Source organism: Bos javanicus, chromosome 7 (genome assembly GCF_032452875.1).
Source record: "Bos javanicus breed banteng chromosome 7, ARS-OSU_banteng_1.0, whole genome shotgun sequence".
Taxonomy (NCBI): domain Eukaryota; kingdom Metazoa; phylum Chordata; class Mammalia; order Artiodactyla; family Bovidae; genus Bos; species Bos javanicus.
Window position 1 is genome coordinate 7,613,503 of NC_083874.1, and position 143,492 is coordinate 7,756,994.

General features: G+C 46.0%; 3 protein-coding genes, 1 non-coding gene and 1 pseudogene across 7 annotated transcripts; 2 read left to right on the top strand and 3 right to left on the bottom strand.

The window, feature by feature from the left end:
* Positions 1–5,778: 5,778 nt before the first annotated feature.
* On the top strand, positions 5,779–21,748 carry LOC133250475 (cytochrome P450 4F2-like). 2 transcript variants are annotated; one of them, XM_061421771.1, is made up of 13 exons: positions 5,779–5,855; positions 6,206–6,434; positions 8,332–8,476; positions 11,243–11,296; positions 11,389–11,516; positions 14,390–14,511; positions 15,365–15,635; positions 17,106–17,172; positions 17,338–17,467; positions 20,571–20,704; positions 20,800–20,864; positions 21,009–21,091; positions 21,495–21,748. In XM_061421771.1, exons 2-13 carry the CDS (start codon positions 6,237–6,239, stop codon positions 21,670–21,672), a joined length of 1,575 nt encoding a protein of 524 aa, XP_061277755.1. In that variant the 5' UTR covers positions 5,779–5,855; positions 6,206–6,236; the 3' UTR covers positions 21,673–21,748. The 2 variants fall into 2 exon arrangements, with proteins under 2 accessions (XP_061277755.1, XP_061277754.1); XM_061421770.1 differs by having other exon boundaries at positions 5,832–5,972.
* Positions 21,749–30,164: 8,416 nt separating this feature from the next.
* On the top strand, positions 30,165–37,710 carry LOC133250478 (cytochrome P450 4F3-like; annotated as a pseudogene).
* A 1,974-nt stretch (positions 37,711–39,684) lies between these two features.
* Positions 39,685–72,449, bottom strand: LOC133250477 (cytochrome P450 4F6-like). 2 transcript variants are annotated; one of them, XM_061421772.1, is made up of 13 exons: positions 72,240–72,449; positions 71,594–71,821; positions 63,432–63,576; positions 62,759–62,812; positions 62,548–62,675; positions 58,097–58,218; positions 56,857–57,127; positions 56,201–56,267; positions 55,877–56,006; positions 41,836–41,969; positions 41,689–41,753; positions 41,497–41,576; positions 39,685–41,285 (listed from the first exon to the last, which is right to left on the bottom strand). In XM_061421772.1, exons 2-13 carry the CDS (start codon positions 71,789–71,791, stop codon positions 41,111–41,113), a joined length of 1,569 nt encoding a protein of 522 aa, XP_061277756.1. In that variant the 5' UTR covers positions 71,792–71,821; positions 72,240–72,449; the 3' UTR covers positions 39,685–41,110. The 2 variants fall into 2 exon arrangements, with proteins under 2 accessions (XP_061277756.1, XP_061277757.1); XM_061421773.1 differs by lacking the exon at positions 72,240–72,449 and adding an exon at positions 72,170–72,217.
* Positions 72,450–84,223: 11,774 nt separating this feature from the next.
* LOC133250479 (ultra-long-chain fatty acid omega-hydroxylase) lies at positions 84,224–119,919 on the bottom strand. 2 transcript variants are annotated; one of them, XM_061421775.1, is made up of 13 exons: positions 119,730–119,919; positions 106,515–106,737; positions 103,114–103,258; positions 97,820–97,873; positions 97,590–97,717; positions 96,887–97,008; positions 92,536–92,803; positions 90,120–90,186; positions 89,879–90,008; positions 88,216–88,349; positions 87,248–87,312; positions 85,775–85,857; positions 84,224–85,197 (listed from the first exon to the last, which is right to left on the bottom strand). In XM_061421775.1, exons 2-13 carry the CDS (start codon positions 106,734–106,736, stop codon positions 85,020–85,022), a joined length of 1,596 nt encoding a protein of 531 aa, XP_061277759.1. In that variant the 5' UTR covers position 106,737; positions 119,730–119,919; the 3' UTR covers positions 84,224–85,019. The 2 variants fall into 2 exon arrangements, with proteins under 2 accessions (XP_061277759.1, XP_061277760.1); XM_061421776.1 differs by lacking the exon at positions 119,730–119,919 and adding an exon at positions 110,924–111,135.
* Positions 119,920–123,133: 3,214 nt separating this feature from the next.
* LOC133252256 (U6 spliceosomal RNA) lies at positions 123,134–123,241 on the bottom strand. The gene has a single exon (XR_009737868.1). It is a non-coding gene; the product is annotated as a U6 spliceosomal RNA (small nuclear RNA).
* Positions 123,242–143,492: the final 20,251 nt, after the last annotated feature.

Sequence of the window (143,492 nt, forward strand, 5' to 3'; positions counted from 1 at the left end):
GAGCTATAGACCATGGGGTTGAAAAGAGTCAGACACAACTGAGTGCCCACACACACACACAAAATAATTAATGATGGTGAACATTTTTCCATGTACCTATTTGCCATCCAAATACCTTCTGTGGTAAAGCATCTTTTCAAATCTTTTGCCCATTAATTTTCCTTGAATTATCTACCTTCCGATTATTGGATTTTACATAAGTCTTTTATCGGATATACGATTTGCATGTCTTTTTTTCCAAGTGTGTGCCTGGTCTTTATCTTATATTTCTTTCACAAAGCAAAATTTTTAAATGTTTATAAAGTGCAACTTACCATTTCCTTCTTTTTATAATGTATGCTGATGATGTTATATATAAGAATGTTTTGTTTAACTTATTGGCCCAAAGATTCTCTTCTAGTTTTTTCTTCTAAAAGTTTTATATTTTTACATTATTTAATTCCATGATTCATATTAAATTGAATTTTACATAAGGTATGACATATAAGTTTACTTTTTCATGTGAATGTTCAGTTTTTCCAGTACCACTTATTGCAAAGACTGTCTTTTGAGCTTTGACTTGCCTTGCTTTTTTTTTTTTTTTTTTTAAGTTATGGACTCTCTGTTCCATTCAATTGATTTATGTGTCTAGTCTTTGGCCAGTATCATCACCCAGTCATGATTACTGCTGTTTTATAATATGTCTTGAAAGGGGTTTTGTAAATCCTTCAACTTTATTTTTCTTTTTCAGAATAATTTTGGCTATTCTAGGTCCTTTGCATTTTCATGAAAATTTTATAATCATCTTATTTCTACAAAAATTCCTCCTGAGACTGTGATTTCTCAGAATTTGTAGATCACTTTTAGGAGACTTAAGATATTACCAATATTGAGTCTTCCAGTGCATGAACATTGTATATCTCCACTAATTTGGGTCTTGTATTTCTTTTATCAGCATCTTGAAGTTTTCATCCTGGAATTCATGCACATATTTTGTCAGATTTATACCTGAGTATTCCACTTTTTCCAGTTAATGATACTTGAGAAAAATGGCATTTGAAAACATTTTCCAATTGTTTATTGCTAGTGTACAGCAGAGTTGACAAATATTTTCTGTAGGGACCCATACAGTAAATATTTTAGTGCTTGTAGGCCATATTCAGTTACTCCTCCTCCCCTTCCTCCCCTCCTTTTACAATTCTTTTAAAATATAAAATGATTCTTTGCTTGTATATCTTACAAAAACAGGCCACAGGTCAGATATGGTCCATAGACCATAGTTTGCTAACCGCTGGAATATAAAAATAAAATTAATTTTTTATATTGATCATATATCCTGAAGTCTATTGCATCATTCCCAGTGGAATACAAATAATGCTATTATTACATCAATCTTTCAAAAAACACTTTGCTTCATCCCACTTTCCTACCAGTTAACACAGAGTTTCTTTTCCCCACCATGGAGCGAACCCCTTCAAAAAGTTATCTGTACATAAGTTTCAAATATTTCCTCTCCCACTACAAATGGATTTTGACTTTCCACTAAGGGCTGTGATGGTGAATGAATGAGAGAGAGGAGGAAGGGAGGCATGGGGTCATAAGCCTCCTGTTTAATTCTCAAGACACACTCAGTCCTGGTCCAGTGACTGGCTGCTGTGGGGTACACATTCCTCTGCGTGTGTTGGAGACTCATGCTAGAAGATTCAGAGACAACCAGCTCTAAGACATTCAGTCTCCATGAGTGTGTGTGGAACTCTGTGACGATGTGTGGGACTGTGTGTATGCCTAGGTGTCACTGGGTAGTGGTGTGTGTGACTGTATGTATGTAATTGTGTGCATGGGTACATGCATGAGTGTCATGTGCTTTGCACATGTGTGTGCACATGTGTACAAAAGTGTGTGTGTAAATGCAAGCACATGTGGGTACATGTCACTGTGTTTGTATGTGTCTATGTGCAGACAGTATGTATGCATATGTGATTGTTTATGTAACTGTGTACATGTTATATGTGTGTAAGGATGTGAGTGTATGTATCTTGAAGTCACTGAACCACTCTAACAGTCCACACCGCGTTATGTTCCTCACATCAACAGCTGTGGGAGGCCCCTACCTCTGTCCCCAGATCTCACCCATGCAGTACTGGAAGGACATTATGGAGAAATAACGCCCTTAAAAGCAACCCTGAATAAGGACTGGTGGGTGCATGTTCTCTTCTGTCCCCCATGGACTGAGACCCAGGTGCCCACAATGTGAGCTTTCTCACTGAAGCACCCTTTACCTGCTGCCTTCCCTTCACAGTCTCTCTTCCACAGTGCCCTACTGGCATTTCCTGGGATCACTTCCCAAAGAAGCAACTTGCATTAGAAGCCTTGCCTCAGCATCACCTCAAAACAAAGTATTTATACTTGAATTCTTTCATCAGGATCTACTTCCAGAGAATGCAAACTAACACACACACATAAGCTAACTCCTCCAAACACAACAGCCTATTATTATTCCCATTTTGCTGAGGAGGAATATGAGGCACAGAGAAGGCAAGTCGCTTTCGCAAGGCCACACAGCTAGAAAGGGACAATAGACCCTAGCATTAACCATGAGTCATCTGTTCTCAAGCAAGTGCTTGTACCTTTCATGGGAGTAAAGAACAGTGTACACTCATAGACTTCAAGAGAGCTGATGTCCGTGCCAGTGGAGACCAAGGCTCATGGCTGGTGTCCGTGTCCTCCTTCTGTCATAAAATAAGTGAAGGCAATTATTCAGGCTTAGTGATGACTGTGAGCCTGGAAGTGTTGTTATTAGCAGTTAACTCACTTCAATTTATTTGAGTTTCACATTTGATTTTATTTGTAATTACCCTCAATTTTGGGGTTAGAAATTGAGGCACAGAAAGGTAAAGAGACCTGCCCAGATTCACTTAGTGGGGCCTGATTTGGCACCTGAAGTCCTAGTTGTCAATCTCAATTCTCTCTGGTTTCTACAGATCCCATGTATTGCTTGCTGCCACCTGGTTGGCATAGCACTAAGCAAGCAGTCAGCATGGTATTATGTGCAATGCTATGAATTTTTCCTTTTAAAAATATGATTTGTAATTACATAGATTACTGATCATAATGAAAAATGGTTTGCAGTCTTCATCTAAGAAAATGTAGACATTTAACAGAATCATTGTTCCTCCTATTGCACCATCCCATTCCAGGTGTCGGGTATAATTTTTCAACATTTTCCATGCCTACGCAAACACAGACACTCACATGACTGGGTTACTGAGGTGTCCTATCCCTTTGGTCAACATAATAGTCGGGTTCTGGCAGAGACCTCAAATGAGCTACATAAGAGTTGATTTAAGTAGGGGCTGTTTACAAAGTATGAGCTCTACAAACAAGGACTATTGCATGTCATTGGTTCTACAAGCATTAAGGCATTAATTGAGGAATTAAGGACTGTCTTTCCCATACTCTCCTGCTCAGCAGCTCCTCTAGGAGTCCCATCCTTCAAGTTTTCTGTCCACCTGAGACCACACCTCAGAGCAATTCTGGACAGGATCAAGAGAGGGCCAGGAGGAGATGGTATATCCATTGGAGATCCACTGGGCGGTGCATTCTGAATATGGTTGTATGATCCATCAATGTGGTGATACAAGGACCTCAAGATATCTCCCCACAGGGGTCACCATATTGCCTGAGATTCCACCACTATAAATGTCCCTAGATTAACCGAGCACTGTCCCTTACAAATAGGAGTAGAGCAGCATGGCAGAGGGGAAAGGCTTAGGCTTGGGGATAGGGCAAACATAGATTCCTTCCAGCTCAACAACTTAGGCTAGAGGCTTGCCTTCTTTGAGCCTCAGTTTGCTCTTCCTTTAAATAGGTATCATTCCTCCTGCTATCCTTTGGGTCTCCTGCCTGATTAGCAATGTGTTGGCCAGGAGCACTGAGGGAAGGAGGAAGTATTATCTTGTTGCAGAACATCTGACACACAACAGGTATACTTTATGTAGAAGACCTCTCTCACAGAGAGAGTATAGTACTGTACTCTCTACAGTACAGCAGAGAGTACTGTACTATATTTTATGCACAGTACCTGGCACACAGTAGGCATACTTCATGAATACCCAGGACACAGTACATGTACTTTGTGCAGTATGTTGGCAACTCAGTAGGCGTGCTTTATGGAGAACACCTGGGATACAGGAGAAATGATTTGTTTAGAGTATCCAGCATACAGTAGGCACGCTTTATGTAGAGTATCTGACATACAGTAGGCATATTTACATAAAGCACCAAGCACACAGTTGGTGCTCTTAACACAGAGTACTTTGCACATAGCAAGGATGCTTTATATAGAGCACCTGGCACTGAGTAGGAAGCCTTCTGGAGAGCATCCAATACACAGTAGGCATGCTCCATTTGCAACAGCTGGCACAGAGTGAACCAGATTTGTGAAGAGTACTTGGCATGCAGTAGATAGGGAGGGGATCAAATCAGTCCTAAAGGAAATCAACCCTGAATATTCATTGGGAGGACTGATGCTGAAGCTAAAGCTCCAATACTTTGGCCACCTGATGTGAAAAGCCGATTCACTGGAAAAGACCCTGATATTGGGAAAGATTGACAGCAAGAGGAGAAGCAGGCAACAGAGGATAAGATGGTTGGATGGCATCACTGACTCCGTGGACATCAGTTTGAGCAAACTCAGGGAGGTAGTGAAGGACAGGGAAGCCTGGTGTGTTGCAGTTGATGGGGTTGCAGAGAGTCGGACACAACTTGACCACTGAACAACAGCAAGATGCGTTTTATGTCAGCACCTGATACATAGTAGGCGTGCTTTATGTAGAGTTCCTGGCGCACTACAGGCATGCTTTCTGAGGTACCTGGCACACAGTTTTTACATACAGCTCTCTACACAGAAGAGGAATATCTGTGTGGAATATTGGCACAGAGAAGCGTGAGTACTAGGTGACAGGCCTTTTCCTTCATTCCATCTTTTTGGGGGGATCCTGATCTTCCCATCTTATTGTGAGACTCTCCTTGGTTCCTCTCTCAGGCTCTCATCCAACATCCCACTTTGCCACATGGGAAGACTGAGCTCAGGGAAGGTCAGCACAGCCCACAGTCAGAGTGAGGCTGCCCACTCAGAATCTCCCAACTCTGTCCTTCCCTGAGCGGGTCTTGTTCTCTATAAGCCCCTTGCAGCCTTATCCTCAAGCCTCCAAGTGCCCTCTTCTGGCTGCGGGCTTTTTATCCCATGAGTCCAGTGCAGGTAATGCTCTTCCAGGCTGGTTTCTCTGCTCCTGTTCCCAGAAATCATCTCTCAAACAAGGCTTCGGGCTGTTTGGAGGAAGGGCTTGAATACCTTTCCAGGCTGTGACCCAGATGGTAGAAACTTCATGTCTCTGAGCTTATTGATTCTGTGCTGAGACATGGTGCATGAAGCCCTCCTGGCCCATGTATGGAGCAGAGCCCCAGACATGTTTTGGGATAAGGCTAGGGCCAGGTCCTACTTACCTGGCACCTGAATATACATTCTTCTACCTGCTGTACCTTGACCCTGGAAGGGCAGGGCTCATTGTAAACTGGGAAGCCAAGAGTCACCTTTGCCCCAGTGTGCCCACATAGGACATATTGAGTCCTGAGGACTCAGTGTCAACAATGCGTGATTCTGAGCTGGTTCACAGGCTGCTTTCAATAGCGCTGTGCTCCCCCTCCCCCCACCTTCTATGTGGGCAGCTGCCAGGTAAGGAGGAAGTAAGTAGGCTCCAGGGATTGGCTGGCTTAGCCTGGCCCCTGGCAGCTTCCCATAGGTTCAGGGGCCAAATAAAGCCATCCCAGGAGGAGAGGAGAGGAATTTGTGTGAGACAAGCCGCTCTTGACAGAAGGTGCCAGGCTGGGGGTCAAAAGGCTGGGGGTCCTGGCCCAGGGTGGGGAAGGCTGCTACCCAAGGCAGGGTGGCTCCAGGGAAAGAACTGGCCAGGGAGATGAGGGAATACCAGTGGGTAACTAACACACATTCTTTGTGCGTGTTTGTATGTGTCTTTCTGTCTGTATTTCCCTATTCCTCTGAATTTCTGTGTTTCTCCCTCCCCTCTCTCAGTCCCTGTCTGCCTGTCTCTGAGCCCTTCTTGCCCATCCCAGCACTCCCCATCCCTGTCCTTCACTCCCTTGCTCCTCTCCCTCTATTTGTCTTTGCCTCACAACTCACCATCACTGCCTCTTCCTTCATCCTCAGGATTCAGCCTCCACTCTGACTGCCCCACAGGATGCTGGAGCTGAGCCTGTCCTGGCTGGGACTCGGGCCAGTGGCAGCCTCCCCGTGGCTGCTGCTGCTGTTCACTGGGGCCTCCTGGCTCCTGGCCCGCATTCTGGCCTGGACCTACACCTTCTACAACAACTCTCGTCGCCTCCAGTGTTTCCCACAGCCCCCAAAATGCAACTGGTTCTTGGGTCACCTAGGCCTGGTGAGTGTGGGCAGGAGCATGGGTCTGGGGGATCAGGGTGGATGGACTTCCTGAGGGTCAGGAATGGGGTTCAAGTTTGGACTGGGATCTAGGACAGCAGAGAAGCCAGGGAGGCCGGGGAGCCCCTCTTCCCTCACTCATTCATTTCCCTGCTCTGCCATCAGGACCTTCCCCACGTCCTGTCCTTCCAACCCTAGCCTGTTTTAGGGTCCATCTGCTGCATGCCTTGCACACATTATGAATCTCTGAGGCCGGGCTGCACAGAACCTGGTTCCCTGGCCTCTCCAGTTTCCATGGTGGCCTGGAGGTCCTCAAGGGTGCTGTCCAGGGTCTGCTCTGCATGTGGCCCCTTTCCTGTGTCTTTTCACTCTGGGTCACAGCTTCCTCACAGGAAATAGATATCACTTCCCTATTCCCACCTACAGGAGAAAAGCTCCCACCCTCTCCCATTCCCAGGACCCCTTCCTCTAATCTTACACCCCACCCTTCCCCAAGATGTCCCACTAGGCCCCTCTCCCCATCTGGATAAACTTAGCTACTCACTTCCGCTTTCAGAGCCTTCTTAGACTTACCCCTCCTCCACACCCACCTATCTTGTGACTAGACTTGGACCTTTGACTTGGTCCTAGTCACAATTAATTAAACAGTTAATCACCCAAGTACTTATTAACACATCCCAGTTTGATGATCGTTCTGGGGAGGAGACACTACAGTGCCCTGTCCAGGGCTGGCACAACGTAAGCACTCTAAATATTTGATGACCCTGGTGATGAATGTGACATCACCTCCCTCAGTCAAGATCAAATGGATGGGCATCCAGCTCCCCGCATTTCCCAGGCAGCTTCCCTCTCCTGCCTGGGACAAGAACTAAACTTGGGGAAGGACTTATAACAACTACTGTTCATTAAGGCAAAATTCACAATAATGGTATCCAAGGCTCATTGTGAAGATTTGCTGAGATTTTGGGTCTTAAAATGGTCTCAGCAGGTCCTGCAGGCAGCAGGAATGTTACAAAGTGACCTCAGTTCTGCCTTCCCCACAGGGCTTGGCTGTGGGGGCCATTCTTGTTTATACTTCCTTCCTCCAGCCCCTCTTGATATGCGACCTCGGCTGAGTCACACTCCCTCTCTGGACCAATCTCATCTAGTGCTTTGAATCCTCACCTTAGGTGCTTGGGGAGATGGGAGCAATGCACAAAAGTGAAAATGATGTCACCTGCCTAGAGCACCTGGGGTATTCGTCAGGTTTGAATGGAGCATTGTGAGGGAAGGGTGCTTCACCAAGAGAAAATCCACACTTCTTCCCCTTTGAGGGGATGTGGCCTCCATTTCTTCATTTGTAAGTGGCACAGTTGAAAGCGTTGTCCATACAAATAGACAGGATGTGCTCTGCACAGAGACTGACCATTGCGGGAGTTCCTAGGTCACAGTTCCTCGCTGATTAAAAGGCAGAGTTCATGTCTGTCCCTGGGGTCAGCCAGGGCTAGAAGGTCCCAGGTCTGCAGATCCTTTGCTATGCAAGGAAGCAGAGGCCATGTGGACTGGCCCAGAGATAAAAGGATGTGGGACCAAAACCCAGGGAGAAGTCTGAGGCCACCCTGACATCCACAAACCTCCCCCAAAAGGATTTCTTCCTGTGGCCACCCCTGGTGGACAACTCCCAGGAGGACCAGAAAATTTTGCATTCTCAAGCCAAGGTCCACCTCCCTGTGGGCACAGAGCCTGTCTTCTCCCTGTGCCCTGGGATAGACCTTTGGGACTTGGAGAGCCTCCAGGTCCCTCCCTCCCCCAGAGGGAAGGAGGAAGCAGAGATTCCCTCCATCTGTGCAGGATCCCACACTCCGTCCACTGCAGTGGACTCTCCTTCTGCAGAGTGATGACCCTTACCTTGCTTACAGGTCCCCCCCACGGAGCAGGGCATGAGCAAATTAACTGAGCTGGTGGCCAAATACTCCCAAGGATTTAGGATCTGGATGGGTCCCATCACCCCCATCATCGTTTTCTGCCACCCTGACTTGATCCGGATCGTCGCCAATGCTTCAGGTACTCAGGCAGAGCTTGTGGTGATGGGTGCCATGGCACACTTCAGGGCTTCCAGCCCCTCCCTGCCAAGCTTCCATGTGGTCCCTACAGGACCCCAACCCCCCTCCCCTCCTCTCTCTGCCATCTTCTTCTTTCCTTCATGTATTCATCATCCCAATCTCATAGCCTCCTCCCTCCTCCCTTCTCCTATTGCCATTTACACCCCACCCTGGTGTCCTGGGTGAAAGACACCCCCAAACATAAAGCCTCAGATTAGGGCAGAGAGATCCATGACCTGGTGTGGTCAGAAATTGGCCAGAGGGAGATGAGCTGCGCAAACGCAGAGAAGAAGCAAGGTTCTCTGCTGGGGGAGGCTGGAAGGCTTCCTGAGGAGGAGTTGCTGAAACTGGATCTGGAAATTTTTTTAAATTTTAAAGCAGAGGATAGAATTATGCAGTGGGCATCCATAACATTCCAGGCCCCCTGCCAGGCATGTCCTCAGTCCCACCCATCCCCAGATCGAGAGCAATGTGGCCGGTGGCTGGTAGAAGATCTGGGTTGCTATTTCCATGGCTATTTACCTCTCTGGTGGGTCAGTTTCTTTGAGCCTGTTCTTTGTTCTTGAACACTTCTAGTTCAGTGTCCTCCTTCTCCAGTCCCCAGGAATCTCCCTGGGGAAACTTCACCCAACCCTTGCTTCCTTCCCTTGCCTTCTGCCCCTCCCATACACAGATCAGGCAAGCAGGGCAACAAGCAGCATGTGTCAGAGACCTGGGTTCAGACACCAGAATGCTGGGTGAACCTGGGAAGGGCCCATCCTCTCTCTGCCTGCTAAATTCTCCTTTAGCTGGTAATGATGGAAATGCAACTCTACATAATCTACCAAGAGAAAGAGAATCAACTGGTTGTAAAATCCCAGGTGGGTGTCTTCAAGCCCAGGTGGACGCAGGGCTTAAACAGTCCATCAGAGATAGACAATCTGAAGACAAAGAAATCTGTCTCCATCGTTTAGTTCTGTGTTTATCTGTGACAGTATCACTCTCATCCTGGTACAGATGAACCCATGAAGCTCAACCTTCATGGAACAGTTAGCTCATTCACAACACTTCCAGGAAAAGATACAGGGTTCCCTTTAATTTCTTTTGCCTGGGTCATAGGACCAATTCCTGCATCCCTGAAACTCTGAATTCCATGTCTTGGGGGCACAGGGTCCTCTGAGCTATTGTTTTGGAGCTAAGAATGCAGGCCCTGGACTAGTGTCTCAGATTTCTTATCTGTAAGAATGTGAGTAAGTGACTCCATCACTCAGAGCCTCAGTTCTTATCTGGAATAAGGGAATGGAAGAGAAATCAGGGGCACATGGTGTTTGGGGTCCGAACAGGGAAAGGCCATTTCTTTCCCCACACCCAAGGGACCCCAACTGTCATATATGGAGGATAAGGGGAAGGAGCCTTGCAGGAGGCTGAGGACTAAGGAGTTGCTGTTAAAGGCGGTGCATAGGCTCAAGTCAGGATCACTTTCCTACAAGTTCTTCCCTCTGGCAGCCTAGAAGAGTGTGAATTGGGTCCTATTTGTTCCTCTCCAGATTCAGAGCTCAGAGGACGTTCTCCGGTACACACAGGGCCTGGCCAGCACCTATGGGGATATGTCCTGCTGGTGGGTGGGGCCCTGGCACGCAGTCATCCACACCTTCCACCCCACCTGCATCAAGCCTGTGCGCTTTGCTCCAGGTAGACATGCCGTTGACCACAGCTTGCCCCCTGTCATAGGCTCTGTGTGCAAGTGACCAGGATGCAGGCAAGGGGGCATGGCAAAGATGCCACTGTCTCCCATTGCAGAATCCCACTTGCCTGACCTCCAGGCATGTCTGTGCAATGTCTGCTGAATGGCCACATCTGGTCATGTTTATATTTCTACTTTGATTCTGGTTACAGCTGATATGTGTTATACCTGGTGACACTTGCTGTATTTTATAACTGAGCTCAGAGATTGTCTCAGTCACCTCTGGGGCTCAGCTATGGCCAAAGACATTTGAGGCATCTTGGAGTCTCTCTGGTTCTCGTCTGTGATGCCATTAGAGACTCTCTGGTTCTCCTGCTGGTCACTCCTGGGGTACATTTCGGATTTATCTGCAGTCTGGGACTCAAAGCCACTCTGAGGAATGCCTGAGACCTTATGTGAGTCTTGTCTGATGCAGGTCTTAGGGCGGGTCTGGGTCTCACCTGGTTCAGGTCTGTATCATCAGTGTATTCAGGTTCTGTCTGGAGCCTGCCCGGGCCACACTCAGGTCAGGTCAGATGGTCTTCAGGTCCATGGCAGAGCTGTTGTGTCCTGTCAGGTTGCGTCACACATGTTGGGGCCACGTCAGGGCATGTTAACACATGGGGCCATGTCAGACGTCTCGGCGGGGGGCGGTCACTGCTGGGGCAAATGTGGTGTCCTTGGTCCCCATAATGATGTTTTGTAGAGTGCTGGGTTATGCTTGGGTGTTCAGAAGATGCCATGTCAAGGAATGCTGGGCACGTTGTGTCATGTTGGGATGTATCTAAGCACATACAGTCATGTCTGTGGGCTCTGCCTTTGCTCTGTTCTGTGCTGTAGCCTGGTCTGGTTCCGCCCTCCCCTCACACCACTTCCACATTTCCTGTGCTCTTGGCCCCATTCTGCTATGGATGGCTTGGAGGGCGAATGCAGATTTCTGGTTAGGATTCTCCACTCCCCACCAAAAGCCCCTTCCCTCCCCTCTCTCCTTGGGGAGAGGACCCTAATGGTCCTCATTCATGTCAGCTGCCATCGCACCAAAGGACGTGATCTTCTATGAAGTTCTAAAGCCCTGGCTAGGTGAGTAACTGTTCACAAAGGGGGCTGGGGACATCCCTGGGGACCCAGGGGAAGGTCTTCCTTTGCTTACTCCCTGTGGCTGTCTCTGCTAGGGGATGGGCTCCTGCTGAGTGCTGGTGACAAGTGGAGCAGGCACCGTCGCATGCTGACACCTGCCTTCCACTTCAACATCCTGAAGCCCTATATGAAGATTTTCACCAACAGCACAGACATCATGCACGTGAGTCTCTTAAACCCAGGGTTCCAGCTGGAGTCTGGGGGACATGGAGACTCATAGACATCTTATTTATAATTCTGGCTCTTCTAAGTGGCTTTGAGTCTATTGTTCTTCCTTTCTGAGCCTCAGTTGCTTTGGCTATAAAATTAGCGTAATGTGATCCCTGCTCTGTCAGTAGAGCTAACATATTGGAACCAGATCCCTGGCACACAGTAGGTGCTCAGAAGGCATTAGTTTCTATTCTACCTTGACAGAAGCCTTGGAATCTTGAGACATGTTTCATAATAATAATGAATATTGGACTAGTTCTTTCTAAATAATAAATCACTTGAAAACAAGAAGGATTTTAGTATTGACAGCAAAGGTCAGCCCAGGTGGCTCCGCAGTAAAGAATCCTCCTGCCAGTGCAGCAGCCACAGGAGACACAGGTTTGATCCCTAGGAAGATCCCCTGGAGGAGGAAAGGGCAACCCACTCCCATATTCTTTTGGGGATAATCCCTTAGATGGAGGAGCCTGGGGTCACAGAGAGTTGGACATGACTGTGCACACAGGCACACTGACAGCAAATCTATGAGTCAGTTGCTTGGTTCTTCTAGATGGAGATGGGGTCACTCATGTATCTGTGATCAGCTATGGGTCTGATAGTGTTGTGCTGCATCCTGCAGGCCTGCAAGCCACAGAACTGAAGAAGGAGCTGGAGTAAGAAACAGAGACATCCGTGTTTTAATGGATACAGGGATCTTGCATGTCTGAAGCAAGGTCCTGGAGTGATACCCCACCATGTGCAGCAGACAGCAGGAAGGGCAAGGCAGAAGTCTTCCCTACCAGGGTGGGGAGTGGGATGTAACCAGTTGTGGGGGAATTGATGTCAGGTTGTTTAATAAGTTACCAAGAAAACTAGTAGAGGAGCCCACCCCCTCACTACCACTTTAATAAACTATTATGATGGAGATGCTTTGATATAAAGATGAGAACAATCACCATCTGAGGCTGAAGACAAGTATGTAGAATTTACTCATTAGGCTCCATGATTAAGAGGAAGGTCTGTCATGTGAATAGGGTGTAGGTGAAGCAGGGACTGGTCAAGCATGGGATGTACAGAGAACAAGAGGACAGCTGTGTTGGGTGGCCTGACCATACAGGTAGGAAGCATTGCTGGTCTGGGTCAGTCCTGTCACAGGTTTGAAGCTTGGTTGGCTACAAGCTGATCCAGGATGATCTCAGCTGTGGTAACTAGACTTCCTTTCATGTGATTCTCTCCCTTCAAAGGGCATCTCAGACTGGTTCAAATGGCAGAGGCAGGATTTGAGAAGACTGAGAGGAAGCTGCAATGTGCCTTGGGGTCTAGGTTTGGGTTGGTCATCTCATCATTTTCACCACAGTCTATTGGCCAAAGCAAGTCCAAGGCAAGCTCAGGATCAAAAGATGCTGAAACAGGCTCCACCTCCAAGTAGAGTTACTGAAAAATTACATTGCAAAAAGTTTGGATACATACATAAGGAAGTGAAGAATTAGAGGTCAGGCTTTTGTGAAGTGCCTGTAATTTTTCCATACTTGCAAGCTGACAAGTGAGCTTATTACTGTTTTATGGATTCTGCCGGAATATGTGAGACTCCTGGGTCATAGACAAAGGCTAGCCCAGCAAACAACATGTGCTGCTTGTTGGTTTGCATTCTTCATCCAAGTCACCGAATCTCATGCAAGTGACACAGGTGGGCTTCTATAGATGCCTGCTCATGTAGTATGTTTTATCACAGGGGAGGGAGTACTAGGTTTAGGGACTCTACAACTTTTATAGCAATTAGAAGCAATCCTAATATTTGTCCAGGAGGAGTCACTACCTCACTTCTCAAGGCTGTCTGCTACAAACACAACTCTGAGAAATGGGCCAGGTAAAGAACATCAGGGCCTTCCAATTTTTTGGCCTACCCAGAAAAAATGTGTGTGGGTACTCTGGGCCCACAAAGGATTAACTCTTCTAACATAAAAGGAACATTTTCCTAATCGATTTATAACAATGAAGATGATAAAACCTAACATTTGTTGTTGTTGGTTGGTCAGTCATTAAGTCCTGTCTGACTCTTTGCAATCCCGTGGATTACAACACACCAGGCTTCCCTGTCCTTTGCTAGCTCCCAGAGTTTTCTCAAACTCATGTCCATTGAGTCAGTGATGTCATCTATCCATCTCATTCTCTGTCACCCCCTTCTGCTCATGCCCTCAATCTCTCCAAGCATCAGGGACTTTTCCAATGAATCCGCTCTTCACATCAGGTGGCCAAAGTATTGGAGCTTAAGCTTCAGCATCAGTCCTTCCAGTGAATATTCAGACTTGATTTCCTTTAGGATTGGTTGGTTTGATCTCCTTGCTGTCCAAGTGATTCTCAAGAGTCTTCTCCAGCACCAAAATTTGAAGCATCAATTCTTCAGTGCTCAGCCTTCTTTATGGTCCACCTCTCACAGCCATACATGATTACTGGAAAAGCTATAGCTTTGACTATAAGCACTTTTGTAGGCAAGATGATGTCTCTGCTTTTTAATACACTGTCTAGGTTTGCCATAGCTTTTCTTTCAAGAAGCGTCTTTTAATTTCATGGCTGCTGTCACTGAATAACAATTGTTAGCACTTAACTTTATTTAAAGTTGACCAATGATACATAAGTATAGAGCACAGAGCCAGGATTCACAAACCCAGATCTCCTGGCTCCCAGCCATGGAGTTTATATACTAATAGTAACACAAGCCCAGTCCTCCCTGGGGCTGGGTGCCTGGGACCAGGAGACAAAGTCTGGGGGAGTGCATCTTGGTGTTTGGGATTAGAGAGGGGCACCAGGGAGGCAATTCTCAGCTTCAGCTGTGTCCTCTTCTCTGTTCAGGCCAAGTGGCAGCGCCTGATCAAAGAGGGCCACACCCATCTGGACATGTTTGAACACATCAGCCTCATGACCCTGGACAGTCTGCAGAAATGCATCTTCAGTTACGACAGCAATTGCCAGGAGTGAGTCTCAGCCCAGGGCCTGGGAATGTAGACCCACTAGAGTAGATGAGGGAGGGAGGGTAATCAGAAGAGTCTTCCCGGAGGAGGTGAGTCAGAGCTGGACATTGAAGGACAGAGAAGGGAAAGAGAAGGAGCTATTCCTGCAAGTAGGTAGAACTGTTTGATAAAGGGCAGGAGGTTATAATGAACAAAGTGTGTGCAATAGTGATGAGACACTTCGGAAATAAGGTTGGAGGAGTGAGCAGGTTATATCTTAAGGGCATTTGAAGCCAGACAAAGAGGATATGAACTTTATCCTGAGGTTTCCAGGAAGCTATGAAAAGTGCTTCAGAAGATGAGAGTCATGGTCAAATCTGAACTCTAACATCTGACTCAAGAGAAGACTGACCATAATGTAGACCCTGGATGGTGTTTACAATGGATCTAAGAATAGGGAAGTGAACGAAAGTGAAAGTGAAGTCGCTCAGTCGTGTCTGGTTCTCTGTGACCCCATGAACTCCTCTGTCCATGGGATTTTCCAGGCAAGAGTACTGGAGTAGGGTGCCATTTCCTTCTCCAATTGACCTTCTAGCAGAAGATCTGAGCTGAGTGGACAGTTTTGGAGCAAAAGGGCAGATACTGGGTAAGAGAGAGAGGAGAAGCTGTGCTCTGGCTGCCTGGGGTATGGAGGCAGCTCACAGAGATGGGAAGTGGATTGAGAGAGTCTGGAGCATGACTCTCATGGCTCATCACCATACTGGATCTATGGGCCCACCTGTTCTTGGAGCCTCAGTTTCCTGAAGGGAGGTAGCCTTCGGTTTCTGAGTTTCAGGTGTTTTAAGTTCTTGCATCCCTTCATGCTCTCATTCTACAGGAAGCCCAGTGAATATATTGCTGCCATCTTGGAGCTCAGTGCCCTTGTTGCAAAACGACACCAGGAGATTTTCTTGCACATGGACTTCCTGTACTACCTCACCCCAGATGGGCGGCGCTTCCGCAGGGCCTGCCGCCTGGTGCACGACTTCACAGATGCCGTCATCCAGGAGCGGCACCGCACCCTCCCCAGTGAGAGTATTGATGACTTCCTCAAGGCCAAAGCGAAGACCAAGACTTTAGACTTCATTGATGTGCTCCTGTTGACCAAGGTGGGCTCCTCTGGTTTCTTGTTCAAGAAGTAGAATGGACCTTGGGAACTTGATTTGATCAAAGAACTTGGACTGGATGCAGAGGACACTGGGGAGCCATGTGAGATGCTCATGGAAGGGAGGGGTGGGTTAGGATAAGTTTTAAAGATGACCAATATGGAATACTGCCTGCAGGAGGGCTGCTAAATCTGAAATTTTGTAAGGGGCCTGAGATTTCACTCTACTTCCAAGTTAATAAGACAGGATATGTGCATATACATGTGTGAGCTCAGTCATGTCTGACTCTGTGACCTTGTGGATTGTAGCCCACCCTCGTGCTCTGTCCATGGGATTTTACAGGCAAGAATGCTAGATTGGCTTGCCATTTCTTCCTCTAGGGGACCTTCCCAAGCCAGGGATCAAACCCATGTTTCCTTGTATCTCCTGCATTGGCAAGCAGATTCTTTACCACTGAGCTACCTGGGAAGTCTCACATGTCTGTATACTTGCATACATATATGCACATGTATGTATATATACAGAACCCTAGATAAGAGCAACCTATGTATTATTTATAGCAGTAACAGTAGTCAGAGTAGAATTGTAGCCTTGGTTCCCCATCCCCAAATTCCTTTGAGGGCACCATGATGCTTCTATCTTTACATGCAGCCATGCTCTCATGGAGGGGAAGTACTGCCAAGTGTTGAATTCTAGAACTCTTTTTTTTTTTTTTTTTTGACCACCCCATTTGGCATGCTGGATCTTAGTTCCCCAACCAGAAATGGAACCTGTGTCCCCTGCAGTGGAAGTGTGGAGTCTTAACCATCAGACTGCCACTGACATTCTGAGTTTTAGAACTTATGCAAGATATATGCTCCCTTCTTCCATACAAGGGTGGTCAGGGAGAGGGAAAGAGAGAAAGAAAATAAGAAGGGAGCAGTGAGAAGGGGAGGAGGGGAGACAAGAGGAGAAGATATGAAACAATATGAGACAAGAGTAGAAAAGACAGACAATGTTCTGGAGTTTAAACAAATCCTCACTGGAAAGAAATTGAAGTCTATAGATCTACAGGTTTATAACCCATTCCTTATCTTTAGGGGAGAAAAGGAATCTCTGAATTTATTGGGTTGCCAAAAACCCAAACAAGCTTTCTGTCCAACCCAATACTATCATACAAAGTGAGCAAATGGCATTGGGGCAATGTTCAATCTCTAGTTTCTAAGTTTCCATTCAGTCATTCTTTAACCCAGGTTGCATCATGTAGAAACATGAAAATATTTATGGATCTTTGATTCCATTCACCAGGGACAATTTAAGAGGCAAAGTGGTCAAGAGGAAATCTGTGTGGTGGGTCCTCTAGTGATAGTGTCCAGGAGTTCAAGGTGGCCTTGGGTTTCTAGATGGATGATGGAGGTGTTCAAAGACTGTCTCAGGTTAGACTCAGGTGCCTTCAAAGCTGGTGTGATTCTGGGGATCTTGCTTTCTCTCCAGGATGAAGATGGGAAGGGATTGTCAGATGAAGATATCCGAGCTGAAGCTGACACCTTCATGTTTGAAGGTGAGGGTCCCAGTGTAGGACTACAGGAGGAGAAAGAACTTGCTGAATGGACCCTGGGCCACCCTATCCCTCCCTATCCTCTCCATGGGCCTTAATTTGAGGGAGCTGTCCGTGCTCTGGTGCTGAAGTAGCCCAGAGACCCAAGCCTTTCTGAATGCTTCTCAGGCCATGATACCACAGCCAGTGGTCTCTCCTGGATTCTGTACAATCTTGCCAAGCACCAAGAATACCAGGAGCGCTGCCGGCAGGAGGTGCAAGAGCTCCTGAAGGATCGTGAGCCTAAAAACATTGAATGGTAAGTCCAAGTCTCCTGGTCTATTTCTGAGCCCCTCTCATTGGTTCTGTTGAGAAGAGATGGTTGGTTGGTTCTGGCATTATTGCTTAGTAGGAATATGATCAGAGACTTGGCAGGATGTAGTACTAGAATACTTAAAAAATAACTATTAGGCAAACTGTGAGGAAGGGAAATGAGTGCTATTGGGCCACAGCTGTTGTGTTTTGTGGTTATCCAATTTTGAATAAGTTAACTGTATCACCTGCTAAGAATTTTAATTCAGTTCAGTTTAGTCACTCAGTCATGTCCTACTATTTGTGACCCCATGGATTGCAGCACACCAGGTTTTCCTGTCCAGAACCAACTGACAGAACTTGCTCAAACTCACATCCATTGAGTCAGTGATGCCATCCAACCATATCATCCTCTGTCATCCCCTTCTCCTCCTGCCTTCAATCTTGCCCAGCATCAGGGTCTTTTCCAATGAGTCAGTTCTTCACATCAGATGGCCAAAGTATTGGAGTTTCAGCTTTAGCATCAGTCCCTCCAATGAATATTAGGACTGATTTCCTTTAGGATTGACTGGTTGGATCTCCTTTCAGTCCAAGGGACTCTCAAGAGTCTTCTCCAACATTGCAGTTCAAAAGCATCGATTTTTTGGCCCTCTGCTTTCTTTATAGTCCAACTCTCACATCTATACTTGACTACTGGAAAAACCATAGCATTGACTAAATGGACCATTGTTGATGAAGCAATGTCTCTGCTTTTTAATGTGCTGTCTAGATTGGTCATAGCTTTTTTTTTTCCAAGGAGCAAGCATCTTTTAATTTCATGGCTGTAGTCACCATCTGCAGTGATTTTGGAGCCCCAAAAATAGTCTCTCACTGTTTCCATTGTTTTCCTATCTATTTGCCATGAAGTGATGGGACCAGAGGCCATGATCTTAGTTTTCTGAATGTTGAGTTTTAAGCCAACTTTTTCACTCTCCTCTTTCACTTTCAACAAGGGGCTTTTTCGTTCTTCTTCACTTTCTGTCATAAGGGTGATGTCATCTGCATATCTGAGGTTATTGATATTTCTCCTGGCAATCTTGATTCCAGCTTGTGCTTCATCCTGCCCATCATTTCACATGATGTACTCTGCATATAAGCTAAATAAGAAGGGTGACAATATACAGCCTTGACGTACTCCTTTCCCAATTTGGAACCAGTCTGTTGTTCCGTGTCTGATTCTAACTGTTGCTTCTTGACCCATATATAGATTTCTCAGGAGGCAGGTCAGGTGGTCTGGTATTCCCATCTCTTTAAGAATTTTCCACAGTTTGTTGTGATCCACACAGTCAAAGGCTTTGGCATAGTCAATAAAGCAGAAATAGATGTTTTTCTGGAACTCTCTGGCTTTCTTGATGATTCAACCAATGTTGGCAATTTGCTCTCTGGTTTGTCTGCCTTTTCTAAATCCAGCTTGAACATCTGGAAGTTCTCAGTTCACGTACTGTTGAAGCCTGGCTTGGAGAATTTTGAGCATTACTTTACTAGCATGTGAAATGAGTGTAATTGTGCGGTAGTTTGAACATTCTTTGGCATTGCCTTTCTTTGGAATTAGAATGAAAACTGACCTTTTGCAGTCCTTTGGCCACTGCTGAGTTTTCCAAATTTGCTGGCCTATTGAGTGCAGCACTTTCACAGCATCATCTTTTAGGATTTGAAATAGCTCAACTGGAATTCCATCACCTCCACTAGCTTTGTTTGTTGTGATGCTTCCTAAGGCCCACCTGGCTTCGCATTCCAGGATGTCTGGCTCTAGTCCAGTGATCACACCATCGTGGTACCTGGGTCATGGACATCTTTTTGGTATAGTTTTTCTGTGTATTCTTGCCACCTCTTCTTAATATCTTCTGCTTCTGTTAGGTCCATACCATTTCTGTCCTTTATTGTGTCCATCTTTTCATGAAATGTTGCCTTAGTATCTCTAATTTTCTTGAAGAGATCTCTAGTCTTTCCCATTCTATTGTTTTCATCTATTTCTTTGCATTGATCACTGAAGAAGGCTTTCTTATCTCTCTGCTATTCTTTGGAACTCTGCATTCAGATGCTTATATCTTTCCTTTTCTCCTTTGCCTTTAGCTTCTCTTCTTTTCTCAGCTATTTGTAAGGCTTCCTCAAACAACCATTTTGCCTTTTTGGATTTCTTTTTCTTGGGGATGGTCTTGATCACTGCCTCCTGTACAATGTCATGAACCTCTGTCCATAGTTCTTCAGGCACTCTGTCTATCAGATCTAATCCCTTGAGTCTATGTTAAGAATTTAATATACACTATTGATACTATGTATAAAATAGATAACTAATAAGAACCTACTGTATAGCATAGGGAAACTATTCAGTGCTCTGTGGTGACAGAATGGGAAGAAAATAAAAAATGAGGCGATACATGTAGCTGCTTCACTTTCCTGTACAGTAGAAATAAATAAAATGTTGTAAACCAACTATACTCCAATAAAAGTTTTTTACAAAGGAATTTAAATCACCACCCAAAATGAAGGGGATTAAAGAAAAATAATTCAGTCCCCTTACTGGATCTTCAATGTCTATAAAAGTTTTCCAGTGAATTCTCTTGTTTACTAAGTATAAAATCACTGTCTGCCAAAAATTACATATTCACCCCACATTTTGAATGGCATTATGCTCCTTTTTCACATCTAATTGCATTAGCTAGTGTCTCTAGTGCTATAATAAATAAGAGTAAACATTGAATCTGATCTTTTACTCATTTGCCTTTTGACTTTGCTGTCTTGCCATAAATAATATTTTATTTTTATACAAATTTGTAAACTTATGGTTGGCTTTTCCATGTTTTGCTTTAAAAGGTGCTAAAAATACCTCACTAAACTTCTTCTGGTACTTCTATGACATTGCTTTTTTTTTTTTTTCTTTATTTTTAAGAACCATTATTTTGATGTATGATGGACAAAGAAAAAGCTGTACATAAGAAATGTATACAACCTAATGTGTTTGGAGATATTTAAACCAACAATTCAATTTTGTTCTAGGCAGAGAGGGTCTTATGGGGCACAAGGAGAGCTCTATTTTTGCTCACTGGATAATTGTCATGGGGTTTCCTCAGGGACGACCTGGCCCAGTTGCCCTTCCTAACCATGTGCATCAAGGAGAGTCTGCGATTGCACCCCCCAGTCTCGGTCATCTCCCGCCGCTGTACCCAGGACACTGTACTTCCAGATGGCCGGGTCATCCCCAAAGGTGCCCACAATGACTAGGAGAGGAGGTTCCTGGTGAGAAAGAGGGGCCAATCGGGCAGGTGGGACCTAGACCTGACTGCCCCTCCTCTTCCACAGGTGTTATCTGCCTCATCAGCATTTTCGGGACCCACCACAACCCATCTGTGTGGCCAGATCCTGAGGTGATACCTCCCCCATCCCCCACCTCCCTTATCCTTATCCACTTCCCTCAGGGGACCCAGGGTTCTGACTTCTGGCAAATCAGCCATCACCTCCCCCTACAATACAAACACCTGCCAAGTAGCCCTGTCTTGTCTTGCCCCCAGGTCTTTGATCCCTTCCGCTTCGACCCAGAAAACATCAAAGGGAGGTCACCTGTGGCTTTTGTTCCCTTCTCCGCGGGGCCCAGGTGAAGACAGCGGCCATCTGAGATGGGGGTGGAGAGGTGGGGGTAGGGGGCTGGGGGTGAAATTCCAGGTTAAGTGTGGGGCCAGGAAGGGGGAAAACTTTAAGATGGTCACTTTCTCTCCACTCCCCTCAGACATTATGGTAAGAGTCTGGGGAATGGTGGTGGGCTCAAGGAGGGGTTCATGGTGTGCTGAGGGGACCCGCTCCCCTGTCTACTGGTCTGAGTTCAGCAGTGGAGAGTGGACTAGGGTCTGGAGATATGCAAGCCCACATACGGTTCCAGGCATGGTTAGCCTCTTTCTCTATACTGTGGGTGGGAATGGGGGTTGTGGGCCAGATACCAGGTGTTTTGGGGTCCGGGTGAGGGTTCCGGGTGCAGTCAAAGCCCCCACTCCCACCCACAGGAACTGTATCGGGCAGACATTCGCCATGACTGAGATGAAGGTGGTCCTGGCGCTGACGCTACTGCGGTTCCGCGTCCTGCCGGACAAGGAGGAGCCTCGCAGGAAGCCAGAGCTGATCCTGCGCGCAGAGGGCGGACTTTGGCTGCGGGTGGAGCCGCTGAGCACAGGGCAGCAATGACCCATCACCTTCTTGCCTGGGATCAATCGTGACCCTAGACACCTCCAGATTCCCAGGAATAAAACTATGCTTCTCATTTCCGTTCCAGTCACATCGAGAGCCAGCCGGGGCGCTTGGGGCCTGGGAGGATCTAGGCGGGTGGGCGTGGCTATGAACCTGGGAGGTAGAGGGAAGGAGGGAGGGGAGGGGAATGGGGGCAGGTATAGTTACAATAGCTGGAGCTACATCTTGGATCATGAGGACAAGACTACTCTTTAGGGAAGGTGGAACAGAGAGCTAGATGCAGTCAGGATCAGATGTCCCTGGATCCACCATTCCATCCCTACAAAAGTCAGCATTCCAGTCTGCCATTTACTAGCTGTTTGATTTGGGGAAAATCATATCACTCTCTAAGCCTCAGTGTCTTTATTACATAACAGTAGCCACTTCATTGCCATGTTGTGAAGATTTATAAGCAAGCGTGTGTAAATGACTGATAATATCTGGTAAGCATCTTCAATAAGTGTTCATTTCCTCCCTTCGTTTTGCATCATTTTCTCAAACTTAAAATGTTTTAAAGTTACACATTTAAGTTTTAGGACTTATGAGAACCTCTGTTGAAGAAAACTGTCATTAGAAGATTCAGTAAATTCAAAATGCCCATAATTACATCTGTTACATAGTTACAAGCTGCTTTGATGTGACGCTAGTCTGAATCTAGGAGCCGAAAAAAAATTTCCCCTCAGGGAAGCATGACCCAGGATTTCGTGTTCGTCTAGATGTTCTAGGAAGTGGGGGTCAAGAGGGTCCACAACAGCACAACAGTGAGAGGTGGTGAAGGGGGCAGGAGTGGGCCATTTCCTTCAGCACCTGGGACAGCGGCTGCTCCAGGACTAGCCCCACTCAGGCGGTAAGGTGTCCTGGGATAGTCAGTCTCAGACCCTTTCAGGGGCTAGAAGATTCTTTGGTTGCAAAATAAGAAAGAAATCTTGTAAAATGATATAAGTAAATATTTAATATATTCTAAGCTGAAAATTGCATATATTTTTCTTTTCCTTTGGTTCTTTAAAATGTTTTTCTTTTCCCACAAATGATACCCTGTCATAGAAGAAACTATAGATAAGAAAAAGTAACAAATAAAAATCATATCCATAATCTAAACATATCAAAGTAATCTCCATTCATATTATCTCACATAATCTGCTAAATTTAAAATTCTAGGTAATCCTTGTTTTTGCTGTTCAGTTGTCCAGTTGTGTCCAACTCTTTGTGACCCCATGGACTGCAGCACATGTAATCCTTATATCAGTAAAAATTTTACCTTGTATCTAAATGTATTACATTTACATATAATCTCCTTCTTTTTTAAACTTCTTCTTAATAATGCTATTTTACTGACTAAGAGGGCTTCTTCAGTGGCTCAGCAGTAAAGAATCCACCTGCCAATGCAGGAGACACAGGTGTGATCCCTGGAGGAGGGCGTGGGAACCCACTCTAGTATTCTTGCATGAAAAATCCCATGGACGGAGGAGCCTGGCAGATTAAGTCCCTGAGGGTCTCAAAAAGTCAGATATGACTGAAGCAACTGAGCATGGCACAGCACTAAGAAGCACATGAAAATATACCCAACATCATTAATTGTTAGGGAAATGCAAATCAATGCAACAATGTGATATCAGGTCACACTCACTAGGATGACAAGAAAATAAAACAATGGAAAATAACAAGTGTTGGTGAGAATGTGGTCGTTGGAATCCTCATACATTGCTGTTGAGAATGTAAAATGATGCAGTAACTGTGAAAATTTGTCTGGTGTTTTTCCTCAGTAAATTAAACCTCTTGTCCAACTCTTTGTGACCCCATGGACTGTATCTCACCAAGGTCTTCTGTCCATGGAATTCTCCAGGCAAGAATACTGGAATGGGTTGCAATTTCCTTCTCCAGGGGATGTTTCTGACCCAGGAATTGAACTCAGGTCTCCTGCATTGCAGGCATACTCTTTACTGACTAAGCTACATGGAAGACCTCAAATTAAACCTAGAATTACCAATTGACCCTGCCATCCTACACCTAGGAATGTACCCTCAAAGAGTTGAAAACAGGTGTTTAAACAAAATGTTGTACACAACTCTTCACAGTGGCACCATCCACAGTTGCTGAAAGTTCAACTTTGGGAAGCAATTCAAATTTCCATTAAAAGAAAAATGAATAAATAAAATGAGGTATATCCATAACAAGAAATATTATTGAGTCATAAAAAGAAATGAAGCAGAGACTTCCTTGGCAGCCCAGTGGTTAAGACTCCGTGCTTCCAGTGCAGGGTGTGTGAGATTGATCCCTGGTTGGGAAACTAAGCCACGTGCCATGGCCCAAAAAAATGTTTTTAAAAAAGGAATGAAACACTACAACGTGAATAAACTTTGAAAACAGGCGAAGTGAAAGGAGTCGGACACAAAAGATCACATATTATGTGATTCCATTTATATGAAATGTACAGAATAGGTAAATCCATAGAGATAGATCTAGGAGTTGGAGGAGGAAACAGAGCATGACTGCTAATGGGTACAGGTCTCATTTTCAGATGACAAAAATACCTTGGAACTAGATAGAGGAGAGGTGGTGGTTGCACAACACTGTGAATGTACTAGAGGCATGGATTTGAACACTTTTAACGTTATGAATACACAGAAGAATTGTACAAAAAAGATCTTCATGACCCAGATAATCACGATGGTGTGATCACTCACCTAGAGCCAGACATCCTGGAATGTGAAGTCAAGTGGGCCTTAGAAAGCACCACTACGAACAAAGCTACGGAGGTGATGGAATTCCAGTGGAGCTACTTCAAATCCTGAAAAATGATGCTGTGAAAGTGCTGCACTCAATATGCCAGCAAATTTGGAAAACTCAGCAGTGGCCACAGGACTGGAAAAGGTCAGTTTTAATTCCAATCCCAAAGAAAGGCAATGCCATAGAATGCTCAAACTACCACACAGTTGCACTCAACACTAGTAAAGAAATGCTCAAAATTCTCCAAGCCAGGCTTCAGCAATACGTGAACCGTGAACTTCCTGATGTTCAAGCTGGTTTTAGAAAAGGCAGAGGAACCAGAGATACAATTGCCAACATCTGCTAGATCAAGGAAAAAGCAAGAGAGTTCCATAAAAACATCTATTTCTGCTTTATTGACTATGCCAAAGCCTTTGACTGTGTGGATCACAATAAACTCTGGACAATTCTGAAAGAGATGGGAATACCAGACCACCTGACCTGCCTCTTGGGAAACCTATATGCAGGTCAGGAAGCAACAGTTAGAACCGGACACGGAACAACAGACTGGTTCCAAATAGGAAAAGGAGTATGTCAAGGCTGTATATTGTCACCCTGCTTATTTAACTTATATGCAGAGGACATCATGAGAAATGCTGGGCTGGAAGAAGCACAAGCTGGAATCAAGATTGACGGGAGAAATATCAATAACCTCAGATATGCAGATGACACCACCCTTATAGCAGAAAGTGAAGAGGAACTAAAAAGCCTCTTGATGAAAGTCAAAGAGGAGAGTGAAAAAGTTGGTTTAAATCTCAACATTCAGAAAACTAAGATCATGGCCTCTGGTCCCATCACTTCATGACAAATAGATGGGGAAACAGTGTCAGACTTCATTTTGGGGGGCTCCAAAATCACTGAAGATGGTGACTGTAGCCATGAAATTAAAAGATGCTTAATCCTTGGAAGGAAAGTTATGGCCAACCTAGATAGCATATTGAAAAGCAGAGATATTACTTTGCCAACAAAGGTCCATCTAATCATGGCTATGGTTTTTCAAGTGGTCATGTATGGATGTGAGAGTTGGACTGTGAAGAAAGCTGAGCACTGAAGAATTGATCCCTTTGAACTGTGGTGTTGGAGAAGACTCTTGAGGGTCCCTTGGACTGCAAGGAGATCCAACCAGTCCATCCTAAAGGAGATCAGCCCTGGGTGTTCATTGAAAGGACTGATGCTGAAGCTGAAGCTCCAATACTTTGGCCACCTCATGTGAAGAGGTGACTCATCAGAAAAGACCCTGATGCTGGGAGGGATTTGGGGCCGGAGGAGAATGGATGACACAGGATGAGATGGCTGGATGGCATCACTGACTTGATGGACATGAGTCTGAGTGAACTCCGGGAGTTGGTGATGGACAGGGAGGCCTGGTGTGCTGCGATTCATGGAGTCGCAAAGAGTCGAACACGACTGAGTGACTGAACTGAACTAAACTGAACTGAATATTATGAATTTTGTGAATGTATGAATTTTATGTATGTTTACCTCAACCAAAAATGTTATTTTATCTTCCATTTTTCTTGTAATCTGGATTTTTCATATACTAATATATCATGAACATCTTTCCACAATATATAGTCAGGCAAAACCAATACAATATTGTAAAGTTAAAAAATAAAATAAAAATTTAAAAAAATCTTTAAATGTTAAATATTCAAGCCACTCTTTATTTTTGATCTTTTTATGAATTCTCTTTATGCACTTTGATGGCTTGACATATCATTACCAATTGTAAATTGAGTTACTCTTAATCACATAGCTTTTGGTGTAGAAATTTTATTTCTATAGCATTTTGCACATATATTCATGTAAGATGTGGATGTGTTTAAGCACTTTTCATACAGCATGACAGGCTTGGTGACTCCACAGACATTGATGTTTTGGGTCCTATTAAAGAAGTAGACCACTGGAAGGCAGGAGGCAATGACACTTCAACTCCCCCAGATAAACACCAATTTCACCTCACATCAATCTTATGGATTGGAGAGATTAAATCATTAGCTCAAGGTCATTCAGTTGATGGGTGGCCTTGTAAGTGAAGGGTAAGTTCAGTCAGCTTGGCTTCAAATGTCATGCCTCACCTCCCAAGGAAGTGATTTTCAAGGTGTGTCTCAGCTCCACATGCATCAGGTCACCTGGAGAACACCTGTAGGCTTATCAGATGAGACTCTTTGCTGGGTGGTGCCTAACATTTTTAATGCAATATTATTGACAAGGAATTCATTCACTTGTGTAGAAAATAAGATGCTCAGTGAAATATATTGGTCTTCCATATGATGTTCTTTTCCCAGTTTTTTCATCTATACTTTTTACATATCATTTCATAGTGTGTGCATGCATGCTCAGTCGCTTTAGTCATGTCCGATTCTTTCCAACCCCAAGGACTGTAGCCACCAGGCTCCTCTGTCCCTGGGATTTTCCGGGCAAGAATGGGTTGCCATTTCCTCCTCCTGGGCATCTTCCCAACCCAGGGGTTGAACTCAAGTCTCCTGCATTGGTGAGCAGATTCTTTACCCACTGAGCCACCTGGAAGCCCATCATTTCACAGTATATTTATGTAAATAATATATATGCTTCTCTTAAAATTGTATGTAATTTACAAAATTTACAAAAAGTAAAGTTTGCTCTATTTGGTGTACAGTTCTGAGTTTTGAAATGTCTAGAGTCCTATAACCACCATATATATGGTTAAAAATCTTTTCACCCAAACTCCTGCCAAATATGTAGGACAATCTAGGAGCCATGTCCAGTCATGTTGGGGCATATTGTGTCATGTTGGGGTGTGTCTAAGCTCATAGGTGGTATCTGTGGGCTCTGCCTTCGCTTTATTCTGTCTTGCAACCTGGTCTGGTCCTCCCTCCTCCCTTTACCCTTCCTTCTAGCTTCCTGTGCTCTTAACCCCATTCCTGCCATGCTGGGCTTGGAGGGGGAATGCAGATTCCTGGCTGGGAGCCTCCAACCTGCACCAAAATTCCCTCCCCTCCCCTTCTCTCTGGCCCTTGATTGTCTTCATTCATGTCAGCTGCCATCACACCAAAGGACATGCTTTTCTACAACACTCTGAAGCCCTGGCTGGATGAGTAATTGTGAGTGAAGGGGTTTGGAGATGACCCTATGGACCCAGGAGAAGGTCCTCCTTTGCCCACTCCCTTGGATGTCTCTGCTAGGGGATGGGCTCCTGCCGAGTGCTGGTGACAAGTGGAGCAGGTACTGTCACATGCTGACACCCGCCTTCCACTTCAACATCCTGAAGCCCTATATGAAGATTTTCACCAAGAGCACAGACATCATGCACGTGAGTCTCTTGAACCCAGGGTTCCAGCTGGAGTCTTGGGGATAACAGGGACTCAACAATGTCTTGTCTGGAATCTGACTCTTGTGGGTGGCTTTAGGGCCATGGCTCTTTCTTTCTGAGCCTTGGTTTCCACAGTTGAAAAATGAGGATTATGTGATCCCTCATTTTTGGGTGGCCAAGATGATATAATGGAGTAATGTTCCTGGCACACAGTAGGTGCTCAGAAGGTGTTAGTTTCTATGTTTCCCTCACAGAAGGCTTGAAATCTTGAGACATGGCTGATGATAATGATGAATATCATGTAGTCATTATTCCAGAGTAACAAATCACTTGGAAACAATAAGTGCTTAGTATTGACAAGTTTGTGAGTCAGTGGGCTGGTTCTTCTGGAGAAGGCAATGGCAACCCACTCCAGTACTCTTGCCTGGAGGATCCCAGGGATGGGGGAACCTGGTGGGCTGCCATCTTATGGGGTCGCAAAGAGTCAGACACAACTGAAGTAACTTAGCAGCAGCAGCAGCAGCAGGCTGGTTCTTCTGGACACGGATGGGGCCACTCATGTATCTGTGATCAGCTGGGGTGATCAGGTGGTCCACTGGAGGTCAGATAGGAAGACTTACTGATCTGAGGTCAGTCCTCTCTCATCTTTGTGGCTTGGCTGACTTCAGGTGGATCTTGGATGACCTCAGATGAAACAACTGGATGTCCTTTCATGTGATTCTCTCCCTTTACAAGGCATCTCAGGCTTGTTCACATGGCAGAAGCAAGGTTCCAATAGACTGAAAGGAAGCTGCAATTCTCCTTGGGGTCTAGATTTGGGATGACCACTTCATCATTTTCACCAGTCTATTGGCCAAAACAGGTCCAGAACCAGCTCAGAATCAAAGGATAGTGAAAGAGGCCCCCACCTCCTAAGAGAAGTTACTGAAAAATTACACTGCAAAGGGTTTAGATATATATGTGGGAATGAAGAACTGGAGGTCAGGCTTTTGGGAAGTGTCTGGGATTTTTTCCATACCTGCAAGCTGACAAGAGAGCTTATTACTGTTTCATGGATTCTTCCAGGAGATGTGAAACTCCTGGGTGAGAGACAAAGAGCAATTTATTACCCTCGGAAGGCAACAACATGAGCTTCTTGTTGGTTTGCATTCTTCTTCCAAGTCACTAAATCTCATGAAGGTGACACGGGTGGGCTTTGATATATGCCTGCTCATGTAGTATGCTGACGTATATGCCTGCTATTGTATTATGGTTGGGGAGGGGGTAGGTTAAGATATTCTGTGACTTTTATAGCAATTAGAAGCAACTGCCCCAATACCTGTCGAGGAGGAGACATTACCTCACTCCTCAAGGCTGTTTGCTAAAAACACAACTCTGAAAAATGGCCCAGGTAATGAAATTAAAAGACGCTTACTCCTTGGAATAAAAGTAATGACCAACCTAGATAGCATATTGAAAAGCAGAGACATTACTTTGCCAACAAAGGTCTGTCTAGTCAAGGCTATGGTTTTTCCTGTGGTCATGTATGGATGTGAGAGTTGGACTGTGAAGAAAGCTGAGCGCTGAAGAATTGATGCTTTTGAACTGTGGTGTTGGAGAAGACTCTTGAGAGTCCCTTGGACTGCAAGGAGATCCAACCAGTCCATTCTGAAGATCAGCCCTGGGATTTCTTTGAAAGGACTGATGCTAAAGCTGAAACTCCAGTACTTTGGCCACCTCATGTGAAGAGTTGACTCATTGGAAAAGACTCTGATGCTGGGAGGGATTGGGGGCAGGAGGAAAAGGGGATGACAGAGGATGAGATGGCTGGCTGGCATCACTGACTCGATGGACATGAGTCTGAGTGAACTCCGGGAGTTGGTGATGGACAGGGAGGCCTGATGTGCTGCGATTCATGGGGTCACAAAGAGTTGGACATGACTGAGGGACTGAACTGAACTGAACTGAAAGAATATCAGAGTTTTTTGGGGGTTTTTTTGGCATATGAAGCAAGAAAGTACAAAGGTACACAGGAACCATGGAGGACTACCTCTCTCAACATAGGGCACCTTTCCCTCAACAATTTCTAACAATGAAGATGATGAGATCTGACATTTGCTGTGCAGTTACTTTATGCAGTAAGCTGACCAACAGTGCACAAAATGTAGTGGGAGGAACCAAAGTTATATTAATAGCAGGTCTCCTGACTCCCAGGCTGGGGACTTCATGGCTTAATGTAACAATTTCCACTCCCACTCAAGCCTGGTCATCTGTGAAGATTGGTGCCTAGGACCAGGAGGCAGGGTCTGGGGAGTGCGTCTTGGTGTTTGGGGTTAGAGAGGAGGCAGTTTCCAACCTCAGCCATATCCCCTTCTCTGTCCAGCCCAAGTGACAGCACCTGATTAAAAACGGCCACACCCGTCTGGACATGTTTGAACACATCAGCCTCATGACCCTGGACAGTCTGCAGAAAGGGGTCTTCACTTTCGACAGTAATTACCAAGAGTGAATGCTCGGCCCAGGGCCTGGGAAGATGAGCCCTAGACCCAAAGGAGTAAATGAGCGAGACTGAGGTGGACAATCAGAAAGGCCTTCCTGGAGGAGATGGGTCAAACTGGACATTGAAAGACAGGAAAAAGGGAAAGAGAAACAGCAACCCTTACAGGTAGGCAGAACTGTTTAATAAATGCTAGGAGGTTAGAATGAGCAAAGTATGTGCAACAGTAAGGGGACAATTTGGGTATGGGGTGGAAGGAATGTCTTAAGGACATTCTGAAGCCAGACAGAAGATATGAACTAATCTGAGGTTTCCTAGGAGCTGTGGAAGATGTATGAGTAGATGAGGGTTGAGGTCAAAGCTGAGCTTGGACATCTAACTGGAGAGAAGACTGACCACAATGTAGACACTGGATGATGTTGACAACTGGATGTAAGGAGACTAGGGAAGGCATTATCCTCATTGACCAGCTGGGAGAGGATGAGGTCTGAGCCGAGTGGACAGTATGGGGAAGGAGAAGCAGACAGATACTAGGAAAGAAAGAAAGGAGAGAAGCCTGATGTCTAAGCTGTGCCCTAGGTGCCTGGGGCATGGAGTCAGCTCATGGACATGGGATGTGCGTCGAGAAGAATCTGAAGAGTTACATCTCCTGGCTCATCCCCACACTGTATCTGTGAACCATCTGTTTCTGGAGCCTCAGCTTCCTGAAGGGAGGTAGCTAGCCCCCAGCTTCTGGGCTTCCGGTGTCTTAAGTGGTGGCTTCCCTTCATGCTCTCATCCTTCAGGAAGCCCAGTGAATATATTGCTGCCTTCTTGGAGCTCAGTGCACTTGTGGCTAAACTGCACTGTCAGATCTTCCTGCACATGGACTTCCTGGGCTTCCTCACCCCAGATGGGCGGTGCTTCTGCAGGACTTGCCCTTGTGCATGGCTGCACAGATGTGGTCATCCAGGAGCAGTGCTGGCCCCTCCTCAGTGAGAGTATTGATGACTTCCTCAAGGTCAAGGTGAAGACCAAGACTTTGGACTTCACTGATGTGCTCCTGATGACCAAGGTAGGCTGCTGTGGGATCTGAGTTCAAGAAGTAGAATGAACTTTGAGCTGATCAGAGATCTTGGATGGGATGCATAGGGTACTGGGGAGCCAAAGGAGGTGTTTGAGGAAGGGAGAAATGGGTCATGGATAATTTTTAGACATGACCATGTGAAACTGGTCTGCAGGGGAGTGCTAAGTCTGAAGCTGTGAAGGTCTGAGATTTTACTCTACTCCCAAGCTAGTAAGTTATCTACCACAGAGGCAGACTGTATATATACATGTACACATACATGCATACATGGTCTTCCCACATGGCTCAGTGGTAAAGAATCCACCTGCAATGCAGGAGCTGCAGGAGGTGTGGGTTCAATCCCTGGGTCAGGAAGATCCCCTGGAGGAGGAAATGGCAACCCACTCCAGTATTCTTGCCAGGATAATCCCATGGACAGAGGAGCCTGGTGGGCTACAGTGCATGGGGTCACAAAGAGTTGAACATGACTGTGTGACTGAGCATGCATGCATACATATATATACACATATATGGGTGTGTGTACACACACACACACACACACACACACAGAAGGAAGCCTGGATCAGAGCAGCATATTTATTTCTCATAGTAGAAACAGTAGTCAGAGTAGAGTTGTAGCTCTGGTTCCCCATCCCCAAATTCCTTTGAGGGCACCATGATGCTTTTACCTGTACATACAACCATGGTTGCATCACAGAACAGGTACCTCTGGATTTTGAAATTTGGAACTTATATAGGACAGCTGATATATCTTCTCCTTCTTCCCTTCTTCTCCTTTCCCTTCACCCTAGCCAGTGAGGGGCTTCCCTTGTGTAAAGAATCTGCCTCCAATGTGGGAGACCTGGGTTCGATCCCTGGGTTTGGAAGTTCCCCTGGAGAAGGGAAAGGCTACCCACTCCAGTATTCTGGCCTAGAGAATTCCATGGACTGTATAGTCCATGGGGTCACAAAGAGTTGGACACGACTGAGAGACTTTCACATTCACTTTCACTATAGGGAGTGAGGGGAAAGGAAATAGAGAAAGGGGAGAGAGAGATGGAGAGAGAGGAATAAGGAGGAGGAAGGGAGGGAGAGAGGTTGTTCTGGAACTTAAACAAATCCTTATCAGTGAGAAGGCAAAGTTTATAGGTTCTATAGGTTTCTAATCCATCCCTTATCTTCAGGAGACTAAAGAATCTCTGGATTTACTATCCTAGCCTGTGAGCAAATGGCTTTGGGACAATGTTTAAATTCTAGCTTCCGTGACAAGTTGTCATTTAATCATCCTGTAACCTAGGTTGCATCATGTATAAACATGAAAATTTCTATGAATCTTTGATTCTCTTTACCGTGGATGACATAAGAGGCAAGAAGGTCAAGGAGATCTCTGGATGGGGCCTCTGGTGATAGAGTGCATGGGAGGTCTAGATGGATAATGCAGTTTCAGAGATTGTCTCAGTTTAGGCTTAGGGGCCCTCAGAGCTAGTGTGAATCTGGGAATCTTGCTTTCTGTCCAGGATGAAGATTGGAAAGGTCTGTCAGATGAAGATATCTGAGCTGAAGCTGACACATTCATGTTTGAGAGTGAGGGTCCTAGTGTGGGACTACTGAGGGGAGCATGGGTCCCTCCATTGCAGGGACTAGGTGTGTAGACCCTGAACCATCCCCCATGCCTCTCCACCCTCCCCATGGTCCTTTCTGTTAGGGTGCTGTCCATTTTCTGGTGCTGAAGTAGCCCAGTGACCCAAGCATGTCTGGCTACCCCTCAGGCCATGAAACCATAGCCAGCGGCCTCTCCTGAATCCTGTACAACCTTGCAAAGTGCCCAGAACATCAGGAGCATTGCTGGCAAGAGGTGCAAGAGCTCCTGAAGGACCGTGAGCCTAAAGAGATTGAATGGTGAATTCAAGTCCTCATGGCATTTTTCTGAGTCCCTCTCACTGGCTCTGCTCTCTTGCTGGGGAAGAGAAAAAATCTTTTTGTGGACTTTGTCATTATTTCTTAGTGGGAAGACCCAGAGAAAAGGTCTGGTACACAGCATGTATAGTAGGAGGAAGTTTGCAGGCTTTTGAGACAGAAAGACCTGGATTTCTGAAATAATCAGTGACAATGTGTGAAGGTAAATGATAGCACTTAGCACATACTCAGTAAGTGAAATTTCCCTCTACTCTCTTACTTTTCTCTCTAAAATTACATGTTTTCAAACATCTCCACTCCCTGAGTGTTTCTTCATATCCTTCTCCTTAATTCCTCATATTATTTAGTCCAGGTTTCACATGGAACTCTCAGGAACTAAAGAGTTCCTGTCCAGGAATACCTGCATCTTCCTCCATCCAGTCCCCATTCAACAAACACTAGCACACTTCTTCCCTCTTCTCAGTTCTATGACATCTCCAATTCTTCTCAGCCATTCTGTGTCCTGGAGACTCAGGAAGAACCTAGACCTGGTCTTTGCCTTCCAGGATCTCCTAGTATCATGGAGGAATAGTCAAGAAGTTCCCTGTATAAATGGGCAGAGCTACAGTCAAGAAACTCCCTGTATACATGGACAGAGCTTCAGTTTAGAGTAAGACAGACAAAGTAGAGGGTAAAAAAAGTGCCTTAGTAGAGGAAAATAGTGCCTCATCTCAGACCCTGAAAGTTGATCAGTAGAGAGGTGGATGCATTTGAGGTAAAGTCAACAAGGTAGCTGGTCAAAATGAAGAGATGGAGGCAGAGAGGGAGAGAGACAGAGAGATAAAGGGGGAAAGAAGGGGGTTGATATATGATTGACCTGTGGAGCATAGATTACTTCATAATGTTAATACACTGTCCCAGAGTGTGAAGCAGATATCCAATTCTGGATAGTAAAATAATACTTGGTCTTTTAATAGAGTCTACAATTCTAGCATAGAGATCTTGGGCAGCTTTTGCTAAATAAACCCTTAGGTACTCTTATTGCTATGGTGAATAATATAGTCTATCTGGATTGAGAGACATTTACGAGTTCACTTTGAATACAGACATTCACATTTCTTGTTAAATTTAATCCATGTATGTTATATCATCATCTTTTCTATTTTTTTCTAATAGAAAAATTAATAATTTATGGATATCAATTTCTTGCTCAGTGATCTTAGTAACTGCTAAATATGGAGTCCCATAGCAATAGGAGAAATAAAGATAATCATAATAATATAAACTTTTGCAATAACAGGGAAATTACATGGAAAAAAGTTAATTCAACCTGCTTCTCATGTCTGGCAAGAAAATAACATCTACACAAATCAAAGATTTAAAATATATAATAAGGGAGTCTTAAAGGCTCTATTTTGGTGGGCTCCAAAATCACTGCAGATGGTGATTGTAGCCATGAAATTAAAAGACGTTTACTTCTTGGAAGGAAAGTTATGACCAACCTAAATAGCATATTAAAAAGCAGAGATATTAGTTTGCCAACAAAGGTCTGTCTAGTCAAGGCTATGGTTTTTCCAGTGGTCATATATGGATGTGAGCGTTGGACTGCGAAGAAAGCAGAGCACCGAAGAATTGATGCTTTTGAACTGTGGTGTTGGAGAAGACTCTTGAGAGTCCCTTGGACTGCAAGGAGATCAGACCAGTCCATCCTAAAGGAGATCAGTCCTGGATGTTCATTGGAAGGACTGATGTTGAAGCTGAAACTCCAATACTATGGCCACGTCATGCAAAGAGTTGACTCTTTGGAAAAGACTCTGATGCTGGGAGGGATTGGGGGCAGGAGAAGGGGATGACAGAGGATGAGATGGCTGGATGGCATCACCGACTCAATGGACATGAGTTTGGGTGAACTCTGAGAGTTGGTGATGGACAGGAAGGCCTGGCGTGCTGCAGTTCATGGGGTCATGGAGAGTCGGACACGACTAAGCGACTGAACTGAACTGAACTGAACTGAAAGGCTCTAGAGGAAACTATGGGAAGTTATATTACAGCTCCACAGTAAGAAGGCTGTATCATGACATAAATCCCAGTGGGTGTACAATAAGACATTGATATGCTATTACATGAAATAAATACAGAGTGGTAGGTATAGTATAGACTATGCTACTATATAATTTTTAATGAAACAAAACCTTTGATATATACAATGGAGTATTACTCAGCCATTAAAAAGAATAAAAAAATGCCATTTCCAGCAACATGGATGGACCTAGAAATTGTCATACTGAGTGAAGTAAGTCAAACAGAAGGAGAAATATATGACATCCTTTATATGTGGAATCTAAAAAGAAATTATACAAGTGAATTTAATTACAAAACAAAAACAGACTCACAGACTTAAAGGATGAACTTACGGTTGCCAGGGGGAAGGATGGGGGAGAAGGATAGTTAGGGAGTTTAAGATGAACATGTACACACTACCATATTTAAAATGGACAATACACAAGGATCTACTGTATAGCACATGGAACTCTCCTCAGTGTTATGTGGCAGCCTGGATGGGAGGGGAATGTGGGGGAGAATTGATGCATGAATATGTATGGCTGAGCCCCTTTGCTGTACACCTGAAACTATCACAGCATTGTTCACAGCTATACCCCAATACAAAATAAAAAGTTTTTTAAAAATGCCTCTAGGAAGATACATAAAAATAACACTAGGCAAACTGTGAGGAGAAATGAGTGTTGTTGGCCCATAAGGGTAATGTTTTGCATTGTTCCAACTTTGAACTATTAACTGAATCATCTATTTAAATCACCACACAAAAAGAAAGAAATTTTTTAAAAAAAGAATTCAGCCCCATTACTGGATCTTACCCTCAATGTTTATGAAAGTTTTCCAGTGATTTCTCTTCTTTTCTAAGTATAACATCACTATATGCAAAAAATGACACATTTTCCCCCATATTTCAAATGGCATTACTCTTTTTCCCCTGTCTAATTGCATTAGCTAGTATCTCCAGTGCCATAACAAAAAAGAGTAAATATTGAATCTGCTTCTTTTGTTTCTTATGCATTTGCCTTCTGATTTTGCAGTCTTGCCACAAAGAGTGTTTTGATTTTATACAATTTTGTAAATATTTTGTTAGATTTTTGTAGTTTTCCTCAGAAAGGCTTCTAAAAACATGTGAGTAACTTTTGTCTGGTACTTCTGTGGCACTACTTTTCCTTCTTTTTAGGGACAATTTTTTTAAAGTGTGATACACAAAGAAAAGGCTGCACATATTTAATGTATACAACATAATGAGTTTGGAGCTATTTGATCCATCTGTGATTTTGTTATAGGCAGAGGGGATCTTATAGGGCAGGTGGAGGGTCTGAGGGTCTCTGTTTTTGCTCCCTGGATGTCATATGGTTTCCTTAGGGATGACCTTACCCAATTGCCCTTCCTGACCATGTGCATCAAGGAGTCTGCAGCTGCATCCCCCAGTCATGGTCATCTCCTGCTGCTGTACCCAGGACACTGTGCTTCCAGATGGCCGGGTCATCCCCAAAGGTGCCCATAATGACTAGGGGAAGAGGTTCTTGGTGAGAAAGAGGGGCTCATCAGCAGGTTGGACTTAGTCCTAACTGGCCCCTCTTCTTCCACAGGTGTTATCTGTTTCATCAATATTTTCAGGACCCACCATAAACCATCTATATGGCCAGACCCTGAGGTGCTGCCCCCTCTCCCCTTGGGGGATGCAAGGAAGGGCAAAGAGTTCTGACTTGCATAGCAGACATCACTTCCCTCCATTATACACATGTCTGCCTCTCTAAGAATGGACAGCCTGGGAGATCCCACACAGTAGCCCTGTTTGTCTTGTCTTGTCCCCAGGTCTATGACCCCTTCTGCTTCATGCCAGAAAACACCAAGGGGAGGTCACCTCTGGCCTTTGGTCCCTTCTTTTCAGGGCCCAGGTCAGGGTAGTGGGCATCTGAAGTAGGGATTGGGGGCGTGGGGAGGATCTGGGACTTAGATTCCTGGCATAACTGTGGGGCAGAGGAGTGGGGAAAACAAAGATAGAGTTCTGGCTCTCCCCCTTCCACTCCCCTGGACGTAATGAGTAAGAGTCTGGGAATGGTGGTGGGCCCAAAGAGGGTGTGTTGTGTGCTGAGAGCCCCATTTCCCTGTTTGCTGGTCTGAGTTCAGGACCGGAGCGGGGGCCAGGTTCATATTCAAGCCCACGGAGGGATCGCAGGCACAATTAGCCTCTACCTCTGCCATCATGGATGGGGGTTGCAGGCCAGATTGCAGGTGCAATGAGGCCGGAATGATAGTGCAGTCAGAGCCCCCACTCTCACCCACAGGAACTGCATCAGGCAGACATTTGCCATGACCGAGATGAGGGTGGTCCTGGCGCTCACCCTGCTGTGCTTCTGCATCCTGCTGGACAAGGAGTCACTCAGGAAACCAGAGCTGATCCTGCCTGCTGAGGGTGGACTTTGGCTGTGGGTGGAGCCACTGAGCGCAAGCCAGTAGTGACCCACCCTCTTCTGGCCTGGTATCCAACAAAGGATATAGGGAGACCAATACTTTTCATTGAGCATCTTATTTCCTACATGAGTGAATGAATTTCCTGTCAAAAATATTAAATTTAAAATTTTAGACACCACTCATCAAAGAGTCTCATCTTGTAAGCCTGCACAGGTTCTCCAGGTAATATGACACAACTGGGGCTGAGACACCCAGTAAAAATCACTTCACTTCCTTAGAAGGTTAGGCATGACCACTGAAGCCAAGCTCATAAAATTTACCCTCACTCCACCACTCATCAATCGAGTGACCTTGAGCAAGTGAGTTAATTTCTCCAATCCATAAGACTGGTGTGAGGATGAAATCAGTGTTTACCTGGGGGAGCTGAAGTGTCATCACCTTCTTCCTTCCAGTGGTCTACCTCTGTTAATAGGACCAAAAACATCAGTGTCTGTAGCATTATGAAGCCCTATGTGTTGCATAAAAAGTGTTTAACCACACCAACATAAATGTATGTGTATCTATTGCTAAAAAATAAAATTTCTACACTCAAAATTTTGTGATTAAAAGTAACTCAATATGTAATTGGTAGTGATATTTCAAGTCATCAAGGTGCATAAAGAGAATTCTTATAAAGTGAGACAAACTAAATTATTTTCTAACATAATGCCATTTACAAAAATAAACAGTGGCTTGAACACTTAACACTTAAAGATTCTAAAGACCTCCAAGATGATGACTGTATGTTGTGGAAGGATGTTCACAATATATTATTATATGAAAAGTCCAGATTAACAAAAGAAATGTATGGTAAAATAGCATTTTTTTCTTGTGGCAAAATTCACATAGCATAAAATTTACCATTGTGACCATTATAAAGTGTTCGAGTCCGTGCATCGAGTACATTCACAACGTTATGCAGTCAACACTTCTACTAGTTCCAAGATATTTTCATCATCTAAAAAAGAAATTTTATACCTAGTAGCAGTCACTCTCCATTTTCTCCTCCACCCTCCAGCTCCTGGATCTATCTCTACGGATTTACCCATTCTTCACATTTCGTATACATGGAATTATACAATATATGACATTTTGTATCCAGTTCCTTTCATTTAGCATAATGTTTTCAAAGTTCATTCATGTTGTAGCATGTATCAGTGCTTCATTCCTTTTTATGACCCAATAATATTCCTTGTTATGGATATACCTCATTTTATTTAGTCATTCATCTGTTAATGGATACTTGAGTTGTTCCCCAAATATCCAACTTTTGGCAATTGTGGATAGTGCCACTACAGAGAGTCATGTAGAAGTTTTTTGTTTGAACACATATTTTCAAGTCTTTGTGCATACCTAGGCATGAGATGGCTGAATCATGTGATAATTGTAGGTTTAATTTACTGAGGAAATACCACGCTGTTTTCCACAGTGGTTGCGCCATTTTACATTCTCAGCAACAATGAATGAGGATTTCAATTACCCCACATCTTCACCAACACTTGTCCTCCATTTTTTTATATTCTTACCATCCTATTAGGACTTGTCTGGTAGCTCAGATGGTAAAGGATCTGCCTGCAAGGCATGAGACCCTGGTTCGATCCCTGGACCAGGAAGATCCTCTGGGAAAAGTTATGGCAACCCACTCCAGTATTCTTGCCTGGGAAATTCCATGAACAGAGGTTACAGTCCATGGGGTCACAAAGAGTCAGACATGACTGAGTGACTAACGCTTTTACTTTCACCATTCTATTGGGTGTGAGGTGGTATCCTATTGTAGCACTGACTTGTGTTTCCCTAATGACTAATGATGTTTAACATATTTCCATGTGCTTGTTAGTCAGTAAAATAGCATTTTAAAAGGCTATTACATGTAAATGTAATACACTTAGATGTAAAATCAAATTTTACTTGTATAATTATTACATATAAAACTAAATTTGGCAGTATATGTGAGAGAATATAAATGGTGATTACTTGGAATTGTTTGAATTATAGATAAAATTTTTAATTCTTATTTTTTATTTTCTTCAATGACAAGGTATCATTCGGGGGGGGAAGAAAAACATTTTAAATAAGAACTCTGAAGGCAAAGAAAAACGTATGCAATTTTCAGCTTAGAATATATTAAATATTTACTCATTCCGTGTTACAGGATTTCTTTCTTATTTCGCCACCAGTAAGTCGTATGGTCCCTGAACGACTCTGAGAGTAGGACTCTATCCCAGAAACCCCTGCAGCCTCAGTGGGGCAAGTCTGTGGCAGCCACTGTCCCAGGTGCTGAATCAAATGGCCCCACTCCTGCCCCCTCCACCTCCTCTTATTATTGAGGACCCTCTTGATCTCCATTTCCTAGAACATTTAGGTGAAAATGAAGTCCTGGATCATACCTCTTAGAGGGGAAAAAAATTTTTTTTGGTTCCTAGATTCAGACCTGGAGAAGGCAATGGCACCCCACTCCAGTACTCTTGCCTGGAAAAATCCCATGGATGGAGGAGCCTGGAAGGCTGCAGTCCATGGGTTCGCTGAGGGTCAGACACGACTGAGCGACTTCACTTTCACTTTTCGCTTTCATGCATTGGAGAAGGAAATGGAAACCCACTCCAGTGTTCTTGCCTGGAGAATCCCAGGGACGGGGGAGCCTGGTGGGCTGCGGTCTATGGGGTCATCCCCACAGAGCTGGACTCGACTGAAGTGACTTAGCAGTACCAGCTTCAGACCAGCTTAACATCAGAGCCTCTTGTAATTACGTAATAGATGTAACTATGGAGACTTTGAATTTACTGAATATTTTAATGACAGTTTTTCTTCAGCAGTATTTCCACGTGTCTCAAATCTTAAATATACCTTTTATGATTTTAAAACATTTTAAATTTGAGAAAGTGATGCAAAAAGAAGAGAGGAAATGAACCCTTATTGAGTACTGATGCTTACCAAATATCGTCAGTCATTTCACACATGCTCGCTTACAAATCTCCACAACATCGCAATTAAGAGGCTACTATTATGTAATAAAAGAAAATAAATGATTTTCCCCAAACAAATCAACGAGTAAATAGCAGACTAGGTTGGCGACCTTTGCTGTGGGAGAGTGGTGGATCAGTGGGTCATCTGACCCTGATTGCGTCTATCTCTCGGCTCCACCCTTCGCTAAAGAGTAGTCTTGTCATCACGATCCAAGATGGAGCTCCAGGTATCATACCAATATCCGCCTCCAAGACCCCTCCCTCAACTTCCATCCTGCCTCCCACGTTCACAGCCCACCCGCCTGGGTCCTCCCAGGGCCCAAGCGCCCCCTGCTGGCTCTCGACGAGACTGGGACAGACTTGACAGCACAATTTTATTCCTGGGAATCTGCAGTGAAGTGTCTGTGGTCAGGGTGGGTCCCAGGATAGAAGGTGGTGGGTCATTACTGGCCTGTGTTCAGTGGCTCCACCTGCAGCCAAAGTCCGCCCTCCGCGCGCAGGATCAGCTCTGGCTTCCTGCGTGGCTCCTCCTCATCCGGCAGGATGCGGAACCGCAGTAGGGTGAGTGCCAGCGCCACCTTCATCTCGTTCATGGCAAACGTCTGCCCGATGCAGTTCCTGTGGGCATTAAGTGAAGGCTCCGACTGTGCTGGGAAACCCTATCATGTTCCATCATGCCCAGAAACTAACTGGGACACCCCTGCCCTCTTCAGGGATGGACAGGGAGGCTAACGGTGTCTGAGACACCCCCTCCACATGGGCTTGCGTGTTCCCTGAGCCCCAGCACCATCCTCAAACCATCCCCACCTTACATACCAGCTGGCCTTACCTGGGCCCTGCCGAAAAAGGAATGAAAGCCAGAGGTGATCTCTTGGGGGCTTCTGGATCAAAGCGGAAGGGATTGAATACCTAGAGTGCAGAGAGAGGCAGGGCTACTGGGTGGGGCATCTCAGGATACCTGGACACCCCCAGATGTGAACAGAGTGGAGGAGTGTTTGATTTTCCCAGTGGAAGGCAGCACCTCAGGGTCTGGCCAGACTGATGGGTTGTGATGAATCCCGAAGATGCTGATGACACAGATGTTCCCTATGGCAGAGGAGAGAGTGGTCAGGTCAAAGTCTCAGCTGATGGGACCACCAGCCTCCCTCACACCCATTGTTTTGAGCACCTTTGGGGATGACTCGGCCATCTGGGAGCACAACATCATGGGTACAGAGGCGAGAGATGACCGCTACTGGGGGATGCAAACGCAGACTCTCCTTGATGCACATGGTCAGGAAGGGCAACTGGGCCAGGTCCTCCCTAAGTAACCCCCAGACAATTATCCGGGGAGTAAAAACAGAGACACACCCCCAGCCCTCTTACTGCCCTAAAGACCCTCTTTCCACCTTCCTCTGACTCTCACTGCTATAACAAAATTAATTCCAGATGAACCAAAGATTTAAGAATTAGGATATCAATATCTCAAGTTACTATTAATAGAAGGAAACAGCCTGGTATTTTTAGAAGAATTTCTGAGCAAAGCACAACACTCCCAGCATACCCTTTACTTTAAAGTGTTAATGTATTTGCATTTTAAAGCTTTTTGAATTGTATAATTAGTTTACAATGTAAAAAAAGTCTCTATAATGGACTTACAAGTTTATTTGAGTAAGTTCTACTCCACACTGTATAGTGAGACAACCTAATATTATTAATGTGTCAAATCTTTCTAAATTAATCAGCATATTCAATGTAATTAAATAAAAATCTAGTTGGTTGGGGGGGCACTCGGTAATCTTCAATTTGAAAGAATTGGAGTTCATCAAGATCTAGGTCAGTTTGAAAACAGAAGATCGATATGGGATCTAGGGGGCTTCCCAGGTGGTACTAGTGATAAAGAATCCTCCTGCCAATGCAGGAAACATAAGAGTCTCAGGTTCAATCCCTGGGTCTGGAAGATCCTCTGGAGGAGGGCATGGCAACCCACTCCAGTATTCTTGCCTGGAGAATCCCATGGAAAGAGGAGCCTAGTGGGCTACAGTCCAAAGGGTCTCAAAGAGCCAGACACGACCGAAGTAACTTAGCATGCATGCATGCATGGGGTCTAGAAAAATGGTACTGATGAGCCTATTTGCAGGGCTGGAATAAAGATGCAGATATAGGGGATGGACTTGTAGACACAGTGGGGCAAGGAGAGGATGGGAAGAATTGAGAGAGTAGCACTGACACATATACAGTACCATGGATAAAATAGATAGCCAGTGGGAAGCTGCTGTATAACACAAGGAGCCCAGCCTGGCACTCTGTGATGACCTAGGAGGGGTGGGATGGGGGATGGGAGGGAGGAGATACATATATATACACACATATATGTATACATATACATATGTATACATATACATGTATACATATATACATGGCTGATTCACATTGTTGTATGGCAGAAACGAACACAACATTGTAAAGCAACTATCCTCCAATTTTAAAAAAATTTTTAAAGAAGAAAAAAAAAGATAATAGAAGAACCTAAGGTTTCCCAGGTGCTAGTGGTAAAGAACCTGTCTACCAACAAAGGAAACCTAAGAGACGTGGGTTCATTCCCTAGGTTGGGAAGATCCCCTAGAGGCAGATGTGGCAAACCACTTCAGTATTCCTCCCTGGAGAATCTCATGGACAGAGGAGGCTGGCGGGCTAGAGTTGCAAAGAGTCAGACATGACTGAAGCAACTGAACACACACAGAAGAACAACCCAGCCTACCAGATATTAAGAACTATTACAAAAATGTAGTAATTTTTAAAAGCATGGTATTGTTGAAAGAACAGTAAAACAGACTCATGGAACAGAATAGAGAACTTGGAGATCAAACATGAGTTGGTGAAAACCGCATCTGGAAAGGAGGCCCTGTAAACCCCTGAGCAGTGGACGGATCATTGGTAGAAGGTAGTCAGACAAGTGGTGATGTAGGAACAGAGCTAAATCCTCGGGAACTTCCTGGCAGTGTAGTGGTTAGGACTCTGCACTTGCACTGCAGGGGGCCTGAGTTCAAACCCTGGTCCAGTAACTGAGACAAGCCCTTGTGGGACAAGCCCTGTGGCTCTACCAAAAAAAAAAAATTTTTTAAAGAACTAAATCCTCATCTACTCAATATACAGAGTGGGGACTTCCCTAGTGGTCCAGTGGTTAAGAATCCACTTTGCAATGCAGGGAATGTGGGTTCAATCCCTAATTGGAGAACTAAGAGTCTGTGTGCTGAAACTAAGACTCAACATAGCCAAATAAATAAATAAAATTTTCAATATATACATATACACAGAGTATAATCTCCTCTTATATGTGAAAGGTAAAGCCATAATATTAGAAGACAATATAGGAGATATCTTTGTGATCTAGGCATAGGAAAAAATTCTTAAAATCCCAAAAGTACAAACTGGAAGACAAAAAGAAACGTATAAATACGCACAGAATTAAGAGCTCTTCTAGTTAATAAATGATACCAGGAGACCAAATTAACATTTATTACGGATGAGATATCTGCAATAAATATATAGGTCTAGAAAAATATCTTGAATATACACGGAATTCCCACAAATCGACAAGAGAGGTGGCAGGGCTCTGGGAGAAAAGTAAGCAGAGGATATGATCTAGGAATTCATGGAATTTCAAACACTGAGATTTCAAATATGAAGAGATGCTCAGAATAACTGGTATCAGAAAAAGGGCAATTACATAGCAAATAGATGTTCAGTTCAGTTCAGTCACTCAGTTGTGTGTGACTCTTTGTGACCCCATGGACTGCAACACACCAGGCTTCCCTGTCCAGCACCAACTCCTGGAGTTTACTCAAACTCATGTCCATCGAGTCAGTGATGCCATCCAACCATCTCATCCTCTGTCATCCACTTCTCCTGCCTTCAATCTTTCCCAGCATCAGGGTCTTTTCAAATGAGTCAGTTCTCTGCATCAGGTGGCCAAAGTTTTGGAGTTTCAGCTTCAGCATCAGTCCTTCCAATGAATATTCAGGACTGATTTCCTTTAGGATGGACTGGTTAGATCTCCTTGCTGTCCAAGGGGCTCTCAAGAGTCTTATCCAATCCCACAGTTCAAAAGCATCAATTCTTTGGCACTCAGCTTTCTTTATAGTCCAACTCTCACATCCATACATGACTACTGGAAAAACCATAGCTTTGACTAGACCTTTTTTGGCAAAGTAATGTCTCTGCTTTTTAATATGCTGTCTAGGTTGGTCATAACTTTTCTTCCAAGGAGCAAGCATCTTTTGATGTCAACTTTCACATCTATTTGAGGCAAGAATTCACAGGGTGGGTGGTAAGGAGTGGCTGAGGTTGTGCAGGTAGAGTGCTGGGCACTGAAATGTGGAGGTGTGGACAGGGACCACCAAGCAGAGGGCATCAGTATTGTCATGGAAAGGCAATGTGTCTTTTACAGCCCAGCAAGCTGGCTCCTGGGTAGATTCAGAGAGCTTCTAAGACAGATAAATAAAGACACATACACAAAGATGTTCATTGAGTGATGTGATGGGAGCATCCTGGATATGCAGAACTAAGGGATTGGAGAGGGAAATACAAAGGGCTATTCTGGCCAACTGTGTTAACAAGATCTTCATTACTTTGAAATTCCACAAAGTGAGGAACATTTGTATTCTCGCATGTGCATTTTAGAGATTCTTCTAGTTATATAAAAAAATTAATGTATTCTTTGATGTATTTGGTTGATGAATATTAATCTGAAGCTTTTCATGTTCTTTGCTATTTTGAGTTCCATTATAGATTCATAAATAAAGTCATTAGCAGAGGAAAAAGAAAAACAAATAAATGTAGGGGCAAACTGAACAATGTCCAGAAGGACACAGGAAACCATTGAAGGATGGAATAGAATTGGGACACTGACATATGACAGAGGTTTATATGAAGTGGTGGATGTGTTAACTACCCTTATTGTAATCATTTCACAATATATACATACATCAGGTCATGTTGTGCTCCTAAAATGTACATAATGTTATACATTGATTACGTCTCAACAAAGCTAGGGTTGGGGCTGATGGGAGGCTTAAGTTCATTGTAGATCCTTTCATGCCTGCTGTTTGGGTTTTAACCAAGTGAATAATTTTTTGAAGTTGGGGGAAGCACAAAAACATTTTTCCACCTTACAGAACTGCTATGCTGAGCAAAACCTTGAAGTTGAGGGCATGACCTCCTTTTTCTATTCCTATACTTCCTCTCCATCCTTCAGTCCTTGGCCCAGAATCTTCCCCTGGACCCCCAGACTACAGCTCACCCTCTCCAGTTTGCTCCTGTAGCTGCAAAGAGATATTTCTTTCTTAAAAAAAAAAAATTTATTTTTGGCTGCATTGGCCTCATGGCACATGGGATCTTAGTTCCTGACCAGGGATCAAACCCACATCCCTTGCATTGGAAGGTGGATTCTTAACCACAGGACCACCAGGAAAGTCCCTGCTAAGAGATCTTTCTAATACTCATATCTGACCTGCCCCTCCCCTGCTCAAATATCTCCCAAGGCTCCCCATTGCCCTCCTGCATTCGTCATGGATCTCCCTTCAAGAAAGAACCTGCTGGAGAGCTATAAGGAGAGCTGTCAGCTGACAGCCTCCAGCTATAGGGTCTCTGGGCTCTGCTGTAGCATTCAAGCCAAGTCCGCACTTTCCTAGGCAGCTCACACGCAATGACTGGGCACATTACTGCCTGACTGACAATTTCTGCCCAACTTGACTTTTCCTTAATTGTGGCATATCTGCCCATTTCTATCTTTTATCCAATATTGGCTCCCTAAAGGACTTGAACTGATACCTTTAAAAACTTCTATGCAGAGTACATCATGAGAAACGCTGGGCTGGAAGAAGCACAAGCTGGAATCAAGATTGCTGGGAGAAATATAAATAACCTCAGATATGCAGATGACACCACCCTTATGGCAGAAAGTAAAGAGGAACTAAAAAGCCTCTTGATGAAAGTCAAAGAGGAGAGTGAAAAAGTTGGCTTAAAGCTCAACATTCAGAAAACAAAGATCATGGCATCTGGTCCCATTGGTTCATGGGAAATAGATGGGCAAACAGTGGAAACAGTGTCAGACTTTATTTTGGGGGGCACCAAAATCACTGCAGATGGTGACCTCAGCCATGAAATTAAAAGACACTTAATCCTTGGAAGGAAAGTTATGACCAACCTAGATAGCATATTGAAAAGCAGAGACATTACTTTGCCAACAAAGGTCTGTCTAGTCAAGGCTATGGCTTTTCCAGTGGTCATGTATGGATGTGAGAGTTGGAATGTGAAGAAAGCTGAATGCTGAAGAATTGATGCTTTTGAACTGTGGTGTTGGAGAAGACTCTTGAGAGTCCCTTGGACTGCAAGGAGATCCAACCAGTCCATCCTAAAGGAGGTTGGTCCTGGGTGTTCTTTGGAAGGAATGATGCTAAAGCTGAAACTCCAGTACTTTGGCCACCTCATGCAAAGAGTTGACTCATTGGAAAAGACTCTGATGCTGGGAGGGATTGGGGACAGGAGGAGAAGGGGACAACAGAGGACGAGATGGCTGGATGGCATCGATGGACACGAGTTTGAGTGAACTCCGGGAGATGGTGATGGACAGGGAGGCCTGGCATACTGCAATTCATGGGGTCGCAAAGAGTCGGACATGACTGAGGGACTGAACTGAACTACAGAGCAACCTGGAGCCTGAGCAGTGTAGACTGGGAGGGCACACACGCCATGAGCAGGGGCAAACCCAGTGTGGCTCAGATACTGTGAACATGCCCCATACATGCCAGTGATATTTGTTTGCAGTGTTCCTCCCGCCCCACAGCACGACTGAACTAGTGAGCCTAAATAAGTGACCACTTTCGCCTCCTTGTGTCAGGGCAGAAATTAGACACTAAAGAGACTTGCAAACAGAAGAAGCCAAAATAAACAGAGGGAACCACTTTGGAAGTGACAGATGTAACAGATTAAAACCCTGTAGTTAGCACCAACTACATTGGAAGGGGCCTACATATGTTGAGAAGTATAAGCGGGAACCAGGAACTGTCTGAAACTGAACTGACCCTACACTGCCCAACTCCAGAGAAATTCCTAGATATATTTTTACTATTATCATTTTTTAATTTTTTTTATTTTTAAGTCCTCTATTACTCGTTTAATTTTCATTTTTATAACCTACTGCTACAGCTAAGTCACTTCAGTCGTGTCTGCTCTGTGCGACCCCATAGACAGCAGCCCACCAGGCTCCCCCATCCCTAGGATTCTCCAGGCAAGAACACTGGAGTGGGTTGCCATTTCCTTCTCCAATGCGTGAAAGTGAAAAGTGAAAGTGAAGTTGCTTAGTCGTGTCTGACCCTCAGCGACCCCATGGACTGCAGCCTTCCAGGCTCCTCCACCCATGGGATTTTCCAGGCAAGAGTACTAGAGTAACCTACTACTACCTTGCAAAAAAAAAAAAAAAGACCCTATTTTTAAAGCAAACTTCATATATATTTTTTATAATCTTTGTTATTTTGTTTTGTTTGTTTTTTTAATATTGTATTTTTGACAACCTAACCTCTCTAGATTTTTAAACTTTGATTTTTGGCATTTGTTATCAATTTTGTACCTTTAAGAATCCAATCTTCAGTACCCATTTTTACTTAGGAGTGTGATTACTGGCTTGATTGCCCTCTCCCCATTTTGACTCTCCTTTGATTCCCCTAGGTCACCTCTATCTCCTCCCTCCCCCTTCTCTTCTCCACTCAACTCTGTGAATCTCTTTGGGTATTCCGTGCTGTGGAGAACACTTAGGGAACTGATTACTGGTGAGATCTATCTCTCTCCTTTTGACCCACCTCTTCTCCTGATCATCTCTATATCCTTCCTCCCTCTTCTCTTCTCTATGTATCTCCATGAACCTCTCTGGCTATTCCAGGCTGTGGAGAGCATATAGAGTTTTGATTGCTGGCTAGATTGCTCTCTCCCACTTTTGATTCCCCCTCTTCTCCTCCTGATCACCTCTATCTCCCTCCTCCCTCTTCTCTTCTCCATGTAACCCAGTGAACCTTTCTCGGTGTCCCTCATTGTGCAGAATCTTTTCTCCATTAAACTAAATGTTTTATCATTAGTGCTGTATGGATGGAGAATTCTTGAGGCTACTATAAGAATAAGACTGAAAACCAGACAGGAGGCTTAAATCCAAAACCAGAGAACTCCTGACTCCAGGGAACATTAATCAATAAGAGCTCATCCAAAAGCCTCAATACCTACATTGAAACCAAGCTCCACCCAAGAGCAAACAAGTTCCAGAGCAAGACATACCACTCCAATTCTCCAGCAAAGCAGGAATATAATCCTGAGCTTTAATATACAGGCTGCCCAAAGTCACACCAAACCCATAGACACCCCAAAACTCACTACTGGGCACTTCATGGCACTCCATAGAGAAGAAATCCAGTTCCACCAGCCAGAACACCGACGCAAGCTTCCCTAACCAGGACATCCAACCCCACCCACAGGGAGGAACATCCACAATAAAGAGGAACCACAAACTGCCAGAATACAGAAAGGCCACCCCAAACACAGCAGTCTAAACAAGATGGAAAGGCAGAGAAATATTCAGCAGGTAAAGGAACATGATAAATGCCCACCAAACCAAACAAAAGAGGAGTAGATATGCAGTCTACCTGAAAAAGAATTCAGAATAATGATAGCAAAAATGATCCAAAATCTTGAAAACAAAATGGAGTTACAGACAAATATCCTAGAGACAAGGATTGAGAAGATGCAAGAAATGTTTAACAAGGACCTAGAAGAAATAAAAAAGAGTCAATATATAATGAATAATGCAATAAATGAGATCAAAAACACTCTGGAGGGAACCAACAGTAGAATAACTGAGGCATAAAATAGGATAAGTGAGGTAGAAGATAGAATGGTGGAAATAAATGAAGCAGAGAGGAAAAAAGAAAAAAGAATGAAAATAAAGGAGAACAATCTCAGAGACCTCTGGGACAATGTCAAACACCCCAACATTCAAATCATAGAAGACAAAAAGAAAGGCCATGAGAAAATACTTGAGAAGATAATAGTTGAAAACTTCCCTAAAATGGGGAAGGAAATAGTCACACAAGTCCAAGAACCCAGAGAGTCCCAAACAGGATAAACCCAAGGCAAAACACCCCAAGACACATATTAATCAAATTAACAAAGATCAAACACAAAGAACAAATATTAAAAGCAGCAAGGGAAAAACAACAAATAACACATAAGGGGATTCCCATAAGGATAACAGCTGATCTTTCAATAGAAACTCTTCAGGCCAGAAGGGAATGGCAGGACATAAAGTGATGAAAGAGGGGAAAACCCACAACCCAGATTACTGTACCCAGCAAGGATCTCATTCAAATATGAAGGAGAAATCAAAAGCCTTACAAACAAGCAAAAGCTGAGGGAATTCAGCACCACCAAACCAGTTCTTCAACAAATGCTAAAGGATCTTCTCTAGACAGGAAACACAGAAAAGGTGTATAAACTCAAACCCAAAACGACAAAGTAAATGGCAATGGGATCATACTTACCAATGATTACCTTAAATGTAAATGGGTTGAATGCCCCAACCAAAAGACAAAGACTGGCTGAATGGATACAAAAACAAGACCCCTATATATGTTGTCTAAAAGAGACCTACCTCGAACAAGGGACACATACAGACTGAAAGTGAAGGGCTGGAAAAAGATATTCCATGCAAACAGAGACCAAAAGAAAGCAGGAATAGCAATACTCATATCAGATAAAATAGACTTTGAAATAAAGGCTGTGGAAAGAGACAAAGAAGAACACTACATAATGATCAAAGGATCAATCCAAGAAAAAGATATAACAATTATAAATATATATGCACCCAACATAGGAGCACTGCAATATGTAAGGCAAATGCTAACAAGTATGAAAGGGGAAATTAACAGTTACACAATAATAGTGGGAGACTTTAATACCCCACTCACACCTATGGATAGATCAACTAAACAGAAAATTAGCAAGGAAACACAAACTGTAAATGATACAATGGACCAGTTAGACCTAATTGATATCTATAGGACATTTCACCCCAAAACAATGAATTTCACCTTTTTCTCAAGTGCACATGGAACCTTCTCCAGGATAAATCACATCCTGGGCCATATATCTAGCCTTGATAAATTCAAAAAACTTAAAATCATTCCAAGCATCTTTTCTAATCACAATGCAGTAAGATTAGATGTCAATTACAGGGGAAAAAAACTATTAAAAATTCCAACATATGGAGGCTAAACAACACGCTCCTGAATAACCAACAAATCACAGGAGAAATCAAAAAAGAAATCAAAATATGCATAGAAACGAATAAAAATGAAAGCACAACAACCCAAAACCTATGCGACACTGTCAAAGCATGCCAAGGGGAAGGTTCATAGCAATACCTCAAGAAACAAGAAAAAAGTCAAATAAATAAGCTAACTCTACACCTAAAGCAACTAGAAAAGGAAGAAATGAAGAACCTCAGGGCCAGTAGAAGGAAATAAATCTTTAAAATTAGGGCAGAAATAAATGCAAAAGAAACAAAAGATACCATAGCAAAAATCAACAAAGCTAAAAACTGGTTCTTTGAGAAGATAAATAAAATCGACAAACCATTAGCCAGACTCATCAAGAAACAAGGGAGAAGAATCAAATCAACAAAATTAGAAATGAAAATGGAGAGATCACAACAGGCAGCACAGAAATACAAAGGATCATAAGAGACTACTATCAGCAACTATATGCCAGTAAAATGGACAACTTGGAAGAAGTGGACAAATTCTTGGAAAAGCATAAGTTTCCAAAACTGAACCAAGACGAAATAGAAAATCTTAGCAGACCCATTACAAGCATGGAAATCAAAACTCTAATCAGAAATCTTCCAGCAAACAAAAGCCCAGGACCAAATGGCTTCACAGCTAAATTCTACCAAAAATTTAGAGAAGAGCTAACACCTATCCTACCCAAACTCTTCCAGAAAATTGCAGAGAAAGCTGCCAAACTCATTCGATCATCATCATCACCTTAATACCAAAACCAGACAAATACGCCACAAAAAAAGAAAACTACAGGCCAATATCACCAATGAACATAGATGCAAATATCCTTAAAAAAATCCTAGCAAACAAAATCCAACAACACATTAAAAAGATATTCCATGCAAACAGAGACCAAAAGAAAGCAGGAATACATCATGACCAAGTTCTTTATCCCAGGGATGCAAGGACTCTTTAATATCCACAAATCAATCAATGTAATACACCACATTAACAAATTGAAAGATAAAAACCATATGATTATTTCAATAGATGCAGAGAAAGCCTTTGACAAAATTCAACATCCATTTATGATAAAAACCCTCCAGAAAGCAGGAATATAAGGAACATACCTCAACATAATAAAAGCTATATATGACAAACCCTCAGCAAACATTATCCTCAATGGTGAAAAATTGAAACCATTTCTCCTAAAGTCAGGAACAAGACAGGGGTGCCCACTCTCACCACAACTATTCAACATAGTTTTGGAAGTTTTAGCCCCAGCAATCAGAGAAGAAAAAGAAATAAAAGGAATCCAGATTGGAAAAGAAGAAGTAAAACTCTCACTGTTTGCAGATGACATGATCCTCTATATAGAAAACCCTAAAGACTCCACCAGAAAATTACTAGAACTAATCAATGAATATAGTAAAGTTTCAGGATATAAAATTAACACAGAGAAGTCTCTTGCATTCCTATACACTAACAATGAGAAAACAGAAAGAGAAATTAAGGAAACAATTCCATTCACCATTGCAATGAAAAGAATAACATACTTAGGAATAAATCTACCTAAGGAAACAAAAGACCTATATATAGAAAACTATAAAACACTGATGAAAGAAATCAAAGAGGACACAAATAGATGGAGAAATATACCATGTTCATGGATAGGAAGAATTAGTATAGTGAAAATTGAGTACACTACTCAAAGCAATCTATAGATTCAATGCAATCCCTATCAAGCTACCAACAGTATTTTTCACAGAGCTAGAACAAATAATTTCACAATTTGTATGGAAATACAAAAAATCTCAAATAGCCGAAGCAATCTTGAGAAAGAAGAATGGAACTGGAGGAATCAACCTGCCTGACTTCAGGCTATGCTACAAAGCTGCAGTCATCAAGACAGTATGGTACTGGCACAAAGACAGAAATACAGATCAATGGACCAAAATAGAAAGCCCAGAGATAAACACATATACCTACGGACACCTTATCTTTGACAAAGGAGGCAAGAATATACAATGGAGAAAAGACAATCCCTTTAACAAGTGGTGCTGGGAAAACTGGTCAACCACTTGTAAAAAAATGAAATTAGAACACTTTCTAACATGATACACAAAAATAAATTCAAAATGGATTAAGATCTAGACATAAGACAAGAAACTATAAAACTCTTAAAGGAAAACATAGGCAAAACACTCTCTGACATAAATCACAGCAGGATCTTCTATGACCCACCTCCCAGAATATTGGAAATTAAAGCAAAAATAAACAAATGGGACCTCAGTTCAGTTCAGTCACTCAGTCGCGTCGGACTCTTTGTGACCCCATGAACTGCACTATGCCAGGCCTCCCTGTCCATCACCATCTCCCGGAGTTCACTCAAACTCACATCCATCGAGTCAGCAATGCCATCCAGCCATCTCATCCTCTGTCATCCCCTTCTCCTCCTGCACCCAATCCCTCCCAGCATCAGAGTCTTTTCCAATGAGTCAACTCTTCACATGAGGTGGCCAAAGCACTGGAGTTTCAGCTTTAGCATCATTCCTTCCAAAGAACACCCAGGGCTGATCTCCTTTAGAATGGACCGGTTGGATCTCCTTGCAGTCCAAGGGACTCTCAAGAGTCTTCTCCAACACCACAGTTCAAAAGCATCAATTCTTTGGTGCTCACCTTTCTTCACAGTCCACCTCTCACATCCATACATGGCCACAGGAAAAACCATAGCCTTGACTAGATGGACCTTTGTTGGCAAAGTAATGTCTCTGCTTTTCATTATGCTATCTAGGTTGGTCATAACTTTCCTTCCAAGGAGTAAGCGTCTTTTAATTTTATGGCTGCAATCACCATCTGCAGTGATTTTGGAGCCCAGAAAAATAAAGTCTGACACAGTTTCCCCATCTATTTCCCATGAAGTGATGGGACCAGATGTCATGATCTTTGTTTTCTGAATGTTGAACTTTAAGCCAACTTTTTCACTCTCCTCTTTGACTTTCATCAAGAGGCTTTTTAGTTCCTCTTCACTTTCTGCTATAAGGGTGGTGTCATCTGCATATCTGAGGTTATTGATATTTCTCCCGTCAATCTTGATTCCAGCTTGTGCCTCTTCCAGCCCAGCGTTTCTCATGATGTATTCAGCATATTAGTTAAATAAGCAGGGTGACAATATACAGCCTTGACGTACTCCTTTTCCTATTTGGAACCAGTCTGTTGTTCCATGTCCAGTTCTAACTATTGCTTCCTGACCTAATTAAACTTAAAAGCTTTTGCACAATGAAGGAAACTATAAGCATGGTGAAAAGACAGCCTTCAGCCTATTATGAGAGAAAATAATAGCAAATGAAGCAACTAACAAAACAATTAATCTCAAAAATATACAAGCAACTCCTACAGCTCAATTCCAGAAAAATAAATGACCCAATCAAAATAGGGCCAAAGAACTGAACAGACATTTCTCCGAAGAAGACATACAGATGGCTAACAAACACATGAAAAGATGCTCAGCATCACTCATTATCAGAGAAATGCAAATCAAAACCACAATAAGGTACCATCTCACACCGGTCAGAGTGGCAGCTATCAAAAAGTCTACGAACAATAAATACTGGAGAGGGTGTGGAGAAAAGGGAACCCTCTTACCCTATTGGTGGGAATGCAAACTAGTGCAGCCACTATGGAGAGCAATGTGGAGATTCCTTAAAAAACAGGAAATAGAACTGCCATATGACCCAGCAATCCCACTGCTGGGCATACACACCAAGGAGAACAGAATTGAAAGAGACACGTGTACCCCAATGTTCATCACAGCACTGTTTATAATAGCCAAGACGTGGAAGCAACCTAGATGTCCATTAGCAGACAAATGGATAAGAAAGCTGTGGTACATATACACAATGGCGTATTACTCAGCCATTAAAAAGAATACATTTGAATCAGTTCTAATGAGGTGGATGAAACTGGAGCCCATTATACAGAGTGAAGTAAGTCAGAATGAAAAACACCAATACAGTATACTAATGCATATATATATGGAATTTAGAAAGATGGTAACAATGACCCTGTATGCAAGACAGCAAAGAGACACAGATGTATAGAACAGACTTTTGGACTCTGTGGGAGAAGGTGAGAGTGGGATGATTTGAGAGAATAGCATTGAAACATGTATATTATAATATGTGAAACAGATCACCAGTCCAGGTTCGATGCATGAGACAAGGTGCTCAGGGCTGGTGCACTGGGATGACCCTGAGGGATTGGATGAGGAGGGAGGGGTGGGGGGGTTCAGGATGGGGAAGACATGTATACCCATGGCTAATTCATGTCAATGTATAGCAAAACCCACTACAATATTATAAAGTGATTAGCCTCCAATTAAAATTTTTAAAAAATTTTTAAAAGAAAAATCCCTGGAATAGACTCTTACATGGGAATAAGAGAAAAGAACAAAAGAGAGAAATTAGAGTCTTTTCAGGAAAAATGCACCTTCAGGCAGAAAAGTAAGAGAGGGGGAAAAGAGTTTATATACTGAGTATATATTGGGTGGCATCTGTTCTACACATATTATCAAAGTACTCCAAATAGCACTGTGGGGAAGAGATTCCCCATCCCATCCCCAACTTATAGAGGAGAAAAATGATATTCATAAAAGGAAACTGATTCTATTAAAGTGACATAGCAAGTTAGTAGGGACATTAATGTGGATGCTCAGATCTTTCTGCCCCAAAGGCCTACAAACTTTCACCTGCTGTTCAGACTAGGTATCAGACCCTGCCTCTGGGCTCTGCTCCTATTCCCACTGAACAATAATTATAGAATCAACAAAAAAGGTCTTTCCCGGTTCCTACCTGGAGAGCAGAGACAGTGGGAAGGGTTCAGGAGCACACCATGAGGACTTGCACTCACCATTCAATCTCTTTAGGCTCGCGGTCCCTCAGGAGCTCTTGTACCTCCTGCCGGCAGCGCTCCTGGTATTCTGGGTGCTTTGCCAGGTTGTACAGGATCCAGGAGAGGCCACTGGCTGTGGTGTCATGGCCTGAGGGGCAGCCAGACAGGCTTGGGTCTCTGGGATACTTCAGCACCAAAGGGTGGACCATGCCAAGCCACCCTTCCCCACCTCCCCACAAAGAAGATGGGAAGGATAGGCAAGATGGGGTGATCCAGCACCCGCCAAGTCCTCGAGATGAAGAGACCCCTGCCCATTCTCTAGCCACACACTGGGACCCTTACCCTCAAACATGAAGGTGTCAGCTTCAGCTCGGATATCTTCATCTGGCAATCCCTTCCCATCTTCATCCTGAACAGAAAGCAAGATCCCCAGAGTCACACCAGCTCTGAAGACATCTGAGCCTAACCTGAGATTGTCCCTGAAGCTCCATTATCCAAGCAGGATCCTTCCCTCTTCATCTCCATAGCCCACTCCAGTCCAGGGGACTCCTCCCTGGTCTCCTGCCTCCTGTTTACTCCTTCCAGGAAGCCTTCTACACAGTCACACCTGAAACTTCTCTCTGATCTGCCCCTCCCTTCCTCAAGCATCCTCTATGACTCCCTAGCACTCTCTGGATCAAGTCCAAGTTCTTTAATCAGACCTTTGAAACCAAGATCCAGTCTACCTCTTGAATTGAAATCCCAGAGGAGCCCACCTTGAGGCTTTCTGGGTGGCTTAGCAGTAAAGAATCTGCCCGCAGTGCAGGAGCTGCAGGAGACATGGATTGATTTCTGAGTTGGGAAGATCCCCTGGAGGAGGGCATGGCAACCCACTCCAGCATTCTTGCCTGGAGAATCCCATGGACACAAGAACCTGGTGGGCTACAGTCGATAGGGTCACAAAGAGTTGTACATGACTGAAGTGATTTAGCATGCACACACGCACACAGGAAGCCTACCTTGGCCAGCAGGAGCACATCGATGAAGTCCAAAGTCTTAGCCTTAGTCTTGGTTTTGAGGAATTCTTGGGAACCCTGACTGATTAGAGTACGACGCCTCTTCTGGATGACGGCATCTGTGAAGTCGTGCACCAGGCGGCAGGCCCTGTAGAAGCGCTGCCCATCGGGGGTGAGGTAGTACAGGACGTCCACATGCAGGAAGATGTGCTTAATTCGTTTCATCACCAGGGCACTGAGCTCCAAGATGGCGGCAATATATTCGCTGGGTTTCCTACAGGGTCAGACCAGAGAAAGCCTTAAGAAGCAGTCCTGTGGGACTTCCCTGGTGGTCCAGTGGCTAGGGCTTTAATGCTTCCACTGCAGGGGGCACAGGTTGGATCCCCAGTTGGGGAACTAAGATCCCACAAGCTACATGGCATGGCCAAAAAAAAGAAGTACTGTATATCTGTGGGCCATCTCTTCTTAGAAACTCCGATTCCTAATAGGGGGTCTTGGGAACCCTGATAGGAGATATCAATAGCTGTGTGCTTCTGGATTTCAGATGTTTTAAGCTATTGCCTCCTTTCATGATCTCATACTGCAGGAGCACTTCTGGTCAGTTACCCAGGACCACATCCCATTCAATCACATTTCTCTCTCTGACCCCCATCTCTGTGAGATCCTCATGTCCTGGACATCAGGGCAGAGCATGGGAATCACCCTCATCTCTCCTCCCTCCCACACAATATCTTGGCCTGCCAATGTCTTTCTCAGTTTCCCCCAAATCTGCCCCATTTTCTCCACCAAGCTCAAACTTCCTCCCCTCTGTGGTCTCCTCACATCTCGTGTCTACACAACAATCAGTCTTCTCTCCAGTCATATGTCCAAGTCAACTTTGACCAAGATCCTCATGTACCCAAACATCTTCCATGGCTCCCAGGAAACCTCAGGATGAAGTTCATATCCTCTTTGTCTGGCTTCAGAATGTCCTGAAGATAGAACTCTGCCCATTCCTCCAACCTCAAGATGTCTCCCCCAAGCTACACAGGCTCTGTTTATCCTGGCCTCATGGCCTTTATCAAACATTTCTGTCTACCTGCAAGAATCGCTCCTTCTCTTTCCCTTCCCTGTCCTTCAGTGTCCAGCTCTGACCTACTTCCTCCAAGAAGATCCCTTCTGTTTACCTTGGTCAGTCCTCCCTGACCCATCTACTCCCATGGATCTATACTTCATGCTCCCCAGGACCCGGGCTGAGACTCACTCCTGGCAATTGCTGTCATAACTGAAGACGCATTTCTGCAGACTGTCCAGGGTCATGAGGCTGATGTGTTCAAACATGTCCAGACGAGTGCTGCCCTCTAAGGCCAGGCGTTGCCACTTGGCCTGGACACAAAAGAGAGCAAGGTTAGGGATGGGACTTCCCACTCGAGTCCCTGCCCAATCCCAACCACCTGGCTGAATTCCCTGAGACCCAGCCTTTTGGTCCTGTGCTTCAAACACCCATCCCCAGGGAAGACCAGGCTTGAGTGAGAGTGGAATCCCCTACTATCAAGACATGAAGACCCTATGCCTGGGATTCAGGAGACCTGGGCTCAAGGTCCAGCTCTGCCTCTTCTGTTCTGTGTGCCCTCGGTTAATGCATTGCTTTCCATTTGGCTTTTCCACTACCCGATTTTTAGTAGCAGTTAGGATGACCTGTTCAAACTACCTTGCAATTACACTCATTTCACATGCTAGCAAGGTTATGCTCAAAATTCAAGCTAGGTTCCAACAGTATATGAACCAAGAACTTCCAGAAGTACAAGCTGGATTTAGAAAAGGCAAAGGAACCAGAGGTCAAATTGCCAACATTCGTTGGATCATAGAAAAAGCAAAAGGATTCCAGAAAAACATCTAATTCTGCTCCATTGACTACACGAAAGCCTTTGACCAGGTGGATCATGACAAACTGGAAAACTCTTAAAGAGATGGGAATGCCAGACTACCTTACCTGACGCTTGAAAAACCTGTATGCAGGTTAAGAAGCAATAGAACTGGACATGGAACAATGGACTGGTTCAAAATTGGGAAAGGAGTACAACAGGCTGCATACTGTCACACTATATATTTAATTTATATACAGAGTACATTATGCAAAATACCAGGCTGGATGAATCACAAGCTAGAATCAAGATTGACAGGAGAAATATCAACAATCTCAGATATGCAGATGATACTACTCTAATGGCGGAAAGCAAAGAGGAGGTAAAGAGCCTCTTGATGAAGGTGAAAGAGGAGAGTGAAAAGCTGTCTTGAAACTCAACATTCAAAAAACTAAGATCATGACATTCAGTCCCATGACTTCATGGCAGATAGATGGGAAAAAGGTCAAAATAGTGACAAATTTTATTTTCCTGGACACCAAAATCATTGCGGATGGTGACTGCAGCGGTGAAATTAAAAGACACTTGCTCCTTGGAAGAAAAGCTCTGACAAACCTAGACAGCGTGTCAAGAAGCAGAGACATCACTTTGCTGACAAAAGTCCGTATAGTCAGAGCTATGTTTTTTCCTGTCAATTCAGTTCAGTCGCTCAGTCGTGTCTGATTCTTTGTGACCCCATGAACTGCAGCACGCCAGGCCTTCCTGTCCATCACCAACTCCCGGAGTTTACCCAAACTCATGTCCATTGAGTCGGTGATGCCACCCAACCATCTTATCCTCTGTCGTCCCCTTCTCCTCCTGCCTTCAATCTTTCCCAACATCAGGGTCTTTTCAAATGAGTCAGCTCTTTGCATCAGGTGGCCAAAATATTGGAGTTTCAGCTTCAATATCAGTCCTTCCAATGAACACCCAGGACTGATTTCCTTTAGGATGGACTGATTGGATCTCCTTGCAGTCCAAGGGACTCTCAAGAGTCTTCTCCAACACCACAGTTCAAAAGCATCAATTCTTCTGTGCTCAGCTTTCTTTATAGTCCAACTCTCACATCTATACATGACCACAGGAAAAACCATAGCCTTGACTAGACGGACCTTTGTTGGCAAAGTAATGTCTCTGCTTTTTAATATGCTATCTAGGTTGGTCATAACTTTCCTTCCAAGGAGTAAGCGTCTTTTAATTTCTGCAAATTTAATTTAATTTGCAGATGGAAGCTGCAATCCCCATCTGCAGTGATTTTGGAGCCCCCCAAAAAATAAAATCATCCACTGTTTCCAATGTTTCCCCATCTATTTGCCATGAAGTGATGGGACCGGATGCCATGATCTTAGTTTTCTGAATGTTGAGCTTTAAGCCAACTTTTTCACTCTCCTCTTTCACTTTCATTAAGAGGCTCTTTAGTTCTTCTTCACTTTCTGCCATAAGGGTGGTATCACCTGCGTATCTGAGATTATTGATATTGCTCCTGGCAGTCTTGATTCCAGCCTGTGCTTCATCCAGCCCAGTGTTTCTCATGATGTACTCTGCATATAAGTTAAATAAGCAGGGTGACAATATACAGCCTTGACGTACTCTTTTTCCTACTTGGAACCACTCTGTTGTTCCATGTCCAGTTCTAACTGTTGCTTCCTGACCTGCATATAGGTTTCTCAAGTAGTCATGTACAAATTTGAGAATTGGACCATAAAGAAGTCTGAGGGCCAAAGAACTGATGCTTTCAAATTGTGGTGCTGGAGAAGACTCTTGAGAGTCCCTTAGACTGCAAGGAGATCAAACTCATCAATCTTAAAGGAAATCAACCTGAATATTTATTGGAAGGACTGATGCTGATGCTGAAGCTCCAAAACTTTGCCCACCTGATGTGAATAGCTGACTCATTGGAAAAGACCCTGATGCTGGGAAAGATTGTGGGCAAGAGGAGAAGGGATTGACAGAGGATAAGATGGTACGATGGCCTCACTGACTCAATGGACATGAGTTTGAGCAAACTCCAGGAGATAGGAAAGGACAGGACAGCCTGTTATGCTGCAACCCATGAGGCTGTAAAGAGTCAGACCCAACTTAGCGACTGAACAACAACAAAGATGACCTGTATTGGTGTTGTACAAACCAAGTTAGAATGCCTGACTCACTACACATAGCTCACTTACTAATGAGCTATCTTGGGCAATCTCCCTAACCTCTCTAACCTTCCATTTCATTATCCTTAAAGTGGCAATTATAATCATCTCTACCTCATAGGATTGTGAAAATAAATTAGACAACACATGCCATGGACCTGGCTCACTGTTCCATTTCCTTCTCCAGGGGATCTTCCTGACCCAGGAATTGAACACATGCCTCCCGTATTGCAGGCAGACTGTTTACCCTCTGAGCCACTAAGGAAGGCCCTTCTGATACACAATAAGTGTTAAATAACTTTTAACTATCATCATCATCTTCATCACTATCATAGTGAAAGACAACTGCAAATGGGTCCCCATTTCTTCATCCTTCCCTTCACCTTCACTCTTTGCAATGAGATTTCACAGCTCCTTCATTAGGAAGAGCAACCTCTTTCTCCACCTGTTGAATCTGGACTGAGCTGGGACTTGCTTCAGTTAACAGGAGGTGGTGTGCTAGTTTCCAAACTAGGTTTCAAGAGATACTGCATGTTTGCTCATTCTCTTGGAGCCCAGCCTCCACCATGCAGTCAAGCTCAGGTGATGAGAGCTACCAGAAGATGAGAGACAAATACAGGAGTCCATTGTCCCACCAAGGCTATCCTAAACCAGTTGACAGCTAGCCAAGCTCTGAGTACATGCCAAAGCTAAATCCAGAACAGCAGAGCTGTCTACATAACCCACCCATGACCACAAATGCATGCATGATTCCAACCAGGATGAGAATGACTCAACTGATGTATCATCTCATGAACAATAATAAACACTAATTCTTTCAAGTCCACGGGTTTTAAGGGGGTATGCAGAAAGTTTTAAGGTGGTGCAGAAAGAACTACTATGCAATGTTCATCATTTGTGTCCTGAATTTACAGAGCTTCCATGAAGCAGACTAGCATCTAAAACTTTCTGAGTACCTAATGTGTGCCAGGAACCTGATTGCATTACGTCATCTTGACCACCCTTTTGTTGTTGTTGTTCAGTTGCTAAGTCGTGTCTGACTCTTTGCAACCCCGTGGACTGCAGCACACCAGGATTCCCTGTCCTTCACTACCTCCTGGAGTTTGCTCAAATTCATGTCCATTGACTCGGTGATGCTATCTAACCATCTCATCCTCTGCCACCTTCATCTCCTTTTGCCTTCAATCTTTCCCAGCATCACAATCTTTTAAAAGGGGTAGCTCAAATGGTAAAAATCTGCCTGCAATGCAAGAGACCCTGGTTTGATTCCTGGGTTGGGAAGATCCCCTGGAGAAAGGATAGGCTACCCACTCCAGTATTCTTGGGCTTCTCTAGTGGCTCAGCTGGCAAAGAATCTGCCTTCAATGTGGGAGACCTGGGTTCGATCCCTGGGTTGGGAAGATCCTTTGGAGAAGGGAAAGGCTACCCACTCCAGAATTCTGTCCTGGAGAATTCCATGGACTGTATAGTCCATGGGGTCGCAAAGAGTAGGACACGACTGAGCGACTTTCACTTTCATCCCAGTTTTACAGATGAGGAAATTGAGGCTTAGAGAGGAAAATCAGTGACCCCCCAAAGCCATCCAGCTGAATCAGGATTCCAGACCATATGTGTTGAGGCCCATTCCCCCTTTCCCAATGCTCCAGCTGGGACCCTGGGTTCAAGAGACTCACGTGCATGATGTCTGCGCTCTTGTTGAAAATCTTCATATAAGGCTTCAAAATCTCGAAGTGGAAGGCAGGTGTCAGCAGGCGACGGTGGCTGCTCCACTTGTCACCAGCACTCAGCAGGAGCCCATCCCCTAGCAGAGACAGCCATGGGGAGTAAGCAAAAGAACCTTTTCCTGGGCCCCCAAGATCATCCCCTTCACTCACAGTTACTCACCCAGCCAGGGCTTCAGGAAGCTGTAGAAAAACATATCCTTGGGTATGATGGTGGCTGATACAAGAAATAGAACATCAGGGGCCATGGTGGATGGTGGGGCGGAGTAATAATTTTTGGTGGGGGCTGGAGGCTCCCAGGAAGCGGTCTGAATTTTCCAAGCTCAGCATAGCAGGAATGGGGCCAAGAGTAGAGGAAGCTTGGAGGAGGTAGGAGGTGGGGGTGGGGGGGACGGGGGACCAGACCAGGCTGCAGCATAGAGTGGATCCCATCAACACAACCCTATGCGCTTAGACACACTCCAACATGACACAGCACGTCCCAGCACACCTGGACATGGCTCCTACGTGGTTCAGCATATCCTAAATCCCCAAGCACAGCACAGCACTCTACAAAATGCACTTTTAAGCACCAAGGACATCATGCTTGCCCCAGCACCCTCTGACCTCTCCTGGAACATCTGACATAGTGGACCAATAGTGTTGATTTTCCACCACCCAAAACTGAAAAAAGACTTCGGCAACCAGAGAGAACTGGAGACTTTACCAGAATCACCCAGCAGGTCTCTGTCAATGCTGTCCGTTCTCCTGCTCAACCTGGTCTGTCCAGGAGTGGGAAGGGCTTGGGAGCAGGGGCCAGGGAAGAGGCTGGGAGGGGGTGCTCCTGGGAGAGATACCTGATGCCTGGAGCAGAGGGGCAACGAAGTTAGGGTGAACAAGCCGCAGGATGGGGAAGAAGGGCCCCATCCACCAGAGGTGGACGTCGCGGAAGTAGTGGCCCAGCTCCTCCACCAGCCGCATGCTCTCCTCATTGCTCTGTGCCTGGGAACAGGTGGGGTTGAGACCGGGCTTGGCAGAAGGCGCCAGAAGCTACACCCTCCCGCTTCATCCCCCTACCCACCACACCCAATCACCCCCTTATCCTCTTCTACCTGCATTGTTGACTTATACTCTCTCCATCTGAGTCAGCTTTCTCTCTTGCTCTCTGTATTTTTTCATGCCCCTCTATGTGCCTCTGTCTGTCCCCTTATTCTCTTCATCTCTGTATTTTGACTGAGAGAGAGGGGAGAATGGTGGGGGAGAGAGAGAAAGAGGGCAGGGGTGAGAGGTGGGAGGAGATAATGGGTGGATGGATGGATAGATAGATAATCTACTAATCCACTAATCATTAGATGATGGGTGGATAGATGGATGGATAGAAAGATGGGTGGATGGATGACTAGGTGATGGTTGGATAAATGATGGATAGGTATAGATAGATGGTAGGTGACAGATAGATTACGGATGTATGGATAAATGGAAAATATATAGATAAATAAGCAGACATGACGGACGTGATAGAAAGTGGGTAGATGGACTGATAAATAGGTAGAAGATAGATATGTTTGTATCTGTGTATATGTATTTTCTTTTGCTCCATTTATGTCTCTGTGTGTCCTTCTCTCAGTCTCTCTCCCTCATTCTTTCTCTGTATCTCTCTTTTGCTGCCCCTATTTCTTTGTCCATCTCTCCTACTCCCCATCCCTGTTTCTCCTCATCTCCACACCTTCCCTGGCTCCCCACTGCTCTCAGAATCAATCCCCTGCTCCTACCTGGTCTCAAAGCCCTTGTCTCCCTATTCTCTCCACCTTTTCTCTGCCTCTCACCTGCATCACCCTAGCTGCCCTGAACCCCTCCCTATGGCTCAAAACCCAGGTGCTCACTCTTTCACTTACAGGCCTTTGAGTGCACTAGTCCTCTCCACAGAATATACTTTCACTTGTTTTCTTAAAAAAAAAAAAAAAGCCTATTAATTGTTCCCAACCCACTTCCAACAACTATTACTCCAAGAAGTCCTTCGGCCTGCCCCAATAGCAAAAGCCCTGCTTCCTCTCTGGGCTCCACCAGCCCATGTCTCTCCCTCAGACCCACCCAGACCACACAGGATCAGGGATATCTCTAATCTTGTGTGACCAAGATTGGAGGGTCCACCACAGCAGAGCTCAGAGCTCAGTCTCCGCAAGGATCCCCAAGCAATGTTCAGAACACCAGAACGGGGTTGGCAAATAAATGAAAGGGGGGAGAAAAGTCAACCAAAAGTGTCTAAGAGCAGGAGGGGCCCTGGGACCTGCGGGAAGTGAACAGTAGTTTGCCAGTGAGGGGCTCACCGCCCTCAGAAACTGCCATGGCACCCACTACCACCTGTCCCAGGTGGACACCCGTGGTGTTGGTGACAGATTAGGCAATGTCATGGTGGCAGAAAATGATGAGGAAGATGATGGAGCCCAACCAGATCGTAAGTCCCTGGGGGCAGGTGAGTGAAGTGGAGCGAAGTCCCTCAAGCCCTGCACTGTTAGGAGGACATGCAAGCAAGGAAATAGCCATCACTCCCCCAGAAGAAGCTGCTGCAGTGAACAGTGTGAGGGAACCTGCACAGACGGAGGGAATCTCTGCTTCCCATGCTTCTTCATGCCAGAGATGGGAGGGACTCAGAGGCTCTCCAAGTCCCAAGGGGGCATCCCAGGGCAAGGGAGAAGACAGTCTCTGCCTACAGGGAGGATGACCTTAGCTCAAAGAAATCATTTTTCTCATCCTGGGAGTGGTGCCAGCCCCAGGGGTGGACACATGAGAAGATCCCTATGGAGGAGGTTTGTCAGTAGCAGGGTGGACTCAGGACTTGTCTCTGGGTTTTGAGTCCACATCCTTTCATGTTCTGGCCCATCCACATAGCCTCAAATTCCTTCAATGGTTAAGGGTCTACAGTCCTGGGACTTTCCAGCCCTGATTGACTCTAAGGGACACAGGTTAACTCTGCCCATCAATCAAGACAGCCCGTCTCACCTCTGAACCCCTTCTGCTAATAAGGCTTTATGCACAGTGCATCCTCTCTGTCTGCTAGCTAGCTAGCTACTGGGTTGGCCAAGAAGTGCATTCAGGTTTTCCATAGCATTGTATGGAAGGTTTGAATGAAGTCTTTGACCAACCAAATATCTATCTAGGTATAGATATCTATCTAGTACATCCTGTCTATCTATTTCTCACAGTACATCCTAGCTATCTATCTCTTTCCTGAACCTATGGACACTCCCATGCTGCTACTATCGCTCTTTAGTCTCTCAGTAGTGTCCAACTCTTTATAATCCCATTTGGTGGACTATAGCCCACCAGACTCCTCACTCCATAGAATTTTCCAGGCAAGAATACTAGAGTGGGTTGTCATTTCCTTCTCCAGGCAATCTTCCCAACCAAAGATCTTCCCAAGAAGCAGAGATAGAACCTGCTTTTGGACACTCCCATAAATCATGCCAATTACAAATGAAGAAACCGAAGCCATATCCCCCAAAAGAAGAAGAAGGGAGAGTTGCTTTCTGGTGAGGCACCCTCTCCAGTCCCTCAGGACACCCCATTCAAGCCCCCAGGTGCTCCAGGTAGGTGAACATATGTCATTTTTACCTTTGGAACTGCTCCTTGCTCACTGGGGACTTCCCAGGTGGCACTAGCGGTAAAGAATCTACTTGCAAATGCAGGAGACACAGGTCCAATCCCTAGGTCTGGAAAATCCCACTCGAGTATGCTTTCCTGGAGAATCCCACAGACAAAGAAGCTTGGTGGACTATAGTCCATGGGGTTGCAAAGAGTTGGGCATGACTGAATGACCGAGAACACACACACTCTACTCCCTAAGGACCCTGAGGCATTTGATAAGTTCAGCTCAGAGAGGGAGAGAAACTTAAGCAAAGTCACACAGCAGGAGATATTGGAGGAGAAAAGCATGATTAAGACCAGCCTCCACAGCCAAGCCCTTGGATGGGGAGTCAGAAGGGTAACTTTAGGGCTCTCTGAGAACATTCCAAGTGAGAGGGTAACAGGCAGGAAGGCCAGGGGTCTCCAAATGGAGGAAATAGGCTGCAAGTGTCAGACATTTTTATCTCTCTTAAGCAGCAGGAGGAAACAAACTAGTGATATTTTTTTTCCTTCTCTATAGAAATTTAAAAGGTTTCTCTTAAAATACTGTGTTGCCATAATGACACCTGGTTTCACCTGAAGGTAACTGTTCTCAAACCTTGAGTTAACCAATGCACTTTTCTTATGGAAATGTTTGTCTTAAACTATGTTAATGTACTATGCATTTATCCCAGATTCTGTCTTAAAGTCGGTTCCACCTAATGGCTCAGAACCTACTTGACAAACCGTATGTTATACTCAGACATTGTTCCCCTGATCTATGTAAACAAAACTATTTGTATGGTAATCTGCCCTTCTACAAGAAATTCAAGTCAATCTACTCATCTGGTGCCAAGATTATCCCAAAATACATCTTATGGATGATGGGCCTGGTGCCATTCTGAGTTTTAAGACAATCCTTTCTTTCATTAACAGTAAAACATGAGTGAGCGACTTCACTTTCACTCTTCACTTTCATGCATTGGAGAAGGAAATGGCAACCCACTCCAGTGTTCTTGCCTGGAGAATCCCAGGGACAGGGGAGCCTGGTGGGCTGCCGTCTATGGGGTCACACAGAGTCGGACACAACTGAAGCGACTTAGCAGCAGCAGCAGCAGTAACTATATATAACATCCAGCTAAAAACTAGCATGGGGGTATTCTTTCTGCCCTCTTCTGATGTCTATGTCAGAAGCTCTCTCTATCTCCTTTATACTTTAATAAAACTTTATTACACAAAAGCTTTGAGCGATCAAGCCTCGTCTCTGGCCCCGGATTGAATTCTTCTTCTCTGGAGGCCAAGAATCCTGGTGTCTTTTCATGGTTTAGCAACAACCTTTCACAAGCCCTGTAATCTCGGGCAAGCTTTACAATGTGCTTGGGACACGCTGTTCTGTGAGATGCTGGTCTGGGGGAGGGGGAGAGAGGAGCTGGACACTTGTACCTTTGGCCTTGGATGAGAACGTGAAGTGATGGCAAGTTACCCAGGCCTCCACCACAGTATTACCAAACATTTATCAAACAGGCTGGGCCATGTATATATCATGTTTGTCCCCAGAGCAAACATCTAGGGTTATCCAGAGATGGATAATAAATAAGTAACTGGACAATTAACTATGTAATCATGAGCAGGGCCAAGTCCATAAAACTGTGTTCATTTCACATTCTAGCAAGATAATACTCAAAATCCTTTAAGTTAGGCTTCAATAATACATGAACCAAGAACTTCCAAATGTACAAGCTGGATTTAGAAAAGGCAGATAAACCAGAGATGAAATTGCCAACATCAGCTGGATCATAGAAAAAGCAACAGGATTCCAGAAAAACATCTACTGCTGCTTCTACACTAAAGCCTTTGGCTGTGTGGCTCTCAGCTAACTGTATAAACTTCGTAAAGAGATGGAAATACCAGACCACTTTACCTGTTTCCTGAGAAACCTGTGTGCAGGTCAAGAAGCAACAGTTAGAACCGGACATGAACAGAAGACTGGTTCAAAATTGGGAAAGGAGTACAAGAAGGCTATATATTATCACCCTGCTTTTTAACTTACATGCAGAGTACATCATGAGAAATGCCAGGCTGAATGAATCACAAGCTGGAATCAAGACTGCCCTGAGAAATATCAATAACCCCAGATATGCAGAGGATACTATCCTAATGGCAGAAAGCAAAGAGGAACTAAAGAGCCTCTTGATGAGGGTGAAAGAGAAGAGTGAAAAAAACTGACTTAAAACTCAACATTCAAAAAATAAAGATCATGAATTCTGGTCCCATCTCTTCATCACAAAGAGATGTGGGAAAAATGGAAACAGTGACAGACTCTGTTTTCTTGGGCTCCAAAATCACTGCAGATGATGACGGCAGCCATAAAATTGAAAGATACTTGCTACTTGGAAGAAAAGCTATGACAAACCTAGAAAGCATATTAAAAAGCAGAGACATTACTTTGCCAACAAAGACCATATAGTCAAAGATATGGTTTTTCCAGTAGTCACGTACAGATGTGAGAATTGGACCATAAAGAAGGTTGAGTGCCAAAGAACTGACACTTTTGAACTGACACATGTTGAAGACTTTCGAGGGTCCTTTGGACTACAAGGAGATCAAACCGGTCAATCCTGAAGGAAATCAACCCTGAATGTTTGTTGGAAGGACTGATGCTGAAATTTTAAAGCTCCAATACTTTGGCCACCTGATATGAAGAGCTGGCTCATTGGAAAAGACCCTGATGCTGGGAAAGATTGAAGGCAGGAGGAGAAGGGGACGTCAGAGGATGAGATGGCATCATCGACTAAATGGACATGAGTTTGAGCAAACCCCAGGAGATAATGAAGGACAGGGCAGCCTGCTGTGCTGCAGTCCATGGGGTTGCAAAGAATCGGACGTGACTTAGAGACTGAACAACCACAAATGAGCAAAGTCAGAGATCAGAGTCTGGGGGAGTCAAGGGACGCTTAGAGAAGATAGTTATACTTGAGCCAAAAATGGAAGGATAAGGAGGAATCCAGGGGGTAAACACAGGAAGGGGAGTGCTTCCTGCAGCACAAGCAAAAACCCTGCAGTGGGTAGAGCTTGGTTCACTGAAGAGATAAAGCAGAAGCTCAGAGTGACCATGACATGCACAAGGCTAAGGAGAACTGCAGGTGCCGGCCTGGAAACATTTAGTCTTTATCTTCAGAGCGATAGGCAGTCATTGAACAGTTTTCAGCCAAGAAACGGCGTGACCTAAATGGAATTTCAGAAAAGTCTATCCAGGGCTAAAAAGAGAAAGAGGATGGAGGGGATGCCAGTGGCAATAAGGAGACCAGAGAGAAGGCTTGGCAGGGATTCCTGGAGAAAAATGACGGTGGATGGGGCCATGAGTGATAGAAGATGCAGAGAGGGGACAGACAGGGGACAGATTGTGGAGGCAGCACGTTAGGACTGGGGACATGGGTGAGGGAAATGGGCAGGCTCAGGGGCCCCAGAGAATGGGACGTGGACAGCTATAAGGATGCACTAGATTGAGGGCAGGGGCAGGATTGGGGAGGGAGCCATGAGTTCAGATTCTGACCAAAGAATGGGGTGTTTATGAGACCCTCCACCTTCACGTGAGAAGAGGAGGAAGGAGCTGGATGACCTTGGGATCAGGAGACATGTGAACTTGAAATTCACTTACAGAGGAAACTGATGGTCGCCTTACGAGTTGGAGTCCTAGGTGAGGAAATATCCTCAGAAGAAACAGAAGAAGGAGAAAGGGTTAGAATGCTGGGGGCGGGGGTTCCTCACATGGAAAGATGGAGCAAAGGAGGAGCCAAAAGGAGACAGAGGAGCTATGGGGATTAGGGGAGAGACCAGAGGAGGGTGTGTGCTGGAACCAAGAGGGAAAGCAGGTTTCAGGAGGACAGGGTGGTCCACAAGCTCAGAGAGCTGCTGGGAGTTGGATGAGATGGGGCTGGATGGAGTCCATGGGAGGTAGAGACCTAGAGATCACAGCCATCTGGCAGAAGCAGATGCCAGATGGAGGTAGGGACCAGACTGGAGCAGGAGAAAGCAAACAGAGAAACAGAGGCAGTGAGTGAAAACAGCTCTGAGACAGCAGATCAGAGGTTTTATTCAGAAGAAAGCCCACTGGGAATGGGCAGGTGGGGATGTTCAGGTCACCTCTTTGTGCTGTTTTGTGACCTCTAGCATCATCGTGGAGAAAAGATCAGAGTGCTTGGAGGGTTTAGCTCTTATTCAAAGAGTTATGAAGGAAAGCCCAATTGGCCAGACACCACAGCCCAAGTACAAAGGATGGGAATCTAAGCTAAAGGTGTCCAAGGCAGTAGGATGGAAAGGAAGCCATTGGACTGGGGTGTAGAAGGGACTGGATATCCTGGCAGGATCTAGGATGGGAGATGAAGAAAACAGAAGCTCAAAGGAAGACGGGTTGTGATCAGAGAATGCAATCCTCAGATCAGTGGTTTTGGAGGTGGCGCCCTTACGGGTGATGACAAAACCCTAAGTGTGATTGTGGCAAAAAGGGGCCGACTGAACACAGAGGAAAGGCCTCTGAGGATAAGGCTAGGAAGGTGGGCCAGAAGCCTCCTTCCAGGAAGTTTGACCGTTAGAGCAGAGTGATTCTGAAAAAGAGAGTGGCCCACTTTTACCCAAGTTGGGCAGCAGGGCTCACTGATACGTCTTGGGGGTGGAAGGCAAGATAGGTAAATGAAGGTGCCTGAGGAAAGGGAGGAGAGACTGTCCACACATTCCTCTGACCCCATGGGGGGAAGATGGGGTGGGGCTCATAGTTAATTCCTATTGGGAACCAGAAGCCCACAGAGGAGCAGATGCTGGCCCAAGGCCCAACTGGAACAGATCCTGGACAGTGGCTCTGAGGAGGCCTCAAGACCAGCTGTACAGTCTGTGGGGACACCACGGGACCCAGCTCTCTGTGGCCCACCCTGAGAGCCCCTCAAATGTGCACAAATGTGGGGAAGACAAGCAGGAACATGACCCAAAACAGGCTTGGGGTGAGGACAGCATTGGGGAACAAGAAAAGCACAGGGGGGACTTCCCTGGTGGCCCAGGAGCTAAGACTCCATGCTCCCCATGCAGAAGGCCCAGGGTCGATCCTTGGTCAGGGAACTAGATCCTGCATTCTGCAATTAAAGCTCCCGCATACAGCAAAGGTTGAAGATCCTGCGTGCCGCAACTAAGATCTGGTGAGTGAAATAAGTAAATTTAAAAAAGAAGAAGAAGGAAGGCATTGGAGCATAGGATGGACAGAGAAGAGAGGACTGGACCCAGTGGGTGGGAGGTGAGGCAAGAGGTTTCCCTTGCTACCACAGACCCCAGCCTAATCCCAGACTCCCAGCTCTCTGAGCCCCATTCCTGACCCTCAGGAAGTCTATCCGCCCTGATCCCCCAGACCTATCCTGCTGCCCCCACTCACCAGGCCGAGGTGACCCCAAAACCAGCTCCGTTTGGGGGGCTGTGGGAAACATCGGAGGCGACAGCAGTTGTCATAGAAGGCGTAGATCCAGGCCAGGATGCGGGCCAGGATCCAGGAGGCCCCGACCAGCAGCAGCAGCAGCCACGGGGAGGCTGCCACCGGCCCGAGTCCCAGCCAGGACAGGCTCAGCTCCAGCATCCTGTGGTCAGATGGGGTGGAGGGTGAGTCCTGAGGATAAAGGAAGAGACAGTAATGGTGACTGTGAAGCAGAGATGGATAGAGGGAGAGGAGCAAGGGAGTGAGGGGCAGGGATGGGCAATAAGGGCTCAGAGACAGACAGGGACTGGGAAAGGAGAGGGAGAAACAGAAATTCAGAGGAAGAGGGAGAGAGAAAGAGAGACAGAAAAATAAAGAAAGAGAAAGGGAAGGGAAATGAAAGGAAGAGAGAGAAGAGAGAAAGAAAAAGACAGATGAAGAAACGAGTTAGTGGAAGGTTGCCAGGAGCTCCAGTTGCAAGGAAACCACCATCCCCGGGGAGGGGAAGGCGGGGGTGTGCGTCTCTCTCTCTGGAGCTACCCTGTCTAGAGCAGCACCCACTTCCTGCCCCAGACCAGAACCCTCGGCCCCAGCAACACCAGCCCAGCACCTTCGGTCAGGAGCAGCTTGTCCCACACAACTTCCTCTGTCCTCCTTCTGGGAGGTCTCTTTCCCTCTGGCCCAACCTCTGAATGGCAGGGAGACTGGGCTTGCCTGACAACCAGTCCCTGCGTGCCTCCTCCCCAACCTGGCATCCAGCCCAAGACTTCAAACCGGAGGTATCTGGCCAGAGAGACCAGCTCAGGGTCACATGGCACAAACCCTGAACTCTCAGGACTCAGCACCTCCCACATGGGTTTGTTGGGGTGTGAACAAAGGTGACTCTGCACCCCAAGTTTACAACCCCCAGTTTACAACCCCCTTGCCCTTCCAAGGCTAGGGTGTGGCACTCAAAGCATGAACGTTCAGGTGCCAGGTGAGCAGGGCCTGGCCCAGCCTTGTCCCAAAACATCTCTGCAGCTCCTCTCCATGCGTGTGCCCGGAAGGCATCGTGGATCATTTTTCAGCACACAATCAGGAAGCTCAGAGATCTGAAGCCTCTGCCCTTTAGGGCACACAGCCTGGCAGGAGTTCAAGTCCTTCCTCCCAACAGCCCAGGGTGTGTGTTGAGCCATGACTGTAGCAAGCAGGAACAAAGAATCCAGCCTGACTTGGAATTACCCACGTTAGATTCAGAGGAAAAATGACTCAGTCGAAGAGAGCATCTGGAAGCATGAGGTGCAAGGCTTGCGAGGCACTCGTAGAGAGCAGGGTTCACACAGGGGAGGGCAGAGCAGGGATATCCCGAGTGGGGAGCCTCACTCTCACTGTGGTTTGTGCCCACTTTCTCTGGGCTTCTCTGGTGGCTCAGACGGTAAAGAATCTGCCTGCAATGCAGGAGACCCAGGTTCGATGCCTAGGTCAGGAAGATCCCCTGGAGGTGGACATGGCAACCCACTCCAGTATTCTTGCCTGGAGAATCCCATGGACAGAGGAGCTTGGCCAGCTACAGTCCTGGGGTTACAGAGTCAGACACAACTGAGTGACTAACACTTTCACTTTCTCTGGGCTCAGCCTTCCCTTCTGGAACATGGGATGTAAGTGTTAAAGGGGACACAAATTTTCCAGATCCCATTCCCAAATTTCCCTGTAAAGTGGTCTCAGCCCCCCATGAGCTCTCCTCATGGTCAGGCTAAAAGATGAGGGTGGGTTTGAAGGATGCAGCTGCTGAATGAAAGAAGCTCAGACATTCTTCCTGCATCTCATAAAGCTGGAGAGATGCCCAGATTTCTTTCCCCACCTCTGCTACCCGCTACTTCTTCCGGGTCTACCTGATCCGGCTTCGGGTGGCTTCAGGAGGCTTCATCAGGCTTCAGGTGCCTGGTCCTTGTTGTTGTTTAGTCACTAAGTCAACTCTTGGCGACCCCATGGACTATGTAGCCAGCCAGGCCCTTCTGTCCATGGGATTCTCCAGGCAAGGATACTGGAGTGGGTTGCCATGCCGTCCTCCAGGGGATCTTCCCAATGCAGGGATCGAACATGCATCTCCTACATTAGCAGGCAGATTCTTTACCACTGAGCCACCTGGGAAGCCTGGAGCCCCCAGCAAGTTTGGGTGCACCGTCCTAGACTCTTCTTCTCTGCTGGGGTGGATCCAGCCACTGACAGTTCCATCCAGAAAAGAGCCAGGAGCAGGGAGGGAGCAGGTGAGAAGCAGCAGGGCTAGGCAGAGAGGGGTGGGGAGAAGCAGGAAGAAAGAAGAGGAAACAGGGGTCCAGAGAGGTGCAATAACTCTCTCCAGCCACACAGGGAAGTAATTCAACAAGACAGGACTAGTGAAAGCGAATCTTGGCATATATTCAGAACTCATTAACTGTTGAGGGAAGAAAGGGACCCTTATAACGACAAGCTGTAAAACCTGGCCACCCAAAATGGGGTCCTCAGACCAGCAGCACCGGCAATAGCAGCAACATCGAGGAAATGCAGAACTCTGGACTCTAACACACCAAGGTAATGGTGATGGCTGCAAAATTTCTGCCATTGTCCCCAGTGAGAGGAGGAATTATTTTGTCTTCTCCTTGAATCGGGCCTGACACTGTTTAACTAACATTGTGTGGTCAGGTAGCACCATGCCAGTGATGGGCCTTAGACTGGTTTGGCAGTTTAATTTACAAGTTTTTTTATGTATATAATTTTATTTATTTATTATTTTGGGCTGCGCTTGGTCTTCACTGCTGCATGGGCTTTTCTCTTGTGGCTCCCAGGCTCTAGAGCAAAGGCTCAGTAGTTGTGATGCGGGGGCTTATGCTCTGCAGCATGTGGGATCTTCCCAGACCAGGGATCAAACCTGTGTCTACTACATTGGCAGGCAGATTCTTTACCACTGAGCCACCAGGGAAGCCCTACGTGCTGTTCTAGAAACACAATCCCTTGGAACTCAGTCACCATACGATGGAGAAGCCCAAGCCCGGTGGAGAAGCTCTGATCAGCAGCCTTGGATTATCTCCCAGCCGACAGTCAGTGTCACCTGCGGGCCACAAGAGGGCGCCATCTGTATGGTCCAGCCCGCTGAGCCTCCAGATGATCACAGCCTTGGGTGACATCACAGGGTTCCCAGTTGCCTTGCAGAAGCATAAGAGAAAATAAAGTAGCCATTGTTTTAAGCCACAAAGGTTTGGGGGCTGATTTAAAAGAACGACATAATGCCATTTTCAGCAACATGGATGGACCTAGAGACTGTCATATCGAGTGAAGTAAATCAGACAGAGGACAAATGTATGACATCCCTTACACGTGGAATCTAAAAAGAGATGATACAAATGAACCTACTTACAAAGCTGAAAGAGACTCACAGACTTAGAGAATAAATTTATGGTTGCTGGCCGGGAGGGATCAGTGAGGATGAGGGGGAGGGATAGTAAGGGAGTTTGGGGTGGACACGTACACACTGCTATATTTAAAAGTGAAGTGAAAGTGAAAGCCACTCAGTGGTGTCCGACTCTTTGTGACCCCATGAACTATACAGTCCATGGAATTCTCCAAGCCAGAATGCTGGAGTGGGTAGCCTTTCCCTTCTCCAGGGGATCTTCCCAACCCAGGGATCGAACCCAGGTCTCGCATTGCAAGTGGATTCTTTACCAGCTGAGTCACAAGATAGCTGGATTCTTTACCAGCTGAGCCACAGATAACCAAATCGACCTACAGGCAACTGCTCAGTGTTATGTGGAAGCCTGGATGGGAGGGGAGTTTGGGGGAGAATGGATACATGTAGATGCCTGACTGAATCCCTTAGCTGTCTGTCTGAAACTATCACAACATTGTTAATCAGCTACACCCCAAAACAACATTTAAAAGTTATTAATTTAAAATAATTAGAAAAAAGATTTTGGGGGTGTTCATTACACAGTGACAGATCATTACTGTCGGATTGTACTTACCTAATCAGAATTTATGTTTTAAACAGATTCCAGGGATTCTTGTGCTTGTTAAAGTTTGAGAGTCACTGTTTTAAGAGACCTGAGTCAGGCTCTGCAATATATGTCAGGGAACTGTACCCGGTTTGTCTCTCAATTTTTTTAATCTGTAAAATCAGGAGAAAAATCTGTCCTTGCCAGGCCTGGGTGGCTGTGTATTTACTGAGTGTCTACTATGTTCTAGAAACAATTCTAGAGGGTAGGACATAGCTATAAGCACAGGAGACATTGTCTCTTCTATCAAAGGACTCCTCTAATGGGGAGAAGGGCGATGATCAAATAAATGATCAAGAATTACCAGACAGTGATAGGGACATGAGGGCTTCCAGGAGAAGATGACCTTTGAGCGGGACCCAAATGAAGAGGGGGAATGGACTGCATAGTTAAAAGGGCCCCACGATCACAGAGTAGGCACAAGCAAGCCTGTCCTTGTCCTTTCAGCACCCACACTGTGATGGCAGTTGCCAAGTCCTTGGGGGAACCAGCTAAGGTGAAAATTTTGGTCCAGCATTCTCTCCAGAAGCCAGGATTAAAGACTGCTTCACTGTGTGGCCAAGAACTCAAAGTCCAGCTGGCCTAGGGGCTACAGGAGGGGCAGGATCCACCACCCGGCTTCCTGGATCAGATGGTAGGAGAATAAAGGGACCCAGCACAGGAGGACAGGAAGCCTCAGATGGGGACCTTCTGTTCTGTGCCTGAGGAGACTGGAGCGTCTCCAGTGGTTTCTCATCAAAGAACATCTCAGCTGCCAAATCACACAAGCCTGGCTTACGAAATGTCCCCAGCCAGTGTTGACGAAAGGAGCCACTCTCCCTCTGGCCCTTTGCCAGGGGTCCTTCCACTCCTACCCAGAGCCAGGCAGTGGGAAGCCTGTGCCAGACCAGCTATGGTGGTTGCTTGGAATCACCAGTCACTGGCACAGTCCATCACCCCTCTGAACCTCACTTTTCACATCTGTTAAATATGTTGATAGAACCTCACAGAGAGTTGCAAGCATCCCATTAGACACAGGCAGAAAGAGCAGGAAAAAGTATGTTTCAAAACAGTTTGCAGGTGGCACAGTGATTAAGAATCCACCTGCCAATGCAGGAAACGCAGGAGACATGTGTTCAGTCCCTTGGTCGGGAAGATCTCCTGGAGAAGAAAATAGCTACCCACTCTGGGATTCTCACCTGGAGAATTTGGTGGACAGAGGAGCCTGGCAGACTATGGTCCATGGGGCTGCTAAGAGTCAGACACAACTGAGCGACTGAGCACAGCACAAAGGTGAGATTATAAACAAAGCCTGTGAATGCACGTGGATGTGTGCACGTGTTTGTATAGGCGTTGAAAAAATCCAGAAGAATCCACACAACACCGTGGAACTGAGGGAAGTAAACTGGAGTCCCGCATGCATTTTTCGCCCACATTGAGCTGCTAGAACGTTTATCAACAAAACACAATTTTAAAAAGAAATAAGGATTTAGCACAATGAACGGCACATAGCTGGTCACACAAAACAGATGAGGAGTTTTTATTTGTTGTCATAATAAAGACACACCTCTCAAGAACCAGCCTGGAGTCTCTCTAGAACAAGCCTGCCGGCTGCCTGCTGGCTGACATTTCACCTCTTCTCCGTCAGCTATTAGGAAGGCACAAGTTCTGGACTCAGAAGCACTGACGGAGTTCAAGTCTCAGCTCTGCTACTCGCTGGCTACGTGACCTTGGGCAAGTCAACTGCCCTCTCTAACCTTCATGTCCTCCTCTGCAGATGAAGACAGGATTTATATCCCCCAGGTGGCTCATTCCTCAACAACAAGCTATACTTGCCCATCACTCTATAGCAGGCACAGGGCTGGGACCCAGCACACGGGATGAACAAGTTCTCTGGATCATTGAGCTCACATCTAGTGGAGGAAGTCCACAGGAAATAAGACCAAGTCGGATGGTGGCAGGAATTAGGGAAATTAACAGAGTGAGATGCACTAGAATGTGACCAAGAGCACTGCTCTGGACGGGGCAGTCAGGGAGGGTCTCCCTGAGGTGGCTTTCGAGCAGAAAGCTGAATGACATGGAAAGTGGGCCATGAATAAGAACCACCCCCTGAAGCCATACCAGGACTATAAAGATCTGGCACAGGGTGGGACACACATGTTCATTCTTGCTTCTGTCTTCAAATGGGCTAAGATAATCAAGGCTGGTGGGAGCATCCAGAACCAGCCATGCTGGAGACCCACAGTGGAGCTGATGCAATCTGACTCAACACTCCCAGCCCTGAAGCAGGTTTGAGATCGAAAACCAACAGGTCCCTGAGGCCACACTGTAGGGAGAACCAGATGGCAGAGCTGCCAGCTTTCTGGCCCAGGTGGCAGAAGATCAAATAAACTGGCTTGGGAGCCAGAAAGGCTGGAGGAAAACTTTGGAAAAATACAGAGAACACACACAGTGAGGAAAAACCCCTAGGGAGTATTATTTTTGTCAATATAGTCATGAATAGTCTCCTTCCTCCCCACATCCCTCCTCCTCCCCTTCCTCCTCCTCCTTCTTCATCACCATCATCTGCCCTGTCTGCTTACTGGGTAATGATTGCTCACAAAAACTAGCCTGACCACCAAGGACCACCCCAAGCCACAGAAGGGAAGCTTGGAGAAATGCCCCTTGGGAAGTGTAATACTAAAAAAGAGATCATTTGTCCCCTTCTAACTCCCCTAGTAGTAAATTAAAGTTAGCCGTAAACTCTTTGCCATCCTTCCTCTTAAGAGATTATGATGATTTTATTTTGTGCGTCAGCTAGACTAGGCCAGTTGTCGTTATTCAGTCACTAAGTTGTTTCTGACTCGTTGTGACCCTGCGGACTACAGCACGGTAATTCCCTGTCCCTCAGCATCTCCCAGGGCTTGCTCAGATTCAAGTCCATTCAGTCGGTGATGCCATCCAACCATCTCATCCTCTGCCACCCTCATCTCCTCCTGCCATCAGTCTTTCCCAGCAGTAGGGTCTTTTCCAACAAGTCAGCTCTTTGCATCAGGTGGCCAAAGTGTGCTGCTGCTGCTGCTGCTAAGTCGCTTCAGTCGTGTCCGACTCTGTGCGACCCCATAGACGGCAGCCCACCAGGCTCCCCCGTCCCTGGGATTCTCCAGGCAAGAACACTGGAGTGGGTTGCCATTGCCTTCTCCAATGCATAAAAGTGAAAAGTGAAAGTGAAGTCGCTCAGTCGTGTCGGACTCTTAGCAACCACGTGGACAGCAGCCTACCAGGCTCCTCCGTCCATGGGATTTTCCAGGCAAGAGTACTGGAGTGGGGTACCATTGCCTTCTCCGGCCAAAGTATAGGACCCAGTTATTAAACACTTATTATCAAGGTGTTGCTGCTGCTGCTGCCAAGTCGCTTCAGTCGTGTCCGACTCTGTGCGACCCCATGGACTGCAGCCTACCAGGCTTCTCAGTCCATGGGATTCTCCAGGCAAGAACACTGGAATGGGTAGCCATTCCCTTCTCCAATGCATGAAAGTGGAAAGTGAAAGTGAAGTCATTCAGTAGTGTCTGACTCTTCTTGACCCCATGGACTGCAGCCTACCAGGCTCCTCCATCCATGGGATTTTCTGGGCAACAGTACTGGAGTGGGGTGCCATTGCCTTCTCCCAAGGTGTTGCTGAGAAGATGTTTTTTTAAGTTTGCCAGGGAGCTAAAGTTTATCATTTTAAATTACTAAACTTCCTGGAGGTTTATTATACAATAAAAATTAACAAACAGATATATTTCCCAACATGTTTAGAGTCCTCAAAAAATAGTTATGTGTGCACAAATGTGTACATTGAAAATGTTCTTATATGCAGTTTTGTAAAATGAAAAAAAAATCACACCACACTGCAGGGCTAGTGGTTGGAGAGCAGGAACAGAGTGAAAATGTTTCCCATGTAATACATGGAGAGAAAGGAAGGGGAAGAGAGAGAGAAGGAGAGAGGAAATAAATAATAAAGTGCTTACAACAATGTTCCTTGACACACAGTCCTCACCAAGCATGGTGTTTGCCATTATTCCTCTTATTTTATGACAGAATGAGGACATGAGCACAAGGCAAGAGCTTTGGGTCCATCCGGTACACACATCAGTGAGCCACCGGCTGTTTACACCCCTCACCCCATTTATTCCCTGAGACCTTAGCAAGGAGGAGACTCCCAGAGGGGAGAAAGCCCTGGGCCTGGGGTCAGACAGCCCATGGTCAATGCCCACCTTTGCCTGATCTCCAGCTGTGTGACCTTGAACAAGTGACTTGCTTTCTCTGAGCCTCACTTCCTTCTTGGTAAGAAGAGGCATAAGATTAGGTCTACAGATGGTAAAGACTCCACCTGCAGTGAGGGAGATCCGGGTTCCATTCCTGGATCAGGAAGATCCCCTGTTGAAGGGAATGGCAACCCACTCCAGTATCCTTGCCTGGAGAATCCCAAGGACAGAGGAGCCCGGTGGGCTACAGTCCATGGGGTCTCAAAGAGTCAGACACAACTGAGCAACTAACACTTACATGGGAATTAGAGAAGTAAACCCATATATGTGTCTTAGTTTGGGTTCTCCAGAATTTAACACTGATGTAAAGATTCAAGTGAAAATATCTTATTTGGAAGTGACCTTGAGACAAAAATTCAACTGTAAGTTGTTTCTTTGGGAGGTGATTGTAGAAAATGCCAGTAAGACAATGGGGAAGTGAGACAGAAAAGAGAAGGCAGCAGGTAAAGGATGCTTTATCAAGGAAATTTACACTACGAGTACCTGGGGCTCAGTCCCTCTGGGAGACAGCAGAGAACATGTACCCGTCCCCCTCTCCAGTCCTTACTTAGAGCTGCTTCCAAAGGCATTATATCTCCAGAATGTCCTGCCTGAGGGAAGTTTGAACAGCAGCTCCTGCGATAAGCCTAGCCTGATGTGAACAGTTGCAGCCATTCAGTGAGTGCAATTCTCCTCTTCACTCTTCCCAACACACTCACCCACACACATGCACACACGGATGCATGAACCCACCATCTCACACAGCACACAGTCACACTCTGTGCACACATTTTGACTCTTAAACACACTTACACACACTCACATACTTGCACACAGTCACATGGATGCTCGCATATTCACTCAAATGCACCCTAACATACCAAGTCACACGACCTCGCGCGCGCTCACGCTCACACATTAAACTAGTGGAGACCAGACGCTTTAGAGCCTGTTGTTCCCGAACCGTCCAGCAGATGGAGCCTCCGACACACTCAGGAGAGGGAAGATTTAAAAGCAATAAATGACAGCACCAGGCCTTAAGAATCACACACACGGGTGCACCTGCGTCTCGGGGACCTTGTCTCTTTCCCCTCCTCCTTGTCTCCTTCATTCACCACCCACAGCCCTTAGCGGAAAGTCAATCTGCATTAATTACAAGGATGGTGATCCTGTAAAATCCACACGATAAGGGAGAACGGAGCAGCAGAGAGGGGCAGTCATGCGCCCAAGCCCACCGCTAGGAGCGGGCAGAGCCGGGGTTTGAACCCACGTCTCTTGCCTCCCAGGGACAAGTTATTTTTGCCGGTGGAGGACAAGGTTGCAAGGGAAAGAGTGGGGCGAAAGATGCCGTTGCGATATTTAGGGAATGGTGTGCGCCTAGAGACCCTCAGCCTGAACAAGGATGTGGAAGACGGAGCATCATCAAAGCCGAGTGGTGCCTGTAGGGCCCGGAATCGCAAGTTCCCCACTTAGACCGCCAGTAGCCTCTGACACGGGATTCCGAGCGATGATCCCACTTTACGCCACCTGAGGGCGCCCCAGGATCGGCTTCCCAGGTTTGCCTCCGCCCCTCCATGCCTCCAACCCCACCCCATTCCCTAGCCCACTCCTTTCCGGGCAAAGAGGGGCTAGAGACACCGCCAGGACAAGGAGCCCGAAGCATCGGGTAGAAAACGACTCCGGGCCCCCTCTAAGGTCCCAGGGACATCGTTGTATGATTCGGGGTGAGTCGTTTCATTCTGGGAAACTCAAGTTTCCACCTCCGTGAAACGAGACAGTGCGTGTGTGCTCAGCTGCTAAGTCGCCTGCGACTCTTTTGTGACCCCATGGATTATAGTCCGCCAGGCTCTGTCCATGGAATTTCCCAGGCAAGAATACTGGAGTGGGTTGCCGTTTCCTCCTCTAGGGGAATCTTTCCCGACCCAGGGATCCAACCTGCGTCTCCTGCTTGGCAGGCAGATTCTTTACCACTGAGCCATCTAGAAAGCCCAAAAAGAGATAATAACAGCACCCTTGAAAATTAAATGAAAATATCTGGGAAGGGCACACAAGAAGTAGTCAATCGATTTATACCTCATTATTCATTTGGAGACACCAGGGGCTTGGTCCTTGAGCCCCTCCTTCCTGTACTCAGAAGCTCCCCAGTGTGTAGACGTGCACACACAGGCACACACACACACACCAAGGGATCCCTCCTAGCCCTGAGGCTTTTTAAACCTCTAAACACTGAGCCTCCCCAGATGTACCTCACCAGCCCTGGACTCGGCCAAATTTAGAACCCATCTACCCAGCTGCCAGGTTGACTTCTCCAACTACCCTGGGCCAAACAAACATGCTGATCTCAAACCACCTCCCCCTTCCCCCCTCCCAAAAAAAAATAAAAACACTCCATTTGGGATTCTCCATCTCAACTGATAGCATGTCCATCTTTCCAGGTGCTCAGACCCAGACCTGGTCTTCCCTCATAGCTCAGTTGGTAAAGAATCCACCTGCAATGCAGGAATACACCTTCAATGCAGGAGACCTGGGTTTGATTCCTGGGTCTGGAAGATCCCCTGGAGAAGGAAATGGCAACCCACTCCAGTATTCTTGCCTGAAAAAATTCCATGGATAGAGGAGCCTGGCGGGCTACAGTGCATGGGGTCGCAAAGAGTTGGACACAACTTAGCGACTAAACCACCACAGAACCAAACCTGGTGTTGGCCCATTCTCCCAAACCCCACATTCCATTTATCTGCAGACCTGCCAGTATAACAATCATGAAACAATCATTTCTTATCATAATCCAACCGCCGCTAGTTGCTTCTACAGCCCCCAGCTTGGGCAGAGCCACCATCATCTCACCACCCCACCCCACCCCCAACCAATCTGATTTCCCTCATCCCATCCTTGCCACAGTCTCTATTCAACATAGCAACCCACAGCTGTCAGATAACATTTTTTTAATATTTGTTTATTTATTTGGTTGCTCCAGGTCTTAGTTGCAGCACGTGGAATCCAAAATTCTGTTTTGTGGCATGCGGAATCACCAGTTGCAACCTGTGAACTCTTAGTTGTGGCACATGCTATCTAGTTCCCTGACCAGAGATCAAACCCATGTCCCTGCATTAGGAGCATGGAGTAGTCTTAGCCACTAGACCACCATGGAAGTCCCTGTAAGACAAATCTTGTCCCTCTTTGGCTCAGAACCCTCCATGGCTCTCAATTTCTGTCACAATGAAATTCAAAATCCATCCAGTGACCTCCAAGGCTGTGTGAATTTACTTATTTATTTGCTTGTTTATTATCTGTCATCTGTTTCCCCCACTACTGCCAGCACCAGAATGTCAGCGATGCAAGGACTCAAACACTCCCTGGCTCACAGCAGATGCTCAAAAAAATATGTGATGAATTAACATGATCATTGTAGTCACTGTCATCGTCCCACCTCTACAGGAGGTGGTGCAGTAGTAAAGAATCTGCCTGCCAGTGCAGGAGGCACAAGAGCCTTGGGTTCAATCCCTGGGTCAGAAAGATCCCCTGGAATAGAAAATGGCAACCTGCTCCAGTATTCTTGCCTGGAGAATCCCATGGACAGAGGAGTCTGGTCAGCTCCAGTCCATGGGGTTCCAAAGAGTCAGACACAACTGAAGCGACTTAGCACACACACACACACACACACACCCTCTGCATAAAACCTGTACTGTGACATGACCCACCCTTCCTCCCACCCTTCCTCCATTCCAGCCCCACTCCCCAGATCCAGCCACCCTAGTCCCTTTGTGAGTTCCATGAGCACACCACACTCTCTCACCCCAGGACACTTGCAGATGCTGTTCCTGCTTCCTGGAATGCACTTCACTCCCTTCTCAACCCTCAACTTCTACTCCAGGTTCAGCATCAGAGTAGCTCTCCTTGAGCCACCCTTCATCCCCTGCTATGCTTGCCCAGCACCAAAGCTTCTCTTTTGCAGCACTTGTCACAGGTTGTAAATACATTTACCCATGGAATTATTTGTCCAAGACATGTCCCCCATCCTCCTGAGGGCAGGGATTTACCTGCTGTTGTGCTCACAGCCCAGTGCCATTGGACACTTACTAAGCAGTATTTTGAATTAAGGGGCTTCCCAGGTGGCACTAACGGTAAAGAACCCATCTGCCAATGCAGGGGACAAAAGGGATTTGAACCCTGGGTTGGGAAGATCCCCTAGAGGAGGGCATGGCAATCCACTCCAGTTATTCTTGTGCAGAGAACCCCATGGACAGAGGAGCCTGGCGGGCTACAGTCCATAGGGTCGCAAAGAGTCGGACACCACTGAAGAGACTTAGCATGCACATGTTGAAATAAACGAATGCACAAACTGTCACAAAAAGCCCAAGTTTATGTCCAAAGACAAACGGCTTCCCAGCCTCCTAGCCCACAACTTCCCAGCTGTCCAGGACCCCTCATTTCCTTGCTGGAATCCAGGTGTGAGGATCTGATCTGGCTAGGGAGTGGGTGATAGGAGCTGTCTGCATGCTTTGCTTATATTCTACAAAATTCAGGACACTCGCCAAAGGGGTTATGAGCAAGGGAAGAAGGAAGGGGCTTGAGAGGGAGAGTCTGGGCTTACAAGTCAACAACAAACATCCTGGGCCCTGGGATGCAGCCCCGGGAGTTCATCCATGTGAGCTGGGGGCTTCAGGAAGGTGATGTTCAGGGTTCTGATCTCAGGCTCCAGTTTTCAAGTCTTCAATTTAAAAGCCAGCCGCGATCTGAGGTAGACTGGGCTTGTAGCCTAGAGGCCTAAGGTATCTATCCTTGGTCCTCCGAGAGATGCTGGGGAGGGGCCTGAGCCCAAGGGAACGTGGCCAATCCTGGTCCCTCAAATAAGAGGGCGGAAACTGGCACTTAGGGGGACGGGTTCTCGACCTCGAGGGGCGGGATCAGACCCTCCAGATGCGGAGCCTTGCCTTGAGTGGTTGTGACCTGCACCATCAGGCTGCTTAACGCGGGAGTCCGGTCCTCCAGGAGCTGAGCCTTCCAGGGGGCGTGGTCTATGCCCTCAGGCTCTTGGGGGCGGGGCCTGGGCCCTCGGGGGCGGAACCTAGGCCTCTCAGGGCGGGGCTTGGGCCCCCGGGATCCGCAGGAGCGCCGACCTTCAGGGGCGCGCCACCTTCAGGCCCGCGGAGGCAGCGGCTCCACCTTGAGCCAGATGCCGTTCTCCGTGCGCAGAATGAGCTCGGGCTTCCGCCGCACCTTGCGTGTTCGGTCCACGCTCAGGCGGAAACGCAGTAGCGTCAGCGCCACAGCCACGCGCATCTCAGCCATGGCGAAGCTCTGTCCGATGCAGTTCCTGGTGGACGGAGGACAGGGGGGCTCAGGCTAAGCCGCTGTGTGAGCGGGGTCCCTGGGATGGAGTGAAATGACCTCCCCCTCGGAGCCTCAGGGTTTCCCGGGTAGCTCAGACGGTAAAGAATCTGCCTGCAATGAGGGAGACCTGGGTTCGATCCCTGGGTTAGGAAGTTCCCCTGGAGAAGGGCATAGCAACCCACTCAGTACTCTTGCCTGGAGAATCCCATGAACAGAGGAGCCTGGCGCGCTACAGTGCATGGGGTCGCAGAGAGTTGGACATAACTGAACGGCTAACACACACTGGGAGCCTCAACTCCCGGACAAAGGCATCATAGAGCCATTAAGAGCACATGAGCCCAGAACTCAGGGCTTGGCATAGAGTAGATATCTGATACCCTGGATGATATCGTAGGGTCTGATTTGGGGGCTTCCTGATGTAGTGAGGGCACGAACAGGGTACCAGGTTGGTGGACAGGACACCCCCAGTGGTTTCTGCTCCTAACAGGCACATCCCTGACCTTCCACTGGCCTTGATGTTCCTCCTACACTTCACTTGGATTGGGGGAAATAAAAGTTACCTGGGTCCTGCAGAAAAGGGCACGTAAGCCAATGGGGAGCGCTGCTGTGGGTTGTCTGGATCAAAGCGATAGGGGTTGTACACCTAGGCAGAAGTAGATTGTGGGTGAGTTTAAGGGGGCCTGATTCTGGCCGTCCCAGCGTGGTTCCCTCCCTCAGCCTCTGGGGGCCAGACCAGCTGGGCCAAGAGGTCCAGCCACACCTGCCTCTTTTCCATTCTACCACAGGACCTTTGCACTGGCAGTTGCCTCCACATGGGACACAGTTTTCCCTGCTCCTCACACTTTTAAAGTGTGAACATTTTCAGTTTTAGCTCACCCCTCTCTTCTCTAGTAAGGACCTTCCTCACTGTGTGAGCTAAACTGCTCTCCCCCAACCCAGGCCAGCTTTTGTTTCCTTTTTGTTTCCTTTGTGTACCTATCACAGTTCAAAATGATCTTATTTATTTGCTTATTTTCTTCCTCCTCACTTCACAGTCTGCTCTGTGAGAGCAAAGACAGAGTGCCCCAGAGGGCCCTCAGTGTCCCATACACAGTAGTTGCTCAAGAAAGATGTGTTGGGGTTTCCCTGGCAGTCTTGGACTCCAAAATTACTGCAGATGGTGACTGCAGCCTTGAGATTAAAAGGTGCTTGCTGCTTGGAAGAAAAGCTATGACCAACCTAGACTATTAAAAAGCAGAGATATTACTTCATCAACAAAGGCCCATCTAGTCAAAGCTATGGTTTTTCCAGTAGTCATGTATGGATGAGTGAGACTTGGACCATAAAGAAAGCTAAGCACTGAAGAATTGATGCTTTTGAACTGTGGTGTTGGAGAAAACTCTTGAGAGTCCCTTGGACTGCAAGGAGATCCAACCAATCAATCCTAAAGGAAATCAATCCTGAATATTCATTGGAAGGACTGATGCTGAAGCTCCAATACTTTGGCCACCTGATGCAAAGAGCTGTGGAGGAGCAAGAAAAGACTCCGATGCTGAGATAGATTGAAGGCAGGAGGAGAAGGGGACCACAGAGGATGAGACGGTTGGATGGCATCACCGACTGGATAGACATGAGTTTGAGTAAGCTCCAGGAGTTGGTGATGGACAGGGAAGCCTGGTGTGCTGCAGCCCATGGGGTCACAAAGAGTCAGACACAACTGAGTGACTGAACTGAACTGAACCCTGGCAGTCCAGTGGTTAGGACCCCGCAATTCCACTGCAGGGAGCATGGGTTCAATCCCTGATCAGGAAACTAAGAGCCCACATGCCACACAGTGCAGTCAAAAAGTTAAAAAAAAAAAAAAAAAGATTTGTAGATATAGTGAATTAACAGTGAATGGGTGAATGAATGGGGGTGACGGTGAGAAGAAGTCCTCAAGCCCTGCATTCAGCCCTACCATCTGGCTCCCTGGGGAGGAGGAGAGGGGTGGCCTTGCTGACCAGGGTCTTAGGAGGAAGAAGCCGAGAGAAGGGAGGGTTGGGGCAGGAGCTCACCTTGGAGTCAGGCCACACTGCAGGGTTATAGTGGGTCCCATAGATGCTAACCAGGCAGATGATTCCTGTGGGGAGGGGGAGGGTCAGTGGGGTCAGTAGAAATGAGGGAAACCAGGACCTCCTCTGGAGACCTACCCCTCCCCCAGCTCTCTCCAGAGCCACACAATTCCCACAAGCCATCTGCCACCGTTTCCTGCCCATCCTTCCTTAAAATCTTCTGCTTCACCATCTACTGCCTTGCTTCTCCAGTAGAGGTCCCCATAGCCTTCTTCCAAGCTGTCATCCTGGCCACACAGGGATCTTACACATCTGACATTGCTCCTCCACATCTCAAATACCTCCCATGGCTCCCTACCACCCCGAGGATTAAGTTCAAGTGCCTCAACCGTACATTCCACTTCTTTCACTATCTGTACCCTGAGGCTCTGCTCCATAAGCATGTTCTCTCTTTCATTTCCCAAGGCTCCCCTCTCATGTTCCCTCTTCCAGGCAGCCCTCCCTGCATTCCATGCCAGATACAGTCATCACTCCTTATCTGGGGCTGCTCCAGTCCCTGTCCCTCCCTGTAGCCCATCCCTCACCCCATGTGACTGGGAACATCCATGTCCTGCTGAATCTTCCCGAGACTGGCTGGTACTCAAGGCTTGGAGCTGGGGATGAGGCTTCACTAGATGCCCAGCCTCACCCAGGATAGGACCTGGCCTCCAGGGGATATCTGGCAACAGAATGAAGCCAATCCTTCTCTACCTGCACTCTCACAGAGCCCACCCCATCATACCTACTCCTTTCTTTCTGCTTGGATCCACCCACCTCTATCTCCCCGATACAAACACACAACAGGATCTCCTCACCACCCCCAGAAGCAACAGGCTATAAATTGCCTACAAGGATAACGCACCTGGGGCAGGCATGGCCAGACCCCCATAGGCAACAGAGCAAGCGGGCAACAGGGAGCACAAAGGGGGCACCTTTGGGGATGATGCGTCCGTCTGGGAGCTTGATGTCCTCCGTGCAGCGGCGGGAGACCAGAGTCACAGGTGGGAACTGGCGGAGGCTCTCCTTGATGCACATGGTGGTGAAGGGCAGTTGGGTCAGGTCGTCCCTGGGGAATGTGGAACAGTGGGTGACTAGAGGCCAGGCCGTGACGCCACCCCTCCCCTAGAGACACACACATGTGCATAGGCTATTAGGAGCAACCGCAGGAAACCAGTCCAGGATTTCAGACTTCCCCCAACTTCAGGCATTTGCAGTTATGCCCTGCACACACCTCTAATCCTCAACAGAAAAAATATCTGCCCCCTGACCAATCAGAGCAGCGCTAGCTGGATGTCTTTGAGCCCAGCATTAATTCTCTAACTGATGAATTGTGTGGAGGTCAGGGGGCACCCCTGGGGATGTGCCAGGACAAACAGAGCAACCTGGAGTAGCACCGATTTACCAGCCTGAATGGTTCAACTTCAGTATTTATAAACCCACACATTATCTCCTTATACTGTATTAATTTTTTTTCCTTTGGACTTCAGTGCCCAACATTAGATTAATTATAATTGTTCATGATCTAGATTGTTTTCTTTACACTAACAGGCTGTCTTTCAAAGAAATTTTATGCTGCTACCACAAAGGGCAAATGGCATGCCTGGTATAAAGAGATCCATAAATATAAACACCACTGGGAAAAGAGAAGACAGGTGTTGAGTTCTGGCTAGACACCACCTCCTGCCAATTCTCAGAGTCTGAGGCGTCTTCTCCCTTCCTTAACAAGGCAGATTAGCAAGGTGTAAAATGGCATCAATGTAAGATGGCATCAGTGTAAGATGGCATCAGCTGAAAGTGTCTCCCTGAGTTCATAATCCAAATGACTGATAATGAACCAAAAGGGACTTTCTAGTTGTTTGATGCTGCATAATGCTGTTTTCTTTGCATCATCCAGAATCAGCTCTACACAGCACACATCTGAAGTAAACTAGATTATTATTCCTGATTCTTACACTTCCCCACTACACTGGAATTAGGCACCATGCCCTTTGCCGTGTGATTCTGAGTACCTTCAGCTCAGATGGATGGGGTCTATGTCCCACCCGACTCATGTCGGGATCAGCCCGGTGAAATGCTTTAGCTAATAGAATGTTACAGTGCAAGCAGAGGTTTTTAATTGTGTGATTCTTTGTGCTTCTGGAGTCTGCCTTGAGAGGACCATGCCCAGTATGGCTGCTGGTCCAAGGAGAATGAGGAGACATGTAGGACAGATCTGAATTCAAACCTCAGCTTGGAAACAAACCTATTCAACTCAGTGAAGCTCAGCAGCAATAAGAGAAATATGCAGATGAGACCAAAAAGTATGTGCAGACAAGAGCAATAAATAAATGCTTGCTGCAAACCACTGAGCTTAGGAACTGTTTGTTACACAGCATTATTGCAACTTTTTCTGACTAAGACATTCCCAACTAAGAATTCCTGCACTATGAAGAATGCCTATGCATTACTGTCATCCCATTTTACAGTTGAAGAAACTTAAATTCAAGGAGTTTAAGTGACTTGTCTAAGGTTAGTTAGACAGTAAGTGGTAGAGAGATTAATACTCAAGGCTCTAAACTCAACCTGCCCCCAATATCCCCAGGACCCAAGACTGACCACTCCAGTTCCTCCAGCTCCCGGCCTTTCATGACTTCCTGGATCTCTTCTCGGCACTTCTCCTGGTACTCTGGATACTTGGCCAAGTTGAACAGTACCCATGACAGCCCACTGGAAGTTGTGTCATGACCTGCAGGCAGATAAGGAGCCCAGATAGAGGCTGCCTGAAGGTAGCAGAGACGCTGTCCTCAGACAATGGGGCCCTTTCCCATCCTTCCTTAGCCTCACCCCACATCCTCACCCTCAAACATGAATGTGTCTGCCTCAGCTCGGATGTCCTCGTCTGAGAGTTCCTTTCCATCTTCATCCTAGAATGGGCAATAGACTGCTCAGCTCATTTTGTCTCACCCGCCACAACTTAGGAGTTCTTCCTAGGACACCCCCTTTGGAGACGTCCCTGTGGCCCAGTGATTAACAATTTGCCTTCCAATGCAGGTGTCAAGGGGTTCAATCCCTGGTCCCGGAAGATCTCACATGCTGGGGAGCAACTCAGCCCATGTACCACAACTACTGAGCCCACACACCTAGAGCCCATGCTCTGCAATAAGAGATGCCACCGCAATGAGAAGCCTACACACCAAACGAAGAGTGACCCCCAGTTGCTGCAACTCGAGAAAGCCTGAGCAGCAACAAAGACCTAGCACAGCCAAAAACAAATAAATAAAAATTTTAAAAAGATCTCACATGCTGCACCTAAGACCCAGAGCAGCCAAATAAATGAATATATATTTATTAAAGACACCCACCTCTTTCTCTTAAGCCAAGCTGCAGGGGAAAGGATTCCAGGCAGGTGTGTGTGTGTGTGTTAGTCACTCAGTCATGTCTTGACTCTTTGCCACCCCATGGACTGCAGTCTGCCAGGGTCCTCTGTCCATGGAATTCTCCAAGCAAAAATACTGGAGTGGGTTGCCATTCCCTTCTCCAGGGTATCTTCCTGACCCAGGGATCAAACCCACGTCTTCTGCATTGCAGGCAGATTCTTTACCATCTGACTACCATGGAAGCCCAAGCAGACAGAGGTATGCAACTTGTCCAAGAAAGAGGGAAAGAGAGCCAAAGGTGAGAGGAAGAAGGGAGTTCGCATTTCTTCGGCAGTTCGTATCACCAAGCATCTTGCCGGAGGCCTGACAGAATCTCATGATCAGATCTTATGATCGTCATGTTATAAATGAGGAAACTGAGGGTCAGAGGGAAGACTAAGGTCAAATATACATGAAGTGGTAGAGCTAGAACTAGCATCCAGGACCGTCTGAATCCAAAACCCAGGTGCTGCTCAGAAACTCCACAGAAGCATTACAAACAGGTGACCACCTATCTCTGCAAGTGTCATATTTCTTCAAGATCTTGTGTTTCATCTTTGTTAGTGCCGTGGGCTGAAATGTGCCCCTCCCCTCCCCCACTCCAGAACCCATGAGTTAAAATCCTAACCCCAAAATGTGACCTTATCTGGAGATAAGGCTTTTGCAGAGGTAATTAAATTACAGTGAGGTCATTAGTGTGGGCCTTAATCCAGTGTGACCAGTGTCCTTACGAGAAGAGGAGAAGAGGACAGACATGGACAGAGGAGAGGCCATGTGAAGACACAGGTGAGGACAGCCAGCTGCAAGCCAAGGAGAGAGGCCTCGGGAGAAACCAGTGCTGCCATCACTGTGATCTCAGAGTTCTAACCTCCAGACTGAGAAGACTGATTTCTGCCCTTGAACCTCCCAGTGCTGGGACTTCCCTGGGGGTTCATTGGATACGAATCTACCTGCCAGTTCAGGGGGCAATTCAATCCCTGTTCCTGGAAGACCGCACATGCTGTGGATCAACTAAGCCCGTGCGCCAAAACTACTGAGCCCACGTGCTACAACTACTGAAGCCCTCCCCTTAGAGCCTGTGCTCTGCAGCAAGAGAAGCCACTGCAAGGAGAAGCCTGTGCATGGCAATGAAGAGTAGCCCCTACTCTCCACAACTAGAGAAAGCCCACACACATCAACAAAGATCGGCCAAAAAAATTAATAAAATAAAATTTTTAATACTATAAGTAAATAAACAAACCACCCAGTGTCATGCAGCTTTTTTTATGGCAAATCTGTGCTCAGTTGCTCAGTCATGTCCAACTCTTTGCAGCCCTATGGACTGTAGCCCACCGGCCTCCTCTGTCCATGGAATTTTCCAGGCAGGAATACTGGAGAGAGGAGCTATTCCCTTCTCCAGGGGATCGTCCCAATCCAGGGATCAAACCTGCATCTCTCGCATCTCCTGCACTGGCAGGTGGATTCTTTACATCCACACCACCTGGGAAACCCCACTGCAGATCTAGCAAATGAATAGTCTCACATGTTCCACATCTGTTTGCCTTCTAGATCCACATTCTATATGTGTGCACTCAGTCACGCCTGACTCTTTGCGACCCCATGGACTATAGCCTGCCAGGCTCCTCCATCCATGGGATGTCCCAGGCAAGAATACTGGAGTGAGCTGCCATTTCCTTCTCCAGGGGATCTTCCTGACTCAGGAATCGATCCCGTGTCGCTTGCATTTCGTGCACTGCAGGCAGGTGGTTTACCACTAATGCCACCTGAGATCCACCTGAGTTTGGATTTTCCACAGTTGTGCCAGCTCATGAGGAAGCTGTCCCAGGCAGGACTCCACCCTCCAGGGTCCCGTCTCACCTTGGCCAGGAGCAGCACATCAATGAAGTCCAAGGTCTTGCCCTGCTTGGCCTTAAACCAGGCTTCAGCCCCCTGTTGGCGTAGCGCCCGCCGCCGCTCCTGAATGACCTCTGTGGTGAAACCATGCACGGTGTCACAGGCCTGCCGGAAGCGCCGTCCATCAGCTGTGCGGTAGTAGATGAAATCGAGGTAGTGATGCAGGCGATACTGGCGCCGGACCACCAGGGCACTCAGTTCAATGATGGCTGAGATGTAATCGCTCATCTTCCTGCCAGGGAGAAAAAAGGACATGAGCATAGACCCTAAGACAAGCTTCCTCTCTCAATGGGCAGGTGACAGAGTTGTTGTTGTTTAATTGCTAAGTTGTGTCCAACTTTTTGTGACCCCGTGGGCTCATCTGTCCATGGGATTCTCCAGGCAAGAATACTGGAGTGGGTTGCCATTTCCTTCTCTGGGGGATCTTCCCAACTCAGGGATCGAACCCATGTCTCCTGCATGGGCAGGCGGGTTCTTTACCACAAAGAGCAGCCCTGAATTAACTCTACTTTCTTATTTCCTTGTTTGTTTGTTTGTTTTGGCTGCACTAGGTCTTAAGTGCTGCATGCAGACTTTCTCTAATTGTGACAAGCAGGGAGCTACTCTTCATTGAAGTGCATGGGCTTCTCACTGTAGTGGCTTCTCTTGTTGCAGAGAACAGGCTCTAGGCCCACCGGCTCAGTAGTTGTAGCACAGAGGCCTTGTTGCTCCAAGGCCTGTGGGGTCTTAATTTCCAGACCAGAGATTGAAGCCCTGCATTGGCAGGTGGACTCTTAACCTCTGGACCACCAGAAGTCCATTTCCTTGTATTCTAGATGTTTGTCCATCAGGAGCCTCACTGACTGGACAGACACCACCCCTCCCAGGACTAGCTGTTTCTTAGAGGCAGCAAATGACTCACCCAGGAGCATGCCTTTCTTTTGCAAACTAACCAATCCGAGTCCATACTCCAAACATTATTGGGCTGAATCACTATACCCCTACCTTAATTATCCCAGGGCCAAGCACTGGATAACTTGGGGCACCTCTCTGCCCCAGAGCCAGCTGAAACCATACAAAGTAGCCAACCCTAGGAGTTCCCTGGTTGTTCAGTGGTTAAGAATTTGCCTGCCAATGCAGGGGACACAGGTTGGATCCCCGGTCCAGGAACTAAGGTCCTACATGCCTCAGGACAACTATGGGCATGTGCCACAACTACTGAAGCCTGCTGTCTAGAGCCTGTGAGCTGCAACAAGAAAACACACTGTCACAAGAAAACCCACCTCAATGAGAAGCCCACACACCACAGCAGCTAGAGAGTGGCTTCTGCTCACGGCAGCTAGAGAAAGCCCACACGCAGTAACCAAGAGCCCACATCAAAGACTCATCTCACCTATAAACAAACTTTTTAAAAAACTTAAAAAAAAAAACTACCCTGTCCTAAGGCTGCATACCCTGCCTTTCCCATTCCTTCCCATAGAAGACCCCCTGAAAATGTTCCTGCCATGCCCCGTCCTGGTGCTTCTCCAGGCAGCCTTGTGTCTTGTGGCATACCGCGCCCCACCCCCCCACCCTCGCCTCATCTTGGAAATGGTAAGTAACAAACTATCGCAACTGCTTCCTCATCTGTAGTCCTCACCATAACCTGAATAAAACTAAATTCTAGGTACATTTTAAAACAGGCCCAAAGAGAGATGAGGACTTCCATATAAATGAAGCATCACTAAAATTAAATGACTACAATCCACAGTGTGGGAGAAAATATTTGCAAATCGTGTATCTGATGAGGAGCTTGTATCTAAAATATGCAAAGCACTCTTAAAATAAGTCAATAATAAGGACTTCCCTGGGGTCCCATGGCTAAGACTCTGCCCTCCCACTGCAGGAGGCTCAGGTTTGATTTCTGGTTGGGGACCTAGACCCCACATGCCATGACTAAGAGCTCACACGTGACGACTAAAAGGTTCTGCTTGCCACAACGAAGACCAAAGGTCCTGTGTGCTGCAACTAAGACCTGCCACAGCCAAACAGATAGATAAAAACTCAGTAATAAGAAAGACAAATAACCCAACTTTAAAATGGGCAAGGAATATGCAAAGACATTTCTCCAAAGAAGACATACACCTGGCCCATAAGCACCTGAAAAGATGCTTCACAGTATTAGCCATTATTGTTGCTTTCAGTTGATAAGTTGTGTCTGACTCTTTGTGACCCTATGGACTGCAGCACGCCAGGCTTCCCTGTCTCCTGGAGTTTGCTCAAATTCATGTCCATTGAGTTGGTGACGCTATCTAACCATTAGGGAAATTAACCATTATCTATTAGGGAAATGCAAACAAAAACTACAATGAAATACCACTTAACCTCAACTAAGATGGCAATAATCAAAAAGATAGATAATAACAAGTGTTGCTGAGGGTGTAGAGAAATTGGAGTCTCACATACTGCTGGTAGGAATGTACAATGCTGCAACCAATTTTTGGAAAAAGTTAGGCAGTTCCAAAAAAGATTAAACAAAGAATTATCATAAAGACCAGTAATTCTATGATTAGGTATGTACCCAACAGAATTTAATATGTTCACACAGAAACTTGTACAAAAATATTTATAGCAGCATTGTTCATAATAGCCCAAAAGTTGAAATATTTTATGTCTTTGAAAGACATTTTATGTTGAAAGACCTTAATGTCTTTCAACAGATGCTTGGATAAGCAAAACATGATATTATATGGTACTGCCATTTAACTTCTCAGTCGTGTCTGACTCTTTGCGACCCCATGGACTACACTCCGCCAGGCTTCTCTGTCCATGGGATTTCCCAGGCAAGAATGTTAGAGTGGGTTGACATTTCCTTCTCCAGAGGATCTTCCTGACCCAGAAATTGAACCCACATCTCCTGTATTTCCTGCACTGAAGATGGATTCTTTACTGCTGAACCACATTATATGGTAAGTGGAATGTTATTCAACAAGTTTTAAAATTAATTACTGGTAATTCATCTACAACATGGGTGAATCTGGAAACAATGTATTGACTGAAAGAAACCAGACATGAAATTCTGTGTCTATGTGAATTTTATGGAAATCTACATGAAATTTCCGTAAAAGACAAATCTACAGAGACATAAGGAAGATCAGTAATTGCCTAGATCTGGAGGGCAAGTGGGAAGTGGGGGATGAAAGAATAATACAATGATACAGGGTTTCTTCTCAGTGAAAATATTCTAAAATCAATTTATGGTGATGGGTGCACAATTTTGTGAACAGACTAAAAGCCATTGGTTGTATAATTTAAACGGGTGAATTGTATGGTATATCAACTACATCTCGGTAGAGCTGTTATTTTGAAAAAAAGAAAAACGAAATCGCAAGGGGCAGAGCTGCCAAGAGCTATCCTTAAGTGTGCTCGTTGTCTTCATGCCTTTCTCACCAGCTGCCGTTTTCTTGCTTATTTGCTCGTGGTTACTGCCCCTCTTCCCACTAAAATGTAAGTTCCTTGTCTGTGTTGTTGACCACCGTTTTCTACTCTAGAGCTGGGACATAGCAGGCACTCAAAATATATTTTTTGGATCAACTAATGAATTAATTATGAAGGCCATCTCCACCTTACCTAACTGAAACAATACCACCACAACGCCCAGAGTAACAGAGTCAGCAGCTCGTTGCTGAGGACCTACTATGTGCTATAAACTTGACAGTCATTATGTCCCTTATTCCTTATATCCCCACTTAGACTAGAAGCTCCAAGGAATTGGGACTGAGTGCTCACCACCATATCCCCCATAGCTAGCATAGTGCCAGGCACGCAGTAGTTGCACAACAGAGATTTGATGAATGAATCAATGAACCAGGACAATAGATATTTTATTTATTCACTCAACAAACACCCACTCATCACCTACTGTGTGCCAGGGCAGTGCTACATCATTTTAACCTTCAAGCATCTCTCAGGCCAGGCACTGACACTCTTATTTTACAAACAAAAAACTGAGGCTCAGAAAGTGTGGGGAGGGACTCTTTCCAAAGACCACATACTTTTCATGGAAGAATGAATTAAACTTAGCACTCACTGAGCATCTACTGTGTGCCAATCCATTGACTCATATTATCTCATTTAATTCCCCTACGATGACTATGAGGACCAGATGGAGATGTGCGTTTTGGGGATAAGGAAGCAGGCTCAGAGACGTGATGTCAGTTTCCCAGAACCACACAGCCTGTCAGTGGCAGAGCACCAACAGCCCAGGAGTGCCTAACAGCTAAGAGATTTCTTTCTCCTCTCGTCACCCTGCCCCTGCAGCAGCTGGCTCTGTGTTCCCTAGGGAGGCCATACTCACTCCTGACAGTTGCTGTTGTAGCTGAAGACACATTTCTGAAGACAGTCCAGGGTCATGAGGCTGACATGCTCAAACATATCAAGGGAGACCTCTGAGCCCTCTGCCAGGCCCCGCCATTTAGCCTGGAAGACAAAGACACATGACAAATGGGCATGGAGACCACAGACTTTCAGCCAGGCTGATAATAACCCCGTTGCAAGCTCACTACAAGCCCACTTCATAAGTAAAGGAAGTGAGGGCTTCCCTGGTGGTTCAGTGGTAAAGAATCCGCCTGCCGACGCAAGAGATACGGGTTCAATCTCTGGCCCAGGAAGATCCCACATGCCTCAGAGAAAGTAAGTCTGTGCACCACAACTATTGAGCCTGTGCTCTAAAGGTCGGACATGCAACTTCTGAACCCACGAGCCACGATTACCAAAGCCCACAGAGCCTGCCCTCGGAAACAAGAGAAGCCCCCGCGATGAGGAGCCCACGCACTGCAACTAGAGAACAGCCCCTGCTCTCCACAAACAGAGAAAAGCCCACGCAGCAATGAAGACCCAGTACAGCCAAAAATTAGTAAATAGTTTGTTTTAAAAAAAAAAAAAAAAGGAAGTAAGGCTTCCTGACATAGGCTTCCTGATGTCGCATGACTTGCCCACAAGCTGGAGTCTGGACCAGCCCCACTTCCAGATATCCTCTCCCCAGAAACCTTGGGACTCACATGCATGGTATCAGCGCACTGGTTGAAGATCTTCATGTAGGGCTTCAGGATGTCGAAATGGAAGGCAGGCGTCAGCAGGCGGCGGTGCCGGCTCCACTTGTCACCTCTGCTGAGCAGCAGCCCATCTCCTATACCCAGGAGATCGAGGTTAAGGACCTTTCCAGGAAACCTCATGCCCCACCCCCTCTTCCCTGAAGCCCCAGCTCCAGCGTACCCAGTCCCGAGCTCACCCAGCCAAGGTTTCAGGAAGCCATAGAAAAGGTCATCCTTGGGGGCAACGGCAGCTGTGGGGAGAGAAGAGGTGACGATGCCTCAAAACAAGGTTCTGACACTTGACCTCTGCTTATGACCTCCTTGGGCCTCCACTCTGGGCTCTCACCTCCCACCTCACCCCTCCAGTGCAATCCTCCACACCTGCCCCGGGGAGATTCTTATAACACCTGATCTGAACATGAGCCTCCCCTGCTCAAACACCTCCCATGGCTCCCTATTGCCCTTGTAAAACATTTCAAGCTCAGGCTAGCACTGAAAGCCCAGCCCCATCTGGCTGCCATATTCCTCTCCCTTTCATCCTTCAGCTAATGCCAAATAACCCCACATGCTGACCCTCACTTCCAAACTTTTGCCCAGACTATGCACTCTCTCCAGAATGGTTTTCTTCACCTGATTCTTCCCCTAATTCACCCCTTCTTTTCTGCCAACTCAGGCCATCTGAATTATACCTCCTGTGCTCACAGTCTCCAGCCTCTCCCTTTCCAGTCTGCTCTGCACCCTAGATCCAGGGAGATCTTATCTGACTCTAGATCTGACCATGTCCCTTCCTGCCCACACACTCATCAGTCTCAAACACAGCTGCTCAGCCCATTTTCAACACTCTGAGTGACCTATCCCAGTCCACACCACTCTCAAAATACCTCTGCCCTCCACCTCAACCATCCCTTGCCCCACATACATTCAACTTGCTAACATCACAGAACTTTTCTCAGCTTCTTGAAAAGCTATGTTCTCTCTCGGTTCTGAGTCTTTCCACCAGGCACCCTCTCTGTCTCGAAAACTCTTTCCTCATTCTTCCAGTCTCCACTTGCATGCCATTCCCTCTCCCATCAGTCACTATCAGTTACAAATTCCTTGAGGGGAGGGACCTAGTTGATCACTAATATATTGGTGCTAAATAAATTTTTATTGTGTGAATGAATTAGCCAATCAAAGGATGAATGAATGAAAACTATCAATGGTTGGATGGATGAATGGATGGATCATTGGATGGATGGGTGGATGGATGGGTGGGTGGATGGATGGGTGGGTGGATAGATGGATGGATCATTAGATGGATGGGTGGATGGATGGGTGGATGGAGTGAGTGAATTCCCTTTCTATGTGCTAAATAGAATTGGGACAGAATGGGCAGGGTGCAGGAAGGAAGTACCTGAAACTCAAGTGATGTCAATTTTACCTGAGATATTACTCAGCCACCTACACACACACTCCCTAGGAATTGGCCAATTGTATGCACAACCACCTGTCCACTCATTCTCCCATTCAACAAACCTCTTCCACCACCCTTTTGTGCCCAACCCATGATGAGCGATGCTGAGGACCCAGAGATGGCTCAGCTCCACGCCCTGCCTGGTGGAGCTCTGGGTGTGGTAGAAAAGGGAAGCAGAGGCACACCATGCAAGCAGGTAGAATGTATGCCAGGAGTAGAGGGAGTCACAAAGAAAGGGCTGCTATAAGTCAAGGCAGACTTCTGGGAAGAGGCAGCTTTGGATGGGGAGGTGGAAGTCTCGTCTCTCCTCTCTGGGCTCTGGACTCCAGGCTAGGCCCTTTAGGGCTCTTTCTGACACATGAACCTGTATAATGGCTGTCCTGCTCAAACACCTCCCATGGCTTCCTAACACCCCCAGGATAAAACACAAGCTCCTTCACTTTGTACACTGGTGCTCCTGTCTCATTTCCTAAAGTCTATGGGGTCTTAAAGAGTCGGACACGACTGAAGCAACTTAGCATGCATGGCTGTTTTTGCTGTGTGTGTGTGTGCTCAGTTGCTCAGTTATGTCCGACTCTTTGCAACTCCATGGACATAGCCCGCCAGGCTCCTCTGTCCCTGAGATTTCCCAGGCAAGAATACTGGAGTGGGTTGCCATTTCCTTCTCCATGAAAAGTAGCCGACAGTTGGTTAATTCATTTATATGCAGAAATATTTAATGAGCACCTACTGAGTGCCAGGAGAAAGAATTCATTGAGTTTTTGTAGGGTTGCCATGAGGCAGGCGGGACTGCTCTATTTTCTCTATTTGGATTGCCATTTCCTTCCTCAGGGTATCTTCCTGATCCAGGGTTTGAACCTGTGTCTCCTGTGTCTCCTACATTGGCAGGTGGATTCTTTACCACTGAGCCACCTGGGATACTACTGTGATTATAATTATTGCTCAGTGGTATCAAGAATTTGTGAGACGAAAAATCTCAGTCCCCAGCTCACAGGAGGAGCCTAATAGGGAAACATGAACGCATAGGAACCATGGAAAACAGTTTGGCGGCTCCCTGAAAAGTTAAACATAAAATTCCCATCAGCGTACATGTGTGCTTCCTTGTGTCTGACTCTTTGCGACCTCGTGGTCTGTAACCCCCCAGGCTCCTCTGTCCCTGGGATTTCCAGCCAAGAATACTGGAGTGGGTTGCCACTTCCTTCTCCAGGGGACATTCCTGACCCAGGGGTTGAACTCGTGTGTCCTGTGTCTCCTGCATTGGCAGGTGGATTCTCCACTGAGCCACCTGGAAAGCCCCATATGACCCCACAATTCTACAACGAGGTATCTGCCCAAGAGAAATGAAAACATATGTCCAAAACTTGTACACACATGTTCCTAGCACTCTTATTCATAACAGTCGAAAGGCAGAAACAACCCAGATGTTTATCAGCAGATGAATGGATAAACAAATGTGGTATATCCATATATCCATAAATGAAATATTACTCAGCCTTAAAAAAGGAATGAAGTCCTGGTCAGTGTTACAGTGTGGCTGAACCTCAAAAACATTATTCAGCATAAAAGAAGTCAGTTGCAAAAGACCCTATGTTGTATAACTCCTTTCTTATGATATGTCCAGAAAAGAAAGTCCATGGGGACAGAAAGTATGTACCAGTGTCAAAAAGAGAAAGGAATGAGAGATGGCAACTTCATAGCTATGGGGTGTTTTATGGGGTGATTAAAAAGGTTTTGAAACTAGGGAGGGTGAATGATTGCACAACTATGATGCACTAAATACCTTCCACTTTAACATAAATAATTATACTGTATGTGATTACAGCTCAATTTTAGAAATGAGTATATAAAAACAAAGCTACAGTTATATGGCTATATATCCTGCTTTGTCATTCTAGAAAGCATTTTTACCTACCTTCTATCTCTATCACAAACATCTCTTGGAAGATAAAGAAACAGAGGTTCAAGGAGGAGCCATGGCTTTCATCAGCTGTGTGGGTTTAAGCCCAGAAGAGCAAGCCCCTCTCCACCCCCACCCCCAGATGTGGTCCCTAGACATTGGAATCTGAAACTTGGGGCCAGGCCTGTCTAATATGAGATAAGCAGGCACAGAGGGGCCTGGACTTCCTGGGGCCAGGAGACCCGACTCCAGGCTGCTTCTCCTGACTCACAGCCCCACCCTCCCTGAACTGCAGTCTCCCATCTGGTTCCTCCTGTGGGTGAGGCAAAGGATTTCCTGCCAGTCCTGAGAGGGCAGAAGGGAGAGGAAGGGAAGAGACCTGAGCATCGGACTAAAGTGCTAAGCTTAATTTTTCCTTTGTTTATTTTTGGCTGCTCTCCACTGCATGCGGAACCTTAGTTCCCAGACTAGGGATTGAAACCACGCCCCCTGCATCGGGGAGTGGAGTCTTAACCGCTGGACCTCTGGGAAAGTCCCATCAAGTGCTAAGCTTATGGTGGGGGCTCTACTGCCTGGTCTACTTGCAGAGGGGGTCTCACAATCATGCAGGATGACATTCAGAAAACAGATGCTCTGAGGTGATAGGGAGGGGGAGTGGGAAAGAAAGGAAAAAAAAAGATTTAAAAGGCAGAGTCTTGTTGATTTATGGCAGAAACCAACACAATATTGTACAGCAATTATCCTCCAATTAAAATAAAAATTTTTAAAGGCAGAAGAGAAGAAAGCCTTATTTAGCACCTACCCAACACTATCTTACTGAGTCTTCACAGCTGCCCCATTTAATAGATCAGAAGCTGAAGCCTGAAGCTAAATAAATCACTGGGTCACATAGCATACATGCTCCAGCCTGGATTCAAACCCAACCCACCCAAGTCCTGGTCCAGGCCTCTTTTCCACAACTTGGTGTCCATCCCTTGGAAGTGTCACTGCTCCCCTCCCCCCAGAGTCTGATTTTCCCTCTTTGTTCTATGGGGATGGTTATTCCCCTGCAAGAGGCTTCTCAGGTGGCACAGTGGTGAATAATCCACCTGCCAATGCAGGAGATGTGGGTTCAATCCCCTGGAAGAGGAAATGGCAACCCACTCCAGTATCCTTGCCTGGGAAACCCCATAGACAGAGGACCCTGGCGGGCTACAGTCCATGGAGTTGCAAAGAGTCAGACACAACTGAGCGACTGAGCACATTCCCTTACACATGCAACAGTGGGGGATACAGAAGCAGGAGAAGGGCAGAGCTGAGAAGAATGACAGCCCCTTTCGCCTTCATGGCTCCAGGGGCCACCCTGAAGGTGGTCTCCAGAAGTGTGTTTGCAGAGGCCAAAGCTGAAGCCAGAGGTCCTAAAATTCCTGGAGCTCTTTATTTCCCATCCCTCTTCTCTCAAACATCCCCTGATGCCTCTGGAGATGCCCAGGTACATCTGAGGCCACCCTGGGTGCCTAGAGACTCACTTATGAGGAAGATAGAATGCTGGACACAGATAACTCAGCCCTAAATGGTTAGGAGTGAGAATGGAAGAGTTCAGAGGAAAGAGCTATGGTCTGTGTGGGGAATCAAGGGAGGTTTCCAGGAGGAGGGGGTTATTCGAGCTGCATAATGAAGGCTGAGCAAGAGCTCCCCAGGAGCACTTGGGAATCCTAACCCTGGGATAGATGTGGAATGCAGAAGGGAGAGGCAATCTTTCTACTTTTCCCTCTCCACCAGTCAGCCTAGGTTAACAGAACAGGCTGCAGATTTGGATAGCCACAGTGGGAGTGTCAGAACCCAAGTGATGGGAGTGCCGTGGCTTAAAATTAAGCAACAACCATTTAACAAAAGCTTAGGCAAAACAACTGCCTATCTGAACATGTTTGCTCTGACTTTGAGGAGTGAACATCCTATCAAAGTTCCCGGGACTTTTAGATATTGTCACCTCTTTTCCCTTGCTGTTCTCATTATCTGTGAGTCAGCTCTGGTAAACTCCTATTCATACTTCAAAGCCCTACTCAAACGGCCTTTCCTCTGGATAGCCTACCTACTTAGAAACCCTGGTAGGCTGTGGGAGTTGAGGGTTTACTCATCAATCAGAGGCCCAGCCCACCTACCTGAGGCGCCCACCAGTGGCTTGATGTAGTCAGGGTGCACCAGAACCACCAGTGGCAGGACAGGCCCTAGCCACACGAGGATCACATGGTGCATGTCATCCAGCACCTTCTTCTCATCTTGGAGGCCTCTCTCATTTGGGAGATACTGTAGGTGGTGGTAGAGAAAGGTAGTGAGATGGTACCCAGCCCTGGTTTCCCTTGGCCCTTCCCTCCTACCACTTCCTCTGCCCTCAAAAGAAACCAGGAAGGGCTGTGTGATTGTAGACAGTCTGCTGCACCTCGATGAGCCTACATTCCCTCAGCTTAAAACTGGGGTGGTGGGCGGGGGGGAGGGAATCAACTCCCCTTCTGAGGACAATTGAGACAATTTATGAAACAGCAACATGAATGAGTCCTAGCACAGGGCTTGACACACAGCTGGTGCTCAAGAAATAAAACCAGTAACAGCAAACACAATAATGATAATGATTAGCATTTATTGAGTATTTTTGTTTGTAATAAAATATCACTGGTATTGTTCTAACACATACACATGTTTGCAGTGTTGGGCACTGCCATGGGCATTTTTCATATACTCGTATGTTCAACCCACACAAAAACCCTATCACGTAGATACTACTATTTCCCCCATTTTACTTTACTCAGTAGGGTCAAATGACTTGTGTTAAGTTACAGGTGAGTAAGGGACTGTCTTCATTTGGGCTCCCCTAGAAGCAGAAAGACAAGGGTTCTAGGGCAAGCAGTTTACTTGGGAGGGTAATCCCCCAAAACATGGGTAAGGAGAGGGGGAGTGAGATAGACAGAAAAGGCAGCCAGTAAAGAATCAGCAAGGGAATTATCCCCATGGGCAACTGGGGCTCATTCCCACTGGGGACCTCTTGGGGGACATCCATCTCAGGGTCAACCCACCAACCATTTGAGGGTGAGGGGGCAGGGATGTTTTATACCAGCTCCTTTAGTCCCATAGTCACTGACTGAGGGCTATCCTGGGGCATTAATTCACAAGCTAACAGTCCACCCAGGCAGAGTGGGTTACAGCTAGAGAAAGCCCTAGAACACAGGCAAGTCAGCTCCTTGCAGCCAGAAATGGGCAGAGAGGATGTGAACAGACAGTGGCATCACCTGCCACAGTGGTGAAGGCAGGATTTGAACCTAGGCCCCCCAAGCTCCAAAACACCTGCTCTTAACCAACATGCTCTATGAGGCAGAGCTCTTCAGGCTCAGTATCAGGTGGATCTGAGCTCAAACCCATCCTCAGCAGCTGTGTGACCTTGGGCAAGTCACTCGACCTCTTTGAGCCCCAAAGATCAAATCCAAAATGTAGGGCAGGTCCATCCCTATCTCATAACCTATGAGAACTGGGAGAGCTCAAATACAAAAGACCTAACCCAGTGCCTGGTGAATGGCAGGGCCCAGAAATTTTAGAATGAATGAATGACTCTTCTCTGATTTCTGCCTCTCCTTCTGGGTCAAGTTCAGCCCTGAGCCTGTCCACACCCAAGGGAGACTACGGCATTATCCAGATCTCTCAGCCCCAGGATGGGCCCATGGGATCGAGGTTGAACTTCAGAGCTGGCCCTGGCCTACCACCCGTGGCAGCAGGGCCTGGCCATCACTTTCAGGACCACCATCATGCCAGAGGGCTTCCTGGAGTAAGGCTGGATATGGGGCATGGAAAATGAGCAGAAGTTCATCTGACAGGGAAAGATATTCTTGGCAGAGGGCAGTTTTGGCAAAGGTCATGGAGATGGAAAGGCAGAGCTTGTTCATGGAACAGGAAGTCATTCTATTAGACTAGAGGGAAACCATGGAACAGGTGAGGAGGGTGAGGGTGAGAGTCTAAAGGGACTTGAACTCCAGCTGAGGAGTTAGGAGTTTCTCAGGACAGCAGTGGGGAGCCTGGAGGGTGTGTGAGCAGGGGAGGAACACGGTGGGATTCAGGAATCTTTCTGGAGCCTGGATGAGGGATGAACCAGAGGGGTGAGAAGGAAAGCAGAAGCTCAGGAAGGAGTCTGGACCATGGAACAGCAAAAGAGGAGAAAGGAGGCCTGAGCAGGGCTCGGAGAACAGAAGAGAGGGAGATGATTCAGGTACAAAGAGGCAAAACTTGGTAAGTGCTGGCTCCAGGAAGGTAATTCCCAAAACCAAGTAAAATGAATGTATTTTGCACTATTGAATGGACATGTGTTTCCTCCTTCCTTCTCCTGAGACACTTACTCCAAGCAGTATCTAAAAGACATCTAGAATCACTTGCTCCTTTCAGTCTCTGCAGGACCCCGGAGTGAAGAGCAGACACCCACCTCTGTGTAGCAGGCCCAGAACCAAGCATGCCACAGAAATGACTTCAAGAATCGTTGGAACACTCTCACGGGGTTATCAGACATGATCCTATTTCCACAATGCAGATGAAGTACAGGGAGGTGAAGAAGCTTCTCAAGGTCACACAGGCAGCTCATGGTCGAGAGAGGCAAGTCCATGCTGATGACCACCGCCCCAAACTGCCTCCCCAAAGTCCTCCAAGTTCAGCATAAGGCTTTAATTCGGAAGGTCTCCACAATGAAGCTGTCCCTCAGCTTCATTTAGGGCTGGAAGGGGAACCAGGTGAGTCCAGCAGGGAAATAGGGGCTGGACTCTGAGGCCCCCCAGTCTTGGCACCCTCGGGAGTCTGAATTTCTCTCTTACAACCTCTGAAGTGCATTTAGAAAAGTCCAGCCTTTCTCATCCAGAAGCCAGATGGGCAAGAGTAGAGAGCTAAGATCAGGCATACTGGGACTAGACAGCACAGGTTTGAACCCAGACTCTGCCACTTACAAGCTGTGTGGCCGAGGGCCAGCTACTTAACTTAACCTCTCTGTGCCACAGTATTCTCCAGAAGAAAAAAAAAATAAGGAGATAGTTGCTGGACCTACCTTCTAGGACTGTCAAGAGGACTAAATGAGTTAATACGTATAAAGTGCCTGAACTAATACTTGGAATATATATGTGAAATAAGAAAAGAAATGAAAGAAAAGGGCTGAAATCCTCACCTGGGACCACAGCATTAAAGAGAATGAGCAAGTTCATGAAACCACACTGGGTTCAGGTGAAGCAATGAAGTCTACAAGGATACCTCCCACTCTCCTTTCCTGGGATTTCATAAGCACTGATGCCTGTTGCTATAGCAATAGCCTGGAATTATAGAGAGAACTTTAGAGTCAGCTCTGCCTCGTCCAAGCTGTGTGACCTTGGGTAAACTGCTTGCCCTCTCTGAACCTCAGTCTCACTCAGATCCTGTAAAATGGGTCTGTTTATGGCTCCAACCAGATTCTTGAGGGGATAAGGGAAGCCAGCAGGGCCATCATCCTTACTGAATACCTGTACCTGCCCTGGCCCACCCGGCAAACCTGCCCAGCCACACCCACCATGCCCAGGTGGCCCAGCAGCCAGTTGCGCCGGGGTGGCTGGGGGAAGCAGCGTAGTCGGCGGCAGGTGATATAGAAACCCCAGCAGAGCCTCAGGAACTGCAGCAGCAGACGGAAGAGGAAGAAGAGCAGGGTGAGAAGGAGCCCAGACACAGCATACAAACGGAACGCCGTCTTCTCCAATCCCAGGAGGTGCAGCAGTTGCTCTGTGATGGGCAGCATCCTGGGGGGGGACAAATGGGATGGGGGTCAGTGAAGGTGGGAACCACCCTCCGGCCATGGGTGTGCCATATACACACAATGACCTGTGGACCGAAGCATGATATGCCTGGCATACTAATACATGTAAGTCCCAGGCGCCAAGGACGCTTCCTCCCCCAAGGAGGAGGAGCTCCACCCAGCTGGCCCCTCTATATGCCCTCAGCCTTGACTTTGCAGAGCATCCTTCCTGCCAATGCACAGCTGGCCAGAGTGTTAGAAAATTAAAACAAACTTCCTCCCCTCCTCCCTTCTGAAAGGAGCTCTCAACCAATGACTGATGAGCATTGCTGATGAGTCTCAATCAATGACTGATGAGCTTTGCTGATGAGTTTTAACCAATGACTGATGAGCTCCGGCTCTTTCTTTTAGTGCAATGACCGATATGTGGTTCTACATGTGTTACTAAGGTTCTCCAGCAGGACTCCAGCTGCCCACGAGAAAGACTTTCTTTATAAGTTACCTCCTTTACCCTGTCTTACTTCCCTCTTCAACCTTTAATTGAGGTGAAATCCACATGATATAAAATGAACCTTTTTTTTTTTTTTTTTTTTAGTGAGCAAGTCACTGGCATTCACAGCGCTGTGCAACCACCACTTCTAACCTAGTTCCGAAACACTTCAGTTCAGTTCAGTTCAGTTCAGTCGCTCAGTCGTGTCCAACTCTTTGCAACCCCATGAATCGCAGCACGCCAGGCCTCCCTGTCCATCACCAACTCCCGGAGTTCACTCAGACTCAAATCACCCCAAAAGGAGACCCCGTCCCCATCAGCAGTCCACTCTCCCCTCCGCCCACCCCTGGCAATCACTAATCTTTTTGTCTGTTCTGGACATTTCATACAAATGGAATCAAACGCTGCAACCTTTTACATCTTTTGTAGCTTTCTTCACTCAGCACGTTTTCAAAGTTCATTACCTTGTAACATGTATCGGTGGTTCATTTCTTGTACTGCTAGTAATAGTTCTTTGTAAGAATGTAGCACATTTTGTTTATCCATTCAACTGTTGGAGATTTAGGATGGTTTTTGTTTTATTTTGTTTCATTTTGGCCACACATGTAGCATCTTAGTTCCCCCACCAGGGATCGAACACTTGCCCCCTACATTGGAAGCAGAGTCTTAACCACTGGACCTTCAGGGAAGTCCCTGTTTCCACCTTTGTGGCTACTGTGATATGTGCTGCTATGACCATGGATGTATATGTATTTGTTTGAGTCCCCGTTTGCAATTCTTTGGGGTTCACTTCCTCCCCCACTTACTGGTCTTTTCTGTGATCACTTCTCAAATAAACTATTTGCACTCAAATCCTTGCCCTGAAGAAACCAAAGCAGCGTGGGTGGGTAGCAGTAATATTAGTAACACAGTGAGCCGGTATGGAGCACGTACTACATGCCATCTGGGTGGCACCTCATTTCTTGGAACCTTAACGCAATCCTTGGAGGCAAGCCCTGCCATTCTTTCCATTGTCAAGACAATTCAAGCTCAGTGCCTCTAATTCAAGGGGGACAGGGAGCAGGCAGAGGCCCCCTGAATCCCCCACCAAGGCCAGCTTCACTCACGTTTGAGGGCCCATGGATGTCAGACAACATCAAGGCAATTGCTCAAAATGCTCAAGTCCTGCTCTCATCGATCTCTTCCACTCTGTCCTATGAGCCAAGGGTTCCCTCTGTGCCCCTACCTCCTTGGACAGCACAGCTAAAGGAACCTTGCAGTGCAAGTTCTCACCTGTGTCCTCCACCTCCCCCACCTCTGCCAGGGGTGCCCCCCACTAGGGGCTCTGACTGACTGGCTCTTCCACCAGCCAGAGTGTTTGCAAGGATGTGAAGAAACTGGAAACCTATGCATTGCTGGAGAGAATGGAAAATGGAGAACATTATGGTTGTTCCTCAAAAAAAAATTAAACATAGAATTACCATATGTTCTAGCAATCCCACTTCTGGGTAGATCCTCAAAAGAAGTGAAAGCAGAGACTCAGATAGATATATGTACACTCATGTTCATGAAAGAACTACTCACAATAGGCAAAAAGTGGAAGCAACCCAACCATCTGTCAATTAAAGAATGGATAAATAAAATGTGATCCATTCACATGTACACTCTGCTGTATTTAAAACGGACAACCAACAGGGACCTACTGGGTAGTACATGGAACTCTGCTCATAATGTTATGTGGCACCCTGGATGGGAGGGGAGTTGGGAGAGAAGGGCTACACTGTATGTATGACTGAATCCCTTCCCTGTTCACCTAAAACTGTCACAACATTGTTAATTGGCTACACCCAAACACAAAATAAACTGTTTTTTAATGTGATCCATTCATACAGTGGAATATTGCATGTGTGTGTGCTGTCTCTTTAGTCATGTCCCACTCTTTGTGACTCCATGGACCGTAGCCCACCAGGCTCCTCTGTCCATGGAATTCTCCAGGCAAGAATACTGGAGTGGGTTGCCATGCCCTTCTCCAGAGGATCTTCCCAACCCAGGGATCAAACCTTAATCATTTATGTCTCCTGCATTAGCAGGCAGGTTCTTTACCTCTAGCACCACCTGGAAACCTCACAGTAGAATATTATGCAGCCTTTAAAAGGAAGGAAATTATCACACATGCTATAACATCAATGAACCTTGATGACATTATGCTAAAGGAAATAAGCAAGACACAGGAGGGCAAATAATGTATGATATCCTCAAATGAGGTCCCTGGAGGGGTCAAATTCATAGACACAGAAAGTAGGATGATAGTTACCAGAGCCTGGGGGAGGGAACAGGAATTTAGTGTTTAACAGATCCAGGGTTTTAACTAGGGAAGATGTAAAATTCAGGAGATGGTTGGTGATGACGATTTCACCATGATGTGAATGTACTTAATACCACTGAACTATACACTTAAAATGATTAAGATGGTAAATGTTTTGTGTATTTTACCACAATTAAAATTCCTTTCAAAAATACAGACAAGGACTTCCCTGGCAGTCCAGTGGTTAAGACTTTGTCTTCCAACACAGGGGGTGCGGGTTCAATCCCTGGTCAGGGGCCTAAGATCTCACATGCCTCATAGTCAAAAAGCCAAAACTTGAAACAGAAGCAATGTTGTAACAGGGGCTTCCCCAATGGCTCGGCAGGTAAAGAATCTGCCTGTAATGCAGAAGACACAGGAGATGCGGGTTTGATCCCTGTGTTGGGAAGATCCCCTGGAGGAGGGCATGGCAACCCGCTCAAATATTTTTGCCTGGAAAATCCCATGGACAGAGGAGCCTGGTGGGCTACAGTCCAAAGGGTCGCAAAGAGTCAGACACAATTGAGCATGCACACATGCATGCAATTTTGTAACAAATTCAATAAAGACTTTAAAAATGGTCAGCATCAAAATTTTTTTCTTTTAAAAATACAGACAGACTGATGTAGGCAATATGTCCTCTGGAAGGCTGAGGAGGTAGAGAAGAAGGGAAAGAGGAAAGGGTGGGGAGTAAGCAACCCTCCCTAATGAAACACAGAGAGCTCCAAATCACAAGTCCCAGGCACAAGCTCTAAATTAGGGCCACTACTGTGGGCCACCTCTCCCATGGACGACTCCCATGACTTGCTCTGCAGGAAGTAGCCATGGGTATTTATTTCTTTACTGATTTCACTGGCTAATGATTTTTCCCAGCGATACCAGGAAGCCAGCTAGTGGTTGAGTACATGCATGCTAAGTTGCTTCAGTCATGTCCAGCAGTGGTCCAGGAAGGCCTTTCAGAGGAGGAATATCTGAGAGGCTTTCACAAAGGCCAGATTGAAAAGTGGAACCTAGGGGGACAAAGGGGGCTTTCTTACTAAACAAGTGCGTGCACGCACACACACACACACACACACACACACACTCACACACACACACACTCACACACACACTCACATACACACTCACATACACACTCACACACACACACACACACTGTAAGCAGCTGGGTTCTAATCCTGACTCTTCCACTGCCTGGCTTTAACTGTCACCCCAAGTTCCCCCATCTGGAAATGGGGGTGGCTGTAAGAGATGATCTCTGAGTCCATCAGGTTTGACCACTCCTGTGTGTAGTCTTGAGTGGAATGCTGGGGTCCAAGTCACCATACTGGCAGGTCCAAGACTCCTGGGGGTGGGGTGTGGATTCAATATATTCACCTATGGACATCAGCTGAAGCTCCAGTACTATACTCCAATACTTTGGCAACTTGGTGTGAAGAGCCAACTCATTAGAAAAAAACTCTGATGCTGAGAAAGATTGAGGGCAGGAAGAGCAGGGAGCGACAGTGGATGAGATGGTTGGATGGCATCACCGACTCAATGGACATGAGTCTGAGCAAATTCCAGGAGATAGTGAAAGACAGGGAAGCCTAGCATGCTACTGTCTATGAGGTCACAAAGAGTCAGATACGACATCATGATTGAACAAGAACAACGATGGACACCAGAGGGAAGGGGGATGGGATAAATTGAAAGATTAGAATTGACATATACACACTATTCGGAGAAGGCGATGGCACCCCACTCCAGTACTCTTGCCTGGAAAATCCCATGGATGGAGGAGCCTGGTAGGCTGCAGTCCATGGGGTCGCTAAGAGTCGGACACGACTGAGCGACTTCACTTTCACTTTTCACTTTCATGCATTGGAGAAGGAAATGGCAACCCACTCCAGTATTCTTGCCTGGAGAATCCCAGGGACGGCCGAGCCTGTTGGGCTGCCGGTCTATGGGGTCACATAGAGTCAGACACGACTGAAGCGACTTAACAGCAGCAGCATACACACTATTACATATAAAATCAATAACTTAGAAGGACCTACTGTATATCACAGGGAACTCTACTCAGTGCTCTATAATGACCTATATGGGAAAAGAATTTTAAAAAGAGTGGATCTACATATATGTATCAATATAGCTGATTCACTTTGCTGTACAGCAGAAGCAAATGCAACATTGTAAAGTAACTATGGTGGTGGTTTAGTCACTAAGTCGTGTCCAACTCTCTGCAACACCGTGGACTGTAGCCCACCAGACTCCTCTGTCCATAGGATTTTCCAGGCAAGAATACTGGGGTGGGTTGCCAGTTCCTTCTCCAGCGGAATCTTCGCCACCCAGGGATCAAACCCTCATCTCTTGCATCTTCTGCTTGGCATGCAGATTCTTTACCACTGTGCCACCTGGGAAGCCTTAAAGTAACTATATTTCAATAAAATGTTATATATATATATATATATATATATATATATATATATATATAAACAGGCCACCTGGGCCACATCCAACAGTCTGCCTCCCATCCAAGCCACCATACACACAACCGTTCTAAAGGCTTGTCATGCCCTTGGTCTAACTCTGTCCATGGCTCCCCACTCCCCAACCCTGGCATCCAAAGCCCTTTGGGAGGTGAACCCTGCCCATTCTCCACCTCAGCCACAAAGACCCCCTTTGTCAGTCTGTTTTGGACCTGGCCCCTGCTTTCCTCACTCGGTTTGTAAATGCTGGTGCTCCTTAGAGCTTGGGCCTGGGTGGTCCTCTCCTCACCTTCTCTGCATGCCTCCTGAGACTCAACCCCTCCCCTGGCTGCCAAGACCCATCTCTGAGGTCCCTCCCTTGTCTCAGTGCCCCGCAGTAGGGCCAGCCAACTCCTGGATATTCCCCCAAAGGTACCCCCCAGACCCTCAGATTCACCTCACCTCCTACCTCCCTCCTTCTTCCTCCATCCAATCTGTTGTCAGCTCCACCCTAAACATCCTTCACTTCCGTTCATTTTTCTCCGTCGGCGTCTTTCCAACCCATGTCACCACTGTGGTAGCCTCCTCCCATTGGTCCCCTGAGCTCCATCCTTGTCTGCCAGCAGTCTATTCTCCACACAGCAGCCAGAAGGCTCTTTCTAAAATTAAATCAGACATGACTTTCCCCTTCCTCCTATGGTCCCCCTATTTTACTCTGAAAACAATTCAGGCTAATTCCATGGATCCCAATGCCCTGTATAGCCTGTCCCTACTGACCCCCTCCAATTGTGTCTCCCACCACTTCCCCCATGACTCACTCAACTCTGGCCACTGCAGCCACAGGCCAAGTTCATTCCTACCTCTGAGCCTTTGCACATGCTGTTGCCTCCACCTGGCATGTCTTTCCCCCAGCTCTGCCCATGCTGACTTCCCCTCATCCTCCAGGCCCAGCCCTGCCCCTAACGGTTCATTTTACTGCAATCATCCACCTCCCCTCCTTTGTTCTTGACAGAATTGTTGAGTACCTGCTGTATGCGGCGGCTTTCACAGTCAGGCATGTCTTTCATTTTTCTAGTAACCCTCAGAGGTAATTGAGGGGTTCTTTAGTGGAGTTGCAGCAAAAGCCCCCTCCTCCACCCAGGAAAATCCCAGCTGATATCCCAACCAACGAAATGTCTTCCTGAATTGAAATGGGAAGAAATTGGAACAAGATAAAGCATGATCTCTGGGAAAGAGGTCCCTGCTCCAGGTGGGTTGCTGGAAAGGGAGGACCAGAGAAACCCTGTTCCCCACCTCATCATCCCCCAGGCCAGGAACAGGCTGCAGTCTTTCCCAGAGCAGACATCAGCTCTACTCCTTGCAGAAGAAAACACACATGCTGTGGGTCCCCAACTGGTTCTCACCCTGGGAGCCTCAATTTTCTCATCCACATAATGGGAATAAAAGAAAGAGGTCCATCTGATGCTAATGGGAAGAGCTCAATAAATGGGTGCAGTGAGGAGTTCCTTTACTTTTTTCAGCTGGGTTCCTCAAACAAGAGCACTTCAGTCTAATGCCCCTCCCCCAAAAGAAGGTGCTACAAAAAGTTTTGAGGTGCTGCAACTGCTGTAGGAAACAGTTCGGTGGTCTCACAAAAAGTTAAATACAGAATCACCCGATGACCCTCCACTCCTAGTGAAGTGAAAGTCATTCAGTTGTGTCTGACTCTCTGTGACCCCATGGACTATAGAATCCATGGAATTCTCCAGGCCAGAATACTGAAGTGGGTAGCCTTTCCCTTCTTCAGGGGATCTTCCCAACCCAGGATTTGAACCCAGGTCTCCTGCACTGCAGGTAGATTCTTTACCAGCTGAGCCACAGGGGAAGCCCAAGAATACTGGAGTGGGTAGCCAATCCCTTCTCCAGCAGAGCTTCCCAACCCAGGAATCGAACCAGGGTCTCCGGCATTGCAGGCAGATTCTTTACCAACTGAGCTATCAGGGAAGCCTGAGGTGTATAGCCAAAAGAATTGAAAACAGTGATTTAGATACTTGTGTACAAATATTCATAGCAACACTGTTCACAACCACCAAAAGATGGGAGCAACCCAAATGTCCATCAATTGATGGTGGATAAATATCACATGGTGTATCTATACTACTGCTGCTAAGTCACTTCAATCATGTCCGACTCTGTGCGACCCCACGGACGGCAGCCCACCAGGCTCCCCGTCCCTGGGATTCTCCAGGCAAGAACACTAGAGTGGTTTGCCATTTCTTTCTCCAATGCATGAAAGTGAAAAGGGAAAGTGAAGTCGCTCAGTCGTGTCCCATTCTTAGCGACCCCATGGACTGCAGTCCACGAGGCTCCTCCATCCATGGGATTTTCCAGGCAAGAGTACTGGAGTGGGGTGCCATTGCAGTGGAATATTATTCAGCCACATAAAGGAATGAAGCATTGACACATGCTACAACATGGATGAACCTCAGAAATATCATGCTGAGTGAAAGAAGCAAGACACAAAAGCCCATGTATTGTATAATCCGATTTATATGAGATATTCAGAGTAGGTAAATCCATAGAGACAGAAAGCAGATTCGTGGTTGCCAGGGGCTGAGGGTGGGGAAGGGGAAGTGACTGCTAATAGGTATGGGATCTCCTTTCAGGCTGATGAAAATGTTTTGGAAATAGATACATGTAATGATTGCACAACATTGTGAATGTATTGATACTAAATGTCACTGGATTATTCCCTTTAAAATAGTTATTTTAGGGACATCCCTGGTGGTCCAATGGCTAAGATTCCCAGGTCCCAATGCTAGGGGCCCCAGGTTCAATCCCCAGTTTGGGAACTAGAGTCCATATGCTGCAGCTAAAACATCCTGCATGTTGCAATGAAGCTCGAAGATCCTGTGTCCAGCAACTAAGACCCAGCACAGCCAAATAAATGCATAACTAAACACAAAAGTATTTTTAGTTATTTTATATTAGATTAATTTTGCCTCAATTTTTTAAGTGCAATACAAAGTTTGAGGACCCATGGGAAAGTTATCCTGGTGGCTGCCTCTGGAAGGAAACTGGAGAAACTTGGAGCAGGACTAGAAGAGAGACTCACCTTTCCCTCTCCAACCTTGGGGGACTTTCTGACTTTCTATACCCTACACTATTATATACACTATATGCAACATGTGCTTCAATATGAGCACATATTGAAGTAGCAGTTGCTAAGTCACTTCAGTTGTGTCCGACTCTGTGCAACCCCAGAGATGACAGCCCACCAGGCTCCCCCATCCCTGGCATTCTCCAGGCAAGAACACTGGAGTGGGTTGCCATTTCCTTCTCCAATGCATAAAAGTGAAAAGTGAAAGTGAAGTCGCTCAGTCATGTCCGACTCCATGCGACTCCATGTGACCCCATGGACTGCAGCCCACCAGGCCCCTCCGTCCATGGGATTTGCCAGGCAAGAGTACCTGAGTGGGTTGCCATTGCCTTCTCCGAAGTAGCAGTAATAGAAGCCAACATCTACTTCTGCTTTATTCAGAGGCTTTACGCCAAAGCCTTTGACTGCGTGGATCACAACAAACTGTGGAAAATTCTAAAAGAGATGGGAACACCAGACCACCTGACCTGCCTCTTGAGAAACCTGTATGCAGGTCAGGAAGCAACAGTTAGAACTGGACACGGAACAACAGACTGGTTCCAAATCGTGAAAGGGGTACGTCAAGGCTGTATATTGTCACCCTGCTTATTTAACTTATATGCAGAGTACATCATGAGAAACGCTGGGCTGGAGGAAGCACAAGCTGGAATCAAGATTGCCGGGAGAAATATCAATAACCTCAGATATGCAGATGACGCCACCCTTATGGCCGAACGTGAAGAACTTAAGAACCTCTTGATGAAAGTGAAAGAGGAGAGTGAAAAAGTTGGATTAAAACTCAGCTTTCAGAAAACTAAGATCATGGCATCCGGTCCCATCACTTCATGGCAAATAGATGGGAAAACAATGGAAACAATGACAGACTTTATCTTTTTGGGCTTCAAAATCACTGCAGATGGTGACTGCAGCCATGAAATTAAAAGATGCTTGTTCCTTGGAAGAAAAGTTGTGACCAACCTAGACAGCATATTAAAAAGCAGAGAAATAAATTTACCAAAAAAGGTACTTCTAGTCAAAGCTATGATTTTTCCAGTAGTCATGTACAGATGTGAGAGTTGGACTATAAAGAAAGCTGAGCACTAAAGAATTGACACTTTTGAACTGTGGTGTTGGAGAAGACTCTTGAGAGTCCCTTGGACTTCAAGGAGATCCAACCAGTCCATCCTAAAGGAGATCAGTCCTGAATATTTATTGGAAGGACTGATGCTGAAGCTGAAACACCAATACTTTGGTCACCTGATGCGAAAAACTGACTCATTTGAAAAGACCCTGATGCTGGGAAAGATTGAAGGTGGAAGGAAAAGGGGACGACAGAGGATGAGATGGTTGGGTGGCATCACCGACTCAATGAACTCAATGAACATGAATTTGGGTAAACTCCAGGATTTGGTGATGGACAGGGAGGCCTGGTGTGCTGCAGTCCATGGTGTTGCAAAGAGTCAGACATGACTGAGCAACTGAACTGAACTGAGCACATATTGACCACTCAAAATTGTTTTAACTGTGAAAATTAGTGAATTGTACAACCCAAATAATGAACTCTACTTTAAACTGTGGACTTTGATTAGTTATAATGTTCTATATTGGTTCATAAATTGTAACAAATGCACCATGCTGATGAGAGGTGTTAATAACAAGGGAGTTGTGGGGGGCAGGTGTTGGAGCTCTGTACTTTCTGGGTAATTTTTCTTTAAACCTAACACTGCTCTAAAAGGTAAAGTCTAGAATTGGGAGGGGAGCATTGAAATACATACATTACCAAATGTAAAACAGAGAGCTAATGGGAAATTGCTGTATAACAGGGTGTTCAGCCTGGTGCTCTCTGACAACCTAGATGGTAGGGATGGGGTGCGAGGTGGGAGGGAGGTTCAAGATGGAAGGGACATATGTATACCTCTGGCTGATTCATGATGATGTATCGCAGAAAGCAACACAACATTGTAAAGCAATTATCCTCCATTTAAAAAGAAATAAAGTTAAATTTAAAAAAAATAATTCTCTTTTTTAAGAAAAATTAATTAATTGATAGCACAGTGAACTATATTCAATATCCTATGATAAACCATAATCAAAAAGAATACAAAAAAAGCAGAGAAGCATATTTGGGGATGCAGGCAGCTATTCCTTTTCTTAATATGGTGCTGGTGACATGTTTCACTGTGAGGAAACACCAGTTCTAGAATGTGCACTTTCCGGTATATATATTGTACTTCAATTAAAAAAAATTAAAAATAAAATGAAGAGGTGTTAGGGGGTTGCATTATCCTTCAAAATGCATTTTGGATTCAAATCACAGATCTGCCCCTCCCCAAGTAAGCAGCCTGGAGTGGGCCCAGTCCCCATCCTCAGCTTCCATTTTCCAATCTGTAAAATGGGTTAATAATAACAGGACCTCCCCCTTAAGGATGTTTGGAACACTTCAGTGAGATAAGGCTTGGCACATAGCATGCAAAATTTCAGCCATTATTCCTATTTCTATTAGCATTTTATGGAAGTGAGAGAAATTCAAAGCTGGCACTCTCAAGACCATGTGGGATGCTGGCACACCGGTTCCTCTCTGCACCAGCCCCCAATCTCATTCCAGAAGCCAAGAAAGGCCTTTGGCAGACCTGCCGTGGCAGAGGTGACCCCGCCCACCCTACTTGGGCGGTCATTATCTGAAGATGGAGATGCCAGCGACTGGCTCCAAAGCCAGCCCACACCCATGGAGCGCTGGTTTGTCAGGTTAGCCCAGCCTGCAAACGTGGACTCATCATTCAAGGCGTGTGGCCTCCTGAGAAGGAATGCAGCAATGTGAACACTGACCCACCAGAAACCATATGTCTACCTCTCCTTGAGCCACAGGTACTATGCATCCTACCTCTGCCCCCACCCACAAAGTGGCCTGACAAACAAGTACCCAACACTGACTGGCCCCAATACCTCACATCCCAGCCCTGCTCTCCATCCCGTCTCGCAGCCTGTATTCAAGACAGTCTGCCCCTGTGACCCCCATCTATGCCAAAGGGCTGTCCCAGGTGCAACTCTTACTTTTCTAAAGTGCCAGGCCCCAGATGGTATGAGCCAGAAGGGGGCCTACCCCCAAATTTCTGGGCTTCTGAGAAAGAGATTCAGGGGGGGCAGTTTCAAGGGCAGGGCCAAGTTGGCAGTTCAGGGTGTGAAGTCGGGGAGTCTCAACACAGCTTTGGGCATATTGTAGGCATTTGCTTGCAGTTACTTTGGCCCAAAGGAAATCCTGACAGAAAAAGAAGCTTAAAAGACACCAGTAATCTAGCTCATTCCAGGGCTGCAGTTGTCTCTGTCCATCCAGAGTAACCACACTTGGATGTGCACCTCGAAAAGGACTCCATGAAGCTCTGCCTCAGGGGAGTGTCTGTACACCTCCTGGAGCCTGTTTCCTCATCCAAAAGACAGGGACCATATTACCCACTTCCTGGGGCTGAGATGACATCTCCACGATTTTTAATCGGCTCAGCTCAGTGCTTGATCAAGGACAAGAAGTCCTTGATCTAAGGTATCTCTCATGGCGGTTGGTACTGCCATCACATTCATTATTGTTGCCCTGCCATTCGAGGATTTAAAGAATCATGCCCATGTCTTACCAGGGAGGAGAAATGAGGTCCCAGTCTCTGAATGTCCCCAGACTCATCCCAGCACCTCTGCAGATACAAACTCAGGTCACGGCGGGACACTAGTCTGGATCTAATGTTACTGCTCCGAAACCCAAGCTGGGCTATACCGAGAGGCGGCAGCCATCGGAAAGTACCCAGGATTTTGGGGTCAGCCAGGGCTGGTTTGTTCAAATCCCAGCTCCCCAACTGTTTCCCTCCTACCTCCAGCCTGAGACTTATCAGCTGACGGGCCTCAGTTGCCTTGTGGTGCTCCCAGCTGGCTAGCCACCCCGTGGTCCAAGCGGGCCAGTTCTAACCCCTGGGACACAAGGCAACATAATTTCCTTATTATATGACAGACATCAGCTGGGAACAACAGCAGGACCTCACACAATCCTCACAGCCAACTGTGGGGACCTAGGCAGGCATCCTCTTTTCATAGAGGGGCTCTTGGAGGCTCTATGCCTGCGAGGTGTGTGACCCAGGCGGAACCACAAGCCTAAAAGTTCACCAGCGGCATGCAGGCTTCCCTTTAAGACAAGGTGAAGTGAAATCCCAGTGACCCCGATCAGTCTTAAGGAGGCGTCATAGGGCTGGGCTTGGATACGTCTACAATGACCTGATGAGGAGCCTGTGCCTTCTTAAGATCTGGGTCTGCATGGAAACCCGGAGAGAAGCATGTATCCAGGACTCCTAGGCTTACAACAGGAGAAACTTCACACAGATGCACAGACGGTCGGAGATACGGTCGGGAATACACACACACACACACACACACACACACACACACACACCCCAGAGTCCCTTACAGGCAGTCCCCTCTTGGGTCCTGGGGATCACTGGGGCCCACGGTGCCCACGTCAGCCGCCGCGCTCAGCCGCTCGCACCCGTGGTACCAGCCCGAGAGCTGGTGCACCTCGGGTTACTGCGCTGGGCTGCCGCCCCTCTTAGGTTACAGCCCGCCCTTCCCCACACGCACTCACCCTGCGGGTCTCGGCCTCCCGCCCTCGATCCAGATCTGCCTGAACCGCAACCTCGGCTCTGACCGCACAGTCAGACAACCCAGCCCTTTAAGCCGCCCCGCCGGCCGGCCGGGACGGGTGGCCCGCCCCGGGCACGCCCCCGATCTCAACAGCCTCTGGGCGGGGACTGAGGCGCGGCCCCCAGAGACGGGAGAAAATGAGAGACGTGGAGACATGGAGGTGTGGACAGGAGCAGAAAGGGAAAGACACCGGAGGCCTCAGTGAGAGAGAGTGACAGGTGGAAAGATGGAGAACAAGATGCTGAGATAGAGACAGGTGAAGAGACAGACTTAAGATACCCAGAGGCCCCAAACCATCAGGCTTCCTGCTGTCCTGACTGCCTTTGGCGCCTTTATCCCCCTCTGGACCACTCTCTAGGACCCACCTCCCATACCAGCACCCCTCATGGCCCTAATCCAGGGCCTGCTCCCAAGCTGGAACAGGGGTCCATAAGCCAGCACCAGCAGGCCCCCAGGAGCCTCCTCTGGGATCCCCAGAAATCCTCAAACTCCAACAGCCCTTGGGAGCTAGCTCTCCTGCTCCCTCTGGATCTCGGGTCCAACCCACCCGCCTGGGGCTCTGCAACCAGGAAGATTTCCAGATTCAACAGGCACCACAGACTCTTTTTCTACTCCTCCCACTCCACCCATCTCCTGCTAGCCACCTCGATTTCTCCAGCTAGGATATTGTCCTTGGCCAGCTCACCTGCTCCAGAAGAGCCTGGATAGAGTCAGGCAGCCTCGAGACATGAGGCCCTCTTTCCACATTTGGGAAAGAGGGCAGGCAGGTAGGAGGACTCACAGCTGGCCTCCAGCTCCCCATGGTCTCCCCAGAGCAAAGCAAATGACCTTGCACATACTGGATCCCCAAAACTATCTGTCAAAGGGGGGAGAAAAAACCCCGGAGAGCAAAGGCCCAAGCTCTTATTTCAAGGCCATCTAGGGAACCTGAAGTACAGGCTGCAGGCTTGAGGGGAGACATCTCCCCTCAAGACTGTCCAGATTCAGGCAAGGGCCAGGTCAAACAGAGAAGCCTGAAGCTATGAGAAAATAATGGTCCCCTCTTAATGAGCTCCAGAGTTAAAACTGTAGTAAACCATAAAGAAATTGAAGAAAGGGCAAAGATGTCCAGATTTCCTCCCCGGAGGGCCACCATTCCGAAGCCTTTTGATTTATCAAAAAAAATAAGTTCTGGATGCAGTTACAGACTTAATGAGGGGCAGGTGAGCCAGTCCCGGCTCAGGGGGCTGATGAGGCAGGAGGTCTGGTTAGCCTGATGGAAGGGCCAAGAGATGGAGCAGGCCCAGAGCAGTGCTGGACTCTCAGAAGACAGAGCCAGGGATCAAGGTCAAATGCAAAGCTGTATAGCACAGTGGTAGACTGTGAACTCTGAAGGCAGAGAGTTCAAATGCTTCTTCACTTACTATATGTCCACCTCAGAAGGTTGTCAGAATGCTTTAGGGAAGCTGTTCTCACCTAAGGCAATTCTGCCGCCCACCCCCACCCCCCATCCCTGCTCCCTAGACACCTTTGGCAATGTCTGGAGATACGTTTGATCATCACATCTGGGAGCTGGGGTACTACTGGCATCTTGTGGGTAGAGGCCAGGGATGCTGCTAAACACCCTATGATGCCCACACCGGAGAGCCTCTCACAGCAGAGAAAGTCAACAAGGCCCAGGTTGAGAAACCCTGTTTCAAGGTGTAAGGAGCACTTTGGTTTTTCCTTTGGACTGCAAGGCGATCCAACCAGTCCATTCTAAAGGAGATCAGTCCTGGGTGTTCTTTGGAAGGACTGATGCTAAAGCTGAAACTCCAATACTTTGGCCACCTCATGTGAAGAGTTGACTCATTGGAAAAGACTCTGATGCTGGGAGGGATTGGGGGCAGGAGGAGAAGGGGATGACAGAAGATGAGATGGCTGGATCGCATCACCAACTTGATGGACATGAATTTGAGTGAACTCTGGGAGTTGGTGATGGACAGGGAGGCCTAGCATGCTGCAGTTCATGGGGTCGCAAAGAGTTGGACATGACTGAGTGACTGAACTGAACTGAACTGAAGTACTATGTAAGGGCTGACTGCTATTATTAACCACCGGGAAGCTTCCAGCCTTCTCCCTCACCAGCAAATCCTGTTTGCTAATTCCATGTCCTGGTTCAGAGATAGCTAAGACTTCCCTACCCAGTCCACGTGCAAGTCCCGCTTTAGCTTGGCTCTGTCTCTCCTTGAGAATAGGGTCTTCCTAAGAGTGCGCCTCCCCCCTCAAGACTAGCCAGTGCTGAGCTGAGCAGCCATTGGCTCAGAATTAGTCCATACAACGGTGAAGTACCCACTGTGTTCTAAGCATTGTTTTAGAGCTGGGAATATGGCAGAAAATAAAAACAGACCAAATATCTGTCCTCATGGAACTAAGATTCAAGTGGGGAAAATAGATACAGATATTTCCACCAGTAAAGGGATATAACACAGGGTTTTGCCATGAGGTAGAAAAGGTTGTACTATATGAGGTTAGGTATCAGTTTTCCAGCTAAAATCTGAATAATGAGAATAAATATCAAATCACATTGAATATCCTGAGTATACACAAGTTTTCTTTGTCAATATACTTAAATCAAACTAGGAAAAGGATACACTTTCAGTGAATGAATGAATGAATGAATTTTTACAAGTCTGAACCTTACAGAAAATACTCTGGTTTCCAAAGCATGATACAAGTATCCTTAGCTATTCAGTCTACTAGTCTTATTTTTATTTTATTTTATTTTATTTTAGGCAGAGAAAGGTTTGTTGCAGGGCCAAGCAAGGAGAACAGGTGGCTCATGCTGAAAAAGAACCTGAACTCAAGCCTGGTAATTTTATATGTCACACAGAGGAACATTTTCTATTCATTTTCTATTTTATATATTTATATTAAATGAGAGATTTGTCTTCATATGTAGAAGAAAAAATACACTTGGCCTGAACATTAAATCCCCAGTCTCGTGAGTGTAATAACAGCAATATGAATTTTGCTTGAAATAAATAAGGCTTGAAAGGAAAAGCACTGAGAGAAAACTATTAAGTAATAGAAAGGTAAGACCTAGTCAGGGCAAAAATGGTGACAGGTGATTGTGAATGGCTGAAATTTCAGAATCCAAAACCATCTGTCTGGATTAAGATAAAGACAGAGGAGGAGGCTGAAAATCCCTGAATTTGAGTTTTGGAAAAATCAGGGCACTGGTCTTTCCCAAATTCCAGAAAGAGGCAGAGGGCTCAAAACTTGAAGGAGAGAATTCTAGAACAAATGTAAGATGCCCCACTTGCCCCAGCAGGTGGTAAATGTGGGTGATTTTTTTTTTTTTTGGAATGGATAAGAAACACATTTAAAAATATGGAATGCTTCACGAATTTGCGTGTCATCCTTGCACAGGGGCCATGCTAATCTTCTCTGTATCGTTCCAATTTTTAGTATATGTGCTGCCGAAGCGAGCACTGGGTGATTTCTTTCTCTGTCATTTTCATGAAGTTCTCAGTAGGTGGTGAGAGTGGGAGGGAGTAGTGTTTAGAGGTGAAGGAGAGGATATACAAATAATTGAAGCTTTGCTGCTAGGAGGAGGCAGAAGGGAGGCCAGAGGAGGCAACGTGAGGGATGTGACATCTGAGCCAGGACTTCAGGGAGAGGTTGGATTTCAACAGGTGCGGGAGAGGGCGTGGGGCTCCAGCACAGAGACAGCCGAGGAGGTGGCTGAGCAGGTGGGTTCCCCTGGCCTTGGGGTGTGAGAGACAGGCAGGCTGGAGTCGTCCAGTCTGAGTGCCTGAGGGTTGACCTGGTGAGCAGTGGGGAGCCGTAGATGGTACTGGAACAGGGAAGAAGCCCCCATTGGTTGTTCTGTTTTGTTTAATGTTTATTTATTTATTTTGGCTGTGCTGGGTTCACAGGTATTTCTCTAGTTGCAGTCCGGGGGTTCCTCTCTGTTTGATACAGGCTTCTCATTGCGGTGTCTTCTCCGTTGTGGAGCACAGGCTGTAGGCGCTCCAGCTTCAGCAGTTCTGGCTCCCGGGCTCCAGAGTATAGCCCAGTAGTCGTGTGGCACAGGCTTAGTTGCTCCGTGGTGTGTGGGATGTTCCCGGATCAGGAATCAAACACTTGTCTACTGCACTGGCAGGCAGATTCTTTGCCAGGGAGCCACCAGGGAAGCCCTGGTTATTGGTGCTGTTGTTTTTAATCTTAATTTTTTTTTTTTTGGCTGTGCTGTGTGGCTTGTGAGATATTAGCTCCCTGACCAGGGATTGAACCTCAGCCCTTGGCAGCGACAGTGTGGAGTCCTAACCACTGGACCACTAGGAAATTCCCAGTTGGTTTGTTCTAAAGCACATTGGAGCTTAATTTTTTAAATTTAATTTTACTTTTAATTGGAGGATAATCACTTTACAGTATTGTGTTGGTTTCCACCATAAATCAGCATGAATCAACCATAGGTACATGTATGTCCCTCCCTCCTGAGCCTCCCTCCCAATTCCCATCCCATCCCACCCCTCCAGGCTGTCACTGGTGGGTGTCCTCATTGGTGCCTCACGGGATGTGGGTTTCTAGGGGACTGAGGAGGAGAGGAGAGGGTTTCAGCCCAGCTTTTCTGCCCTGAGAGATGGAGACAAGGAAGGAGGAGCAAGCTGAGAGGCCTGGGGATGTGGAATCACTGAGAGTAGGCTTCCTGGCTGTGCGACCTCAGGCAAGTTACATGATCCCTGTGGGACTCCATCCCTGGACAGATAAAATGCAGGTGATGACCAGGAGATGAGACGGCGTTTGCAGTGCCCCATGCTTGGTACAGAGCATGGGCTGGACAAGTGTCAGCACAAGTTTCAGGTTTGATTTGGGCTATCCTAGCAGTTCTCAACTGGGACAGATTGTTCACCCAGAGAACATTTGGCAATGTCTGAAGACACTTTGGGTTGTCAGACTGCAGAGTGGGAGGTGCTACAGGTGCTACAATCTAGTGGGTGGAGACCAGGGACGCTGTTCAGCATCCTATGATGCAAAGGATGTCCCCCACAGCAGAGAACAATCTGGCCCCAAATGTCAGCAGTGCCAAGGCTGAGACACCCTGACTTACCTTGAGTCTGAAAAAGACCTCTTGGCCATGCATGCAGACACCCAGGAGGCAGCTAGAACTATCACGAGCAGTGTGTCTGTGACTCACCTGTACTGGGAAGACAGTAGATGCCAACGTAATGTGTCAGTGATATTATTCCAGAAGTTGGACTGAGAAGAGGATGGGAAGAAGAAGTGTTGATCACAGCTGCATTTAGAAAGAGGACAGGCAGAGGCATGGAGCTGGAGGTGGAGATAGGTCACGTCGGGAAGTTGGAGGAAGCCAGGTAAGAAGCAGCATCACCTATGCCAGAGGTCAAGAGGCCCAGACACTAACAAGAGTCAGGACTGTGTGATTACCAAGTCACCAGAGTCCTCAGCCAGGCTCAACAGATTGAGGTCAGAGTAGGAGGGGAGGAAGTGGAGGCGGTGATTGGACTAGGGAGATGGTACCAGAAAGACACCTGGAAGTGAGTAAAGGTGGAGAGTGGCTCAGTATGGGGAAGGGCTCCAGAAGCCCACAGCAGGCTTTAAGGGGCAGAGATGAAAAGAAGAGAGCTTTCCTCATGGACTGAAGATGGTGCAACTACCATGGGAAAACTTTGGTTGTTCCTTTTTAGAGGAATAAAATTACCATATGAACCAAATTCCACTCCTAAGTATATGCCCAAAAGAACTGAAAACAGGGACTCACACAGACATATGAATATATATGTTTATAGCAGCATTATTTACGGTAGTCGGGAGGTGGCAACAATCCACGTGTCCATCAGTGGATGAATGGATAAACAATTATGCAGTATCTGTACAATGGAGCATCACTCAGCTAGGAAGGAGAGCGTGGGACAAATGGAGAGAGCAGCATGGAACATATACACTAACATATGTAAAATAGATAGCCACTGGGAACTTGCTGTATGACTCAGGGAACACAAACGAGGGCTCTGTGACAACCAAGATGGGTGGGATGCGGTGGGAAGAAGGAAGGAGGCTCCAGAGGGAGGGGACATATGTAGACCTATGTTGATGTATGGCAGAAACCAACACAATATTATGATTATCCTTCAATTAAAAATAAATAAAATTTTTAAAAAAGAATAAAGAAGCATTGATTCATTGACAGTGTGATGAACCTTGAAACAATTATGCCAAATGAAAGGAGCCAGACAGGAAAGGCCATACACTGTGTGATTCCACTTATATGAAATGTCCAAGAATAGGTAAATACATAGAGACAGAAAACTGATTAGTGGTTACCGGGGGCTTGATGGAGGGGCAATAAGGAGCCAATACCAAGCAGGGGATGGATATAAGATCTCCTTTTTGGGGTGATGAAAAATTTTGGAACTAGAGTGAAGTGAGGGTGACACAATATTTGTGAATATACTATGGCCACTGAATTGTACATTTTTAAATGATTAATTTTTATTGTTATTGTTCACTAGCTAAATCATGTCCAGCTCCTTGTGAACCCACAGGCTGCAGCATGCCAGGCTTTCCTGTCCTGCATTATGTCCTGGAGTTTGCTCAAATTCATGTTCATTGAGTCAGTGATGCCATCCAACCATCTCATCCTCCTCCTCCCCCTTCTTCTCCTGCCCTCAGTCTTTCCCAGCATCAGGGTCTTTTCCTGTGAGTCAGCTCTTCGCATCAGGTGGCCAAAGTATTGGAGCTGCAGCTTCAGCATCAGTCCTTCCAATGAATATTCAGGGTTGATTTCCTTTAGGATTGACTGGTTTGATCTCCTTGCAGTTCAAGAGACTCTCAAGAGCCTTCTCCAGCAACACAATTTGAAAGCATCAGTTCTTTGACACTCAGCTTTCTTTATGGTCCAACTCTCACATCTGTACATGACTATTGGAAAACCATTGCGTTGACTAGACAGACCTTTGTTGGCAAAGTGATATCTCTGCTTTTTAATATACTGTCTAGCTTTGTCAGAGCTTTTCTTCCAAGGAGGAAGTGTCTTTTAATTTCATGGTTGCAGTAACCACTTGCAGTGGTTTTGGAGCCCAAGAAAATAAAATCTGTCACTGTTTCCACTTTTTCCCCTTCTATTTGCCATGAAGTGATGGGACTGGATGCCATGATCTTAGTTTTTTGAATGTTTAGTTTTAAGCCAGCTTCTTCACCCTCATCTTTCACCCTCATTAAGAGGATCTTTAGTTCCTCTTCGCTTTCTGCCATTAGAGTGGTATCATCCACATATCTGAGGTTGTTGATATTTGCTTTCTTTGTAGTAGTGCTTCTTGTGACCCACTTGACTTCGCACTCCATGACGTCCAGCTCTAGGTGAGTCACCACACCATCCTGGTTATCCGGGTCATTAAAATCTTTTTTGTACAATTCTTCTGGGCATTCTTGCCACCTCTTCTTAATCTTATCTGCTTCTGTTAGGTCCTTACCATTTCAGTCCTTTATCGTGCCCATCCTTGCATGATATGTTCCCTTGCTAACTCCAGTTTTCTTGAAGAGATCTCTAGGCCTTCCGACTCTCTTATTTTCTTCTATTTATTTGCATTGTTCACTTAAGAAGGCCTTCTTAATCTCTCTTTGCTGTCCTCTCGAACTCTGTTCAGTTGGCTATATCTTCCCTTTCTCCCTTGCCTTTCAGTTCTCTTCTTTTCTCAGCAGTTTGTAAGGCCTCCTCAGACAACCACTTTGCCTTCTTGCGTTTCTCTTTTTTGGGGATGGCTTTGGCCACTGTCTCCTGTAGAGTGTTACAAATCTCTGTCCATAGTTCTTCAGGCATTCTGACTACCAGATCTAATCCCTTGAATCTATTCATCACTGCCACTGTATAATCATAAGGGATAACTTTATATTATGTGAATTTAACCTCAGTCTTAAAAAAGAGAGTTCTGAAACAGAGTAATCAAATGGGGTAATTTGAAAAGGGTTTAATAAAAGCACTATTTTCAAATGGATAATACAGTTGTCACCAGGAACCATTCTGAGACTGGAACCAAGAAGTAAGTGGTTACTACAACTTGGACCAGATCAGGCTATGTGGAAAGGACTACCTGGCAGGGGTCATGAACCTTTGGCCAAGAGCCTCAGCCTGCCTGCACAAACTACACGGGAAAGGGGATGAGGTAGAAATACACTGATCTCACTCTCCTCCCTCCCTCCCATGCCTGCTGTGGCTCCCCATTGGTTGAACCCATCTGTAAGTCACAAGGCAAAAGCGCTGCTTGAGTGGTCCTTAGCAGTCTCTCCTAGGACACAAAATAGGGGACAAAGACCTGGGGAGCTCTGGAGCCAAGATGAGAGCAGTTCAGGAGTTCTGGGTGAATAAGGGAGCAAACCGCCCTTTCCAACTCATCACTCACCACTTTCTTGCTCATAGTCCACACACCAGTCACTTGAGACCATTTTTCATCAAACTCACCAAGGCCATCTCCCATTTCAAAGCCTGTGTACATGCTGTTCCTTCTGCCTAGAATTCTGTTCCTTCTCACCTGCTCAGCTAACTTCTATTTATCCTTTAGGTCTCAGCTCTGAGGGCTTCCCCAGCTTCTGTCTTCAGTTCAAAAATCATACTCAAGGCAGCCATAGCTCCCATGCATCTTCAGTCACAGAAAAATTATTCTTGAAATGGTCTGTTTAGTGACTGTCTCCCTCTGGACAGGACTGAACTCCATGCAAGGAGACATTCTTTTTCATTCCATGCCTCTTTCCCAGCCCCAGCTGGCAGAGAGCACATGGTTATTCAACAAACAAGTTTGGGATTTCCCTAGCAGTGCAGTGGTTAAGACTCTGCACTTCCAATGCAAGGGGAGCAGGTTTGATCGACGGTCAGGGAACTAAGATCCCATATCCTTTGCAGCACAGCCAAAACATAAAAATAAATAAAATAACAATAAGAATAAATACAGTAAATTTTAAAAAGTAAAGAAATACTTTTAAAAGTCCCCAGAGACTACCAGATGTTGTTCTACAGTGAATAAAACAGAGCACATTCCTGATCTCTGGATATTATTTTTTTTTTAAAAAAAGCATGTGATTAGCAGCACATAATTTTTTATATAATTTTACTTTTTATTCATTTGGTCTGTGCAGGGTCTTCATTGCTGTGCAGGCTTTTCTCTAGTTGCAGGGAGTGGGGGCTACTCTCCAGAGCATGAGCTTACCATTGCAGTGGCTTCTCTTGTTGCAGAGCACAGACTCTAGGGCACATAGGCTTCTGTGGTTGCAGTTCCCGGGCTCTAGAGCACAGGCTCAATAGTTGTGGTGCAAGGGCTTAGCCACGCCATGGCATGTCGGATCTTCTAGAACAGAGGTCAAACTCGTGTCTCCTGCCTTGGCAGGTGGGATTCTTCACTACTGAGCTAACAGGGAAGCCTGCAACACATAATTTAAGTGGGTATTTTATGTGATATATGTTTCCTATGGAGGAACAATCTAGTGAGATAAGGAAAAGAGAAAGGCCTCTCTGAAAGTGAAAGTGTTAGTTGCTTGGTTGTGTCCGATTCTTTGCGATCCCATGGACTATAGTCCCCCAGGCTCCTCTGTCCATAGATTTTCCAGTCAAGAATACTGGAGTAGGTTGCCATTTCCTTCTCTGGGGGATCTTCCCGACCCAGGGATCAAACCAAGATCTCTCGCATTGCAGGTAGATCCTTTAGCATTTGAGCCACCAGGCTTCTCTGAGGAAGTGACATTTAAGCAGAGACCAGAAGGAAAGGGGTAATCCCGAGTGGTAAAGAATCTGCCCACCCATGCAGGAGACGCCAAAGACATGGGTTCAACCCCCGGGTCAGAAAGATTCCCTGGAGAAGGAAATGGCAACCCACTCTAGTATTCTTCCTGGGAAAATCCCATGGGCAGAGGAGACTGGCGGGCTACAATCCATGGGGTTGCAAAGATTCAGACACGAGTGATGTGCATGAATGTTCATTCAGAAGGGAAGAAGGCAGATATTTGGAGAAAGAGCTTACCAGGCAGAGGGCACAGTCTGTGCAAAGGTCCTGAGGGTGGACTGTGTCTTAAGGAACATCCAAGAGACCCATGAGTCTACAACAAGTTGAGCGTGGAGGAGAGTTGGAGGAGAAGAGGGTTGGGAGGTGAGAGCACAGATCGTGTGCATCCTTGTGGGCCACTGAAAAGATTTGCTGACAGATTGAATGCAGTGTGAGAGAAAGAAAAGTCATGGGTAACTCCAGAGTTTTTGGCCTGGGCCCATTTAGACTGGAATTTTCAATGGAGAATGAGAAAGATGGTTTTTACAGTTTTAGGTCTTGCATTTAGATCTTTAAACAACATTGAGTTTATTTTTGTATATGGTATGAGAGAATGTTGTAAACTCATTCTCTTACATATAGCTGTCCAGTTTTCCCAGCACCACTTGTTGAAGAGATTGTCTTCTCCATTGTATATTTTTGCCTCCTTTGTTTTAGACTAATTGGCCATTGGTATGTCGGTTTATTTCTGGGCTTTTTATTCTGTTCCATTGATCTATGTGTCTGTTCTACCATGCTGTTTTGATTACTGTAGCTTTGTGGTATACCCTGAAGTCTGGGAGGGTTATACCTCCAGCTTTGTTCTTTTCTCTTTTATTCTCAGGATTGCTTTGGCAATTCCAGGTCTTTTGTGGTCCCATATAAATTTTAGGATTATTTGTTCTAGCTCTGTGAAAAATGTCATGGGTATTTTTATAGGAGTTTTGGGCTTCCCCAATGACTCAGTGGTAAAGAATCTGTCTGCAGTGCTGGAGGCATAAGAGACATGGGTTCAATCCCTGGATTGGGAATATCCCCTGGAAGATGAAATGGTAACCCACTCCAGTATTCTTGCCTGACAAATCCCACAAACAGAGGAACCTGGCAGGCTACATGGGGTCACAAAGAGTTGGACAGTGGCTGAGCGCACACATGCCCTGAATCTATAGACTGCTTTCAGTAGTATGGCCATTTAAACAATATTGATTCAATCCTCTTGGCAACCACTAACTAGTCAGTTCTCTGTGTCTGTGACTCTGTTTCTGTTTCATACATGGGTTCCTTTGTGTCATATTTTAGATTTCACATATAAGTGATACCATACGGTATTTGTCTTTCTCTTCCTGACTTATTTCACTCAGGATGATAATGTCTAGTTGCATCCATGTTGCTGCAAGTGGCATTATTTTGTTCACACTGTTTCCATGTCTTCACCATCGTGAAGCTTTTACACTATTGTGAATAGTGCTGCTATTACCATAGGGATGTATGCACCTTTTTGTCCATATACATGCCCAGGAGTATATGGGCACGTATGCCATATACTCATGCCCATATGATTGCTGGATCATATGATAATTCTACTTTTAGTTTTCTGAGGAACCTCCATGCTGTTTTCCACAGTGCCTACACCAACTAACATTCCTGCCAATGGTGTAGGAGTATTCCCTTTTCTCCATATCCTCTCTAGCATTTTTTGTTTGTAGACTTTTTAATGATGGCGATTCTAACCTGTGTGACCCGTGTGAGGTGGTACCTCACTATAGTTTTTATTTGCCTTTCTCTAATAGTTATAGGCCAATATCTTTGCTGAATACAAGATGCAAAAATCCTCAACAAAATATTAGCAAACTGAGTCCAACAATTCATAAAAAGGATCATACAGCATGATCAAGTTGGATTTATTCCAGGGTCACAAGAACGGTTCCACATATGGAAATCAGTCAATGTGATATACCATATTTTAAAAAGGAAAGATAAAAATTATACAATCATCTCAACAACTGAAGAAAAAGCATTTGACAGAATTCTGCATTCATTCATGATGAAAATTCTCATTGAAGTTTACATCAATGTAATGATGTATGAAGACATACATCAACATAATAAGGTCTATTTATGATAAAATCACAGCCAACATAATGCTCAATGGTGAAAATTGAAAGCCTACATACTAAATTCAGGAGTAAGACAAGGATGTCCACTTTTTCTTCTGTTTAACATAGTACTGGAAGTCCTAGCCATGGCAATCAGAAACAAGAAAAAGAAATAAACCGTATTTGAGTTGAAAGGGAAGAGGTAAAACTGTCACTATTTGCAGATGGCATGATACTCTATATAGAGAACCCTAAAGTCTTCACTCCAAAACTTTTAGAACTAATAAATTCATCAAGGTTGCAGGGTGCATGATTAATAAACAGAAATCTGCTGTGTTTCTATACACTAATAATGAAATATCAGAAATAGAAAGTAAAAAAAAAAATCCAATTTAAAGTTGCATCAGCTTTTATATATAGATTGGATAAACAAGCTCTACTGTATAGCCCAGAGAACTATATTCAATATCCTATTATAAAACATAATAGAAAAGAACACTTTTTAAGAAGAATGTATATGTATGCATAACTAAATCAGTTCACTGTACAGTAGAAATTAACACAACATTGTAAATCAACTATACTTCAATTTTAAAATATTGATAAAAACAATAGCAAAGCAGACACTGGCCTGTAATTTTCTGTTTTGTGTCTTTTTTTGTTGTCTTTGTCTGGTTTTTGGTATCAGGGTAATGGTGTTCTCAGAGAATGAGTTTGGGAGTGTACCCTCCTCTTCAATTTTTTGCAGTAGTTTGAGAAGGATAGGTATTAGTTCTTCTTTATATATTTGGTAGAATTCCCCTGTGGGGTTGTCTAGTCCTAGACTGTTGTTTTCTGGGACATTTTTTTTTAAATTTCAGGTTCAATTTCATTTCTGGTGGTCAATCTGTTCAAATTGTCTGTTTCCTTTTGATTCAGTCTTGATAAAGTGTATGTTTCAGAAAGAGCAGGATGAATGAAAAGGAGAGAACTTCAGAGAAGACAAGGACTATACCAATATAGACCCAGGTGGAGATGTTTGCCAACAAAGGTCCGTCTAGTCAAAGCTATGGTTTTTCCAGTAGTCATGTCTGGATGTGAGAGTTAGACCATGAAGAAGGATGAGCGGGTGCCAGAGAATTGATGCCTTCAAATTGTGGTTCTGGAGAAGACTCTTAAGCATCTCTTAGACTGCAAGGAGATCAAACCAGTCCATCCTGATGGAAATCAACCTTGAATATTCATTGGAAGGACTGATGCTGAAGCTGAAGCTCCAATACTTTGGCCACCTGATTTGAACAGCCAACTCATTGGAAAAGACCCTGATGCTGGGAAAGATTGCAGGCAAAAGGAGAAGGAGGTGGCAGAGGATGAGATGGTTAGATAACATCACTAACTCAATGGACATGAATTTGAGCAAACCCCAGGAGATAGTGGAGGACAGAGGACCCTGGCTGCAGTCCACAAGGCCACAAAGAGTCAGACACAGCTTAGTGACTGAACAACAACAGTTGCTTTGAGGTGGGTGGAGGGAGGACAAGCCTTGGTCCTCAGAAACTAGAGAGGTGAACAGCATGTTTCCCTAAAACTAGGGGTGCTGCCAGGGAGTGTGGGAAGCTCAGAGGATCAAGGACTTCACCTTCTGTGTGTAGAGGGTTAGCTTCACTCCTCTCCTGCCTGGACAGAATCCTAGTAATCCAGTCACTCTGGGGACGGCAAAATGAACAATAGGGAACAAGGTGTCTTCTCTGGCCTTTGCCTAGAGTGACCCAGCCCCATCCCTTCCTCCACACACACCTGTCTCCATTTCCCCATAATTTGGGGCAGGGGTTAATCTCCACCTCCCCATACCAGGGCTTAGGGATAAAGGACTTATGAAATAGAGGATAAATGACACTGCTGATACTTCATTTTGATCTCCCCTAAGCCAATCAGTGAAGAAGGCAATGGCAACCCACTCCAGTACTCTTGCCTGGAAAATCCCATGGACAGAGGAGCCTGGTAGGCTGCAGTCCATGGGGTTGCTAAGAGTCAGACACGACTGAGCAACTTCACTTTCACTTTTCACTTTCATGCATTGGAGAAGGAAATGGCAACCCACTCCAGTGTTCTTGCCTGGAGAATCCCAGGGATGGCGGAGCCTGGTGGGCTGCTGTCTATGGGGTCGCACAGAGTCGGACACAACTGAAGTGACTTAGCTTAGCAGCAAGCCAATCAGACTCTATCCTTCTACACTTTAGCCAATTAAATGCTCTCCTGTCCTTCAGCTGAACAAATTCCAATCTCCTGTTTCTTATCCAATTAGACTCCACCCCCTCCCCCGCCCCTCCCTCACTCCTCAGTTCAGTTCAGTCACTCAGTCGTGTCCGACTCTTTGTGACCCCATGAATCACAGCATGCCAGGCCTCCCTGTCCATCACTAACTCCTGGAGTTCACCCAGACTCACGTCCATGGAGTCAGTGATGCCATCCAGCCATCTCATCCTCTGTCGTCCCCTTCTCCTCCTGCCCTCAATCCCTCCCAGCATCAGAGTCTTTTCCAATGAGTCAACTCTTCGCATGAGGTGGCCAAAGTACTGGAGTTTCAGCTTTACCATCATTCCTTCCAAAGAAATCCCAGGGCTGATCTCCTTCAGAATGGACTGGTTGGATCTCCTTGCAGTCCAAGGGACTCTCAAGAGTCTTCTCCAACACCACAGTTCAAAAGCATCAATTCTTCGGCGCTCAGCCTTCTTCACAGTCCAACTCTCACATCCATACATGACCACAGGAAAAACCATAGCCTTGACTAGATGAACCTTTGTTGGCAAAGTAATGTCTCTGCTTTTGAATATGCTATCTAGGTTGGTCATAACTTTCCTTCCAAGGAGTAAGCGTCTTTTAATTTCATGGCTTGAACTAACTCCTATTCATCCTTCAAAGCCCAGCTGCAGCAGCCCCTCCTCCACGAACCTTTCTATGCTTAATTCCTAGGCTGTACGCAAGCTCCCGCTGTGGGCTCTCCCAGCTAGCTCATGACTAGGTCTTTTGGGACCCCAGAATCTCCCAGCATGAGGCTAGGCACAGACCATTGGTATCATTTGACTAGCTACTGACCAATGAGTCCACAAACAAATCAATTTTGATATAGATTATCTGGAGAGGGAAAACTCAGAATTGAACTCTGGGCAGGGCATTAGTAAATCCCTTAAAATCATGTACAAAATCATGAGTTTAGTTTACCAGGGGAGACTGGGAGCCACAGCTTTCACCAGCTTTTGAAAAAAAAAAAAAAAAAGCGGGGGGGAGTAGTTAAGAGTTAAGGACTTTATTTGACAAATTGGAGGCCCACAGAGAGCCAGTGACTTGCCCAAGGTGACACGTCTGGTGGTGAGAACAGATCAGGATTTTAATTCCTGAGACCCTGTTGAGAGTTCTGGAACTTGAATGCCAAGCATGAAAAGGTCTTCACATTTGTCATCCAATTTGGGAGGAAAAAGAATTCATATTTATGATAAGGAACCTTGTGGTCACTCAGTTGACAGACATTTTTGAACATCTGAATACTCTGTGCAAGGCACTGGTCTCAGCCTGGAAATACAGTGCTGAGCACAACGGGTTCATGCCCTGCTGGAATTTATATTCAAGTTGTGGAGGCAGCAGTAAGTGAACAAATGAGGGGCTTCCCTGGTGGTCCAGTGGTTAAGACTGTGCTTCCACTTCAGGGGACATGAGTCCCATTCCTGGTCATGAGCTAAAGATCCCACATGCTGTGCAATGCTGCCAAAAAATAAATTTAAAAAAAAATTTAAATAAATGAATACGATAATGTCTGGTAAGGATCTTAGTAAGTAGGATGTGCTCACAGGAAGGACAAGGAACCTAGTTTAGATAAGGTGGTCAGAGCAGCCCTCTAAGGGGAAGTGATGTTTGAATGATCCCAGAACGATAGGAAGACAGAAAGAAGAGCATTCTGAGCAAAGGGAACAAGTGCAAAGGCCCTGGGGCTGAATGAGGGGAGGATCCTCAAGGAACAAGAGGTCAGTGGGCTGGAGTGGGGAACCCACGGGGAGAGGAGACCAGAGGTGGGGAAGGAAATCGATTGCAAAGATTGTAGAGTGTGCGGGGCAAAAATGAAAGACAAGGGTGATGGGTGCCTCAAGGCAGAGGGACCAGCGGGTTCCAATGCCTAGAGGCAAGGAAGTGCCTGGGCCAGGCCTATTTGGGGCACCAGAAGTCATCCTGCCTTCGGCTGTGCTGATATAAAGTGTAGAACAGGAAAGAGAAGTGAACAGTTAGGGGCAAAGGTAACCTCCTCTGGGGAACCGATTGTCGTTCATGACCACAAGCCACCCCAGGCTGATTCAGCAAGATTCTCTGTTATCAAAGTTATCAGCTCCCCAATTGCTATGTGATTTTGGCAATATACTCACTCTTTTGAGCCTGAGTTGATCACTTTTTTTTGATTCATCTTTAAATCAAAGGCCTGCTTTATTTTTTGGCCATGCTGCATGGCTTGTGGGGTCTCAGTTCCCTGACCAGTGATCGAACCCAGGCCCTCAGCAGTGAAAGTGTAGAGTCCTAACCACTGGACCGCCAGGGAATTCCCTCAAAGGTTTATTTAACACAAGCCCCATCATCTGCCTACATTCTCCACATTCATTCTCCACGTTAAGATAGGGACTCAGATGATAGAGGGGCTTCCCAAGTGGCGTTAGTGGTAAAGAACCTGCCTGCCAACGCAGGTGCACATGAGAGATGCTGGTTCGATCCCTGGGCCAGGAAAGATCCCCTCAAGGAGGGCACAGCAACCCATTCCAGTATTCTTGCTTGGAGAATTCCACAGACAGAGGAGCCTGGCTGGCTACAGCCTGCAGGGTTGCACAGAGTTGAACACAGCTAAAGCTACTGAGCATGCATGCAGATGAAAGAGGGAGATGGAGATTCAGAGTATACCTTGCCCAAGTTGGGAGTTAAACCCAGATCTATCAGATTCCAGGGATGGTGAGGCTATGGGAGTACAATCCTAAGACCCTCCTTAGCAAGTGTCTGGCACCCAATGGTCACTAAGCAGATGGGAGCTATTCTAAGGTCATTAAACTCAGGGTGGTGTGTTACCTCTCCCAGCCTCAGTTTTTTTGGCTGCCAAATGGAGACTTAGAATTCTCTCCTCACTGGCTTTGGGAGGCATCAGAGATACCAAGTGTGTAAAAATAAATGGTGGAGTTTCATGATCTCTCAAAAGATTAAACATCCTAGTAATTCCACTCCTAGATGGAAACCCAAAAGCACTGAAAACTGTACTCAAACAAGTGCAAGCACACACCCACGTTCATAGCTGCTGCTGCTGCTGAGTCACTTCAGTTGTGTCCGACTCTTAGCGACCCCATAGACTACAGCCCACCAGGCTCCTCCATCCATGGGATTTTCCAGGCAAGAGTACTGGAGTGGGGCACGTTCATAGCAGCCCTGTTCAAAGTAGCCAAAAGTGGAAGCAACCCAGATGCCCATCAAATGATGACTGGAGAAACAGAAAGTCAAATATCTACAGAAAAGAAAATTATTCATCCATAAAATAGAAGGAAGCTCTGACATAAGCTACATGTAGATGAACCTCAAAAGCATTATGTTGAGTGAAAGAAGCCAAACAAAGAATGTCCCATAATGTATGATTCCATTTTTATGAAATGCCCAGAATAGGTAATTCTTAGAGACAGGAAGCAGATTAGTGGTTGCCAGAGGCTGGGGAGGGAGAGGGGAAGGAGGAAATGGGGAGTGATTACTTAATCAGTATGAGGTTTCCATCTAGGGTGATGAAATGTTTTGGAACTAGATAGAGATAATAGCTGCCCAACATTGTGAATGTACTAAATGATACTGGATTGTTCACTTCGAAATGATTAACTTTATGGTACATGGATTTCACCTCATTAATAAATAAATTAGATATAATTCATAAGTAGGTTGATGTTATTTCATATCATTCATACCTTTGCTCCAAGCATAAGATAGATACATTATTATTCACATTTAGAGATGGAAAAATTAAGGCACAGAGAAAGGAGGGGCTCCACCCAGGGAGTAGGGAGGCCCGAATTGGACCTGGGGTCTCTCTGCCCTCAATCATGCTCCACTCCTCTGCCTGGAAGCCAAACGGGTGACTCACAGTGAACACATCAGCCTTAGAGCACAGGTGATTTAGCAAGAGGGCAAACAGGAGAATCCAGAATACTGGCTAGCTTGACCTGGTTCTTTTCCTCTGGCCCAGGAGGACCAGCTGGGGAGGCCCAGAGCTAAGGGACTGTCCTGTGTTCAGGCAGAAAACCTTCTGTTATTGTCACCTTTCTGTTCTCAGTCCTGTGCTGAATGCCCCTGCTGCTGCTAAGTCGCTTCAGTCGTGTCTGACTCTGTGCGACCCCATAGATGGCAGCCCACCAAGGCTCCCCCGTCCCTGGGATTCTCCAGGCAAGAACACTGGAGTGGGTTGCCATTTTCTTCTCCAATGCATGAAAGTGAAAAGTCAAAGTGAAGTCACTCAGTCGTGTCTGACTCTTAGCGACCCCATGGACTGCAGCCCACCAGGTTCCTCCGTCCATGGGGTTTTCCAGGCAAGAGTACGGGGTTGCGTTAAGACTCAATTCTGGAGCCAGCAATCAAGGAGCTCCCAGTCTGGAAAATATGGAGCTTGAGACACTCTCAGCCTCTCGATGTCAGGACTGAACCAGAGGAAGGACTCTGGAGCTGGGAAAGGCAAGAAGGGGAAGCCTGAGGAGAAGGGAAGCCTTCCTGGATGTTGGGGGTGGGTTTTGAAGTATGTATAGGAGTCCATCAGGGATCCCAGGTGGCACTAGTGGTAAAGAACCCCCCTGCCAATGCAGGAGACACAGAAGACATGGGTTCAATCCTTGGGTTGAGAAGATCCCTTGGAGAAGGAAATGGCAACCCACTCCAGTATTCTTGCCTGGAGAATCCCATGAACAGAGGAATCTGGCAGGCTGTGGTCCATAGGGTCACAGAGAGTCAGACACGACAGAGGCGACTTAGCACACACGCATGCATAGGAGTCCATCAGGTCAAATGAAAAAGCTTGTGAGTATTTTACACACTCACATACTTTACTAGGGAGAATGCAAAGTGATATGCGTCCTGGAGGGGGGAAATTAGTAAATATCTGGCAAAATTATACATGTATTTATCCACTTAGAGGAATATACCCCAATAAAAGCTTTTTCACAACAAAGGAAACTATAAGCAAGGTGAAAAGACAGTCTTCAGAATGGGAGAAAATAATAGCAAACAAAGCAACTGACAAAGAATTAATCTCAAAAATATACAAGCAATTCCTGCAGCTCAATTCCAGAAAAATAAATGACCCAATCAAAAAATGGGCCAAATAACTAAACAGACATTTCTCCAAAGAAGACATACAGATGGCTAACAAACACATGAAAAGATGCTCAACATTATTCATTATCAGAGAAATGCAAATCAAAACCACTATGAGGTACCATTTCACACCAGTCAGAATGGCTGTGATCCAAAAGTCTACAAGCAATAAATGCTGGAGAGGGTGTGGAGAAAAGGGAACCCTCTTACACTGTTGGTGGGAATGCAAACTAGTACAACCACTATGGAGAACAGTGTGGAGATTCCTTAAAAAACTGGAAATAGAACTGCCTTATGACCCATCGATCCCACTACTGGGCATACACACCGAGAAAACCAGAATTGAAAGAGACATGTGTACCCCAATGTTCATCACAGCACTGTTTACAATAGCCAGGACATGGAAGCAACCTAGATGTCCATCGGCAGATAAATGGATACGAAATCTGTGGTACATATACACAATGGAACATTACTCAGCTGTTAAAAAGAATACACTTGAATCAGTTCTAATGAGGTGGATGAAACTGGAGCCTATTATACAGAGTGAAGTTAAGTCAGAAAGAAAAACACCAATACTGTATACTAACACATATATATGGAATTTAGATAGATAGTAACGATAACCCTATATGTGAAACAGCAAAAGTGACACAGATGTATAGAACAGTCTTATGGACTCTGTGGGAGAGGGCAAGGGTGGGATGATCCAAGAGAATAGCACTGAAACATGTATATTACCATATGTGAAACAGATCACCAGTCCAGGTTCGATGCATGAGACAGGTGCTCGGGGCTGGTGCACTGGGATGACCCAGAGGGATGGGATGGGGAAGGAGGTGGGAGGGGGGGTTCAGGATGGGGAACACATGTACACCCATGGCTGATTCATATCAATGTATGGTAAAATCAATACCATACTGTAAAGTAGTTAACCTCCAACTAAAATAAATAAATTTTTTAAATAAAAAAGAAAGGATGAGTGAAAAAAGTTTTTCATAGCAGCACCATTTAAATTGCCAAAATATTGGAAAGTTCCATATGTCCAATGGTAGGGAGCAGTTGAATAAACTGTGGCACGATCACATGGTGGAGCACTACGCAGCTGTAAAAAAGAAAGTGGAAGTGCTCTGTATACAAGAAAGGGAGAGAAAGAGAGAGAAAAAAACATGAAAAATTGTAAATTGTTACTGAAAGGACGGGAAAGAACATGATGGAGGGTTCTCCATCCAAGAATAGAAGCTAGATGTCTCTCTATATATCTTATGCTGTAGATCTGATTTTGGAACCATACAAGTATTTTGAGGGCAAGAGGAGAAGTGGGTGACAGAGAATGAGGTGATTGGATGGCATCACTGACTCAATGGACATGAGTTTGAGCAGACTCTGGGAGATGGTGAAGGACATGCAAGCCTGGTGTGCTGCTGTCCATGGAGTCGCAATGAGTTGGACATGACTGAGCAACTGAACAACAACAAAATCATATTAGATTTAAAAATCAGTCCCCTCACTTCATACCCATTAAGATAGCTAATATAAAAAAAAAAGAAAATAACAAGTGTTGGTGAAGATGTGGAGAAATCAGAACCATGTACATGGTTGGTAATATGGTGCAGCCACTCTGGAGAAGAGAATGATGTTCCTCAAAGAAGTAAACATACAATTACCACATGATCCAGCAATTTCACTCCTGGATATACACCCGAAAGAAGTCAAAGCAGGAACCTAAATAGATGTTGTACATGCATATTCATAGCAGAACTAAGCTGCATTTTTTATAGTACAATATTCAGTTTTTGTTCAGTCATTCAGTGGTGTTGGACTCTTTGCGACCCCATGGATTGCAGCATGCCAGGCTTCCCTGTCCTTCACTATCTCCTGGAGCTTGTTCAAGATCACGTCCATTGAATCGGTGATGCCATCCAACCATCTCATCTTCTGTTGTCCCCTTCTCCTCCTACCCTCAATCTTTCCCATCATCAGGGTCATTTCCAATAAGTCAGCTCTTCACATCAGGTGGCCAAAGTGTTGGAGTTTCAGCTTCAGCATCAGTCCTTCCAATGCATATTCAGGGTTGATTTCCTTTAGGATTGACTGGTTTGATCTCCTTACAGTCCAAGCGACTCTCAAGAGTCTTCTTCAACAGCACAGTTCAAAAGCATCAATCCTTCAGCACTCATTCTTCTTTATGACCCAACTGTCACATCCATACACAATTACTGGAAAACCATAGCTAAGAATATACGGAAATTTGTTGGCAAGGGGATCGCTTCTTCTTTTTTTTTTTTTCTTACTACCTAGTTTTGTCGTAGCTTTTCTTCCAAGGAGCAAGTGTCTTCTAATTTCATGGCTGTAGTGATTTTGGAGCCCAAGAATATAAAGTCTGTCACTGTTTCCATTGTTTCCCCATCTATTTGCCATGAAGTGATGGGACTGGATACCATGATCTTAGTTTTTTGAATGTTGAGTTTTAAACCAGCTTTTTCACTTTCCTCCTTCACCTTCATCAAGAGGCTCTTCAGTTCCTCTTCGCTTTCTGCCATAAGAATAGTGTCATCTCCATATCTGTTATTGATATTTCTCCCAGCAATCTTGATTCCAGCTTGTGCTTCTTCCAGCCCAGCGTTTCTCATGATGTACTCTGCATGTAAGTTAAATAAGCAGGGTGACAATATACAGCCTTGACGTACTCCTTTTCCTATTTGAAACCAGTCTGTTGTTCCATGTCCAGTCCTCACTGTTGCTTCCTGACCTGCATACAGATTTCTCAGGAGGCAGGTAAGGTGGTCTGGTACTCCCAGCTCTTGAAGAATTTTCCACAGCTTGTTGTGATCCACAGTACTCAGAGATAGCTTTAAATGGGGTGGTGGAATAGTGATGTGAATGTTTCAATAATAATAGCAGGCTAATAATTATTATTATAACATAAACCCTATTACTTGAGGTATTTTCTAATCACACATTGTTTCCAATTGCACAATCTTATGCTGTTTTTGTTTTATGGTTTAAAAAAAATAAAAACTTTCTGTCGTTAGAAAGAAATTTCCTAAAAATTGAAAGCTTCAGGTTAGAGATGTAACAGTACAAAATGAAGCTACTTCAAGTGACATTGCATGCATGCTCAGCCCCTCAGTCATGGCCGACACTTTGGGACCCTGTGGACTCTAGCCGCCCAGGCTCCTCTGTCCATGGGATTTTCCAGGCAAGAATACTGGAGTGAGTAGCCATTTCCTCCTCCAAGGGATCTTTCTGACCCAGGGATCGAACCATTGTCTCCTGTGTCTCCTGCATTGGCAGGCAGATTCTTTACTACTGAGCTACTAGGGAAGACCCTCAAGTGAATATGTAGGACAGTAATTTGACAGCACATTCCCAATGGGATATACCCAAAGGACAAAAAGGAGAAAAAAAAACACTTCAATGGATTTTCAATAATCATACTGTTTCAGGCACTGTTTTGTTATTCTGAGATGATATATGTGCCTTGTGGAATAAAGGAAATGCCAGTGTCATTGAGACTTTGAATTTTCAGCATGGGGAATATAGGTATAAGATTTATCGGATGAAGTAAGTCATATAACCCTAAATATGAATTGGAAGTATCGATATAAGTTCATGATGTATTTTTTTTATTTTTTTAAATACTGAGGAATTTCCTATTTCTGTCCAATGAAAACATTAGAAACAACTAAAAACCCATTAGCCATGAGCACCCTTGGCTGTGGTGTGTAGACCACTTTCCAATCAAAGGAACAAGATCTCCTTGGAGAAATGGCTGATTCCATGCTTGAGGCAAGAAATGTACAAGATGTCCCTTATCTTGTTACATCATATAACAAGGAAGCTACCTAAGAGTCCTGTCCAAAAGAGCTCAGGAGTCAATGTGAACAGCCTCCCATTGGCCAGAGAAGGGAAAATAATTTGATTAGTCAAAGCTGTGTTTTTTCCAGTAGTCATGTATGGATGTGAGAGTTGGACTATATAGAAAGCTGAGCACCAAAGAATTGATGCGTTTGAACTGTGGTGTTGGAGAAGACTCCTGAGAGTCCCTTGGACTGCAAGGAGATCCAACCAGTCCATCCTAAAAGAAATCAGTCCTAGGTGTTCATTGGAAGGACTGATGCTGAAGCTGAAACTCCAATACTTTGGCCACCTGATGCAAAGAACCGACTCACTGGAAAAGACCCTGATGCTGGAAAAGATTGAGGGCAGGAGGAGAAGGGGATGACAGAGGATGAGATCGTTGGATGGCATCACCGACTCAATGGACATGAGTTTGAGCAAGCTCTGGGAGTTGGTGCTGGACGGGGAAGCCTAGCGTGCTGCACTCCATGGGGTCGCAAAAGTCGGACACGACTGAGCAACTAAACTGAAACTGCAACTGCATGATAAAGACTGCGATATGTGTGTTTGTCGGTGGCTCAGTTGCATCCAACTCTTCGCAACTCTATGGACTGTAGCCCGCCAGGCTCCTTTGTCTGTGGAATTCTC

Coding starts and splice junctions, on each gene's coding strand:
- LOC133250479 (XM_061421775.1), bottom strand. CDS start 106,736: ATGCTGCCCATCACAGAGCAACTGCTGCACCTCCTGGGATTGGAGAAG. Junction 97,874..103,113: donor GCCACTGGTGGGCGCCTCAG/GTAGGTGGGCTG, acceptor CTCTCCCCACAG/CTGCCGTTGCCCCCAAGGAT. Junction 90,009..90,119: donor AGACACATTCATGTTTGAGG/GTGAGGATGTGG, acceptor ATCTGCCTGCAG/GTCATGACACAACTTCCAGT.
- LOC133250477 (XM_061421772.1), bottom strand. CDS start 71,791: ATGCTGGAGCTGAGCCTGTCCTGGCTGGGACTCGGGCCGGTGGCAGCC. Junction 62,676..62,758: donor CTTCCTGAAGCCCTGGCTGG/GTGAGTAACTGT, acceptor TGTCTCTGCTAG/GGGATGGGCTCCTGCTGAGT. Junction 41,754..41,835: donor TGGCCGAGTCATCCCCAAAG/GTGCTCAAAACA, acceptor CCTCTGCCATAG/GGAACATCTGTGTCATCAGC.
- LOC133250475 (XM_061421771.1), top strand. CDS start 6,237: ATGCTGGAGCTGAGCCTGTCCTGGCTGGGACTCGGGCCAGTGGCAGCC. Junction 11,297..11,388: donor AGTTCTAAAGCCCTGGCTAG/GTGAGTAACTGT, acceptor TGTCTCTGCTAG/GGGATGGGCTCCTGCTGAGT. Junction 14,512..15,364: donor TACGACAGCAATTGCCAGGA/GTGAGTCTCAGC, acceptor CTCATTCTACAG/GAAGCCCAGTGAATATATTG.